This window comes from Nelumbo lutea, chromosome 5 (assembly GCF_056320005.1).
Source record: "Nelumbo lutea isolate HS-2025 chromosome 5, American lotus-T2T, whole genome shotgun sequence".
NCBI lineage: Eukaryota > Viridiplantae > Streptophyta > Magnoliopsida > Proteales > Nelumbonaceae > Nelumbo > Nelumbo lutea.
This window is the reverse complement of record NC_142688.1, coordinates 71,125,096-71,269,274: the sequence shown is the minus strand read 5'-3', so window position 1 is coordinate 71,269,274 and position 144,179 is coordinate 71,125,096. Positions and strand designations below refer to the sequence as shown.

General features: G+C 39.7%; 1 protein-coding gene across 6 annotated transcripts; it reads left to right on the top strand.

The window, feature by feature from the left end:
- Positions 1-29,842: 29,842 nt before the first annotated feature.
- LOC148852860 (uncharacterized) lies at positions 29,843-132,759 on the top strand. Of its 6 annotated transcripts, none has more exons than XM_088947218.1 (15): positions 29,843-30,249; positions 31,172-31,217; positions 31,300-31,389; positions 38,348-38,413; positions 38,505-38,570; positions 41,563-41,648; positions 41,819-41,864; positions 68,145-68,199; positions 99,610-99,686; positions 100,101-100,463; positions 100,610-100,714; positions 111,761-112,042; positions 112,355-112,459; positions 131,601-131,735; positions 132,200-132,759. In XM_088947218.1, exons 2-15 carry the CDS (start codon positions 31,191-31,193, stop codon positions 132,266-132,268), a joined length of 1,572 nt encoding a protein of 523 aa, XP_088803344.1. In that variant the 5' UTR covers positions 29,843-30,249; positions 31,172-31,190; the 3' UTR covers positions 132,269-132,759. The 6 variants fall into 6 exon arrangements, with proteins under 6 accessions (XP_088803344.1, XP_088803345.1, XP_088803348.1 ...); XM_088947219.1 differs by having other exon boundaries at positions 31,154-31,217; XM_088947222.1 differs by having other exon boundaries at positions 29,859-30,249; positions 38,339-38,413.
- The last annotated feature ends 11,420 nt before the right edge of the window (positions 132,760-144,179 follow it).

The following is a 144,179-nucleotide window of genomic DNA, read 5'->3' as shown; positions in this document are numbered from 1 at the left end:
TTTGGAAGAACATAGTGTGCCGCTTTGGTTTACCTCGGATGCTAATCTTTGATAATGACAAGTAGTTCGAGGATATAAAATTCCAGAACTGGTGCCAAGACAAGGGGATATGACAGAACTTCACTTCGGTCGCACACCCTCAAGTGAATGGTCAAGCAAAGGTTACGAACAGAGCTATTCTTCATGGATTGAAAACGTGCCTAGATTGAGCTAAAGGACTATGGGCAAACGAACTACCTAGAGTTTTATGGGCCTACTGAACCACAGAGAAGACCGCCATAGGAGAAACTCCCTTTAACCTCACCTATGGCACCGAAGCAGTCATCCTAGTCGAAATTGAGATTCCCTCATTATGGCTAGAAGCCTATGACATTAAGTCAAATGAAGACGAGCAACATACCAACCTTGACCTACTCGATGAACTAAGGGACCTCGCATATATCAAGACTACAGCTTATTAACAAAGAGTAGCCCAGTACTATAACACCAGGGTCAAGAAACAGAACCTCCGCGTTGGCGACCTGGTCCTTCAGAAGGTTATGGTACCTGAGCCTGGCGTAGGCAAGCTCGAACCGAATTGGGAAGGACCTTACCGAGTGAAACGAGTCCTTGGGGAAGGAACATACAAGCTCGAGACCCTCGAAGGAAAACTAGTACCTCGGACATGGAATATTGTCAACTTAAGGTGATATTACCTGTAACTACTGAGTAGACCATGTGTCACTCCCAGAGCCTAAGGGCCAGAAAAGCTGAGCTAACACGACCTCGGCACAATGAGACCCAGTTGCCTCAATGGCACAGGCGAACTACTGAGTAGACCATGAGTCACTCTTGGAGCCTAAGGGCCAGGATGTCGAGCTAACATGACCTCGGCACAACAAGACCCAATCACCTCCATGGCATGGGCAAATTTCAGAGGCAGACTGTCACCCCCTCAACCTAAGTGTTAAAACACCAAGCTAACAAAGACCTCGGAATCAAGAAAGACAGTCACCTCGATGGCAAAGGTAATGTATGAAACATCAGAGGCGTAAGCAGCTCGGGTTTTAACTCCACCAAGCATAGCTCGTCTCAGAACATTGGTTAAATTAAGGAATTGCCGACAAGCGTATAATTTAGGCCTACATGGTAACCACTTCACAATATATCATAGAGATGCCCTAAACAGTAAGGGACAGCTCGGGAAAACGACTACCGAAAAGTCGTACTTCAAAGTATATAGTGTTAATAGCTCGGGTGGTGAGCTTGTTTTAGCAAAAAATAAAGGGAGCACGCCATACTTTGAACAAATAAGGAATTTCATTACTGTCTCAAAAAAAAAGAGAGAGATAGAGAGAGAGAGAAAGAAAAAAAGCAACAACTGGGCTAAAAAGCCCAAAATGTCTAACAAAAGGGCACAACAACCCAACAAAAGATCCTGTCAAGACCGGGTTTATGGCACCAGGGAGCCACCAGAAGTAGTAAGAGATGATCAAACACCGCCAAAGCCTCAGGAATCTGCCTCCTCCTCATCCTCCAGAGAGTCAGGCTCCTCTTCCTCCACCTGGTCCGCCGTCTCGGGAGACAGGCCCTTCATAGTGATGCCGTCAAGGTTGAGCCCAGAGAATTTCTTCCGGACCAACCACCAGCAAAGCTTGAACCCATACCAGTATGAAATTGAGCCATTCTTTACCTAGAGGTCATGATATTCCTGGGAATCTTTGAAGTCCTAGACCGCCTTCTCTCGCTTGGCCTCCACCATGTTGTCAAAGTTCCGAGTTTGGTCCAAAAGAGTGGACTCTAAGTCCTGAACCTGTTGGCAAAGGAGCTCCCTCTCCACTGCCAGCCTCGACGACTCCTCCCTATAGCGTGCACTCTCTTCAGAAAGCCTGACAATCTGTGCCTCCTAGTCTCAGACGAGCAGCTCCTTGGACTCGCTCCCCTTGCGAGTGTGAAGGAGCTCGCCCCGAGTTTGGTCGAGCTCACCCTGAAGCTTCTGAATGTTGACCTTCTGGTTATGAGCATCGCAGGAGTGGACATGCGTCTGGAGGGGCATGGCGTGTATGGCGATGTTTACCTGCCAACAAGAGACTGGAGTCAAAAGACATCAAAAAAGGAAAGAAGGAAAAAGGAGGATAGAATGACCACTTACCACCATACATTGAGAGGCGACAAGCACGGCAAGATCCCCGGGCTCCATCGCTCCTCACTTAGCGACTTCCTCATTGCAGATTGCTCTTCGGCTCCTCCTATGAGCCACAATGAAGTCGTTTACGCCCTCCCAGTTCCACACTAGGAACCGCGAATAAGGAAATGACCGAGAAGGACCTGGGGGGACAACCTCTTGCTATGGGAGCTCGCCCTCCTCGAGGCTGGCCTCGCCGTCACCTCCTTCAGATGAAGGCGGCGGAACTTCGAGCGGCCGAGAGGTGAAGCCTAGCTCAGCAGACCCGTACTCAGTACCCCTAGAGGGGGGAGTCTGGTTGAGGTGTGACCTCTTTACTTTGCGCCTCTGGTTGCTTGACAGAAGACGATGCGAATCAACACCAAACATGATGGCTGCCAGGAAGAAACCATAAGGTATTAGTTTGGTAAGAACAAAGTATATGTATATATACAACATTATGACATTGTACTATGCGACCTAAAGAGACAACCTACCCTGGCTCAGACCAGCCTACACGAGCTTCTCCTCGGTCAAGTAATCCGAACAAAGGAAGCCACAGGACAGCATCATTTTTTGAGTATCAGGGTCCAGCTCGACCCCGGAGTCTTGAATAGCTTCCCTCCAAGAAGAAGGGAAGGGCCACCCCTCATGGTTGCGGACCAAAAAATAATCCTGCTTCCAAGCGGGAATTTTATTGAAGAGCTCATATAAGAGCTTGTAGCCACGACGGGGAGAGAAGTAGTAGAGATGCCTCTCCGATGGAGCCCCGGGAGTGGCATTCTTTATACAGAGGATAGCAAGAAAAATATCGAGATTCAAAGGAAGGTAGTATTCACAGCACAAGGGTATAGTCCCAACCATGTTCCGAATGGCGTTGGAATGAAGTTGATCGATAGTGACGTTGAAGTGGTTTAGCATTTCCACTATCAAGGGTAGGGGGAGACGCAGGCAAGCTTCGAGCTGCTCCTGGTAGATAACTATCTCATTGGGACCATGCTCCCACAGAAAGTTACCGATGGGAAGGCAGTAAACAAGGTCCCTGTGGAGGTGGAAATAGCTTATTAAAGACCTAAGCCTCCCCTCTGTCATAAAGGAAGGGATGAAAGTATTGGGCTCCCTTCCCCAAGAAGTGGAGGCTCCATCACCAGAGGTCTCCCGAGCCCCTGGCTCTATTCTCAAGCTCCTCCCGAACTCGAGGGAGCATCATCACCTTGGCCACCACCCCGGTGGCAACTATGGTACGGGCACCCAAACATGACTAAGTGATCGAGACTCACCGAAAAGGACGGGATGAAGTAAAGTGAGGAACTCGAGAAGACTTGACAAATGCGCGACCTCAGAATCTGAAGACCGCAAGAAGGCGTGAGAGAGTGAGACCCAAATGGCCCTCCTATTTATAGGCTCTGCGCCTCCGAATCAACGGCCCAGATTAAGATAGATCGGACAATTCGTAGGTGAGCTGACCGTACGCCTTCTGAAACCGAAAAGCAATTGACTGACGTCTCCCATGATTGAGGTAATGATGGCTGCACGACATTCGGAGTTAAAAGCCACCTCAACACATTTTCATAATACGAAAGGATGCATGGAGCCAACTGTTTCACGAGTTGTCTCTGGAAATGTGGGAAATCACATAGGATGCATGGAGCCAACTGTTTCAGTTGCATAACCCCACCACCTTTCTGTGAAGGATCATATCCACTCATCAAATCATATCCAGTCATCAAATAAGCTTTCCCTTTGGCCTCTGTTAGACAAGGTTCAAAGCCATTTTCAGGTAAACCTTTCTGTCCAATGAGTGCTTACCCATCATGTTCGTGAACGCCATGGTACCATGAGAGAGTTCCCATTTTCTGGTGAAGCCCCTCCCACATCGGTCTATGATGCCCTATCATCTTATGAAACATTCAAACAAGCCAACCAGTAAATGGATAACTCATTTTCTAGTGTGTTTCCTCAATACTGAACGACCCATCATCATGCTAATGATGGAAGGCCTTTAGAGAGTTCATCATATGAATCTCCCTATCACATGCACTCATATTAGTTGGAGGGAATAGTCAATTACGCCCTAGTTTGATCTATGTCAAACCCAAGTGGCTTCCACTGACTTTCATAAAGCCAGATTTCGGTGGGCCTAAATCGGCTAGGATTCTACACGTAACCTCTCCATGAGGTATGGGGCCCACCACTGAGGGAGGTCATCCAATGACCAAAAGGGACACCATGGCAATGATGTGCATTCAGCCATGGTGTGCGCAAGAGCCACTGTCGATTGATCATGGGCCAAGCATTTATGGCCCATGTGGGTAGCACATCACACATCCATACATCACATGCAAGCACAAATTGATCCAATCAATTAATTATCTATAAAGCCCATTTTAAATCCATAATATTAACCATTAATATTATCTAGGTATATAGGCCGAATTAGGGTTGATGAGTTCGGCCCATATAGCTTTATCCGTATAGTGGGATTTTAGTAGTTTTAACCATTTAAAACTGGGCCTTTATAGGTTGGGCAGAATTAACCATTTAATTAAATATCAATCCTCATGTCCATTAGTGGGAAAATTAGAGCTGACTTTCAGCCTTGATTAAACCCTAGATTCGGCCCAAACAATTTGAACCAATCTTGGTTCGAATGGGTCTAGGGTTCAATCTTTAATTAAATCTTTAATTCAAGAAAATAATCTGAAATTAAATATTGATAAAATAAAACAATAATCAGTCTCATAGGGTTGTTTGCACACTCCATCCTGCAAAATAGAGGTTAGATCACTGATTGCAGTTTCAAAAAACTACTAATCGTGGATTGCAATTCTTCCATCTGTGAAATCTCCTTCTCTCCGCTGCCTTCTTCAATCCAAAATAAAATAAATAGAAATCCTAATTTCTATTAATAATTACATCAGATCGAATACATTCAATCTAAAAAATATTTTATAGACCAAATATAATTAAACAATCCATAAACTGCAAAATATAGGTTCCCTGCACAAATCAAGAATTCGATCTCCTCTTGTATGAACAATCCATAAATCATGAAAATCATAAAGAATAATTCTAAACAAAAATCAGATTTATATAAAAATTAATTTTAGATTATTCACCCATAATTTTGGAAACAAATTTCCCAAAACCCATATCTACGCAAATTGGGTAGAACGTTTTCTACCCATTTGCACAAGTTCAGATCTAAAACAAATTGGTTCAAGATTTGAACCAGGCTCTGAGACCACTGAAGGGATGAGAGATCCATCGTATGGATGCCCAAATCTTGTAGAATAAATGGGCGAATTTCAAAAATTTTTCTCTCCCTTTAAACTGGGAATCGCAATCCCTATTTAAAAAATCATATTTTCAATGATCAATCTTGAACCATAAACTGAACCAAATCTAAACCAAAAGGAGTAGGAGAAGATTATATCAGATACGGAGAAAAAGTATCTCCCAGTGAAGGTGTTCACGCCCAAAGAAGGATCCAAAGACTGCTCCCACTGAAAATGGTGCAGTGTAGAATGGAGTAGAAGCAATAGTATTCTTCTCCAAGAATTCTGTCCTTCAAAAGAAACTACAGGATGGCACGTGAGCACAGCTTCCTATCAATTCTTTCTCAAAAAACAGATGTCAAGATTGAATCTTGACTTCTCCCACAATTGGAGATCGAACTGGATGTCTGGCGGCAGCAGGAAGGAGGCGGCAAGAAAGATCTTTTCCAGGGATTGCACAAATCTTTCTTCTCCGATTTCAGCTCTGAAGATGATCTAATTATGTGATTGCTCTAAAGGCTGCTGCCCCCTCCTACTCTTGTAACCCTAAAAGATCAGCTCTTATCCAATTAGGAGTTGCTGATCCAAATCATATTTGGATCAGACCTCTCTTTAGGTGATAACGATAAACCCTTATCTTATCTGCAGATTAGATCAGCCTTCTCCTAATCTCAATAGGAGGTTTATAGATCTAAATCATATTCAGATCTAGATTCTCTGATTGGATAGAATTGAGACCCTATCCTATCTGTTGATCCATCTTAGAATTCACCCATATTTAACTTATTAAATAAGTTCAGTTCAAAATGGGCTTTAGGCGTGGGACCCAAACATTGATCTACACATCAGCCACATGGGTTTGGCCCAGCCTTTGTTACAAGGCCTGGTCGAATACACTATTATGAACAGTGCACCCCCTAAAACCTATCAAATGGGCACTATGGGCCCAACAATTACCCTAAGTGGTCCCTGGGCCAAGCCACCTTGTAACAATCAGGGACTGTGGGTAGATGCAAGATTAGCCCATCAGGTATTATCCTCAATAGTCTTACACTTAACCTCTCAGCCCATAATGATCATACACTGCCCGACAAGAGATGACCTCTCCCTCAGCTGCAAGGAACAGTGTTGCACTCTCTACTTATATGGATCCCGTGAATAAAAACCTTTTGCAAACATTTTAGAATCCATAATGATGAACCTACATTTTATCAATAATTTTTTAGGACTTTAGCATTGATTTTTATGTCGGTTTTATTAATTTTTGTCTTAATTTAGCTTAATGCTAAGAATAAGTTTCAGGGATAATTAATCCAAGAAAATGAATGAAAAATGCAAGAAAAGAATGTTCAAAAAGACCAATTTCAGACCAGCCCGGTTATGGAAGGAAGAGAGAGCACTTCGGCCCAAGAAGAGCAAGTGGATTCCTTGAGTAGAATTCAGCCCAGCAAAGATGGCACATTCTCAGCCCAAAAGAACAGCTCAAAGTATAGTTATCATGTGCTAAAAGAAAACATAAGTGCAATCCAAATGGCAGCCCTTACGAGGCTTTCAAGAGAGCTCTAGAAAGTTCAAGAAATGAGTGTAATACACCCCATTCTAGGGGATTCAAGAAGGGGCAAAAGCCCCCTTGAAAAACTATATAAGGGGGCCTCTAGGAGGGGGGAGAGGAGTTCAATTGCTTGAGAGGAAGGCTCTCCCACTCTTAGAGGTTTAGCCACCTTGAGAGATGAGAACAGAAAAGGCTAGGTGCAAAGAAGAAGAAGAAGAAGGGCTGAAGGGAGTTCAAGTCAAGCAAGCAAGAAGAATAAGGTGAGTTCGAAATTGGGGGTTTGTGATTCAAAGATCTTTTGTAATAACTCAATTGTAGTTTCATTCTCCTTTAATTTGAATTCAATTTTTTTGTTATATTTTCTTTCCTCTTTCTCCTTCTTCCATTCTTTCTTGATGTATTTCAGCTTGTAAAATTTCAGTTCAGCAATCAAATTCTTTTTTATTCATTCGAATGGTTATGAATTATACTTGAAGTTTCTTGAATAGGGGTTAAATTGTATATTAGTTCAGCCAATTAACCTTCAAAACTCAGATCTGAGATTGCAAGATCTGAATTGCTTGAAATAGAATTCAGATCTACAAATTTCAAATTGGCCGAATGGATTTAAAGCTTGGAATTCCTAAAGTGCTTGAAAAGACTCTAGGAATTCAGATCTACTATTCAAGAACTGAATTGAGTGCAAGGTTAGAAATAATTTGCACAATTCAGTTGGTGATCAATTCATATTTGAATTGATGCCTTAGAAGTGTTTGAAGAAATGCATGCATGAGGATTAGATTCTTGATAGAGATAGAAGAATCGTCACTCATGCATAAGATGAACATGCGCTTGAGAGAGGCTGTTCATGACCTTGAGCGTTCACCAAACCAAGGCTCAATCATGATTTATTTGAATGATCCAAATTGATAGATTACTGAATTCTGAGATTGACATTTACTGCTTACTCTTCTAACCTAATTGGAAGGCAATTAGGCCAATGATTTAGATAGATTTTAGTTTAGGATTTTTAGCTTTCATTAAAGTTTTGCTTTATTTGTTAATCAGATAAGAAGTGCCCAATTTAGTATTGGTAATTGTCCTAAATCCTCGTGGGAACAATACTTCACTCACTACTTTATTACTTGAACGGCTAGTGCACTTGCTAGTGTCACAATGAGCCACACATAACATAATATATATATTTTTATATCTCATATAAAATATATTTTGCAAAACAAATCTTAACGATTGAAATCGGTTGCCAGTAGTCTTGGTTTCCATCAGTGAAAGTAAATCCCCGATCATTACCTTTGTCCAATGAAGGGGCTGATCCTATCACTATTATCACCCACTCAGATGAATTCTCAGACTGTCCCAACATACCTAGGTTTTGACCCCCGCTAAGTATCTCACTGATTGGCACATCAAAGACAGCCCAATCCAACACCAAGTGCAGTATCATAATCGAGTCTAGGGGTCGGGGGTATCTTTCCAGTTTTGCCCGTTAATCTCCAAAGTCAAGGGCAATACTGAAAATCTGGTTCAGTTCAAAGATTCAATTAATCCTACACTGTATGTGCCTACGGTCTCACCCTAGTAGCTAAGACAGGCCACCCCAACCAACTTGGTGGCACAACTGTGTTAGCTTTATCAAGATAGGTCTCCCCAGACCGACCCACTAGCTGTGAACATTCTAAACTAACAGGAATCTCATTAAGTGTCCAGTTTAAGGGTATTGCACAGAAACATACCAAGGGAACATGAATCAAATATGCACTTTTATTCATTTACAATAAACTCATAAAGTACATCATTCTAATTGAAGCTAAGGGCATAAAAAACTATCCAACAAAAAAGAAATATACTGCTCCCTGGCAATTATTGGGTACGCTACTAGGTATCGACACCTGTTTCATGATGATATCCTCGAGGATCAGCTTTCCTTATCCTCGAGTTTCCTCATTACCCATGTGTGCTACCACCTTTTCTATGCGCCATCACTAATCCTACAAGGAGATAATGACATCACTGTCCAAAAGTCGATATTCGTTAATGTCCTGCGGCAATTCGCGAGGTGCTTCTTTGTAATAGTTCTGCATGTTTGGGTACATGCTCAGGACTCGCCAAAGGCTTGGTCCATTGTCCTCATCTATCGTGAGTGTGTCTTCATAGCACACTCGAGTGTGCTTGGATCTTGTAGGGCAGATCTTTCTAAGGCTTGGTTGAGTTTTGGTTACTCATTGGATTTGGTGGGTTAGGGGCTTATCATGGTTCAATTTAACATGCTACGGGTTCATCGCAATAGCCACGATAGACTGTAGGTTAATCGTAGCATGGGGAGCCAACCGTGGACTATTTGTAAGTATTTCTATGGTGGTATTCTTGGTGTCTGAGTATTCTTTGAGGGCCTAAGTAAGTTGTACATACCTACATTAGCCCCCTGCTTATTAATAAGTAGGAATTTATCGACAAGCACATTGCTTTTGTTTTTGAGTTATGGCAGTTTTGTTGGGTCTGGTGTTTTGTTTACTTTGCAGTTTGTATGAATCACATATACCTTATTTTCTGGTTTGCTGGCTTATTACGGTCTAAGGTTTATCCCCCCTATCTTTTGGTGAGTTGTTTTCTGTCAATATTTAGTGTTATGTAAATCATGTGTTTTGGATCCCCTTTTTTTTAATGTTGTCAAAAAAGAAATTACTAAAAGATAACTAGTCGGTTGGCTGGGGGTACGTCTATTCCGTTACCCCCTTTGTAGATGCACTGGTGGTTAGGTTACGGCATCGGTCATCATTTCTTTTGTGTCAATACGACAAGTTCCACATGCAGCGTTTGGGTTCCCGCTGGCTCAGTGACGGTGTTAGATTCATCATTACTTCTAATGACGCATGTCATAATGATGTATCTTTTTCGAGTAGTATTGGTGAGGAGTGTTGTTTTGTGCCTTGTGACGAATCGTCTAGGTGCACCTTTTCGGTTTCCCCTTTTTGAGGTGTAGATTATCTATAAAAGGTATGGTGTGTCTTATTTCGCATCACAATGACTCATCTCCGCATTCATTTTTTCATGTAGAGAGAAGCAAGGCTGTATAAGAACACTAACAGATTCAGTCCAGCAATTAATTAATGAAGTTATTCAATTGAATTGGGATTCAACCATAGTTTGGTGAAAAACCCTAATGGCATGAGCAGCCTCCCTCGAGCACAACTCATCCTATCCATGGGTGACAATTCTTATATCTCTATCAAGAATTTATTCCCCATAGATGCATTAAGGGTAAGCAATTCGAAGGGCATCAATTCAGATTTGAATGAACACCAACCGAATCACACAAATTATCTCTAAGGTGTATTAGATTCAGTTTTTGATTAGCAGATCTAATTACCTAAATTCTTTCTCAAGAAATTCAGATAATCCAAGAATCAACAACAATTCGGCCAAAACTATTCTAACAATTAAAACCCTAAACAAGAAACATCAAGAATGAATCCAATCAACCGAATAACCCTAGAGAACTAATTACAGATCTGAAACATCATCAATCATGGTTCGAATTCTAGCAAGAAAGAGAAATTAATTGACAAAATTGCATGAAACCTTAGCTGAAATCGGTTACCAATTGCGTAGAAAAGACAACCTATAATTCTGCTTCAATCTTCAATTTCTTGGATGTGATTCTCCTCCAATTCGCATTCTGCAACATTCTTCTTCTCTAGATCTTCTCCTTTCTCCTTTATCGCGCCTCTCTTCTCTCCTTTCTCCTTTTGGGGGTTCGAACCCTTTTCTCCCCTTTCTCTTCTCCTTTTATACTTTTCTCTTCAGCCATCTCACTTCTAAAAGGTAGCCGCCTTTAGGACCCCTTGGGCTGCACTTGGGCCTCCTACTTGGTGGGCCGAAAGGTCTCCCTTGGAGAGTCTCGGCTAGGCTCTCTTCTTCATGTCCCCCATGGGCCTTTGCTTCTTTATGGGCTGAAAGTGCCCTCCTTATGACTCTCAGCCGGGCCTGTCATCTAGATGGGCCGAATTGCTTCCACATTTGCCCTCTCAACAAGGTTTTATACTATCTTCCCCCTAAGCTGGTCCACACTCTTGAATTCCTGAAATCATTCACAATTAGGGTGAGAAATCATGCAAATTATCATCAAAACCATGCATAAAACAATAGAAATGTTGTATTGCTTGTGCACACATCAAACTCCTCCACACTTAAGCTTTTGCTTGTCCTCAAGCAAAGATATCACCCATAAACTGATCAACCCCCAGATTATTACCATCTATCGGATGAATTTTAGGATGAAAATGCATTAAGTGGTCGGGAAACCTATATAATTATTCTGAATTATTCCTATGATTAGCCATTCTAACCACATACATAAGAGCAAAGGAAGGGGAGAATATGAGATCCTTCATGCTCCAGCATTCACTTCAATTCAATATGTATAGCAGCTCTTTGAAAGCCAATATTAACCATTACTTTGAGCTCGGTCTCAAATCTGTTAATGCATCTAATTGAATGTTCAACCACATTTTGTCCCTTCGAACCTCAGCTGTCACCGAATTTTTTTATTTTCCCTTTTTTTTTTTGTGAGTGCATTTTATGCTCCATCTCACACTGGGCACTTTCTTCTTTCTCTTTTTTTTTTTTTGGTGTGAATGCATTTTATGCTCCATCTCACACTGGACACTTTCTTCTTTCTCCTTTTTTTTTGGTGTGAGTGCATTTTATGCTCCATCTCACACTGGTCATAGGCTAGAGGCAGATAACAATACTTATATTCCAAGTTGCTTGTTTTACTATTCAGCTTGGATAGTGGAGTTGGAACTGAACTCATGTCATAAACCACTAATTTTACTTTTCAATTCATGACAACGGAGTCATTTGGACTTTGTCCCTTTTTCTTTCTCTTTGTTTTTTCTTTTGCAATTGTTGAACTTCATGCATTAACGGTTCAGACGTGGACTAATAGCTCGAATGATCTTTAAGATGTCAATCAAGTACATTATACACATGAATGAGTACAATGTATTCCCTCTTGAAGGAATTTTAGTTTATTCGGTCTATCAATGCATGTATGTGTTGGGGTGATTGAGGTGCATAGCTACGGCCTAACATCCCCACACTTAACATGAACATTGCCCTCAATGTTCCTAGTGAGAGAATGTGAAGATGAATCCAGCAATGAGGGTCTTTTCCTGAAGAGCATTATCAAGTAATGAGAGGGGTTTAGAGGACTTCCCTGAAGAGAGTTCTGAAATCTGGAATAGCTCCCTTGTTTGGAACCCCTAGCTGCTAAGAACCGCAAGAAACTGAATGGAGAGAATGATAAACACTCAAAGAGATCAGCAATCTACCAAGTTAACATCCTAGACAAGAAACTCGAATGATACAGAAAAAAAAAAAAAGCAGAAAAACAAATGAGAATAAAAACTACTCATCAATATTGGGTTGCCTCCCAATAAGCGCTTGTTTTCAGTTAGAAGATCGACCTTCCAGTAAGATCACCGGTCGTTTAAGTATACAGTGGAGGGAGTAGGCAATGTTCCACCCACTATATATGGCATGAGGCGTGACCATTGACCTTAAATGTGCCTTGTGTCGAGTGAGTGACTAATACGGCTCCATAAGGGAAAACTTGTGTGATGATGAAGGGTCTAGACCATCTCGATTTCAGCTTGCCTGAGAACAACCAGAGACATGAATTATACAATAACACTTTCTGGCCCACATGAAAATTACGTCTCAACAAGTTCTTATCATGCCATCTTTTTGTTCTCTCCATGTAAATCTTGGCATTCTCATAGGTTGCAAATCTGAATTCATCCATCTCATTCAGTTGCAATCGTCTCTCGGCTCTTGTGGCCTGAAAATCAAAATTTAAGAACTTTAGTGCCCAATATGGCTTAGGTTCCAGCTCAATAGGTAAATGGCATGCCTTACCAAAGACTAGCCTATATGAGGACATGTCGATGAGTGTTTTATATGCAAATCTATATGCCCACAAAGCATCAACGAGCTTGATTGCCCAGTCCTTCCTAGAAGAGTCTATCGTCTTCTCCATGATTCTTTTGAGTTCCCTATTAGATAATTCGACTTGGCCACTTGTTTGAGGATGATATGGGGTTGCTAATTTATGCGTAACACCATATTTTCGCATCAGCCACTCAAATTGGGTGTTGCAGAAATGATTTCCCCTATCACTAATTATAGCTCGAGGTGTGCCGAATTGGGTGAATAGATTTTTAAGGAAGTGTACTACCCTCCTAAAGTGATTTGTGGGTAAAGCCGAGGCTTCCACCCATTTGGATACATAATCAACAACAACAAAGATGTACTTGTTACCAAAAGAATTCGGGAAGGGTCCCATGAAGTCTATACCCCATACATCAAAAATTTCGCAAATTAAGATATTACTGAGGGGCATTTCATTCTGTCGGGAGATATCACCTGTTCTCTGGCAATGGTCACATGCGGACACATACCTATGAGCATCCTTGAACAAGGTTGGCCAATAGAAAACTGATTGCAAAACCATGGCTACAGTGTGGTTGGCTCCGAAATTGGCGTATTTGCCTTTTTTTTCTCTCTAGGGTTTCTGAAATCCAATCTCACTCTACAAAAGGAGGTCCTTTCTTGCTTGAAACCCTTGGTTCGAATTCTAGTAATTCAAGACTAGGGTCTGTATACCCGGGTGCTCCTGAGTTCTCCTCATCAAGAACTATTAATTTACGATGGGTGTCCAGGTTATAATCTATCTCTAAGAATCAGGTGTTTCGACTGTAGAACACTTTCTGCTCACTTGGATCATAGAATAAATAACCCACTGAATCCTTTGGGTAGCCTACAAATAGGCAACGGCTGGTTTTGGATTCCAACTTGCTCGCAATCGTTCTTTTAACGTGCGCAGGACAACCCCAAATCTTCAAGTGTCTAACACTTGGTTTCTTTTTGGTCCAAAGTTCGTATGGAGTTTTTGGAATCGATTTGGTTGGAACCCAATTCAGCACATAGATTGCAGTCTCTAGTACATATCTCCAAAAGGATGTGGGTAAATTCGAGCGTGTGAGAAGTGACCGGACCATGTCCAACAATGTCCTATTCCTCCTCTCTGAAACACCATTAAGTTGAGGTGTTGCAGGAGAAGCTAACTGTGATATTATCCCTTGGGCCTTCAAATAGTCCCTGAATTCGTCAGAGAGATACTTGTCGCCTCGATTTGATCGAAGGGCCTTAATTTCTCTCCCTAATTGTTTCTCGAATTCTTGTCTGAACTCTTTGAACTTTTCAAAGGATTCAGACTTCTGTCTCATTAGGTACACGTAACCATATTGTGAGTAATCATCGGTGAAGGTGATGAAGTACATGTGTTGGTTACAAGTCCTAACACTCAAGAGACTACATACATCAGTATGTATAAGGTCAAGCATGCCTATTCAACTTTTAGGCTTACCGTTAAATGGCCGTTTTGTCATCTTACCTCAGAGGCAAGGCTCACAAGTGGGAATATCTTCTACAGTTAGAAAATCCAAAGGACCATCCTTTACCAGCCATGTGAGTTGATCAATACCGATATGGCCAAGTCGGTAATGCCACAGGCACGTGGGACTAACTATATCACGAGTCCTTTTCTTGGGGATTTTGACTGACGTAGTTTCGGTTATGTTAGTTTCTAGAGAAGGATGTAGAAATAGAGACCGTTCTCCAGTTCCCCGCATGCGATGAATTTATTGTTCCTTTTAATATTAATCATATTACTAAAACAAACAGTATATCCATCAGCACACAGTTTAGAAACAGAAATCAAATTTCTTCTCAAGTTTTGTACATAAAGACAATTCTTAAGTACAAGTATTCCTTCTCTAAAGACTAATTCTATGGTTCCTATCGCCATAGTTGCAACACTTGTAGAAGTCCACAAGTAAAGTGTCACTTCTCCTTCACTCAGCCTCTTGCTTATTTTGAACCCTGTAGAGAATTACAAGCATGAGTTGAAGCCTCGAAGTCAATACACCAGGACACAGAAGCAACTAACAAATTAGTTTCCATGACACTAGTTTCGAAAATACCTTTCTTAAATTCCAAGTAAGTAGGACAATTCCTCTTCTAGTGGCCGGCCTGCTTGCAGAAGTGACAGGCATTGGATGCCTTGTCTTTCTTTTGTTTCTTAGATTTCGTGGCCTTTTTTTAGGGTTTCCTCTTCGCTCTCCTCTTCTTTCTAGATTTTCCAGCTTCAACAAGCATGGCTATTGGCTCATCCTTCCTAATCAGTTCCTCAGCTAATTGCAACATATTGCTGAGCTCTTGAATGCTGACATTCAGCTAGTTCATATTATAATTCAATATGAACAGATTGAAGGACGGAGGCAAGGAGTTAAGAATGGCGTCTATCTGTGTGACCAGATCTAGCCCAAACCCAAGGGCCTCCAGCTCGTTTACGTAACCCATCATCTAGAGACATTGGTCTTGAACTTGCTACCCCTTAGTCATCTGTGCGGTCATGAATTGTTTCCGGACCTTTTGATGAGTAGAACGATTATGCTCTTCATATATAGTTTTCAGACTATCCAATATGTCTTTGGCTAATTCGATCTGATCAAATTGCCTCTATATCGGATTATCTAAAGAGGCTATGATATAGCAACGGGCCAAGGAGTTTTTCTCCTCCCATTCTTGGTATTCCCTCCTATGGGCTTCTGAAGCCCTGTCTCCCGGGCGATGCGATGCAAGATTCTTTGCCACTTTATCTAACTTTTCTGATGTCAGGACCAGCATAAGGTTTATGTACCAGTCGGCATAGTTTGGGCCCTTAAGTTTGTTGTCGTCAAGCAACTTAGCAAATTGTTCGTTTGCCATTTTCTGGTAAAACAGCAAAACGTTAGTCCGCAACCTTAGTTTGATTCATGTTACCTACATAGATATGGCTTTTAATCTATGTTCCATTTCCATTTGTTCATCTCTGAGATTTCCCTCCAATCTTAGTGATGGAGACAGCGAAATGTCTCTGGAAATGTCAGAAATGGACTGTTCGTACCACCTACAAAACAGAGGTCAGTAATCAAGGGCTGCAGCTTCATAAACTACAAAACATGGAATGTGATATTCCAATCTGCAAATCTCCAGGGTCGCTGCCATCTCCAATCAACAAAATAAAAAATTACAGAACCATAATTTCTATTAATTAATTACATTCTTGATTGAATCTTATATATTCAGTATAGAAAACTAAAAAAAATTATTTTACAAACCGAATAGAATAGAAATTGCAAAAAGTTTGCGCCGACTATCTGCGCCAAATCTGCACTTTGATCTCCACGTACGAACAACCCATTAAATCAAGAAAAAAATCAAAAACAATTCCAAATAAATTTCATATTTAACAAAATTAATTTTAGATCAATCACCCACATCCAGAAATAATTTATTGGAAAAAACAATAATCTGCACAAATCTAGGTAGAGCAGCTTTTGCCCATTTGCACAGGTTCAGATCTGATTTTCTTGGTTCAAGATTCGAACCTATGGCTCTGATACCACTAAAAGGTGGGAGAGATCCATTGTATGGATGCCAAGACTATAGCGGAATAGGGTGGGCGAATTTAAAAAACTTCTCTCCTCCCTTCAAACTGGGAATCATATTCCAACATTTCAGAATACAATATTCAAGGATCTAATCGAACCAAAGTTGGACCAAATCTGAACCAAATAAAAAGGGAAGGGTTATACCTGATACAGAGAATTGGTATCTCCCAACGTCGGTGTTCATGCCCAAAGAATACTCCCAAGATCTACTCCCACTGAAGATGACGCAGTGATACTAGAACAGAACCAGTAGTGTTCGCCCTACAAACCAAATTCTTCACAAGAATTCGATGGAAGCGAAGAGCACCGTACACAATCAGCCTTTCAGTAAAGACTGATATCAAGAACACCTTCTTGATCTTTCCCTCTCAGAGAGATCGAACTATGCAGTGAATGGCGGCGGTGGCTAAAGGAGAACTCTAGAGCTGAAGTTGGCGTATTTGCCTTTTTTTCTCTCTAGGGTTTCTGAGATCCAATCTCAATCTGTAGGAAGAGGCTCTTTCTTGCTTGAAACCCTTGGATCGAATTCTAGTAATTCAAGACTAGGGTTTCTCCTCTTTCTTAGTGATTAAGAAACCTCCAAATCTTATTAAGAGTTATCCCAATCCAAATCTGTATTTGGATAGGGAATTATCTTAATCCTATCTATAGATAAGGTCACCCCACTCCTGATCTTATTAGGAGGTTATCAGATTCAAATATTCATTTGAATCTAAAATTCGCCCCTTTAAGTGGGTAAAAAAAACAGCCAGTTTGAAATGAGCTTTAGGCCCAATAAGTATTAATAGCTCAATAGGCTTCCAAACTACTGCCCAGTTCGGCTTCTTTGTATGGTGTGGGACCCAAGCATTGATCTACAAATCAGCCACATGGGTTCGGCCTAGCCTTTGTTACAAGGCCTAGCCAAATTCACTAGAGAGCCCAGTGAACCCCCTGAGCCCATCACATGGACTCCATGGGCCCAACACTTACACTAAGTGGTCCCTGGGCCAATTCATCTTATAAAAACCCAGGGACTATGGGCAGATGCAAGATTATCCCATCAGGTGTAACCCTAAATGGCCTTACACTTAACCTCTCAGCCCATAATGATCAAACACTGCCCAACAAGAGAGAACCTCTCCCTCGACTGCAAGGAACAGTGTTGCACTCTCTCCTCATATGGATCCCAAGATTTAAAACCATTTGCAAATATTTTGAAACCATACATATCTATATATCATATATATAAATTTTTCAAAACAAAATTCCAACAATTGAAATCAACTGCCGGCAGTTTGGTTTCCATCAGAGAGAGTGCATCCTCTATCATTACCTTTGTTCGACAAAGGGGTTGATCCTATCACTATGATCACCCACTCAGGTGATTTCTCAGATTGTCCCAACATACCCAGGCTTTGACCCCCACTAAGGATCTCATTGATTGGCATATCAATGATAGCCCAATCCAACACCTAGTGTAGTATCATAATCGAGTCTAGGGGGATCAGGTGTAACTTTCCAGTTTTGCCCATTAATCTCCAAGGTCCAGGGCAATATTGGAAATCAGTTCTGGTTTAAAGGTTCAAGTAATCATACATTGTATGTGCTTTGGGTCTCACCCTGGCAGTTGAGACAGGCCACCCCAACACTTGGCAGCACACCAGTGTCAGCCTTGGCAGGATAAATCTCCCCAAAATTATCCAACGGCTGTGAATGTTATAAACTAACACGAGTCTCATTAAGTGTCCAGTTTAAGGGTCTTATACAGAAACATACCACACAACATGAATCAAACATGCAATTTATTCATTTATATTAAATGTCAAAAGTACATCAAAACTGATTGTATCTAAGGGCATAAAAAACTGTCTAACACCTCCCACAAATAGTGTTTCACGTCAGAGAAGAATTTCTTCCTCTGTTGATATGAAAGATGAGGAGGGATAACATGTCTAGCTAGATAATTTGCAAAATCAGCATACCAATGTGATGCATCTACCTGAATGGAGTAGAGTTGTTCATCCGGAAACTCCTCTCGGATGGTGCTGATTGTCTTCTCTTCTAAATCTACATTCTCTAACCAGGAAAGATGATCAGCAGCTAGGTTCTCGGTACCTTTCTTGTCATGGATCTCAACATCAAACTCTTGTAGCAATAAGATCCACTTAATCAGCCTCGGTTTTGCATCCTTCTTTGTGAGTAGGTGTCTTAATGCCGAGTGATCTGTATAGACAATGACTTTGGATAAAATCAAATATGAACAAAACTTATCAAAAGCAAAGATTACCGCTAGTAGTTCCTTTTCTGTTGTGGTGTAATTCTGTTGAGCTCCATTCAAGGTTCTGCTAGCATAATAGATCGGCTGAAAGTGTTTGTTCATCCTTTGCCCTAGAACAACTCCCACTACTGAATCACTCGCATCACACATCAGCTCAAAAGGAAGTGTCCAATCCAGTGCTATAATGATCGGGGCATTGACCAGCTTGTCCTTTAGGATGTTGATGACTTGTAGGCATTCATTTGTGAACTCGAAGGGCTCATCTTTCTGAAGCAAAGTGGACAATGGCTTAGCAATCTTGGAAAAATCCATGATAAATCTTTTATAGAACCTGGCATGTCCCAAGAAGCTTCTCACAGATCAGATGGATGTTAGTGGTGGCAACTTCTCAATTGCCTCCACCTTGGCTCTGTCAACCTCAATACCTCTTTGTGAAATCTTATGCCCAAGCACATTGCCTTCTTGCACCATGAAATGGCACTTCTCCCAATTCAGCACTAGATGTGTGTTCTTGCACCGCTTTAGTACCTTCTCCAAATTATTCAAACATGCATCAAATGAATAACCAAAGACTGAGAAATCGTCCATAAAGACCTCCATAAACTTCTCAACCATATCAGAAAATATTGCCATCATACACTTTTAAAAGTTGTTGGAGCATTGCATAACCCGAATGGCATCCTCCTATTGGCAAATGTACCACAGGGGCAAGTGAAGGTGGTCTTCTCCTGATCTTCTGGTGAAATTGGAATCTGATTATAACCTGAATACCCATCCAAGAAATAATAATACCCATGTCCGGCCAGCCTCTCTAGTATTTGGTCAATGAAAGGGAGAGGGAAATGATCCTTACATATGTCTTCATTCAATTTTCTATAATCAATGCACACTTGCCACTCGGTGACGGTCCTAGTTGGTATGAGTTCATTCCTTGCATTCGATACTATGGTCATGCCACCTTTCTTTGGCACTACTTGCACGGGGCTCACCCATGATCTGTCTGAGAGAGGATAAATGATACCAACATCTAGTAGCTTTATGACTTCTTCCTTCACCACCTCTTTCATATTCGGGTTCAGGCATCTTTGGGGCTGAACCGAGAGCTTGCTTTCATCTTCCATCAGAATTATGTCCATGCATATAGATGGGTTGATGCCCTTGATGTGGGCTACCTTCCAAGCCAAAGCAGTCTTGTGTTCCCGTAACACCCTCAACAGTTATTCTTTTTGCAATTGGGTGAAGGTAGTTGATATGATCACCGGTAAGGTTGACAGTGCCTCTAAGAAAGCATCTCCAAATGCAGTGGAAGTTGCTTCAGCTCAAGGGTGGGTGGCTCTTGGGTTGAAAGCTTGCTTTTTGGCATTGGCGGTCTGTCCAAGCTCTCCAACTTGAGAAATCATTTCCCTTGAAACTGTGGATTGGCATTCAGGTATGCTGCCATGCTTTGAATCTCTTTATTTTCTCCCCTTGTAGCTTCTCCATCTTGTATACATAGCTCAAGGGGTTTGGCCAACCTACTAACCTGAACGCAATCATCAACCACATAATCAATACCATCAATCATGTAACAAGAATCATCACTAGAAGGTGCATGTTTCATAGCATCAGACATTTTAAAAATTATTTCCTCATCTTGAATCCTAAGGCCGAGTTGCTCTTATTGGACATCAATCATTGCCTTCCCCATAGCTATCAAAGGTCTCCCTAGGATAAGAGGGACATCAACATCCTCTGACTTGTATAACACAATGAAATCAACTGAAAGATGAATTTATCAACTTTAACAAGATGAATTTATCAGCTTTCAGTTTCTAGGGCAGCTTGTTGAGCAGAATTGTTGGGTATACTTCATTTAGTGCAACTGTAGCCACATCTCCCAATTTCCTTTTGTTTGCCAATATCTCTTTGAAGAACTTTGCATAATGTGGCATCTGGGTTAAAGCATCAGCAAAAGGGATATTAATATGTAAACTCTTAAACACTTCAAGAAACTTATCGAGTTCCTTTTCCAATTTGTGGTGCTTTAACCGATTCGGAAATGGTACTGATGGGATGAGATATCCATCGTATGGATGCTCGAATCTTGCGGAATGGAATGGGTGAATTTCAAAATTTCTCTCCATCCTACTGGGAATTGTATTCCCCATTTTAGAAAAATCATATTTTTCAGTGATCAATCTTGAACCAAAAACCAAACCAGATCTGAACAAAAAGCAGTAGGAGAGGGATATACCTGATATGGAGAAATAATATCTCCCAACGAATGGTTCACGCCCAATGAAAAATCCAAAGACTGCTCCCACTATAGATGGTGCAGTGCAGGATGGAGCAGTCCTTCACAAGAATTAGTAGGACGGCACGTGAGCACAGCTTCCTATCGGACCCTTCACAAGGAACTGATATCAAGATCCAATCTTGATTTCTCCCACTGAACTGGAGATCGAACTGTCAGGTGAGGCGGCAGCAGGAAGGAGGCAGCAAGAAAGAATTTTGTAGGGTTGCTGAATTCTTCCTTCCGTGATTTCAGCTTTAAAGAGGATGCGAAAGTATATCTCATCTAAAGGCTGCCGCCCCTTCTTCCTTTTATAACTTTAAAGGGATCAGCTCCTAATCCCATTAGGAATTGCTTATCCAAATCATATTTTGATCAAAATTCCCTTTAAGTGATAACAGTAAACCCTTTTCTCATCTGCAGATTAGATCAGCCTTCTCCTAATCTCATTATGAGGTTTCCAGATTTGAAGCACATTTAGACCCTTATTTAACAGATCAAATCAGTCCAGTTCGAAATGGGCTTTAGGCCCATTAACGTTATGTTCTCACTTAGCCTTCCAAACTGTTGCCCCGTTGGGTTTCCTTGTATGGTGTGGGACCCTAAAATTGATCTACCCATCAGCCACATCGGTTTAACCCAGCCTTTGTTACAAGGCCTGGCTGAATACACTATCATGGACAGTGCACCATCTGAAACCTGTCACATGGGATTTATGGGCCAAACACTTACCCTAAGTGGTCCCTGGGCCAAACCACCATGTAACACCTTGGGACTATGGGCAGATGCAAGATTAGCCCATCAGGTATTATCCTCAATGGTCTTACACTTAACCTCTCAGCCCATAATGATCAAACACTGCCCAACAAGAGAGGACCTCTCCCTCGGCTGCAAGGAATAGTGCTACACTCTCTACTCACATGGATCCCAGGAATTAAAACCTTTTGAAAACATTTGGAAACCATAATATATATACTTTTATATCACATATAAAATATATTTTGTAAAACAAATCTCAATGATTGAAATCAGTTGTCGGCAGTCTTGGTTTCCATCAGAGAGAGTGCATCCCCGATCATTACCTTTGCCCGACAAAGGGGCTGATACTGTCACTATGATCACCCACTGAGATGAGTTCTCTAACTGTCCCAACATACCCAAATTTTGACCCTCGCTAAGGATCTCACTTATTGGTATATCAAAGACAGCCCAATCTGACATCTAGTGCAGTATCATAATCGAGTCTAGAGGTCAGGTGTAACTTTCCTATTTTTCCCATCAATCTCCAAGGTCCAGGGAAATACTGAAAATCTAGTCCGGTTCAAAAATTCAATTAATCCTACACTACATGTGCCTTGGGTCTCACCCGGCTGGCTGAGACAGGCCACCCCAACAAATGGCAGCACACCAGTATCAGCCTTGGCAGTATAAATCTCCCCTGACTTATCCAATGGCTATGAACATTCTAAACTAACACGAGTCTCATAAGTGCCCAATTTAAGGGAATTACATAGAAACACCCCACAAGAACATGAATCAAATATGTACTTTATTAATTTAAACTAAATTCATAATGTACATCATTCTGATTGGAGCTAAGTGCATACCATTGTTTAACAGCTCCCACTTGCACTTAGGTCCAATCTGGTACAAGCCGGAGTCCCATACTTTCCACATGTTTCTCAAACACTTTTTGTGTCAGTGGCTTAGTCAATGGGTCTGCTACATTCTCCGCTGATGCTACCTTCTGAATCAGGATGTCCCCTCTACCAACAATCTCTTGCAGTATGTGGTACTTCCTCTCGATGTGCTTCAACCTCGTGTGGGCTCGTGTCACACAACAATGGGATGGGTGATGTGCTGGATGGAACTACTCCCAACTCGTGAACAAACTTCTTCATCCTCACGGCTTCCTTGGCAGCTTCACTTGGGCAATGTATTCGGCTTCGGTTGTGGAATCTGCCGTGGACCCCTGTTTGCTGCTTTTCAAACAAACAGCACACGATCCTATCGTGAAAACATACCCAGATGTAGACTTTATATATTCTGGATCCAATTGGAAATAGGCATCAGTATACCCCTGGATCTGTATTGAACTACCATCGAATACCAGATAAAACTCTTTTGTCCTACGAAGGTACTTGAGTATGTTTTTCACAGTAGTCCAAGGCTCCTGCCCTAGGTTGGCCTAAAATCTGCTTACCACACTCACTTCCTGGGCTATGTCAGGACGAGTGCATAGTATGGCATACATGATGCTCCCTACGGCTATGGCATAGGGAACATCCTTCATGCCCTCAATCTCCTTAGAGGTCTTGGGAGACATCTTCTTGGAGAGAGTGGTTCCGTTCCTGAAAGGAACATTTCCCTTCTTCGAATTCTCCATGCTGTATCTCTTAACAATTTTGTCAATGCAAGCAGATTGGGGTAATCCTATTATCCTCTTTGATCTGTCTCTATAAAGTCGAACACCCAGTATATATGGGGCTTCTCCAAGATCTTTCATGGGGAATTGCTGCGAAAGCCACACTTTCAGGTAGTTAACATTCCTACATCATTCCCAATGAGTAGAATGTTGTTTAAATACAGAACCAAGAACGTAACCTTGTCCCCACTGGTCTTCCTATAAATACAGGGCTCATCCAGATTATGCTCAAAGTCAAACATTTTGATAGTAGAGTCAAATCTGATGTTCCAACTCCTAAAAACTTGCTTAAGTCCATATATGGATCTATTTAGTTTGCACACCATGTGTTCCTGACCTGCAGCTATGAAGCCTTGCAGCTGCTGCATACAGATATCTTCAGTAAGATCTCCATTTAGGAACGCAGTTTTGACATTCATTTGCCAAATCTCGTAGTCATGGTATGCTGTTATATCTAGCAGGATCCTTATGGACTTAAGCATGGCCACAGGCGAAAAAGTTTTCTCATAATCGATGCCCTCTTTTTGAGTGTACCCTTTCGCCACTAGACAAGCCTTGTAGATCTCAACCCTACCATCGGGGCCCTTCTTCCTCTTGTAAATCCATTTAAAACCAATTGCTTTTACCCCAAGGGGCGGATCTACTAGAGTCCAGACTCCATTTGAGTCCATCTCAGCTCTCATGGCATCTACCCACTTAAGGGAGTCTATGTCCAACATAGCTTCCGCGTAAGTCACGAGATCCTCCTCACTAGTCAAGGCTTCCACCAGGTAACTATCCTGGTTATAACCAAAACGGACTGGTGGCTTGGATACCCGAGTAGATCTCCTAAGTTGGTCACTACCTAGAACTTGTGGGACACCTCCCACTACATCTGAGCTCTCCTCATCAAGAACAATTTCCTCACGATGATTGTCCAAGATGTAATAATTTTCCAAGAATTGTGCATTTCAACTGTAGAACACCTTCTACTCACTTGGGTCATAGAATAGGTAACCTACAGAGCCTTTTGGGTAGGTAACAATTGGTCTTGGATTCCAATTTGTCTGGACTTGTTCTTTTAACGTGTGCCAGACAACCCCAAATATTCAAATGTCATACACTTGATTTCTTTTCGGTCCAAAGCTCATAGGGAGTCTTTGGAACTAACTTGGTTGGAATCCGGTCCAGCACGTATATCGCAGTCTCCAATGCATATCCCCAAAAGGTTCTATTCCTCCTCTCTGAATGGACGAGAAGTGACCGGACCATATCCAACAAGGTTCTATTCCTCCTCTAGGATTGACCTAACCTTCACCTCCACTCCCCATCAAATTCAAATTTTAAATCAAAATTTAAAATTTGAGGGAAGTAGTCTCCTTGCCTTAAGTTCGGTCAAAAGGCAAGAGTAATCTAGGAAGCCCTTCCATCCCTTAGATTAGGATAAAGAGATATCAACCCTCCATCTTTTTAGGCCTCACACTCAAACATCAGAAAACCTTAACCAATACCTAACCGAACCTTAACTAAATCCCCTCTATTCGGTCCTAACCCAACCCATCTAGTCCCAACCGAACCAAAACAACCTAACCCATCTGGTCCTAAAGGAAAGCCTAAGAAAAAAAATAATAAAAGAAAAGAGAAAAAAAAAACTAGATAAAACTCAACCGAACCAACCAAAATGGGACTTTTTTTTTCATTTTCTTCTCCTCTAAGGAACAGAACCAGCAACCCTCTCCTCCAGTTACACACACCTTCTCTCCCACTCTTCCACTGAACTCTCACACCCCATCTTCTCCTTCCTTCTCTCATACCTAACCTTCAAAAACCTTCAAGAACAAACCAACTTTTCTCCTTCACTAGCCTTTCCCCAACAAACCCCTTTCAAGATCTATCCCTTTCATAACATCTTTGACTTCCTAGCCTCCCATGTCCATCTCCCTTAACCTCCACCAAACAGCATCACTCATCACCTCACTTTTCCATTTCCCTCACTCACAAAAAAAAAAAAGAAAAAAAGAAAAGGAAAACAAGAACAAGGATTTTCGGACAAGAGGAAAGAAGAAGAAGAGAATGAGAAGAAAGAAGAAAGAGGAATGAGCATCCCTCTCCATCATTTTGGCAACATGTAGAAATTAATAAAAACATTTCTTATTTATCATACTTATTATTGTTTAATGTATGTTAAAAATGTTCTCAATTTTTATTTTTTATTTTTTTTCATTTTGTCTATTTTTTTATTTTATTATTTAATCATGGCAACATGGCTTGACCCATTTGACCCAAAATGGTTTAATTTCTTACCACCACCTAGATGAAAACACTATTTTTTCTAGGTAGATTTTAAAAGTATAAAATTTTATTTTATTAAAATTATTAATTTATTAAGTATTGATTTTATTAATAGAACTTAATGATGAAAAGAAACAAAAAAGGCTTAAATATATGATTCAATGAACGTGAATGCAAGTTAATAACTTAAATGTTGGATTTAATGAAAGGAAATTAAATGCATTGAATATCTTAAAATTACATATTTTCAACTCATTTAATATCAATCATGAATTATGAGGACAAAATTTACCCCTCTATATTTAAAATTATTGATAAAAATGAGGGAAAATATTCTAGAAATATTCTTGAGGCCATTTGTGCATTTTAAAGTAGTAATGGGTTTGATGAACTAATGGGTTAAGCAAACCCTTACAACTCTACTCTTATAGTTTGATGAACCATTATTCCATGAAAAAAAAAAAACTTACATGTACATGAAGACAATCACCAAAGAATAGCAAATAATTCTTATAGTTTCATGAACCATTATTCCATGGAAAAACCTGTAGACTATTAGTGTGTGTGGTCTCAGCCCCACACTTTATTTTACTGTTTATTTCTTTATGTTACAGTTATGGTAGTTGGGCCGGTAAGGCGTTTTTTATTTTCTTTTGTTTTAAGTAGGTGTATTAGAGTAACTCTACTTCTTGTAAAGTCACAGATATAAATAAGATTTAGTAGGGCGGCCAGAACAATATCTAACTACACCTTCTCTCTTATTTCTTCTCTTATCTCTTATCTCTTCTTCTTCTCTTTGAACTTAGATTGACTTCTCTTCTTCTTCTTCTTCTTCTTCTTCTTTCTAAATTACATCAGAAAATCTGTACAACTGTTTACCTTATTAGCAGAATTCCTTCACGAATTCTAGACATAAAACACCATTCAATCTTCTATATCCAAACAAGGACTTGTTCACTATTCCCCTTAAAAAATTTGGGTATACTTTTTTTGTTCAAATCCTTGGACCTCATCGCTCCAAATTTAATCACAAAGCTGCTAAATGTATTTTCCTTGGGTATGTATAAAATCAAAAGGGCTGTTGCTATTATGAGCCTGTTTCGAGGAGGCGTTTAATGTCCATGGATGTCACTTTTTTGAGGATATGCCATACTACCATAGGGCCTTTCCTTAGGGGGAGAGTAGTGAGGAAGGGATTTCGTCCCCAGAAGTTCCATTACCTATTCTAGTTACTGAGGGGGAGTGTCGTAAAGAGGGTTGTCAGAAATGCAGGGAGTTGAGAGTGTATCATAGACAATGGTGGAGGCAGGTTGATTCCCGTCCTCAGCAGTCTAGGCTGATCCCAACACCTACGACTCCAGGTCCAAGCACTACTCCTACTGTTGATTCCACCTTTGTAGATACTTTGTCTAACACTGTTGAGCCTCAATCTCCTCCTTCAGATGACCTTGATCTCCCAATTGCAATTCGTAAAGGGAAGCATTGTTGTAATTCATTCACTGTTCATTGTATCTCCCAATTTCTTTCTTATGGTTGTCTCTCAGAATCCTATAGATCTTTCCTGGCATCTATTGCTACTATTCCTATACCCAGAACAGTGCATGAAGCTCTATTGATACTTGAGTGAAAGGAAGCGATGAAAGTAGAGATGGATGCTCTTGTTAAGAACAATACATGAAAACTAGTTGACCGGCCTAAGAGGAAGAAACCTATTGGATGCAGATGGGTGTTTATAGTGAAATATAATGCTAATGGTTCTTTAGAGAGATATAAAACCAAATTGGTAGCAAAAGGATTCATACAAACTTATGGCATAGACTATTGGAAACCTTTGCATCAGTTGCCAAGATGAACACTATCAGAGTCCTACTGTCTATTGTTGCAAAATTCTCATGGCCATTGTTTCACATGGATGTCAATAATGCATTTCTCAATGGAGATTTGCAAGAGAAGGTGTACATGGAGTTACCCCCTTGTTTTTACAATACAAAAGCAGGAAAGAAAGTTTTCCGGGTGAAGTAATCTCCAAGAGCCTAATTTGATAGGTTTAGACTGGCTTTGGAAAATGTTAGTTACATGATGGCTTAGTTAGATCACACTCTCTTCTTTAAGGAGGCAGACTCTTCATTGACCTTATTTATTGTCTATGTGAATGACATTGTGGTGACGGGAAGTGATATTAATGAGATTGACTCTTTTAAGCAGCACCTTCACAAGGAATTTGAAGTGAAGGACTTGGGGGAATTGTGTTATTTCTTGGGAATTGATATAGCTCAATTCTAAGCATGGCATTTTTATCTCTCAAAGAAAGTATGTTTTTGACTTATTGAAATAAACTAGAAAGTTATGAGTAAAGTCTGCTGACACACCCATTGAGTTGAACCATAAAATAAGTGCAAAAGGTGGAGACTTCTTAAGGACAGGGCTATGTATCAAAGGTTGGTTGGGAAACTTCTTTACCTTTTCCTAACATGGCCAAATATTTCATATATTGTTAGTGTTGTTAGCCAGTACATGCATTCTCCTAGGATCACTCACATTCTTGCAGTGGAAATGATACTTTCTTACTTGAAGAGATGCCTAGGAAGAAACATACTCTTCAAGAATAGTGGTCACATGAAGATAGATGTATATACATATGTTAATTGGGCTGGATGTATTTATTACATAAGATCTAACTTTGGGTATTGTGCATTGTAGGGGGAAATCTTATTTCCTAGAGAAGTAAGAAACAAATTGTTGTTGCTTGTCCAATGCTGAAGTTGAATACATGTCTATGGCCAATGATGTTGCAGAAGTGTTATGACTGAAATCTTTACTTGATGAGTTGGAACTGCCTATGAGAAACATCTGATGTTGTATTGTGATAATCAAGTTGCAATTAACATTTCTCACAATCCAATACAACATGATAAGACTACACGTATCGAGGTGGACACACATTTTATCCGAGAGCAAGTTGTATCTCAAGAAGTGTCTTCCCTATATTGCCTAAGACATGCAACTAGTTGATCTCTTTACTAAAATAGTCTCAAAAATCAAGTTGGAAATAGATTTACACAAGTTGGGAATGACAAATATCTACTCCCAACTTGAGGGAGAGTGTAGAGTTACTTGATAAATTATTACTGTGTGTAGTCCTAGCCCCACACTTTATTTTACTATTTATTTCTTTATGCTACAATTATAGTAGTTGGGCTGGTTGGTCCTTTTTTATTTTCTTTTGTTTTTAGTAGGGATATTAGAGTAACTCTACTTCTTGTAAAGCCACAAATATAAATAAGATTTAGTGGGGCAGCTAGAACAATCTAACCGCACCCCTTTCTCTTATTTCTTCTCTCTTCTTCTTCTCTTCGAACCAATGTTGACTTCTTTTTCTTTCTAAATTACATCAGAAAATACATTCTTTTCTACTTCTTTTATTCAAGTAAACCCTTATGCGTACATGAAGACAATCGCCAAATAATAGCAAGAAAACCCTTACACACTCATGCAAACAAACACTAAAAGAATATCAAGCAAACCCTTACAGTTTCATGCAGACAAGCACCAAAGAATAGCAAGAAAACCGTTGCACTTTCATGCAGACAAGCACCAAAGATTATCAAATATTACTTGAAGACAAACCCTAATAGAAAAACCATAAACTCTCATCGACATTAAGTATCTTTTTTAGCATTAGGGTTTGTCTTCAAGTATACTCTTATGACAAACGGGGATACCAATTCTTTGTAGCAAAAAATCACACAGGGGTATTTGACACAGACCCCATAGTACGGGGGTCCATGTGATTTACCTTTTACTTTTTTAGTTTAAAAAATTGTATTATAAAGCTAATGGGAAAGTACCATTTAATTTTTTGGACATGCAAGTGGGTCCATGTGAACTATGAAGTGTTCGAGTTTGATCGGAACTCTCAACGAGTAGAAATAAGGCAATTAGGCACTAACTAAAGGGCATTTTAGTCATAAAATATATTTAATAAGGCTGATTTATCATTTAAGGGCAGTTTGGTTATAAAATTGCAGATGTGGACAATTTCGTTTAATATGCATTAAAGGTGCTCTAAATCTAAAATCCCACTGACATGCATTCGCTGCATGTTTTGAAAAGTTATGATGAGTTTGGAGAAGTGCGAAAAGTCGTCATGGTGACATGGGGTTCTCTTTTGTCTGAAAGCAAATTTTTTGTATGTTCTCATGCTTGCTGTGCTCTCGCTCCTGTTCAATCTTGGCCACGGTCTCGCCGTAAGTAAGTGAATATCTCGCTTTGCCAACCGTGCAACGAGCCAACGAAGCCCCATTTCGCTTGACTCAGAAGCAGCAGAAGAATATATCCAAGCAGCGTGAGCATGTCAAGTTGGCTTTTCTCTTTTCGACGGAAATTCTCCTTGTTTCTTTTGCCATCTCCATACGAGATTTCAAGAGATTATACGTTCTTATTAAGAGCTTGATTGCACTTCTCACCTGAAAACTGCTCTCTTTGATTCAGGTAGGTAAGGCGAAAGAACGAAAAGCAGAAAGGAGCAAAATCCCTAATCTTAGTCCTGTTTGAATGCCCTTAACAATTATTTTTCCTTGTTTAGTCATAATTTTGTGCAATCATGTCAGTTTTTGCTAGACTCTTATCTTTAATGTTGTTTCCTGTTTTGATTTGATAAGCACTTCGAGTTATTTCGGATAAAATAGCAGGTATAATGTCCTTTCTAGAGTAATGCGGGTTGCTTTGATCAAAGAATAAACTTTTCGGTTTGGTTTTCACCTGAAGATTTAGGATCTACAGACAATCCTCTTAGCTGAAGTTATTTTTGCTGAAGAGGCATATGTTTATCCTGCCATGTTGGACTTTCAAATTCCATTTTAGACACTAGAGTCTATCCTAAATCAAACACTCCATTGGCGGCGCACGTATATGTAGCAATCAGATAATAAGATACTAGTTTACGTGGTGTCCCCTGTCCATTAAGAAGCTTATCCAGACTTTGTTCTGGCTTTATGAATCTTGTGACCCAGACAGAATCATGCTACCATACCTGTTGAATACTATTAAAATGTTAATTGTTAATATCTTTTCTACCTGCTCTTTATTTAATTTCATGTCTCACCAATCAATAATGATGCCACCCTTTCTGAATTGTTTGCTGAATTCAATATGCGTAAGAAGGTCTAGCCGTCTAGGAATGTACCATAGTGTTGATTGTGCAAGAAGATGATTTGTTCAATTTGATTAATACTCTTAAGTCCAATTATGCCTCTTTATTTGCATCGCATATGCAGAACTGCATACAAGAATTATTATTTTTTTTTATTTTTTATTTTTGGTTTTGAAGCAACTTACCATTTATAGTTAATTTTTGATTTGTGGGATGTGGATTTTAGCATTGACTATCATGTAGGTTGATTTTATTTTGCAGGCTGTGAGAGAGAACAATAATGTCACTTGGTGGGAGAAAACTAGTGGTACATTGAGCTTCTATATACTTAAGATATTCTTTTATGTATTTGAATCATATAAACCTTATTTCTTCCATGGATTTTGCAGGTCCTTGGGATTCCATGGGATATTGACAGTGAAGGGCTACGGCAGTATATGAGCCAGTTTGGTGAATTGGCTGATGTTATGGTGATGAAGGTACTGCAAAACACCCTTCTGGTTTATTCTGTTTAATAATTCTTCTTTGTATCAAAGATTAATCTTTAATTGAAATCGTAGTATTCTCTCATAATAATTATTCTGATATTTTCCTTTTACATTTTAAAATCATTATATGCATGCTATACTATCAACTATAGCAGAATGCTGGTTCCCTTTTAACTTATTCTAGGTTTTTTTCCTTACTGTTTATGCTTCTAGAATCTGACCTGAGTTGTATATACCTTCTCAACTGAGAAACACCTTATTTTAATTTTTTTTGGGGTGAAGGGGAGTATTGTTAGGGAATTCATGTGTGAGTGGATGGTGCTCCACATTGGAAAGGGATAAGAGAGGCAAGGGGCTTATAATTAAGATGACCTACAACCTAATAGCTTAAGATTTTGGGTCAAAGGTGGTGTCCAACTCTTGTGTGCAAGTCCTGTGAGTGTAAATGAGATCCTGGGCTTTGACAACTCTCCCAGTTCCCCCAACAAGTGGTAGCAAAACTAATGGTTTAGTTGGGTGCAAGTTTTTGACGGATGCATATGGTGACTGGTTTTACCGGTTCTCTATGGTTGAACCGGTCGGGCGAAACTGGATGGTGAGTGGTTTGCAAGAGCATTTGGTGAATTCTCATGGCTTCTCACTCCCCATGGTTGAGTGTGCTTGGATAGCAGACTTAAGATCTGCTAGTCCCTTGTTTAGTTAGGCCTCCGCCAAGCAGTTACCAGAGCTCTAAATGCAGCTGAATTTGGCTTCCAGTTCTGCCTTGATGGAAAAATAGTGAATTCCAAAAATTTCTTGAATCAGCCATAGGAGAGATTGAATCTCTCATGAGAAACTAGCTTTTTCTCTAGGATTGATTTAGAACTATCATGCCAAATAGGCTTCCAAAAATTGGAGAAGGTACCTGATATGGAGACCACAATTGCAGCTCCCTAAGTGGTTAACACACCTAAAGAACAAGGTCCAAAATCGCCTCCAAGATGAAGATGGTGCAGCCCGATGTGGAGATCAAATTGCTAGTCCAATTAGAGAATCTGTGCTAATAGCTTACTCTCCATGCTTGATTGAATCCAACAATGGGAGAAGGAGAAAAGGCTGCCCTTTTCCCTTAGGTTGAATTAGGGTTGCAATTAGCAAGAAGACTTGTCTAGAATGCATACCCTAGTCTCCTTCTGTAACTTTTATAGTTTGGGCTCTTTTGAGTCCAAGTAGGAGTTTCCTAATCATTCTCCTAGCTGAATAGGAAAGCTACAAATTAGGAAACAATCCCAACTTAGGATAAAGGGGGCCTCTTTAGTTTCCTAATTCAACCATATGTTTCCAACAAACTACCTACCTAGTCAAACTAGGAAGTTGGAAACAAACTTGCGTCTTAATTAATCCTAATTCTCTCATACATTGACCAGCCATTGAGCCCTATCTTTGTATGGCATGGGACCCACAAAGATCTCAATCTAAACCAAATAGGTTCAGCTCATACACTTACATGCATAGGTCGAATTCACTAGGTCGTGCTTAGTGAATTGTCCCTACACTAATGAGGCCCAAACTTGGTCGGACAAGTGATGTAATTTTTGACTTGGAAAAGTGACAAGAAGAGACACAACCCTTAACCCAATTACACCACCTTTGTCCAAAACCTCTGACTCTCAACACTTCAAGTAGAAATCCTCAATCCACCAAATCATAGGCCTTTTCCAAGTCTAGTTTGAAAATCAACCCCTTTTCTCCTTGTCTTTTTTTGTAATCCACACATTCATTGGCAATAAGGATTTGATCAGTAATTTGTCTTCCTGACACAAACGTTCATTGCTTGGAGAAATCAAAGATGGTAGCACCTTTTTGGTTCTCTATGCTAAAACCTTTGAGATTACCGTATACATGCTACCAATTAGGCTTATGGGCCTAAAATCCTTTAGGTGACTTGCATTTGCCTTTTTATGAATCAAAGCTATAAAAGTAGCATTGGCTACTGAATTGATCTTACTTCTCTCAAAGAATTCAGAGAAAACCTCCATTAAGTCACCACCTATAATGTTCCAGAAATCTTGGTAAAAGGCCATCGTGAATCCATCTGGTCCTGGGGTTTAGATCTTTCCATTGAAAACACAACATTTTTCATTTCTTGGATCTCAAAATTCTTTTCTAACTCATCCATCAGTTCTCTGTTTCCCGGTTGCCAGTCAAAGTCAGGAAGATCTTCTCTCTCTCTCTCTCTCTCTCTCTCTCTCTCTTCTTGGGCTGTCATAAATGGATTTAAAGTGATTCATAAAGGCTCTTGCTATGATCCACAAAGACTGACAAAAACACACCATAACACACATGAAATAATTATGCACTGATTTTATTCAATAATAAATGCCAGTTTACATCAATCTGATTAGAGCTAAGCTGCTTAGTGCATACACTGTCTAAAAGGACCCAAAATAAAGATAACTCAGTAACTTGTTAACTAGTCCAGATTAGGACTCTTACACATGAAAAAGCTGTTACCTATGCCCAATGTGACCCCAAAAGATTCTAAAAACACCAAAAGGTCAACCTAAAGAAAGGAACAAAAGTTATTTGTATGTCCTTGTACCCCAAAATAGGAATTTTCTGGAATCTCAAATGTCCTTTAGCTGCAGGGGTTAACTAGGAATCCCCTTTGGCATGGCTGGGTTGGTGGATTTCAATGTTTACTACTGCCCAGAAATTTCTCACAATGAGATTCTCTTGTTTCTTCTTTCTCCTTCACTGGACCTTTATTGGGGCCTGTAAGGTTACAATCCCGATACTTTATCACTAATCAGGCTCCAAGTCCAATCTTGGGTTCATAACCAAGCCCATTCTTAAGTATAAATCCAAACTCATATCTGAACAGAGGTTCATTACTAGATTTATGTAATCAAAACTTAAGGCCTGAGAGTCTGTGATTGTACATCCATGTCCATGACACTTCAATAAAGAAATGTGGTTAACCTGCAAGTTTTGGAAGGCTTGCTTTGGCAACCCACCTATAAGATCTAGAGTGGATGGTGAAGAAAGGGAGCTGCAGGATACCAGCAAGCAGGTGCTGGTGGATGGTGAGGAAGAAAAGTTGAGGGAGGGGAGCTCCTTATTGCCAAAGTTCTATTTTTCTCAATTGGTAGTGGGGGAATTGTTCACTCTAGTGAGGTCCTAGTTGGAGCTGGAGGGTATTGCATCCGCAAACAAAGAAGGGGAGGTTGTGAGTGAGCTGTGGTTCGACAATGGTTAGTTTGAAAAAGAGGCATGTATACACAACACAGATAGTGCTCTAAACTTGGAGAAGGTGTGTGAGGCTCAACAGGTGGGTCAACGGGGTGGGGAAGAAGGGGAGAGGTTTGGGGGAAGGAAGAGAAAGCCCCTTGCTGATTTTGAAGGGAGCGACAAGCAAGAGAGAGTGTACAAAAGGAAAAATAGATTAATGGGAATCATTTCGAGTGTTGAAGAAGGGAAGGGAGTTTGAGGGACTCAGAAGTGGGTTTAGCAGATAATCTTTTTCTCTTATAAACTTGTTTTTTCTAGACCACTCTTGTCCTAACAGTAGAATTTGGACTGAAACATCTTAAGGTTGCTTTTCTATTCATCCTTTTTCAATGCTATGGTCCTCCCTTCTAATCCGGTTACCTCCTTTCCTGTTAAAGAAGTTTAGAGCGCTCAGGTACCCCCAAAGGTTAAGGGCTTTTTGTTGGGAAGTGGTTCTCCAAAAAATTAATACCTTGGAAGCGCTTCAAAGAAAGAGACCAAATTGGTGCTTGTCCCCTCGTGTTTGTAGCCTTTGCTTGAGGAATGGTGAGACAGAGAATCACCTTTTAATTTCTTGTCCTTTTAGTGCTCTTTTTTGGGATTGGTTCTCTTCTCTCTTTGGTTGCAGTTGGACTCCCCCCTCAAGTATAGCAGATTTATTTGACCCTAGCTTTTTCTGACAACCAAAAAAGAAAGTAAGGGTGATGTGGAGAACAATGAGGATCTTGTGGGCAGTGTCGGAAGAGAGAAATAACAGGATTTTCCAAGGGAAAGAAAAATCAGCTCCTGAACTTATAGGTCTCCTACTTCACTTACCATACAAGCAATTTGGTCCCCTCCTTTGCAGTGTAATGTCAAACTAAACTTTGATGGCAGCTCTGTTAGGAACCTTGGGCCTTCTGGAATAGGGGGTGTGTTTAGAGACAGGAGGAAAAATCTTGGCTTTATATTCTGGTCCAATAGGCTTGGGGGACTTTCTTAGAGCTGAAGTGTTGACCCTCCTTTAGGGGTTCAGATTGGCTAAGCAATTGGGCTATCAACAAATAGAAGTGGAGGGAGACTCAAAATTAGTAGTAGGTTGGCTGCAACCAAATAGTTTTGGAACGTGGTCCCTTAGACAACCTGTAAGGGAATTGTTGAGCCTCACAAGGGAGTCGGGCGTACAAGTTTCTTGTGGTCTAAGAGGTCAGCAAATGCTTTAGCTGACAACCTTGCAAAGTAAGGGGTTAATTGGGAATTTTTGTTTTGGGCAGTATTGTAATTTGTTTTTGTTCAGGGGTCACCTTTCACTTTAGTAGGTGGCAGTTGTATTTCTGGTTTATTAGCTAATGAAAGTTACCGTTTCCTATAAAAAAAAAAGGAAGGGGAGGAGGTGAGAGAGTTTGGGAAGGGTGTTTGGAGGTGAAGAGAGAGGGAGAGAGGAGGAGGAGAGGGAAGGGGAGGGGGGAGGTCCTCAAAAGCTTAGAAATAATCTAGAATGGAGAGGTGGAAATTGACTCTGGTGGAGAGGGAGTGACAGTAGGCAAATCTTTGGGCTTACTTTTTTGGGAAGGGGAAGAATTTGCGAGGAAAGCCAAAAGCATTTGAACAGGGGAATGATGGGACACGTGGAGGGTCGGAAGAATAACTATGTGGAGCAGGGGGGGATTTAGAATCGGCTGTGAATAAAGAAGTGGTTGAGTTGTCTTGGGCTGTGTGTTTGAATGTTGGGTCGAAGAAGGATGGCTCTAAGAGGTATAGTTTTAACAAGAGGGGGGGGGTTGAACCAGGTGCACAAGTTTCCGGTTGACAAAAGACTCTGCGTTGTTTTCAAAAGGCAAAAAATTTTAAAGTAGCATAATAAAAAAAAGTGAATTGGTTTTGGGAGATTACAAGCCACGATAAGGAAGGTATGAAACAAACCAAAAAAGTTGAAGTGAGGAAGCATGCTGGGTTGAGTGGTGATAGAAGTGTTGAAATTGATTTTCCTCATGGGATTTGCAAATTCAGGAATGGTGAATCCTCGGAGGTAGGCTGTGTTTCTGTTGATCAGAAGGATTCTTCTCTGCCAAGTCAAGTGCGCAGTTCTGCTCAAGAGGAATCTTGCTCGAGAGGTACAAAAGCTGAAATTGAAGGTGGGGGCAGTGTTTTAAAAGTGCAAGGCATAACAAAGGTGCAGGGGCCAATTTGCGCCTGAGGTGCAAGGTGCAAGGCGAGGCGCACGCCTTTTTGAAGCAAGGCACAAAAATACAAAAATATGCTAAAAAAGTCAGAAAATTCAGAAAAATGCCAAAAAAATTCAAAAAAAGCCAAAAAGGTGGCTCGTAGAATTAGGAATGTAATATGTTTTAGATCACATTAGCTACTTGAAGTAATGCAATTGAGGAAAAAAGAGATTGTGGGTTTTACTTGCTTGGAAATATTTTAAGAAAGTTTATAAGAGAAATGAAGTGAAACCGAAAGCTTTGGCTTCAGATTGTTCTGGAAAGGTAGACCCTGTCATCCCTACTAATTCAGATGGGCAGCTGGAAAACTTGCAGGAGATGAAGAAAAATGTGGGAGGGGAGGCAGCTAATTAGAAAATGGACGGTGGGAGGCTAGAATAAAAAAATGAAAAAGGAAGGTGGTTTGTCTGTTGAGAAAATTGCTGAGAAAAATTTTGAAGTCAGTAAAAGCCTTGTGTTATTCTTCTTGGGAGGTGAGGCTTTTGTTAGAAGAGTCATTGAGGAGTTTGATAGAAAAAAGGAGTGAGGAGAGCTTGAAAAGAGTTTGTGGTAGGGGAAGGAGAGGTCTAGAATGAAACTGATGATGGGAGTGATGAAGTGTTGGAGGGGAGGATTAATGTAGGTATTTGTGCATGTCTTTTGGTCTGTCTTGATTAGTCAATTGATAATTGTTTGTAGTTGCAGGGGTCAGGGGTGAGGTGGTGATGTGTGGCTCACTGTGACACTAGCAAGTGCACTAGCCGTTCAAGTAATAAAGTAGTGAGTGAAGTATCGTTCCCATGAGGATTTAGGAAACAAGTATCAATACTAAATTGAGTACTTATCTGATTAACAAATAAATCAAAACTTTAATGAAAGCTAAAAAAAAAATCCTAAATTAAAATCTATCTAAATCATTGGTCCATTTGCCTTCAAATCAGGCTAGAAGAGTATGCAGTAAATTTCAATCTCAAAATTCAACAATCTATCAATTTGGATCATTCGAATAAATCATAATTGAGCCTTGGTTTGGTGAAACCCCAAGGTCATGAACAACCTCTCTCAAGCGCATGTTCATCCTATGCATGAGTGACAATTCTTCTATCTCTAACAAGAAGCACTCTTTGCAATTTTCTGGTGTTAGCAATTATCTGTGTTGAGCTAAATATTCTGGGAGTAGGACCATGCAAGCTTGTAGATTAGTTATTAACATTTGATATTATCTTTGAGGACCATCCTACATGTTTACTAATGATGTATTTCTTGTGTACAACAAGGCATCACCAAAAGTCCTTGTGTTGACTTTATTTTTTTTCTCCTAATTTCATTCAACCTGTTAAGGCAACTGGATCTTTAACACAAAATTCTCGTCTTGTTAGTTCTATGTTTGAGTTTGAAATGTTTGCTTACAGATTTTCTAGTTAACTTTCTTGTGTAAGCAATTTTGTATAAATCTTCAACTAGCGAACACTTGTGACTAGCTGCAACTATTAACTCATGGAGTTTAGCATTTGTAGAATCGTGCATCAGGACGCTCACGTGGTTTTGGCTATGTTACATTTTCCTGTTTGGAAGATGCGGAGGTATCTTTCCTATTGCTATGAATCATGCTAGACTGCATAGCTGCTTTGAACATTTAACACTCAAATGCTTGAATACTTTTTTTTATGCCAGAAAGCACTTTCAGCCCAACATAACTTAAATGGGAGGACACTTGAGGTCAAAGTTGCAACTCCTAAGGCAAGTGCTCAATTTCTTATTGACATTCTCTCTTTTTTTTTTTTTAGGTTTCTCCTAAACACCATTATGATTTTAAAATTCAAATTGCTTTCCTGCCTTCTACCTTTTTCGGTAGGCAACAGAACAAGCATATTCATTGATTAAAAATTAAAAATTAATATGTACAAAGTAATTATAAGATTTATGCTAGCCTCCTTAACCAAAAACCGTATGTACAAAAACAAGATTATTGTGAAATTATTCCCCATGAAAAATCATCCCTATTGACTCCCTGCCTTTTACCTTTGGCCTCTCTGATATATCAGTTATCTCAGGACTCTTGTATCCTTGCACTGTGGATCCTGCAAACTTCTTCAGTGGCAGTGCTTAGAACTTATAGGTTGTTTGGAAATGGATGAAGTCAAGGTTCAAAGTATTGATATGCTCGTGTATCGGCAGAGGCATGTTGGTACTAAAAACAGTGCGCTTTTATATTTTTCTATTTTTTTTTCAAAAACTGGTTTTTGGGTGGGATTTTATATATTTTTTCATTTAAAAAAAAGAAGGTTGATTACTGTTGGTAAACAGGTCATTAAATACACCTGATACGGGGTATTGTATCAACCAAAATATACGATACAATACACCCGATACGGGGCGTATAGTATCAAAATTTTGATCCTTAGATGAAGTGGCTGAAAAGAATGGCCTATTGCTTTGTCTTTTGTTAAACAAGTCATTAAATAGGTTATGGGCTCTTTGGCTGAATGGCATGTTTGGTTGATTACTGTTGTCCTATATATTTTAATATATCTATGTTGATCACTAAGTAGCCACTGGTGTAGTAAAATCATGGAATTATGTAATCATTTTAAAAGTTATCTTTATAACTTTATAGTGATACAATTGTTTAAGAGTATAGCCTTTTATAATTTCAGAACTTATTAAAAGATTTTTTATAGATATTTATCATGTTATAAAATTTCTACAATGAGTCTATATGAGATTTCCAAGATTTTTGACATATTTCTTAGTTTTAAGTGGTTGAGATGTTCACCAAAACTGACATCTTAATCCTTTGTTAGGACTAGTTGAAAGAAGAGTACCAACACCTTTACATGTCTTAGAAGGATCATAATCATCATCATCATTTATGCCTTGTCCAAACTATATGGGATCGACTACATGAATCCTGTTTTGCCATTCGGTATTACTCAGTGCATATGCATTGTTAATTTATGAGCTCTTAAAATCATTTCTTACTACTTTGACTTATGTCCTTTTTGGTCTGCCCCTATTCCTCTAGCCCCTCCAACTTGTAAAAGATCACTTCCTATGGGTGCTGTATATGGTCTTGTCTACACATGACCAAACCATCTTAGGCCATGTTTGGGAGTGCTTAAAAATAATTGCTTATTTGGGCCAGGACCACACCATTAAGCACTTGTTGGTGTTTGGGAAATAAGCCTGAAATGAGTGCTTATTTTTAAAAGAAGGGATTATTTTTTAATCTCAAATTTCCAGCTTTTTTTAAGTGCTTCATCAATAAGAACTTATTCAACTTTTTTCTCCCAGAATTGGCCCCAGTCAATTTTTAGAATACCAGTTATACCCTTTCAATGTAAAAAACGTTGGGCTTCTTCTACTTCTCCGTTGTCACCCTTGCAGCTATGGCCAACTACAGAGCTCTAAACAAGACGACTCTGGGTAGCATCCAAACGCTGTTCGGAGTTGAGAATCTGCTGTCCTTACTGGGAGCAAACTCCCTCCCACTGTCCACCTCATCCAACCAAACTGTGGCCGCCAGTGAGATGATCAAAATCCCCTTAATGTGTAATCGCAGCGATTATTTTGGGCTATCGAATGGGGTTCCATTGTAGAATGGAACCAATCCCTGTCCCAGTGCTGATGGCATCGGATACGATTGCAAGAGCCAATCCCTGTCCCAGTGCTGATGGCATCGGATACGATTGCGAGAGCCAATCCCCGTCCCCAGTGCAGGCTTGCCACAACTAAGAGGGGCTGAGCTGTTTATTCCGTTACCATGCAAATGAGATGATAAAAAAAGCGTCCATAATGCATACGTGGTGTCCAAAGGGAGCTCGGGGTCACAGAATGTTCATTGATGATGGCCAACGGTATCTTCAACAGAGGGGATATCTGGGCCTAAGGTTTTTAAGTGCGAAAACCTCAGGCAAAGGAAGTCTGTTAAATCTTTGGATTTGCAGATGTTTATCCATTTGTTGTTTATTCAGCAGTTATCAAATGAACAAGAAATGAAGAGCTTGCAAGCTTAAGAACTGGTGCTGGAGTCTGATGCAAGTCCGTGATGGCAACGTTGGTAGGAGCACTGCCCGAAGCCTTCAAGAATCCCGGGGCTTCAGCCAGGGACATGCCAGAGATTGCTGGAGTGAAGTTGATAAGCATCTCGCTGAAGCTCAAGATGAGCCCGTAGGAGCACTTCTTGGAGCTCAAGATGAGCCTGAAGCTCAAAATATATCTACCACCTACAGGATATATTTTGAAAATTTGAAAGAAAATGAAGGACAAAAGAGTCATAAGTGCTTATTGGAGAAAAATACCACCAAACGCCCCATACTAAATAAGCGCTAATTTTTTAAAATAAGCACTTGAAAAAGCTGGGTGTCAAATGCAAATAAGTGCTTATTCGAATAAGCACTATTTTTAACATAAGCACTCCCAAATATGGCCTTAATCTACTCTCTCCTTGTATCACCTATTGGAGCTACTCCTAGGTTCCTTCGAATAGCTTCATTTTATCACCTATTAATGCAGCAAATATGAATTGTGCTTCATATAATTCATTTACAATTGTCAATGGATGTATATGTTATTTGGCTTGAAAAATATTTCATTCTTTGTGCCTCTTAAAGGTAGGATCTTTTTCCCCCTTGCAATTGCTTAAAACTTAAATGTTACTATTAGTAGTTTATACAGGCCTATCATTTTGTTTTTATAAAAATAGCATGCATTAATTTTTGTTCATATACAGGAGGAGATGGCACCTTCATCCAAGAAAACCAGTCGCATATTTGTTGCCAGAATACCTCCAAGTGTGACAGATGAAGATTTTCACAGGTTTTAAATCCAGGATGGTTCTTTTGACATCATGTCTTTTTCTTTTTATTTTTTATGTAATTTTCCCCTTAACAGATTAAGCGACCAAGTTATCACTCCTAAAGCTTATAAGAATATAATGGCATTATTTGTTTCTCAGAAATTTGATTGGTTATAGGTGATCATTGCAGCTATTTTATGAAGTATGGTCCACTGGTAGATGCTTACATGCCAAAGGTATAAACGAATTCTCATCAATCACCAGTTTTTTTGTTGTTGGAAAATTCACTTTGTTGTTAGCTTGTTTGATAATTGGATGCACTGATTAGGGTCTTTTCCCAGTACTATAATTTGATATTCCAGACTGTTGAACATTTTTTTGTTGATCAATAACCATCAACTTTATTAATTAAAGAGAATTTACAATCAATCAAAAGAGAAATAAAGCCTCTTGTCTCTCCCCTTTCTTTTTTTTCTTACAATCGTGCTCAAAAAATTTGATATCCCCCACTCCTTGTTTAGCTAAAGTATCAGCCACACTATTGGCAGTCCTTTTTTCCCATTGAAATTTCAGTTCAATGTCTTTAGTCAACCATCTGGATTTCTTTATCTCATTTCTATAAGCCCAAAACTTTCCTCTAGGCTCTGTAACCATCCCATCAAGAATTTAGAATCTCCTTCACTGATCAACTTTTTAACTTTTTATTTTTGATGAATATTCAATGATCAACTTCTTAATATTCAGATCCTTGCCCTTGCACTCCTTCCATCACAGCCATAGTTTCTGTCCTTAAAGAGTCACCTACACCAATTGGGCTTGAAAAAATAGCAATAATATGGCCCTCTTCTTTCAATCTTTCCTTAAAACTCCTCTCACTCCTGAATTTTCTAGGTCTCCCATGTTGCTGCTATCAAAATTGAGTTTAATAAAGCCTCTTTCTGGTGGAGAACGATAAGAGTGATAGCCTTATTTATGGATGTTCCCGCTACTTCCACCAATTTCTGATGATGTCATCCATTAAGAAAGATGAAAAATTCTCCATAGAAAGTGTAAATAAAAAGTAGAGAGTGGAGCCCCTGTTTCTTCCCCATAAAAAGAAGAAACGAAAGGGGCAGAAGAAGAAGAAGGCAAGATACCTGAGTTACTCCTATGTGTTGGTCGGATAAGGTCTTCAAGTTCTTCCTTATCAGTTAAGGTCTTGAAGCCTTCAAGAGTTTAACAAAGCATCCACCACTATGCTTGTTGGTTTAACTTCAACAAATTAAAAAATTATAAAAAAAGAAACTAGCAAATGAACTATGAAAATATTATAAACCACAAAATGAATAATTTAGTATAATAATGACTATTTGTTATATTATAATCTCACAAAATAAAATATGAAAGTATACAAGTAAAAAGCATAAAAATATAAAATACTATATGGCGCCTTATACAAAAACTAAGCACTTGTATGAGGCAATCCTCTATGGGTGCCTTGTTGAGAAGTTATAAGGATGATCATGGGATGGGTATGGCCAAGGCTGAGCTTAGAACATATGATAAGGTCTATAGCTTGGGCCTGGGCCCAATCCAGCCCACACCCTAGGCCTATAACCTTTAGTCATCATCATCATCATCCATGCTTTATCTCAACTATATGGGATCAGCTACTTGAATCCTGTTTCACCATTCTGTTCTGTTTAATGCCATATCCATTGTTAAATTATGAGCACTTATCATTTTTTACTACTTCGACCCATGTCTTTTTTCGTTTACCTGTAGCCCATCTAGCCCCTTCAACTTGCAACAAATCACTTCTTCTTATGGATGCTGTCAATTGTCTTCCATGCACGTGACAACCATCTTAATCTACTTTCTCTCATTTTATCACCTATTGGAGCTACTCTAGTGTTACTTTGAATGACTTGATTTTTTATCCCATCCTTTCTAGTTTTTCCACTTATCCATCTCAGCTTACACATTTCTGCCACACTCATTTTTTGGACATTTTGTTTCTTGACTGCCTAGTACTCTGCTCCATACAGAATAGCTGGCCTTTCAGGTTACAGCTGTTTTATAGAAATTTCCTTTTCATATTGTTGTAGAAGTTACATGCTTACATGAAGCCAAAGCCTAAATAAGGGGATGCCAGAACCAAACTCTAAAATTAGACAGGATGTCTGTGAGGGGTTGGTGGAGACTAATCTTAAGTATTGCAGTGGGGCATCGAGGGAGGATAAGCCACAGATTATTGGGGTAAACAGAATTGTGATGATACCGAGGAAAGCTTCCCAATTTTGGTCTCACCTGGTCCAAAATAGCAAACTCCGAACTATTGCTTAGGAAAGTTGTCCAGCCACTCTTATGATTCCAACCACGTTCTAAACCCAAGTAATCTTTTGAATTCTGTTTTAGTGGCTAACCCTTTCCATTGCTCTTTGTCTGAAGCCTTTCCTCTGGGCACCCGGGTGACCTTCATGCTGCAAGCTGGAAACAGTGGTATGAGTGAGTAGGAACTAGGAAGTAGTTGTGGAGGAGGAGAATGGGACGGAAATCTGGGAATTGATAGAAGGTTTTCTGGAGGAAATGAAGAGAAAAGAATTAGAGGATGAGAGGTCAAGGAGGAGAAGAGTAGAAAATATTGGTGGTGCTATTAGTGGGGAGTGCTTTGGGGTTCCAAGGGTGGAAGGTGATGATACAGAAAAGGAAAAGTCAGTTGCTGAATTCACAAATAAATTGGGGTGCAAGTTAAAAGAGCTAATTGAGGTAAACCCTTTTGTGAGAAAGAAGAAGGAAGTGAGTGGGGCTAGGAAAAGAAAACTTGGTGAGGTTGAAAGATTAAAAAGGATGTGGAAGTGGATAAGGAATTCAGTGGCAGGAAAGGAAGGGTTAGGGGGAACAAGTAGGGAGGAGTACGAGCAAGGGCCTTAATTTCAGGTGGTGATGATAATTTTAAGTTGGAATGCGAGAGGGCTGGGTAGCGCAATAAAGAGCGCAACTATCAAAGCAATGCTGAGGAAAGAAAGGCTGGATGTGGTCTTGATTCAAGAATCTAAACTTTCTGACTTTGATGGTTGGTGGGTAAGAAGCGTTTGGAAGAGTAGAAAACTCAGTTGGATTTTCTCCCCATCTTGAGGGTCATTTGGGGGGATAATTACAATTTGGAACAGTGAGCCAGTCTCCACTTTTTTGACCACTTCTAATATAACTATTGACTGGAACTTAGGTTTTAGAAGGGCCCTTAGAGACTCTGAATTGAACATTGTTTCTGTAGAGAAGATGGGCTGAATGGCCCATAGGTTGTATATTCTTTCTTGTTATTTATGTTTTTTTTGTAATGGGCCTTATTTTGGGCCCATCTTGTCTATATTAAGTTCTTTGTAAATTCTTGCCCAACTAAGGGCCTCCTTGTAATTATTCAAATATATCTTAATAAAATAGTGTTAGGGTGCTGAGAGAGTAGGTTCGAAACTCTTATTCTTAGACCCTCATTGCCGAACTCTCAAGCTCTCCTCTCTTCAGTTTTCTTCATGGTATCAGAGCATACCTGAACTTCAATATTCTAGGGCTGGAAGCTTAGGCTCGTATTGCCTAATTCTTGGAGGTCATTGGAAGTGCCCAAGACTAGAATCTCTTGGAGAAGTGGTTCGGTGGCCAGGAAGAATCAGAGAAAAAAAAAGGAAGGGGAACAACTCGGTTTTGTTTTGAAGCTCGAACTGTAAGTTGTGCTCAGTTTTCTGGTTGTTTTGTATTACTTTTGGCTGTGTTTGGACTGTTGAAGTGTCCAAAAACTCTAGTTGTTTTGTACTGCCTTCGGCTACCATTGAATCTGGTTTAACCCCAAAATTTCTAGGCTGTTTTTCACTCCTTCTTGGATTGTCAAAACTGCCGAAACATTCTTGTAATAAGGCTGTGTATTGTTACTTATATTTGGCTGTTTTGGGGGGTTGTACGAACTGTTCTTGAGGCCTTTTTTTTTCTTTTTGACAGTGGGGTTGTCTCTATTACCCACACTGTGTTTGTAAAAAGGGTTATTTCAGCAATACCAAGTGGTATTTACCTTGAAGTCCAGATTTGAAAAGGTACTTCAGCTGATTGCCTAGAAGTTTCTGTTTACTTCTTGAAGGCTGAACTCAGTGTGTTGCCTTCTTGTGGTCGGCTGAACTCTGTTCTTGCTTGTCCTCATTCAGTATACTTGTAGAAGTCATTTAAAGTCATATTTGGAGTGTTTACATGATGTACTCCTCAGAGTTTGAAAACAAAAGTGGTGCTGAACATGGACTGGTTCAGGGGACTCTAAGTGATTCCTTATTGACTGTGACCACAGTTAAACTAGATGGAACTAATTATCTGGCATGGTCACAATCAGTAAAGATTCATGTATGTAGTAGAGGAAAGTGGGGGTTTATTTCCAGGAGTAAGAAAGCTCCCCTAGAAGATGATCCATCCTACGAGAAGTGGATGCAAGAAAATTACACTGTCATTGGGTGGCTTGTGAACTCAATGCAGCCGCAAATCAGCCAACACTACCTATGGATGAATTCAACAAAAGAAATTTGGGACAGTGTTGCAGAAACCTATTCCCAAAAACTCAATGTGGCTTGGGCATATAAATTGAGAAGTGATGTAAAGAATTTAAGGCAAGGGGAGAAACCTCTTGCTATATATTTCTCAATCCTGAAGTCCCTATGGCGAGAGATTTTCCTAATAGAAGCTATAACTTGGGACACCACCAATGATGTAGAGACCTACAGAAAATTGGTTGAAAGGAACAGGGTATTTGAGTTCTTAACTGGATTAAACCCAGAATATGATATCACAAAACAGAATATTCTTTTCAATGAGTGTGTCTCTTTGTCACAAGCTTATGCATTGGTGAGTAGTGAAGAGAGCAGAAGGGGCTGTCCAGGTTCAAGGGGTTGATATTAATGATCACTTTGCCAATATGGGGATTAAATCTAAAGGGAATGCTGAAACTTCTGGTGGCACAGGAAAGAAAGCAGTTATATGTGAGTACTGCAAGAAGCCGAAGTACACCAAAGACAAGTATTGGAAATTACATCATAATCTTGTTTCCATTCGGTTTCAGAAAAAACATGATAGTAAAAGATCAGGAAATGCAAATGTAGCTGCCGGGCCAAATAGTGAAGAGATGTCTGCTTCTGCACAGTTGGCAGCCATGAGAGCAGAATATGAAAAGTTTGGGAAGATGATCAGTCAACTGAGTGATGTGACCTCTCCTTCCAACCCTTCAGGAAATTCTGCTGCTTCAACATTTGCTCATTTAGGTATAAGGGCTTCTGCCAATCATGCTACCACTTCAAGTAATCTCAAGATCCCTTGGATTATTGACTCAGGAGCTTATGACCAATTTGTCTACTTTGTTTGTTTCATATGACTTGCTTCCTGGACGTGATAAAATCACTTTAGCTGATGGTTCACTTGCCCCTATCTCTGGTAAGGGAACCATCAAGGCTACGAAATCCTTGTTCCTACCTTCTGCCCTCCATGTACCTAAACTAAATACAAATATGTTGTCTGTGAGTAGTTTAACCAAGTCACTAAACTGTTGTGTAACATTTTTTCCTTCCTACTGTGTTTTTCAGGATCTGGCATCTCAGAAGGTGATTGGGAGTGGCCATGAGGCGAATGGAATATACCTGCTTGATACTCCGGGACAATGCACTGATCATCTTGGGAATGTTGCTCTCGGATCTATCTCTTCAGAGTCTGTTAGTCGGATTATGTTGTGTCATCATCGTTTTGGTCAGTCTTTTTCTGCCTTGAGTCATCTATTCGCTGAACTGTTTAAGGGAATTAGTTTGTCCAATCTTCATTGTGAGTCTTGTGAATTGTCAAAGCATTGTAGAAACAATTATCCTTTGAGCAATAAAAGATCTTATTTTCTTTTTAATATTGTGCATTCTGATGTGTGGGGGCCTTACCACTTACCCTCCATGGGTGGCTTCAAATATTTTATCCTGTTTTGATGACTTTTCTCGGTTCACTTGGATATTCCTAATGAAATCCCGTGATGAAGTTCCAAGACTTGTAAGACAATTCCATGAATTTGTTCTAACCCAGTTTGATACCAGGATGAAAATCTTTAGATTTGACAATGCAAAAGAATACTTTGAGAAAAACCTATTCTGCTATCTCTCTGACATGGGGGTTATTCATTAAAGCTCATGTGCTAGGACCCTAGAACAGAATGGGGTTGTTGAGAGGAAAAATAGGCATATTGTTGAAGTTGCGAGAAGTATCTTATTTGCCTCACATGTTCCACCAGGTTTTGGGGTGATGCTATTCATACTGCTACCTACCTTATAAACTGTATGCCATCCAGGGTTTTGGGGTTTAAGTCTCCCTTCAATCTTCTTCATCCAGACAAAGACCTTTTTCCTGTTCCTATTCGTGTCTTTGGCTGCACCTGTTATGTACATGTTCCAAATGTCCAAAGGCATAAATTTGAACCCAAAGCTCAAAAGTGTATCTTCCTTGGTTATTCCCCCACACAGAAAGGTTATTGTTGTTTTGATCCAAAGTCTGGCAATCGGTATGTCTCAATGGATGTCACATTTGATGAGCTTCCCCCTTTTATGGTTCCTCTCCAGAAGGACATTGTCCACAGGGGGAGAATTTGTCACAGGTGTTTGCTCTTCCTCTTCCTGTCCCTGTTGAGTCTCTTGATGTGTCTGCTTCTCCTTCAAATGTATCAAGGGTGGATCAGTCGTTCCATTCTCCTTGTCCCCGTACTCTACCTCTTCATCCTATCCTCAATCCCAAGGTGTATCAAAGGCAAAGATCCAGAAATGTGCAGGTTGTTTCTCCTACAACACATGAGCCTTATACACTTATAGTCACAGAAGAGACAATAGGTACTGTTTTAGCACCTTTGGAGTCATCCTTCCCTGATCTTGATATTCCCATTGCTATTAGCAAAGGAAAACGGAAGTGCACTGCACACTGCATTTCCAAGCACCTTTCTTACAGTTTGCTTTCACCTTCATACTTTGCCTATCTCTCTTCTGTTGCTTCTCATCCTATTCCCAGGTCTGTGTCAGAAGCTCTTAAGATTCCAGAATGGAGGGATGCTATGAGATCTGAAATCAATGCCCTACACAAGAATGACACATGGGAAGTGGTGGATTTGCCTGAGGGAAGGATCCAATCGGTTGTAAGTGGGTCTTTACTATCAAATACCGAGCTGATGGCACCATTGAAAGGTACAAGGCCAGGCTGGTTGCAAAAGGCTATACACAGACATATGGGATTGATTATTTAGAGACCTTTGCACCTGTTGCCAATATGACATCTGTGAGGGCTCTTCTATCTTTAGCTGCTCACTTTGACTGGCCCCTTTATCAATTGGATGTGAAGAATGCATTTTTGAATGGTGAATTACATGAGGAGGTTTATATGTCTCTTCCTCCATGGATGTATGGAACTGATATGAAAGAGAAGGTATGCAGGCTGAAGAAATCTCTTTATGGATTAAAACAGTCCCCTAGAGCATGATTTGAGAGATTTATAACAATACTTGTTAACTTTGGTTATGTGTAGACACAGTCCGATCATACTCTTTTTGTGAAGAGGAGTGGACTTCTGGCAGTATACCTCATTGTGTATGTAGATGATATTGTAGTGACTGGTAATGATGTTTCAGGAATTCATGATCTAAAATCTTTTCTCCATACAGAGTTTGAGATTAAAGATTTGGGGGAATTGAGATACTTTCTTAACTTACAAGTGGCTCGATCCAAGGATGGGATTTTCATCTCCTAAAGGAAGTATGTTCTTGACTTGCTCTCTAAAACTAGAAAGACGGGTGCTTGACTAGTTGCTACTCTTATTGATATGAGTCATAAACTCTCAGCCTAGAAGGGACATTGTTAGAAGAGAAAGGAGTCTTTCAGAGACTTCTTGGGAAACTTTTGTACCTATGCATGACTCGGCCAGATATTGCATATGCAGTTAGTTGCATTAGCCAATTCATGCATGCTCCCCGAGACACTCATATGGCAGCAGCAGAGAGAATCCTATGTTATTTGAAGGGCTCCCCAGGAAAGGTTGTTCTGTTTGCCAAGCATGGTCATATGAAACTTGAAGCCTACACCGATGCTGACTGGGCCGGAAACATTGATGACAGACGATCTACTTTTGGGTATTGCAGCTTGGTGGCTGGTAATGTTGTTTCTTGGAGAAGCAAGAAACAATCGGTTGTTGCTCGGTCTTCTGCTGAATTAGAATACAGGGCCATGGCACATGGAGTTTCTGAATTATTATGGCTAAAATCATTGATGGAAGAACTTGGAGTTGAATATGACAAGCCAATGATGTTGTACTGTGATAATCAGGCTGCCATCAACATTGCTCACAACCCAGTGTAACATGATAGAACCAAGCATATTGAAGTTGATCGACACTTCATTAGGGAAAGGGTTTATTTGGGTGAAGTGTGTCTTCCTTTTATCACATCTGAAAGACAATTGGTAGATTTTCTCACCAAAGGCATTCCCAAGGCAAAACTTCAGCATGATACCATCAAGCTTGGCATTATTGACATCTATGCTCAGCTTGAGGGGGGGTGTAGAGAAGATGGGCCGAATGGGCCATAGGTTGTTTATTCTTTTTTGTTATTTATGTTTTTCTGTAATGGGCCTTATTCTGGGCCCATCCTGTCTATATTAAGTTCTTTGTAAATTCTTGCCCAACTAAGGGCCTCCTTGTAATTATTCAAATATATCTTAATAAAATAGTGTCAGGATGCTGAGAGAGAGTAGGTTCGAAACTCTCATTCTCAGACCCTCATTGCCGAACTCTCAAGCTCTCCTCTCTTCAGTTTTCTTCAATTTTTGACCTACTAAAAATCCTAGATGAGGTGGATATTGACCCCTCTAGGAGGGACAGTAGGATTTGGGTCCCTTCTCCTTCGGGTGTCTTTTCACGTTCCTCTTTCTTCAAAGAACTGGCTCATTCCCCACCTGTTTTTGGACTCCCTTTTCCAGTTTTGGAAGTTTGGGGTAGACCAATTCCTCCTAGAATTAGTGCTTTTTGTTGGGAAGCTTTCCTTGAAAAGTGTAACACTTGCGACCTAGTTCAAAGAAAAAGGCCTAATTGGTGTTTGTCTCCACACTGGTGCATCCTTTGTAAGAAGAATGGTGAGAATTGTTATCACTTATTGGTTTCTTGCCCATTTGTTTCAGAGATCTGGTGTTGGTTTTTCTATCTTTTTAGTTGCAGGTGGACCCCCCCCCCTCCCCCCTCAAATGTACAAAGCCTATTCCATTCTACTACTATTTGGGGGCTGAAGAAGAGTGGGAAAATTCTGTGGAGATGTGTAAGAGCAACTGTATGTTGGACAGTGTTAATAGATGTTATTTTTCCTATGTATAGTACTGTAGGGGTACTATTGTACTTTTACTCTTTTTTATTTTAGTTGCTGTCGCCCTAGTATATATATTAAAAAAGCTGCGCCACCAGTAGGATCTTTTGCTCTCAGTTCTCTCTTCTCTCTTCTTCTCTCTCTCTTTTCTCTCTTCTTCCATTCTTCTCTCCTGCATAACATGGTATCAAAATGGGACTATCAGATTTGAAAGGAGAAGTCGAGTGAACATTTTTTTTCTTCTTTGCACCAGATTTCCAGATTTTCCGCCCTCATCTGCTGTTCTGTTGATTGAAGATTTCACACACTGAAGTAACTTCTCTCTCTCTCTCTCTCTTCCCTTTTTTTCTGGTCGTGTGCTAGGGCAGAACCTGTACTAGGTCTACTGATTGGAAGTGTGGTGATCAACACCTCTTTCTTTCCTTTTTTGTGGGGTTGATTGATCCCTATGAAATTGTAGGTCGTGAGGACCTTTTTTGTGTGCTGCAACAGCAACTTTTATGGTGAACTGAGGGTCAGAAAGTGACCAATACCTCTTGTGTGCTGCAACAACAGCTTTTATGGTGAACTGAAGGTCAGAAAGTGACTAGTACTTGCTGTAACAGCAGTCCTGTTGATGCGTAGGTCAAGAGATGGCCTGTATGCACTGTGGCAACACTTGTATTGATCTTGTAAGTCAAGGGATGACCTGTTAGTGTTGTAACAACACCTGTGTTTTTACAGAAGGTGTGTTTTCTGAATTTTTTTTTTCGTTCCTCCTCAGTGTTGAATTTCTTTAAGGCTGTGTACCCCATTTAAGAGTTGTTTTTGAATCTGAAATCATGAGTGGTGAAGATTCTACTACATCCGGTGTTTCCTCAATGCTGAATGGAATGAGTGGGGGTGTGGACCTATCCTTTCCCATGGCTGTTATTCCTTTCACATTTTGGGAGTGCTGAATATGACAGATGGAACCAGGAAAAGAACATGGTCATGTCTTGGCTTTTAGTTTCTATGCAACCTCAAATAAGAAGGAACTTCATGTGGGTTGAAACGGCAAATGGGATCTGGGAAGAAGCAAAATCAACATATTCGGAATTGTGACACCATGCAAAAATCTACCAACTATAGGTTGAATCATCTACTTGTAAACAGGGGGAGTGGTGTCTATCTGTGTACTACTCAAACTTGACCTCTGTCTAGAAGGAGTTAGATCATTATCAGAGTGTGGACTGGAAGTGTGATGAAGATGCAAGGCTGTACAAAAAACTCGTCTCCCAACAGAGAGTGTTTGCTTTCTTACATGGTTTGAACCCTACATGTGAATCTATCAGAGTCCAGATCCTAGGTAGCAAGGATCTTCCATCAGTTCAGGAAATTTATGCTCTTGTACAATCAGAAGAAAGCAGAAGGAATTCGATGAACAATTCTGGAGGAGATGCAGTTGTGTTGGCAACGAAAGGGAGTGTTACTACTGGTGGGGGAAATACTTCTAAGAAGGGGGATCTTTAGAAGAAGATGGATGACAAGGACAAATTGTTGTGTACTCATTGCTAGAAACCCCGACACACTCGAGACACATGTTGGAATCTTCATGAGAAGCTGAAATGGGCTCAAGATCTGAATAAGAAACAAGGTTCAGATATGAATAAAAAGTCAGGACAACAATGTACAAGAAAACACACTATGGAAAACATGGCTACAGGAGAATCAACGCCCCATTCATATTGTGACTCAGACACATCCATCTGGATCTGACCCAAGGGAGGTTATTATAAATTCCTTTCATGACCATTTAGAGCTCTATGGTAGAGCAATTCGTCAGATGGATGCTCCTCCCTCAACTTCATTTACGTCTACATTAGGTAACTCTGCCACAACTTTCCATGTTGCTTCTTATAACCCTGACACTCCCTGAATCATTGATTCTGGAGCGTCAAAACACATGACTGGTACGTCCTCTTACTTTCAAACCTATCACCTTCTTTCTGGAAGAGGCAATGAGAGACTAGCTGATGGATCATCCACTACCATAGCCAGTCAAGGAACCATTTCTCTCCCTCTTGGCCTTACCCTCTCTGATGTTTTACATCTTCCAAAATTTCCCATTAATTTGTTCTCTGTTAGTAGTATTACTAATTCCTTAAACTGCTCAGTGACCTTTTTCCCTTTTTACTATGTGATCCAAGATCTGGCCTTAGAGAGGACGATTGGTAGAGGGTGTATGGTTGATGGACTTTACATGTTGGAGAATAAGGTTGGTCTTCAAGTCACAGAGTCACAGAGTCGGCCCTGTAAGAGTCAAGTTTATTTATGGCATTGTTGTCTTGGTCATTTATCTTTTGAGTCTTTGAAAGCGGTGTTTCCAGAATTGTCTAATTCACTGTCTGTTTCAGATTTCTCTTGTCAAACTTGTCAACTGAGTAAGCAGTGTAGAACTCATTTTCTTTCAAAAAATAATAAATCTGAAATTCCTTTTAACATTGTTCATTCTGATGTGTGGGGCCTTGTTACTTTACCATCTGAGAGTGGCTACAAGTATTTTATTACCATTATCGATGATTATTCTAGATATACATGGGTATATCCCATGCGGACCAGGGATGAACTACCAAAAATTATCCAAGATTTTCAGCGGATGGTCTTCATCCAATTTCAAATTGAAATCCAAATTTTTCAGTCCGATAATGCCAAAGAGTATTTTCATAGCGATCTCAAGGAATTTTTTGCTTTACGTGGTTCACTTTACCGTAGCTCGTGTCCGAACACCACCACAAAATGGTGTTGTTGAAAGAAAGAACCGACACCTCCTTGAAGTGGCCTAGGGTTTACTACTCCATATGAATGTCCCAAAATGCTTTTGGCTTGAGGATGTCCTTTGTGCTATCTACCTCATCAACCGTATGCCCTCTCGGTTAGAGTGCAAAGCCCCACATCAGATTCTCTTTCCTAAGGCCCCCCTTCTTCCCATTCCTCCTCGTGTGTTTGGTTGTCGTTGCTTTGTCCAGAATTTGTCACCCACTCGTGGAAAATTGGATCCTTGTGCTATTCCTTGCATATTCCTGGGGTACTCCTTCACTCAGAAGGGATACTGTTGTTTTGATACTGTTTCTCGAAAATTCTATGTTTCCATGGATGTCTCTTTCTTTGAGAGTGAACCTTTTTTCCCTGTTTCTCCTCAAGGGGAGAGTAGGAATGATGAGAAACTGGTTCAGCTCCCTCCTCTTCCTGATCCTCCTCCTTTTCGTGTCTTCTTCCGTCATCACAAAGGCCAACCAAATTCAAGAGCTTTGGAGAATCCAGAAGTTGTACCTCCAATGCCATTAAACTCTTCGGGGGCGTATCATACTCACTTAGGTTTATTGGTTCCCATTGATGTCCCTGACCCCATTGCAATTGATACCTCTGTTGCTAATGACCTTGACCTTCCTATTGCTCACAGGAAAGATGTTAGATCGTGCACCACTAAACACTCAATTTCTCACTTTGTTTCCTATGAAAACATTTCACCCTCTTTTCGAGCCTTTCTAACATCCATTAATAGTGTTCCTATCCCTAAGAATGTGGCATAAGCTCTTTTAGTACCTGAATGGACAAATGCTATGAAGGAAGAAATTAATGCCCTTCATAAAAATGACACTTGGGAACTTGTAGATCTTCCTAAGAGAAAGGATCCAGTTGGATGTAAATGGGTGTTCACAGTCAAACATAGGGCTGATGGCACGATGGAGAGGTATAAAGCTCGTTTAGTGGCAAAGGGGTTTACACAAGTGTACGGAGTTGGTTATGCAAAGACTTTTGCACCCGTTGCCAAGATGAACTTCATTAGAGTTCTATTCTCTCTTGCTGCTAATCTTGACTGGGATTTACATCAGCTTGATATCAAGAATGCATTCTTGAATGAAGACCTTGAAGAGGAAGTTTACATGATACAACCCCCTAGTTTTTAGGCTCAAGGCAATGAACAAAAGGTGTGCAGGTTGAAGAAGTCTTTATACGGGCTGAAACAATCACTGAGAGCTAGGTTCAGTAGATTCCATGCAGCGGTTTAGTAGAAAGGATACAAGCAATGTCAATATGATCACACATTGTTTGTGAAAAGAGGAGAAGGTAAAATTGCTGCTTTGATAGTATATGTTGATGATATAATTATCACTGGCGACTAAGGATGAAATACAAAAGTTGAAGAGTTTTCTTGCCCCACAGTTTGAAGTAAAGGATCTAGGTCCTCTAAAATACTTCCTAGGAATTGAAGTTGCCGCTCAAAAAAGGGTATCTTCATTTCCCAAAGGAAGTATGTCCTAGATTTACTCCAGGATACAGGAAAAATGGGAGTGAAGCCAGTTGATTCCCCTATTGATCCTAACCATAAATTAGGTGATAGCCAATGTGAACCTATCAAGGATGTGAAACAGTTTCAGAGACTTATAGGGAGATTGTTATATCTTTCTATGACCCGCCCAGACATTGCTTATGCAGTTGGTGTCCTTAGCCAGTTCATGCATGTCCCTATGACCACTCATCTTGAAGCAACAGAAAGAATCCTCTGATACCTTAAAAGGTTTCCAGGTGTTGGCTTGTTGCTTAAAAGGCATGAACATTTGAAAGCTGAAGTGTATACTGATGCAGATTGGGCAGGATCCCTAAATGACAGAAAATCAACTAGTGGCTGTTGTACCTTCATAGGAGGAAATCTAGTTACTTGGAGAAGCAAAAAGCAATGTGTGGTAGCTAAATCTAGTGCTGAAGCTGAATATCGAGCAATGGCTCATGGAGTGGCTGAAATTATGTGGATAAAGAATCTGTTGAGTGAGTTGGGTTTTCCAGTGGACAGACCTATGACCCTATTCTGTGATAACAAAGCAGCCATAAACGTTGCTGCTAACCCTGTGCTACATGATAGAACTAAATACATCGAAGTCGACAAACATTTTATCAGAGAGAAGGTTATCACAGGGGAAGTGTGTACTCCCTATGTCAACTCCGAGGATCAACTTGCAGACATCTTTACAAAAGGACTACACCACTCACGACATCATGATTTATGTGACAAGTTGGGCATGATTGACATCTTTGTCCCAACTTGAGGGGGAGTGTTAACAACTGTTATTTTTCCTATGTATAGTACCGCAAGGGTACTATTGTACTTTTACTCTTTTTTATTTTAGTTGTTGTTGCACTAGTATATATTAAAAAAGCTGCGCCGTCAGTAGGATCTTTTGCTCTCAGTTCTCTCTTCTCTCTTCTTCTCTCTCTCTTTTCTCTCTCTCTTTTCTCTCTTCTTTCATTCTTCTCTCCTGCATAACAAACAATCTGGGAGGAAAGAAATCAATAGACCTTTCATGGGAAAGAAAGAAATAAGAGTGTAACCATTGAACTAATTTCTATAAGGGTGGTTCATTGGGTTAAGACTTTGCAACTTTCTGAAAACTATTCAGAAGGAGATATCATCAAGAAGTGGCTTGGTCAGCTCCAAGGAAGATTTCACCTAACCCAGTTTGGTGTCCTCCAGCTTCGGGGTTCACTAAACTAAACTTTGATGGAAGTAGCAAAGGAAATCCAGGCCCATTGGGTATAGGTGTAGCTTTCAGGGATGGTGAAGGTTGAATTATTGCATTATATTCTGGTTCTATTGGATGTGGGGACTCTCTTAAAGATGAAATATTGGCTGTTTTGGAAGGGTTAAAAAGAGCTCAAGAGTTAAATATCAGAAAACTGATAGTCGAAGGTGATTCTAAGTTGTCTATAAACTGGCTAATGGAGGATGATTCTAGTTTGTGGAAGTTTCTAAATGAGAAGATGAAAGTTAAATATCTCACTCAAAACATGGAAGTCAAATTTCTATGGACTAAGAGGTGTGCCAATTCCTTGGCCAAACAAGGGGTGGGAAGAGTCAATTTTTTTGGGCAATATTGTAATCTGAACTGTATTCTTGGGAGGGTTAAGAGTTTTTACCCCTCCTTTTGTATCTTTCTTTATTAATATCTATTAATGAAAGTCTTTGCTATTTATCAAAAAAAAAAAAAACAAAGAATGTTTAATATTTCAAAATATTTGCAAGCATATGTCGACAACTCAGCATATATTCAAAGTACCAACACCTCATGTCAAACAAAAGAGAGAAAAAGAGACATTAAAGGGGGGAAAAAAGAGGTTTTCAGCTTGTGTACCTGGAGCTGGAAGCACTACAACTTCAGGATCTAACCAAGCACAAGAGTGGTCTCTACCCTTGGTCCTGCACTGAAATACCTTTTTCTTGGAAGCAGGATGCTAGACTTGTGAAACTTTGAAGAAGTCACTCTCATTTTGCTCTCATCTCGATTCATGTATGCAATACTAACCCTATTTCTCTCTCACAGTGAATAACCACGAAAAAATTGGGAAAAAAGAAGAGATAAAGGGGAGGGGGGGTCAGAAGGTGTGAATTCGAGGTCGAGGAGGAGAATGCTCTTCGTCTTTATCATCTTCTTTTTCTAGTGTTTTCTTGAAGGGTTTCATTGAGTGCTGGTTTTCTGCTCCTGCTTGCACAGATGAACTGTGTCTCTTTGAGATTTTAGGAGGTTAAAGGATTCGTTTGAATGAATATTGAATCCTTAGCCTTGTTAGTGAAGGGGTATTTCGGTCTTTGTACCTGTTGAGAATGCTGATGTGTACTATTATGTTAGTTTGAGTGCCTCTTACTTAAATAAGGGCACTTATGTCTTTTCCAATTATATTAATAATATAATAACAGGTCTGGCCGAAACTAGGGTTGACTTTTTCCTAATTCGAACCAGACCTTTTCTCTTCTTCTTCCTCTTTCTTCCTTCTTCTTTCCTCTCTTCCTTCTTGCTGTTTACTTTACTTTTCAGCTAACAAACAAAACAGACTTCTAGGGCAGGCCGAACTTCAACAAGCCTTTAACTCTTAAGTTTGTTTAAACTTTAAAGACTTGTTGCAGTCCATGATGGTCTATTGAAGCTTATAGACCATCACAATAGCAAGCCCTGAAATGGAATCTTTAAAACACCTTTATAAACATGTTTCAATGCAAGAGGATCTATTGTAATATTATAGACTTCATAATTGAAAACTTATAAATAGAATCTTAATTTCACTCTTATTACAGTACATGAGGGTCTATGGTAATATTATAGACCCTCACTACAAAATCCACCAAAAAATGAATAAATAATGTGATAATTAATATTTGAGATAAAATATAAAATACTATTTGGAAAACAAAAATAAAAACAAATGATTAAATTAATTACCTATTAGAATAAAATAAAAATCAAAAATAAAATATTTATAATAATAAAAATATTAAATGGTTTATATGGTAATATTGTAGACCCTCATAATAAAAGCCAATAAAAATAAATAAATAATAGGAAGGTTAATATTAAAGATAAAATACTCAGAAAAAAACAAAAACAAAACTGATTAAACTAATTAATTATTAGAAGAAAATAAAATGCATAAATAAAATATTTTTATTATAATACAAATATTAAAAGGTTTATATGATTTTATTCTAATTATTTATTAGAACCAAAGATATGCATACATGTAATATTATTTCATAATAATAAAATGTTAAAATATTAAATGGTTGAAATCTATAGGACAGCTTCGTTGTTTATCGTTTTGTTCATAATCTTACTTTCTTGGCTTTCTGTGATGGTTTGGAATAAAAGAATAGTCTAGAAAGGTGTAATTATGTTTCTTTTATCATTTCACAAAATATTAGTGCATATTTCCCCAATGTCTATACTTTTTACAATATTTCCATTCGACATTTCCGACATTTCAACATATATCCTTTATTTGGGTGAGCGACATTTTCACCAACATCGACATTTTAAACTTTGCTTATACATGATAGAACTAAACACATCGAGATTGATAAGCATTTCATAAGAGAGAAACTTGAGGAGGGTGAAGTGTCTACACCTTATGTCAACTCAAAGGAGCAACTTGTTGACGACGACTTAAGTGGGACCACATGATGACTTAAGTTTAGTGAGGTCCCATTTTAAATTACACGCTCTTTAAATAAGGGCATTCTTTTGCTTTACAATAGTTGACTGTTGCTCTATTTATATCTATCTAATTGAGAGCTGCCAGGCTAAGTTTTTTTTTTTGGCTCACAAACTCTCTTCATTCTTCTCCCTATCTTCTCATCTTTTCTCTCTTCTCTATTGTTTTTCTTCTTTTTCTACTAAGGCTACAAGTATATATAACTTGAAATAAAGGGCAGCCCAATGCACAAGGCTCACACCAATGTGGGGTCTGGGGAGGGACAGATGTATGCAGCTTTAGCCTCATATACACAAAGAAGCTATTTCCAATATTTAACCCTGTTCACCCAGGTCACAACGGAGTGACCCAACCACTGTGTCAAGGCCTGCCTTCTAATATATAATGTTAAATACATTATATTAATATACATATATAATGCTTTATATTATATGGCATATAATATATGCTATACTTCATATAATATAAAACATATAGACATTGTAGGCCAGGCATAGACACAAAACCTAGGCCCAACGCCAAAAATTTGTTGGCTGTTCTTCTAGGAGGGGCAAGAATATCATCCCCACTAGGTGTTGCATTGACAACTATTAACATATGTCAAACACAATTATATAATAAGAGATGACAGTTTTAGAAATACAAAAAACAATTCAGCACTCCCTAAAGTACTAAGTGAGTTAATTGATCTAGTCAAAAAGATTTTACTCACACCATATACTGAAATTGTGTTTTGCAATTTTAAAGATTAGCTTAGTTGAAATAATTTTTTGAATGAGTTAACACGAAAAGATTCTGCACTTGACAAAGATCTGAATTTTTCAGTTTGTAACTTGGTTGTGCTTGATTATTTAGTGGTTTTTTCATAAAAATAAAAGAATATTTATTAAAGAAGAAAAAAGAAAACAAGAGAGAGGTGACAAGCAATCACCCACAAAGAAGAGGAGACATTGACAAAAACATGACTCAAAAACAAAACAACCTACAAAAGGACCCTTCAAAACCTAACACCCAACCCCCTTCCACCTAAACCCCAAAATAACAGACACAGCAAGAAGCAAAAACAAAAAAAGGCAAGACATGACCCAACCACCATTACTCTCTATACCCATCATCACTCCCATTTGCTTCATTCTAAGCTTCTCCTCCTTCCCCCATAATAATTTTCTTCAGACTCTCCTCCCTCCTCTCAAACTCTTTAATGGCTCTTCTAGCAAACTCCTTTCCTCCAAAAAAAAAGACCAAGTTTTTTTCCAACTTCAACATCTTTTTCAACAATTTTCTCAATATCTAGTCCAACTTTCTTCTCCATTTTCTCCTAAAATCATGCTAGCTATCCTCAAGTTTGTTTCTTTCCCTTCCTCAGTATTCTTGGTTTGTTGTTGAGCATTAACCATCTATGAAACTAAAATCGGATGGTAATCCAGTTCTCCCCTACTAGGATCAACTAATTCCAATGATTTCGTCTTCACACCCTTTCTCTTGTAAACTTTCTTAAAATTTTTTGTAGGACTAGCACTAACCAAGCCGAGCTTCAGTGTAGAGAAAACTTTAGTTACATGTAGAGTATCTTGAGAGGGTTAGAGATTCGATTAGACATGGCTGAACCAGTTCTAGTGGTTGGCTAAATTGTTAAAAAAATTTCTAACCCAACCTGGGAACCATTTCCCGATAATTTGAAATTTCAGGATCGGTCTTGTATTGAACCGGACTAAATTTGAAACCCAGATTAATTTCTGATCAGACCTGATATGAAGTCCACAAAAGCAGCTCCCAAAGTGGTAGTTCATGTGCAATGTCGGACCCGAACCAACATTCAACTGAAGATGGCGCACTTGCAAAGCGAAGTTGATTCAACAATGCCTTTTTCTGCAAAATTGATTTCCAAACTGTCTTGGATATGTTGCAGCAATGTAAGCCTGAGTGTGTCTTAGGTTTTTGCCAAAACACTACTGAGGGTTGACCAATTTCAGCCCCTACCACAGCTAGTTCAAACTAGGGTTTATTGGAAGCAAGGGAGAAGAGAAGAGAGCAAGAGATTGGAGAGAATAGAGTGAATTATCCCTCCCCTCTTAGTCCCTTATAATAGAGCATTCTCCTAATTCTATTAGGAGCTGATCCAAATCAGATTTGGATCAAGACTTTATCTTTAATTAATAAGCATTATCTTCTTAAGAGAATGGGCGCTCCATACCCAGATCAATACCTATTTTTGATCCAAATGACATGACAAATTAAGTTGTCATGCGATCAACATAGTTGTCAAGGTGACAAGGCGCCCTTGGAGGCTCGCCTCGCCTAGTTGTTCTTGACAGTACGGCCGGCCAGAAATAAGAGGAAGAGAAGAGGAGAGGAGAGAAGAAAGGGTTTTGCAATGTAATAGTACAGGCGGCGCCAACCTTTATTTTAATATATATAGGGCGGCAGAAATAACAAGGGAAAAGACTCTTGTGCCCCTGAGTACAATAACAAACATAACAGAAAGAAAAAACGAAATAAAAAACACTTTAATTAGCCAAACAGGCCCTAACACCAGCAACTAAATTATTTTAACATTATTTTAACACTCCCCCTCAAGTTGGAGCATAGATGTCAATCATGCCCAACTTGTCACACAAATCTTTGTGCTACACATGATGAAGACCTTTGGTGAAGATATTTGCAAGTTCTTCTGAGCTGATATATGGTGTACACACTTCTCCACTTTCAAGTTTCTCTCTAATAAAATGTTTGTCCACTTCAATGTGTTTCATCCTATCATGCAGAACTGGATTAGCAGCAATATTGATGGTAGCTTTATTGTCACAGTAGAGTGACATAGGATTGCTTACTGCGAAACCCAGTTCACCTAATAGATTTCTTATCCACATGATTTCTGCAACCCCATGAGCCATCGCTTTATACTTTGCTTCAGCACTGGATCTAGCCAACACACTTTGTTTTCTGCTTCTCCATGTGACAAGGTTTCCTCCTACAAAGGCACAATTCCCACTGGTAGACTTTCGGTCATTGACTGCTCCTGCCCAATCTGCATCAGTATATACTTCCACTTTTAAGTGACTATGTTTCTGGAACAACAAACCAGCTCTAGGAAACTTTTTGAGATATCTCAAGATCCTCTCTGCAGTCTCAAAGTAAGTTGTCCTAGGGCTGTGCATGAATTGACTAAGGACACTCACTGCATAAGCAATATCAGGCCTGGTCATAGACAAATACAAGAGTCTCTCCACGAGTCTCTAGAACATCTTTACATCTTTCAAAAACTCTCCCTAACTGTCTCCCAGATGGTGATTAGGTTCAATAGGTGAATCATATGGTTTTACCCCCAACTTGCCTGTATCTTCTAGTAGATCTAGTACATACTTCCGTTGGAAAATAAAGATGCCCTTGTGAGAGCGGGCAACATCAATTCCAAGGAAGTATTGTAAGGGGCCTAGATCCTTCACCTCAAATTTAGTGGCTAAGAATTTTTTCAGTCTCCGAATTTCAGCCTCCTAATCTCCTGTGATCACTATGTCATCCACATACACAATAAGGGTTGCAATTTTACCTTCACCTCTTTTCACAAATAGAGTATGAGCTGACTGGCATTTTTTGAACCCCATCTGTTGAACTGCTAAATGAAACTTACAGAACGAAGCCCGAGGTGATTGTTTCAACCCATATAGAGATTTTTTTAACCTGCACACCTTTTGTTCATTGCCTTTGGCACCGAACCCTGGGGGTTGGGTCATGTACACTTCCTTTTCCAAGTCACCATTCAAGAAAGCATTTTTGATGTCCAATTGGTGAAGATCCCGGTCAAGATTTGCTGCCAAGGAAAGAAGAGTCCTGATAGAGTTCATCTTGGCTATTGGAGCAAAAGTCTCTGCATAGTCCACTCCATATACCTGTGTAAAGCCTCTTGCTACTAGTCTAGCCTTGTACCTTTCACCAGTTTCATCAGCCTTGTGTTTCATTGTGAACACCCACTTGCACCCCACTGGTTCCTTCCCTTCAGGAAGCTCTACCAACTCCCAAGTGCCATTTTTGTGTAAAGCATCAATTTCTTCTTGCATTGCATCTGTCCATTCAGGTTTTGACAAAGCTTCTGCCATAGTCTTAGGAACGGGGACACTGTCCACAGAGGAGGGGAAGGCACGGTATGAAGGCGAAACATGCTCATAGGACACTAAATTAGAGATAGGATGATTAGTGGTACAAGACCTAACACCCTTCTTCTTAGCAATAGGAATATTAAGATCATTGGTGACAGGTGAATCAACATTTAAAGGAACAGATATATCAATGGGAGCAAGTGTACTTGGCTGATGAGACGGATCTGCCTCGAGTGAATCCGATGATGTTGGTTGCATAGTGTCAGGCTCCACGGCTCTTGAACTCTGCTGGCTCTTATGGCGACGATGAAAAACCTGGAATGGAGGAGGATCGGGTAAAGGAGGTAGTTGAATTTGAGTCGTCGCCTGTTTCTCCTCAACCCTACTCTTTGATTCTCAAAGAATGAGACATCAATGGAAACATAGTACTTGCGAGCAATGAGATCATAGCAGCGATACCCCTTTTGAGATAAAGGGTAACCAAGAAAAACACAAGGAATAGCCCGAGGATCAAGCTTACAACGAGTAGGGGACAGGTTATGGACAAAACAACGACACCCAAAAACACGCATCGGAATGGTGGACAACGGGGCTGTAGGGAACAAGAGCTGATGTGGGGCCTTATACTCTAGTAGCCGAGAGGGCATGCGATTGATGATATATGTCGCACACAAGACTGCATCCATCCAAAATTGTTTTGGCACATTCATATGAATCAACAAGCCACAAGCGACTTCGAGAAGGTGACGGTTCTTCCGTTCAGCCACACCATTTTGTTGGGGTGTCCAAGCACAAGAGCTTCGCTGAAGTGACCCACTCGAAGCAAAAAACTTCGCGAGATTGCTATGGAAATATTCCTTCACATTGTTTGACTGGAAGATATGGATTTCCCTTTGGAATTGAGTGAACACCATGCATTGAAAATCTTTCACAATTTGTGGCACTTCATCCCGAGATTGCATAGGGTAAACCCAAGTGTATCTAGAATAATCATCAATCAAGGTAATGAATTACTTATTGCCAGCCGCAGTAGGTGGAGTAATAGGGCCCCAAACATCAGAATAAACAATATGAAATAGAAATTCAGATCTTTTATTTCATAAAGGTAAAGAACTTCTACAATGCTTACTCAACTGACAAGTTTGACACTGTAACTGACTCATTGACAAGGACTCGAACAACTTTGGACACATAACTTTTAACGACTCAAAAGAAATATGACCTAAACGACTATGCCATAAATAGGCTTGGCTCTCACTTGACGAACTCGTGGACTCTGTCGCCACTAGACCGGCATTATTCTCCAACATGTAGAGACCATCCACCATGCTTCCTCTACCAATCGTCTTCCCCGAGGTCAAATCCTGAAACACACATGACGGAAGCAGTTCAAGGAGTGAGTCAGGCTACTAATAGACAACAAATTAATAGGTAATTTCGGAACGTGCAGTACATTAGGAAGAGTAAGGTCAAGTGGGAGAGGTATGGTGCCTCGGCTAGCTATGGTAGAAAAAGAACCATCAGCTAGTCTTACCTTATCTCTTCCAGAGAGATGGTTATATGTCTGAAACAAATTAGACTTACCGGTCATGTGATTTGAGTTTCCGGAGTCAATAATACAAGGGGAATCAGTAGCATGAGATGACACATGGAAGGTTGTGGCATTACCTGATGTAGACGCAAACGAGGTAGAGGGAGTAGGCCCAAAATCCATTTGGCGGAGAGTCCTACCATACAGTTCCAAATGTTCACGGAAGGAGTTGATAATATCTTCCTTAGGGTCAGAACTGGGATGCCTCTCCTGAGTTACCAATTGACTGGTCTCTGTCGATGCCATATTAGTTGAGTTATACCTTTTTTGATTCTGCTGGCCTGGTTTCTTGCCCTGATCAGGTGCTGACTTCTTCCCAACATGTATCTTTCGTGTGTCATGCCTTCTGGCAGTGAGTGCACCAAAGCTTGCTCTTATCATCTGATTTTTTCTGAGTATCACCCTTTTTAAAACCACCTCCGACATTTGTATCTGAATTTCCCCGGATAGTTAGGGTAACTGACTCCCCTTCTACACCATTCATCACACTTCTTCTGCTTTCTTCTAACTGCACCAAGGCATACACCTCCTGAACTGATGGCAAGTCTTTACTACCCAAGTTCTGCACTCTGATGGACTCATATGACAGATTCAGCCCTAGGAGGAAGCCAAACACTCGTTGCTGAGATACAAGTGACTTATAGGCCTTTGCATCTTTATCACACTTCCAATTCACATTTTGATAGTGATCAAGTTATTTCCATATTGATGTCAAATCATAATAGTACATCGAGAGACTCCTCTCCCCCTGCTTGCAAGTAGAGGATTCAGCTTGCAGTTGGTATATCTTGGCATAGTATCTCTGCTCTGAATAGGTGGACTTCGCTTGTTCCCATATCTCACAAGCAGTTTCAGCCCACATAAAAGTCTTCTTTACTTGTGACAGCATTGAAACCAAGAGCCAAGACATCACCATACTGTTCTCTTGGTTCCACCTATCATGCTCAACACTTCCATGCTTCGGTTCCTTCACTCTCCCATTGATGTATCCTATTTTCCCCCTAGCAGTGATGTAGAGTTTTATTCCCCTAGACCACTCAAGGTAATTCAGACCATCGAAGGGAATAACAGCCATGGGAAAGCTCATATCCATTCCCCCACTCACTCCATTGTGGCTCCTTGAAATCTCTGAAGTAGCAGAATTCTCAGTCGACATGGTCAAACAGATAATCAGTCCCAAACACCGGACTTAGGACCCCTCCTTACTCCACAGAACAATGCTCCACTCAGTCCACACCCACACACTTGGGTTTAACAAACAGGTTGAGCACAAACAGTACCAAATTCTGGACAAAACAGAGGTAGTATTCGGCAGATTTCAGACCTGTATAGTTTTAACTGTCCCAACCTACCAGAATTCTAGAATGTCTATTAGCCACTAAGTAGCAGGAGAGATCCTTCTTACTTATAGTCAAATCAAACCATTGAGAAGACAGGTCATCCTTGACCTACAGTTGTCTTAACACATGAACAGGATCACACGATCCAAAAAAATAGGGGGTATACATATTCGACAGCATTCAGCCGCCCAGACTCATAGGGTTTTCACTCGGCACATGACCAAGGAGGGTAAAGAAGAGAAAACAGGGAGAACTGTACCAGTTGTAGAGCTGTTTTTTCAATCCAAAATCAGATTTCTGTTCCACCCAGGTTCAGCTAGTCTGTTCGATCTGTTCTCTCAGTAAGGTTGTTCGATCTGCTCTCTTTAATCAGTATTCCCGCTCTGATACCATCTTGACAGTATGACCGGCCAGAAATAAGAGGAAGAGAAGAGAAGAGAAGAGGAGAAGAAGAGAGAGAAGAGAGGAGAGAAGAATGAAGGTTTTTGCAATGTAACAATACAGGTGGCGCCATCCTTTATTTTAATATATATAGGGTGGCAGAAATAACAAGGGAAAAGACCCTTGTGCCCCTGAGTACAATAACAGACATAACAGAAAGAAAAAACGAAAAAAAAACATTTTAATTAGCCAAACAGGCCCTAACATTCAGCAACTAAATTTTTTTAACATTATTTTAACAGTCGCCAAGCAGTTTTGCAGACTGTGTAGAAAAATACTTTTATATTGTTATTTTTTTTGAGATTATAATTATAAAATAGACATTATTAAAGAAAAATATTCATTTTTTTGTGTTTATAAACTAATTTCTTTTTTTTATTTTCTTATTTGTTAGGGTTTAATCAACACAAACATTGCTAACTGCTGTATTGAACCCTCAATGACTTCAAAATCTGAACCAATAAGGGAAGAACTTAAAATTTTGTCTAATCAACACATTTCTTCTTCCACCTTTTCTTTTCTTCTTTTCCTATAACAAAAATAGGGGTTCAGCCCCTATATTTTTTGGATTTTCTTTCCTTTCTTCTTTTTCTTCTCATAAATATGCTGATTTTCTAGACTTAAACATGAAGTTTATAATTTTCTTATGAAAATTACAGATAGTTATTAAAGAAAGTTGGTTATGGAACCTAGGGAACCACCCTAGGAAATGTGATTCTTACATAAAAAAAATCCATCGCCTAGGTGATGCCTAGGCACCCGCCTAGGCAACAAGGTGCCCCCCTGTTGCCTAACTTTGCCTTCGTGCCTTGAAGACTATGGTGATCACTTAAATAATCACTTTAGTTATGGGCTTTAGGCCCATTTTCTTTAATGGCTTACTTAGGCATTGTAAGGCCACATAGGCTTGATCCTTGTATAGCATGGGACGGGACCCACAAAGGTCTCATATAAGTCCATAAGGGTCCAGCCTTACCCTAAAAGAGGTTAGGCCGAATTCTCTGCCCAGGGGTAGTGAACCCCTGGCCCAATTAGCTTGGACTTAGTTTGGTCCAACATTTAAACATAAATGATCCTTCGATTCAAGCCACCCTATGAAGACCCAAGGATGATAGACTTATGTAAGATGAAGCCCATTAGGTAATAAGCCTTGTAATGGTCTCTCGCACTTAACCTCTCAGCCCACAATCATCAAAACACTGCTCACAGGGAAAGACCTCTTCCTTGACTATAAAATGCAATGTGACTCTCTGCTCAGATGGATCCCGGGATTAAAATCTTATTGCAAATCCTTTTCATAAAATAGCAGTTTAACATATAATCTAATTTTGCAAATCAGATTTCAAATATAGTTGAAATCCACTGCCAATAGTTTAGATTTCCATCAGAGAGAGTGTAAACCATGATATTCACTTTGTCTAAAAAAGGGGCCAATCCTATCACTATGATCACCCACTCAAGTAATTTCTTAAATTGTCCCAACATGCCTATATATTTTACCCTTGATGGATCTCACTGGTCGGCATATCAAAAGCAGTTCAGCCCAACACCCACTGGCTGTTTGAGATGGCCTTAGTTGTTATGTTTGTCTTTTTCATTTATGTTGAGTTTTGAAATATTTTATTTGACTTATCCATTTATATTGAGGCATTGAAATCTGATATTTTGATCCGTTCTAGGATCCAGTAACAAAGCAACATCGGGGGATAGGATTTGTTACATATGAAAATCCAGGTATTTCATTACTCAATTCCAAAGGTTGTACTTAATAAAATAGTGCTTATGGTTATGGAAACTGTTGTGATGATATCTGCTTTTGGACATGCTACACCTTTGACAACGGGGAGACAAAAAAGAAGGAAAATGTATATGGTGATTCACATTTTTGCTTTACATCTTTCACCAAATTTGTTGTTAGAAGTGGGGTGAAAATTAAGTTTCAGAAAAATCTGTGGTGGGACAACAACAATCTTAGGACAGAGTTTAATGAAATAACCTCTGACTAGAGAAGGGTGCATCCACCTGGAACTCCTTGTTTGATCAAAGAGTTTGGTCCTCTGAGCCAAGAGTATACTTTTATTATGTTTTGATAGTAAAAATAAAACAAAATTTCATTAAAAAAATAAAAATATTACATCCTATCCAGGTGTTAAGGCAACATCCACATGCCAGCTACTCTAACAGAAACATGTCAAATACAAATCATAAATAGACTATCCAGATTATACATATGAAACCCTTTCACTTCCAAGCTTATCTCTAGAGGCCTCTTGAAAAATTGGCCAAAATCTGATTAAACTAAGATCCAGTCTGCAAAAATTCCACCCTCACTCCATCCAGCCCTACATATTTGTAAGCTCCCACCTCCACTGCCCTTCCACCATTTGGAAGCAAATTGAAGTTGAAAACACTTCCAGCTTCACTCCGGTCTTTCTAAGGACCCTTGAATCCCAGATGATAATGCATCTCCCGATAGACCACTAAAATTCATTCTTTATTCTCAGCTCAATTGGCTCCATCTTTGTCTCTTGCAACATCACTACCTCTAGATTTTGTTTTCTCAGAAAGATTCCTTATAACCATTCTTCTTTCATCTCTCAGGCCCCCAATCATCCATGATATACTAGCTTCAACTTCAACTTTAAACTCCACACTCCCTCTAAGCTTTAGCGTTCTCCCTCTATTCTTCATCAGTTATTCCTTCCCCACCCCCTCTTCTCCTTCCTCCCATGCCTCACCCCCTTCCCTGACTAAATTCTTTTTGATTTGCTCTTCTCTTCTACTTTTCTCAAAATTTTAAATTTCCTTCCTCACTAACCCTTCCTCTCTCAGGAAGAATAGGCCCAAAGACTTCCCAACCTCCACCTACCTGTCAATCCACAGACAGTTAATACTCACTTTCTCTTCTCAGTGTTCTTTTCAGTTTTGGCCCCTCGTCTCTCCTCTTCTCCCTTCCCTGCGACCTCTTCACTCTTCCTTTGAACCTCTGTTTGTTTCCTTTCAACCCCAACCCCTGAAGTTCTTCACTCCACCTTCCTTCTCTTCACGTTATCACCAACCCCGATATAATGTTCTTGAAAAGAGGAGAAAACATTTTTGTCATTGTCTAGTCAATGTGTATGAGAAGAAGTGCATCCATCTATAACCCCAAGTTTGATAAAAGAGTTTGGTCCTTTGGAAAGAAGTTGTTTCATTTGTATATTATCTTTTGGATTCTAGATAAACACCTTTCTTTGAAGAAAACTTACAGTACAAGATTATGCATATGAAGGATGGAATTTTCACTAGTGTAGGAATGGAAACAAAAAAGAAATCAAAATTTGATAGAGGCAAAAGTGTTTGTGATGGAGAAAACAAGGTCAAGAGGACAACCAAAAAATTTTTTATTTTTGAAGGATAAATAGAAAATTAATTAATCTGAAAAAGAGGTACATTACATATCAGCTGGTTGTCAAGTTGACATACCATCCAAAAGCTAGACAACTCAAACTGAAAATAATTCTTAATTACAAGGATGCAAATCAAGAGTACTCCAAAAATCTCTAAGAGATCTACTTTGTTCACTTTGGAAGCTGCAACACCTAATCTGATATCAGATTACTCATTGCTGCTACCAGAAGATCAATGCTCTTTGACTTGTCTTCAAATACCCTTCTGTTCTTCTCGTTCCATATAGATCAGCAAACTGCAAATGGAATGCAGCTCCACAGGATTCTAGCTTTCTTACTTCCTTTGAGTTTTGTCCATTTGGAAAAGATTTCTGCTGGAGATAAAGGTTGGAAGACACTCACTCCAAACAAGAAGGAGAAGAACTTCCAAATAAAGTTTGCTACACTTCACGAGAAGAACAAATGAAGGACTGTCTCCTCCCCCATGTTGCATAAATAACAGTAGCTTGCCATATGAATTGTCTTTAGATGGTCAGTAGTAAGAATGTTGTCATGCTCTGCCAACCAAACAAAGTCCTCTACCCTTGGAGGGGTACCAGATTACCCCCCACACCTTTTATCTGACCTGACTCCAAACTCTCTCTTACTAATGCCTTGTAGAATGACTTCACTGAGAATCTTCCTTCTTTGCACTCTTTCCACCATAAACCATCTCCTGTGGACCTAGAAGTACCGATGCCTTCTAACTTCTCCAAACCGGCTGCTCCCCTCTCCACTCATAACACTGATCAATTGTGGTTTGTTGTTCATTCAACCTGTATAATCTTGGACAAGCAGGACAAGCATCACATAGTTTCCCTCTCCCGCGCCATTCATCTTCCCACAACCTAACTCTAGACCCATCTCCCACTTTGAATCTAATCAAGCCCCTGAACTCCTGATTAAATCTCATGATTCCTTTCCAAACACATAATCCATAAGAACTTCTTACTTTTCTCGGTTCCCACCCAAACCCTACCACTCCATATTTTCCAACCACCACCCTCCTCCATAAAGCTTCCCTTTCTCTCTCTTGCCCAAATCTCTACAGCCATTTCCCTAGTAATGCTTTGTTAAAGGATTTTATCCTTCTGAGCCTAAGCCTCTCCCTCCTTTGACCTACACACCTTTTCCCACTTGACTAGTGAAACTTCTTGGACCACCCAGCCCTCCCATAGGAAATAATCCTTTTGAATCTTCTCAATTTTCACAGCCATCTCCTCAGGAACCTTTAACAATGAGAGGTAATAAGTTGGTAGGCTAGAAAGAATACTCCTTTTGAGAGTGTTCTGCTTCCCAATGAGCAATACCTTGGCCTTCCACCTGCCCAACCTCCTCTCCACTCTCTCTATAAGAGGCCTCCAAATGTTAACCACTGCTGAATTAGACCCCATCGGCAGCCCAAGATAGTGAAAAGGTAGCTCCCCAACTTTACTACCCAACAGCACTGCAAATTGTTCCACAGCCCCCCTACTTAGATCTCCCGCTCCTATCAATAAGCTCTTTTCTAAGTTCACCTTCAACAAACTATAGTTGTCAAGGCGATACCTAGGCGATAAGGTACCCTTTGAGGCTTGCCTCGTCTAGTGGCCAAGCAGTTTTGTACTTGTTTGCCGAACTGAACCTGTCAAGTGAGCTGAGAAGAAGAAGAGGAAGAAGAAGAGGAGAAAGGAAGAACTGTTCGAATGGGCATTGTTCATCAGCCAGCCCTGTTCACTTATATAATAACAATACATAAAGTTACATAAAAGGACCAGGATGCCCCTGATTAGTGATGGGATACCCAGTCAAATAAGACACTAAATAAAAATAGGCCCAGTAACTAAGGCTCATTAACTAAAGACTTAATACCCAACCCAGACAAGAGGATAACAAAATATCAGCCGAACCAACACTCCCCCTCAAGCTAAGCATGGATGTCAATCATGTTTAGCTTGCCAAGTAAGTCCAAGAATTTCACTGTGGTTAGCCCTTTAGTTAAGACATCTACAATCTGCATCTCTGAGGGAGTGTAAGGAATGCATAGTTCTTCTGAGACTATTCTTTCTCTAACAAAGTGACGGTCTATCTTAATATGTTTTGTTTTGTCATGTTGCACTGGGTTATTTGCAATGTTGATGGCAGCCTTGTTGTCGTAGTACAACTTGAGAGGACACTCAAACTTCACTCCCAGTTCACCAAGAAGAATCTTAAGCCACAACAGTTCCGCAACACCATGAGCCATAGCCCGATATTCAGCCTCTGCGCTAGACTTGGCAACCACATTCATTTTCTCCATGTAACTAAATTTCCTCCAACAAAGGTGTAGTGTCCTGAAGTCGACTTTCTGTCACCCACAGAACCAGCCCAATCTGCATCAGTATATCCTTCAACTTCAATTTTATTGTTTTTTCTGAACAGAATCCCTTTACCAGGGCAAGACTTCAAATATCTGAGAATCCTTTTCTACAACTTTCATGTGAGGAATTTTTGGATTGTGCATGAACTGACTGACAACATCCCCAGTAATTTCAAATTACTGGACCTCCTTCAAATTTCAAATTTGGTAGCTTGGACCTCCTTCAACCTTTTAATCTCTTCCTTATCATCCCTAGTAATTACCATGTCATCTACATAGACGATAAGAGCTGTAAGTTTCCCATTTTTCTTCCTTATGGATAGGGTATGATCTGCCCCGCTTTGAGTATAACCACCTTTCTTCATGGCTCCACATAGCTTCTCAAACCAAGCTCGAGGGGACTGTTTAAGGCCATATAGTGCTTTTCTCAGTTTACACACTTTTTTGCCAAATTCATAACCTGGTGGAGGATCCATGAATACCTCCTCATGTAGATCACCATTTGAAAAGGCATTCTTCACATCCGGAGCAAATGTTTCTTTGTTGTCAATTCCTTCATATTGAGTAAATCTCTTTGCTACGAGTTTAGCCTTGTATCTTTCAATGGACCCATCCTCCCTATGCTTCACAGTGAACACCCACTTGCATCCAACAGTGCCTTTCTCTTTTGGTAGATCTACTAATTCCCAAGTCCCTGCTTTCATTAAGGCCTTCATTTCTTCATTCATAGCCTCTTTCCACTTTGGGTCAGACACTGCCTCTGAGTACCTAGTAGGAACATGCACAAAAGAGAGAACAGACACAAAAGAACAATAACGAGGGGACAAATGTGAGTAAGACAAAATCAGCAATGGGGTGTCTAATAGTACAAGAACGGGTAGACTTACGAAGGGCAATCGGAAGATCCAAGTCAGAGGAATTGATAGGATTACCTTGAGTTACTGAGACAGGTTGATCCGAGTCCAATTGGTTGCTGTCATGAGTTGGAGGACTCTTCTTCCTTCTATTGTAGGTGATTCTGATATCTTTTTGTTGCCTGTTGGAGTCTTTAGTAACATTTGCAACATCACTAATAGTAGCTGGGCCAATGGGAGCCTCACTAGATTCACCTGGGATACTACAACTAGGAGGATCAAGAGGAGAGGATGGAAGATCTGAGGCAGAGAGGGGCACAAAGGAGGGAATAGAAGGATCAACAGGAGGGTCCTCTTCCATCTCACTAGTCTCCCTTTGAAGAGGATCCAGGGAAGATTGAAAGTAGGATTGAGACTCAAAGATCACCACATCTTTTGTGACATATTTTTTCTTGGTGACTGGATCATAACACTTGTATCCCTTTTGAGTAGGAGAGTACCCCAAGAAAATTCCCTTCGTAGCTCGAGGATCCAATTTGGTCTTCTTCGGATCCTTGACATGTATGAAACATACACACCCAAAGACCCTCGGTGGAAGAGAAAAAACAGGAAGGTGAGGGCAAAGAACAAAAAATGGAGTCTTCATCCCCAAGACCTTAGATGGCATTTGGTTTATTAGATATGATGCAGTAAGGATTGCTTGAGACCAATAGGCTTTTGGAACCTTGTGCTGAAATAGTAAAGCTCGTGCAGTCTCCAATAAGTGTCTATTCTTGCGCTCAGCGACCCCATTCTGTTGGGGGGTACTAGCACAAGATGACTGATGGATCATTCCCGCATCCTCCATAAACAAGTTTAAGGACCTTTCGAAATATTCAGCAGCATTATCTGACCTAAATTGCTTGATTTTCTTGCCAAATTGTGTTTCAATTATTTTGCAAAATGCCTTGGTTACCCAGGACACTTCATCTCGTGTCTTTAATAAGTAGATCCATGTGCATCGAGAATAGTGATCAATAAAATTGATAAAGTATCGATAGCCATCAATAGAAACAATGGAGAAGGACCCCAAACATCAGAGTGGACTAAGTCAAAAGGTGCTTGAATTTCATTAGTAGAAGTTGAATACATAGTTCTACACTATTTTGATAATTGACAGACTTCATAGATTAGCTTTTGACTTGAAACACCTTGGAATAATTCCGAAAACAACATTTCCAATGACGAAAACTGTAAATGACCTAGCCTAGCATGCCACAGGTGTAGCTTAGTTAATGACTCCACATTAGATTGACCACTAGTAGTAGATGTTTGTAGGGCCGAACTGATGTCTGCATCAAGGTAGTGGAGGCCTCCACTCTCATGACCGCTCCCAATCATTCTCTTCGTCAAACTGTCCTGAAAAACACTATGAGTAGGAAAAAAGGTTATGCTACAGTTCAAGTTCTTGGTAAGTTTTGAAACAGATAAAAGGTTTGAAGAGAGATTGGGAACATGCAAGACAGATTTGAGTGAGAGGTCCTTGCTTAGGTCAACCACTCCTTTCCTAGGTATGGTAGAGAGGGAACCATCAGCAACCTTCATCTTGTCTTGGCTAGACATTAAATGATAGGAAGAAAATAAAGAAGACATGTGAGTCATGTGGTCAGTCGCACCGGAATCAATAATCCAGGAGGCTGGATCAGTGGAACTAGTTGCACTAAAGGCGGAGACAATACCTGATCTGGAAAGGGAGGTGGAAGCAAGGGAATTTGTCCTTAGGCGGGCCAGTGCCCGACTAAGTACCTCTACTTCATCAGCTGTGAAATCCATAGACCCATGTCTTTGGGAACTAGTAGTTTGTCCCATGGAAGAGGTAGCAACTGTGGATGAGTGTTTGGAACCTCCATCACTGTGACTTGCTGCTAGGTTCGCACTTGCAGATTGGCCCTTCTGGTGCTTCTTATCTTTCCTCAATGCAGCTGGTTTCAGATGAGGATAGAGAACCCAACAGGTCTCTTTCACATGCTTTTCTCCACCACAGTGAGACACTTCAGGTGTCTCTTGTCAGAGAACTTGTTCCCCCTTTGATTTGTAGAAATTAGGGCTGAATGTTCTATAGACTGTTTAGCTAGTTTAGTCTGAGCATCAACTTGCATCTCTTTTCTTCTCACCTCTTCATTTCTTACAAGGTAGTAGACATGATGTAAGTCGGGCATCTCATCTCTTCCAGAATTTGGGACCTTTTGTTCTCATATATTGGATCTAGGCCAGCAAAAAATTTGAATGCTCTACCCTCTTCAACTTGTTTGTCATGTTTCTCCTAGTCTCTGGCATTCTCCTAGTCAATGATGAGGTGGTGATCCAGCTCTTCCCATAGTCCTTCTAATGTAGCAAAGTATGTTGCAACACTCATATCTCCTTTCCTCAGGGCAGCAATATCTTGATTCAGTCTATAGATTTAGGCATTATTTTTTTTTCTGCCCATAGGTCTTAGACACCTTTTCCCATATCTTGGCAGCTGCGGGGAAATGTTGAACGGTCCTAACTACCCTTGGAGTCATTGAAGCAAGTAGCCAGGACATGACTGTAGCATTCTCTCTTCTCCAAATAGCATATTCAGCACTCTCTATTTCAGGTTCTTTTTTCAGCCCGTCCAAGTAGCCGGTAAGATCCCGGGATGTGATAAAGAGCATGGCTGAAACAGACCATTCCCCAAAGTTGTATTCGTCTAGCAACACATTTGTTATCTGTAGGCTGTGCAGATTTGGGTTATCCAGATTAGGAGACCACCCACTAGCCTTAACATCTCTAGAAGACACTTCCCCTGATATAGAAGACATCTTCTCCGACTTGCAAGAGTACCAAAAACTGTCACACAAGTTATATGAAACCACTTCAGACTTACAGAGCTTGCAGCACTGTAAACTCAGACCGGAGGGTCCGTATCAGGGCTGAAATACCAAGTTCCACTCTGCTGTATTGCTCTAATTACTGCTGTTGCAAGCTGCCACCAAACTGCTGAAGCACCAAACTGAAATCCTTCTGCTGTGTTTAGCCACTGTTGCCGCAGCCTGGACCTTGCTGTTGTGGTTTCTACTACGCGCTAACCACTACTATCGCAGGTTGAACCCTCACCCACGAACTGTTCTAGGACTTCTGAGATCAGTCCTCTCTTCCAGATCTGTTCTACACAGATCTCACTTAGTTGAATGGCTACAACTTGCTGTGTGTGTCTCTTAGGGCATCAGCTACTGGGACTAACTCCCTTTGGGCCCTACAACTAAGGGAAACCCTAGATATAGGTTCTGCTGGGTTCTACGACCAGACCTAGGGTTTCTGTGCAGTACCAAGATAGTGAGAAAGGTGAGAGAGAGAGAGAGAGGTGCAAGGCAGTTGCTGTAACCAGGTGAGTTTTAGTGCTCTTATACCATGTTTGCCGAACTGAACCTGTCAAGTGAGCAGAGAAGAAGAAGAGGAAGAAGAAGAGGAGAAAGGAAGAACTGTTCGAATGGGTATTGTTCATCAGCCGACCCTGTTTACTTATATAATAACATTTCATAAAGTTACATAAAAGGACCAGGATGCCCCTAATTAGTGATGGGACACCCAGTCAAAAGGACACTAAATAAAAATAGGCCCAGTAACTAAGGCCCATTAACTAAAAACTTAATACCCAACCCAGACAAGAGGATAACAAAATATCAGCCGAACCAACAGTACTTTCTATTATAAAATACTTTTTTTATTCTTTATTTTTGAGATTATAATTATAAAATAGACATTAAACAAGAATATTCATTTTATGTGTTTATATACTAATATCTTTTTATTATTTTCTTATTTGTTAAGATTTAATCAACACAAACATTCCTAACTCAGGATTCGTAGAGTGAACCAAGCTTGTGAGGGAAGAGGAACTGAAGGGAAACAGAGAGAGGGGAAGAAAAGGGGATTCAGAGGGAGAGAGAGAAAAAGAGAGAGAGAAAGAGAGAGAGAGATTTGTTCAGATGGAATTCCGTGGCTCTTTATTTCTTCTTCGGGTTTTTATAGACAGGTAAGTTGTTTACAGTTGCAGTCTGTTACAAGATGGTTACAGCTTGTTGTTGGACTGTTATTCTGTTCTAACAGTCAGCCACTTGGACTACATTCTTGCTGATGTGGCTTCTCCCTTTTTTTGTAAACTTGGTAGGCAGGCTGGCTATTCCCATGCACAGGCATTGGTTTACCGCAGCTCTTGGTCTTATCAATACCCCCCTTGTTAAGCTGGACCTTGCCCTCAAGGTCAATATGGGGGAACTGGTGTTGCAGTTGTAGATAGGGTTCCCATGTGGCATCCTCTTCCGGTAGTTGTGACCACACAACTAAGGCTTCTGGATTAATGTGGGAGCCCTTTTTGACCCATTTGAAATTAGTGATACGCACCGGATCTGTTTCTAGGTTCATGTCACTTGAGAATTTTGGAAGATGTGGTTGAGTTATAGCCTCTGGTTTCAGGCATTTTTGGAGAACTGAGACATGGAAGACTGGGTGCACTCTTGAATCTGGTGGGAGATCCAATCTGTAAGCAAGAGGTCCAATTTTCTCCAAGATCTTTAAGGGTCCAAAGTAGCGAGGTGCCAGTTTTTCCATCTCTGTTTTTGTACAGAAAGCAACTTGTAGGGAAGCAATTTCAAGTAAACCATATCACCAACTTGATAGTGTGCTTCCCTATGGTGTTTACCATATGATTGTTTCATCCATTGTTGGGCCCAGAGTAGGTTCTGTTTAAGTTCTTGTAGAATCCTGTCTCGATTTAGCAGGTGTTCTTCTAGTGATGCTACTGCTGTGGAGCCCCCCTTTCATAGGGAATCAGTGCGGGTGGATCACGACCATATAATGCCCTAAAAGGGGTCATCCCAGCCAATATTTGATAGGTAGTGTTGTACCACCATTCAGCCCAATGCAGCCAGCTGAACCATTGTCTCGGCTTTGTTCCGGTGAAACATTGTAGATATGTTTCTAAGCAACGATTGACCACCTCCGTTTGCCCATCTGACTGTGGATGGTAGCTTGTGGATTTGCTGAGCTGTACACCTTGGAGGCGAAAAAGTTCTTTCCAAAAGAGGCTGATGAAGACTGGGTCTCTGTCAGAAACAATAGACTTTGGGAACCCATGGAGCTGAGCTATTTCCCGCACAAAAGTGTTAGCTACTGTAACTGTAGTAAGTGGATGTGACAGTGCAAAGAAGTGGCTGTATATTGTAAGGCGATCAACCACTACTAATATAACTGGTTTACCGGCAGAGGTCGGTAGGCCTGTTATAAAATCCATAGAGATATCTTCCCAAACTTGGTTGGGTATGGGTAATGGTTTTAGCAGGCCAGCGGGGGATTGGGCCTCATACTTGCATTGTTGACATACCTGGCATGTAGATATGTATTTCCTTATGGATTTTAGCATACCCTTCCAATAAAATTGGGACGACACTCTCTTATATGTGTGTAGGACTCCTGAATGTCCACCCATTGGAGTCGCATGGAAGTAATTTATGAGTTGGTCCAAAAGTGCTGAGTCTGCTGGTAACACCATTCTCCCTTTATAGTACAGCACTGACCCTTGGATAGAATACCCCGGTTTGTCCCCTGTTTGCTGCAACAACTGTGTCTTTATTGCTTGGAGTTCCTTATCACTGTCGTCTGCCTCCCTTAGTTGGTCCCATAGTGCTGTCGTGGGTTGTTGGAACACCTGCAATTGGAGTATGCTCCCCACTCCATGTTTGGGTTGACGTGACAATGCATCCGCAACCCTATTTGTTGCTCCCGGTTTGTATTCAATAGTGTAATCAAAGCCCATTAACTTTGAGACCCACCGCTGCTGATCTGGAGAAAGGACCCGTTGTTCCAATAGGAATTTCAGACTTTGGTGATCAGTCTTAATTTCAAACTTACGGCCTAGCAGGTAGGAGCGCCAATGCCGAACAGCTAATACAACTGCCATCAATTCCCGGTTGTAGACTGAAAAGTGGTTTTGTGCGATGGATGATGCCTTACTGAAGAAGGCAAGGGACTGACCATCTTGCATCAGCACTGCTCCCACGCCCAGTCCCGATGCATTGCACTCAACCACAAATGGTTTGTTGAAATCCGATAAGACTAGAGCTGGTGGGGATGACACCGCTGCTCTTAAGGCTTCAAATGCCACTTGGGCTTTGTTGTCCCAGCTGAATGAGTCCTTCTTTAGAAGGGCTGTCAGTGGAGCTGCAATTATCCCATAGCTTTTAATGAAGCGTCGGTAGTACCCTGTGAGTCCTAGGAATGCCCGGATTTCCTTGGTGTTATGTGGCGTTGGCGACTGTTGGACGGCAGCTATCTTATCTGGATCTGTTGAGACCCTTCCGTCTTCCACCACATGGCCCTGCCCAAAGGCACACTTCGATTCTTTGGCATACAGTTGATTTTGTAACAGAATGTCCAGGGTGATCTGTAAATTCACTAAATGTTGGGCCCATGTGGGGCTGTACACCAAAATGTCATAAAAAGAGACTAATATGAAACGACATAAATGTGGCCTGAACAAGTCATTCATTAAGGCTTGGAAGGTAGCTGGGGAATTTGTAAGGCCAAATGGCATAACCTGGAACTCATAGTGGCCATCATGAGTCTGGAAGGCTGTTTTTGGAATGTCACTTTCATGGACTCTAATCTGATGGTATCCAGCCCGTAAATCCAACTTTGAAAAATTTTTTGCAGTCTTGAGTTCATCCAGTAGCTCATCTATTATTGGAATTGGAAAGCGGTCCTTAACCGTAATATTATTAATTTCCCTATAATCCACACAAAATTGCCACGTCCCGTCTTTCTTTTTGACAAGAAGAATGGGTGAAGAAAATGGGCTGTGGCTGGGTTGAATAAAATTTTTATCCAACAGTTCTTGAACCTGCCTTTCAATTTCTTGTTTTTGAAAATAAGGGTAACGCTAGGGCCTTACATTGGTAGGAGGCGCATCCGGCAATAGTGGGATTTTGATCCCTTGTTGGAGGTAGGCCCATTGGCTCCTTGAAAACTGCAGCATATTGCTGGAGGATGTTGCGGAGCTGCTGTTTGTATTCGGCTTGAGTTGCTGTATCCTGAGCCTGAGATAGCGTTGGGCCTGTATCATTTGATCCCCAGATGATGAGCTGATTTGGATCTCGTGCTTCTTTCAACATGGCTGCCAAGCTTATTGGGCTGGCTCGGTTAGTTGAGTGGCCTTGCAAATGTACTCTTGTCCCTTCTGTCATGAAATCCATAGACAAACGGGCCCAGTTGCATAGAACAGGCCCAAGTTGCTGCAACCATTGAATTCCCAATACAATGTTGGCCCCACTTAATTCTAGTGGATACAAATCAACCTGAAATTGTTGATCTTGGATGCGTAACCCAATGCCTGTGCAAATTCCATTGCATTGGAGTGAGGTCCCATTTGCCACATGGACCTTAAATGAGGCTGTGGGCTGAACTGGCAATCCTAATTGTCTGACTAGCACAGCAGTTACAAAGTTTAGAGTTCTACCACCGTCGATTAGGATAGACACCTGGCGACCCTGAACTAAACCCGTCACCCTCATGGTTTGCGGTGATGAGAACCCTGCTAAGGCCTGTAGCGATATTTCTGGTTGTATGGTCTCGACCCAATGTTCTTCAGTTGACGATCCTTCTTCCAGTTGCTGATCCTCCTCTTCCTCAGTCTGTAACAGGGAAGCTCAGTTTGGTGTTTCTCTCCAGGGTCGCTGCTTCTTCGATTGCTTCATTGGCTAACTCGATCTTGGTCGATTTCCCTGTCTTCAGCCGGCGGGCTTTGCTCCAATCTTTGCAAGATTACTGTTTAAGTATCCTTGAGACCTCACATCTCTCCTGAAACTTGGTGGAGCTCAACTTCCACCTGATCAACTCGGGCCTCCATTGCTGTAGATCGCGTATTGGTCATGCTCTGATACCAATCTGTTAGGTGCTGCCTAACTCAGGGTTTGTAGAGTGAACCAAGCTCGTGAGGGAAGAGGAACTGAAGGGAAACAGAGAGAGGGGAAGAAAAGGGGATTCAGAGGGAGAGAGAGAGAGAGAGAGAGAGAGAGAGAGAGAGAGAGAGAGATTTGTTCAGATGGAATTCTGTGGCTCTTTATTTCTTCTTCGGGTTTTTATAGACAGGTAAGTTGTTTACAGTTGCAGTCTGTTACAAGATGGTTACAGCTTGTTGGACTGTTATTCTGTTCTAACAGTCAGTTACTTGGACTACATTCTTGCTGACGTGGCTTCTCCCTTTTTTTGTAAACTTGGTAGGCAGGCTGGCTATTCCCGTGCACAGGCATTGGTTTGCCGCAGCTCTTGATCTTATCACAGGATAAAACGATGCAGGAGCTGCAGAATCAAATTTGGATTTTTCTGAAGTTTTATGTATTTCTGTATTTGTGGAAAGTAGGGGTATTTTCATCATTCTGTCCAATCCCATGTGGGCCTAGCCCATGGTATCTTGTTTTTCTAGTTTAATAGGGATTATCTTTTAATTTTCAGTTTATTTACACATAGGTGGAAATGCACAAGACAAAGAGTGGCATTTTGGTAATTATGATGAATAGTATTCCGGGCTATACAAGTCAACCTATAAATAGATGTATTCTCTTCCTTTTGAAGGTAATGAACATTTCTAGAGAGCTTTTTCAAGTTTGGTGTATGGAATGATTCCTACAAACCCTAGAGTGATTCCTTGGGTTTCCTTTCTCTTTCTCTACCCCTCTCTATCTATACTTCTCTCTTTTTAGCTTGTGTTAGTTTTATTCTAGCCTTGCTGCATCAGTATGTTAATACATTCTATTGTATATTATATGTATCATTTATACTCTGTTTTAAAGTTTTACTATTGAAACTTAAATGATCCAAAGGTTTTGAAAAGAGAAAAAGATAAAAAGAATATAAATATAAAGTAGTTTCTTTCTATTTTTGTTTTTTTTTCTACTCTCTCTCTCTCTCTCTCTCTTGAGATAAATAAAACAGCAGCTCCACCTATGTTCTTTTTCTCTTTTACTTACTGCCTTAGATTTTATCCTATAAAATTATAATCACCTTTAGTTGCTAATTTGATATGAAATTGCTTTATTAACTACTTACTATTATCATTTTTGAAAGTATTAAAATTAATATAATTGAAATACCAGTGTCCTAGATATATTGATTTACCATGTTTTGAGAGGAAATTTAATGTTATTAATAAAGAAGGTTATTAACTTTCCATCCTGAACCACTTCCCCACATAATCTCCCCAATCCCCTGAAAACAGAAACCTGTCCAGCCTTCTAAGAATTGCCAGAACCTGTCCATTCAACAACGTAAATCTCCCATCATTTAATGGTGGGTCAATGAGCTCACAGCTGTTAATAAACTCTTGAAACCTCCTAATCTCAGCACTCACCCTCTTGTCCCTGCCTCCCTTTATCTCCCCCCTCCTTCTAACTATATTGAAATCACCCCCCCTTAGACCCTTCAACTGATCCAGAAATTCCGCTCTCTCCCCTTAAGTTTGGCCCGTTGAAATTTGTTACCCCCCAACACCAGTTTCCATTCACCTCCTTCAAGCAGACCGAGACTGAATACTTACTCACCTCTTCGCCTAGTTTTCTGAAAACCCCCAGGTCTCAGAAAATTCCCTGCTACCCTTTCCCCATGTCTCCTCCTCCATGCTCATATTAAAGGAATCCAGCTTTGTTTCTTGTAACAGGACTACTTCTGGCTGGCAGTGCCTTATCATGTTCCTCACTGATGCCCTCCTATTACTCTCCCTAAGGCCCCTCATGTTCCAGCTCAATACCCTCATCCTTCCCTCTTCCACTCTCCTTAGAGCAGTTCTTTCTCAACTCTCACATATCCTCTTCTAGCAGCTAAAGAAGTTTATTAACTTTACATTTAAATATTCAAGATGGAAAGTAAAATAGAAAAAGCAAGGATGGAGTTCCTGTTTTATTTAATTAGAGAGAGAGAATAGAAAATAAAAGAACCTCTTTATAATTCTATTCTCTCTTTCCTCTTTTAACACATACATTAATAAGATACAGCAATATAAATGATATGGTACTTACTGTTCCTGTGATCACTGATCCATTGGCACCCATCCTGCTCTAACACTGTGAATGACATCCTCATCATTCTCTCCCTTGTTATGTATCATTGAACCAAGATAAAAAAAAGGAGAGATCATATGGAGATATCTCTTGGTCTCCAGTCCTTTTTTTTTAAGGCAAAGTAAATCCACCCTCAAAAGAGAAGAGAGAAATATCATATTTAAATACAGTATGTATGGACAACCAACTTTGATCCTCTATAACTTTATGTATCACCCCTATTTTGGTGATGATTTCTGTTCAAAAATCCTCAAATTTCTTTCAGACCAAATGGCCCACAAAACTTTCATATGACTTGCTGACTAGCAAACTTTCCCTTTTCTGGACAAACCCAAGGTGCCCCATTCTTGTAAAAAATCTTTAACTGAGACGGTGAAGCACCAATGTGGATTGAGTGCCCTTGTGAAGTGACAACATACAGCTGAACTGAAAGTGCAATGCAAAAACAAATGGCCAACTGTCTTTCCTCTCTATTGCAAAGCATACAAAGTCTGTCTTGGACAGTGAACCCCTTTCTCATCAAAATTTCCTTGGTCAAACATTTCTCTAGGGCTACCACCCAAGTGAAAACTTACACTTTGGAAGGTGTAGCAGAACTCCAAATGGCCACGACAGGAAAATTATCCCTTGGAGCTCCTACTAGGCCCTTATAAAAGGATTTGAGTGAGAATATCTTGGATGAAGTCCACTTACAACATCTTGAGTCTTGAGACTGTAAGTCCAGATGCTACTTCTGAAGTATAGATAAAACATCATTTACCTGATCGATCTCCCAATCACTAAAACTTCTTCTGAAAGGACTCCAACAAATCATACTGCTGTTTACCTCGTAGGACTCTGCCACCCAGGCCAGGTTGTTTTCTGCCATACTTGACAAGGAAATCTCTCTTTTAGGGCCAAATCACCACACCAAGGTTCAAGCCAAAATCTCACCTTCCTACCATCCCCCACATTGAAGATCAACGCTTCACAGAAGCTGTTGAAATATTTTGAGATTCCCTTCTACACCACATCCATAGGATGAAAGGGGAATTTCTGTATCCCAACCATTGCTACAAATTCCATGCTTCTCAGCTATAACCTTCCTCCAAAGGTTGTTTTGTTTTGTAGCAAATCTCCAAAACCATCTACCCAAAAGTGCCTTGTTATACAGTTTAGCCCTCCTTAAACTCAAACCTTCATGAGGCACAGGTTTGCAGACCTGATGCCAGTTTACAAATGATATTTAGAAGAGTCCTTCCATGTTCTCCAGAGAAAATCGCATCCTTCTTTCAAACTGTTCAGCCACCTTAGGCGGAATTTGGGAAGATAGACATGTAATATGCTAGGAGGCTAGCCAGCATACTTTTAATTAAAGTCACACTTGAATAAAAGAAACTAGAATCTGTTTGTTCTCTGATGTGAATTCAGTGAGGAAAGAGAAGAAAAATAAACCAACAGAAGGGAAGATAAAGAAAAAGGGTGTGATTAGTTATGTCTTGCCGCCCCACCAATCTATTTATATGTTTGCAATTGAAAACATTAGTGAAGTTCCACTAATACCCCTTCCGCCTACATAAGAAACAAAGAACATATATAACTGGCCTAACTACCACAACTACCATGAAATAACATAAAGATGAATAAAAATGTAAAGTGGGACCACACACTAACAACTATCTCTACACTCCCTCTCAAGTTGGGAATAGATATTAGTCATTCCCAACTTGCGTAAATCTATGTCCAACTTGGTCTTTGTAACTGCCTTAGGAAGAGATCAGCTAGCTGCATATCTGAGGCAATATTGGGAAGACACGCTTCTTGAGATGCAACTCTCTTTCGGATATGGTGTTGGTCCATTTTGATATGTTTAATTCTGTCATGTTGTATCGGATTGTGAGCAATATTAATGGCAGCCTGATTATTGTAATACAGCATTAGAGGCTTCTCATATTCAACACCCAGCTCATCAAGTAAAGATCTCAACCATAACACTTCAGCCACACCATTAGCCATAGATTTGTACTCAACTTCAGCACTAGAGCGAGCAACAACATTTTGTTTCTTACTCCTCCAGGAAACAATATTTCCCCCCACAAAAGCACAATACCTAGAGGTAGATCTCCTATCATTAATACATCTGGTCCAATCAGCATCGGTATACTTTTATCTTCATGTGACCAATATTCTTGAAGAGTATGGCTCTCCCTGGGCATCTCTTTAGGTAGGCAAGTATCCTTTCAACGCAAGAAGATGGGTGGTTTTTCTTCTCTTTCTTTTTCTTTCCCTTCCCTTTATTTTCCTTTCCTTTTTTTTTTTTCTTTTTTATTTTTCTTCTGTCTTTTTATATCAGATGTGCATGAGGCGCATGAGGCGTATGCCTCTAGCACGCCTCGTGAAAATGGTGCAAGAGAGGCATATGCCTCTAGCACGCCTCGTGAAAATGGCGCAAGAGGCGTACACCTCTTGCACCTGAGGCATACGCTTCAGAGGTGTCAGTGCCTCTGGCATACGCCTTAGGGTGCACCTCCAGGCGTACGCCTTAGGGTGCACCTCCAGGCGTACGCCTTAGGGTGCACCTCCAGGCGTACGCCTCCCACGCCTTTTAAAACACTACTTTCTTGCTTCTCTACCATAAAACCTAGAGGGCAACTCCATGTACACCTCCTCTTGCAGATCTCCATTGAGGAATGCATTCTTAACATCCATCTGGAATAGTGGCCATGAGAAATTTGCAGCAATAGATAACAAGACTCTGATAGTATTCATCTTGGCTATTGGTGCAAACGCCTCCAAATAATTTATGACATAAGTTTGTGTGAATCCCTTTGCAACCAATCTGACCTTATATCTCTCTACGAAGCCATCAACATTGTATTTCATTGTAAATACTCATCTACACTCAACAGGTTTCTTCCCCTCAGGTTGGTCAACTAATTCCCATGTATTGTTTTTAACAGGAGCATCCATTTCTACTTTCATTGCATCCTTCCACTCAGGTATGAACAAGGCATCTCGTACTGTTTTGGGAATAGAAATAGCAGCATTAGATGCCAAAATAGATCTATAGGATGATGAAAGACAATCATAAGAAAGGAGCTGGGAGATACAATGAACAGTGGGTGAAGTACAACGATGCTTCCCTTTACGAACTACAAGTGGGAGATCAAGGTCATATGAAGGTGGAGGCTAAGGCTCAACAATGTTAGGTATATCATCTGCAACAATTGGCTCAACAGGAAGGTAGTGCCTAGATCTAGAGCCGTAAAAGAGAATGGGGTCGGCCTGGACTACTGAGGACCGAAGTCAACCTGCCTCCACCATTTGTGAAACACTCTCAATTCCCTACACTTCTGACAACCCTCTTCACCACACTCCCCTTTAATGATTGGAATAGGTAACGAAGCTTCTGTGGTTAAAATGCCCATCTCATTACTCTCCCCCTGAGAAGAAACCCTATGATTGTAGGGCACATCCTCAAAGAATGTGACATCTACAGAGACAAACTGTCTCCCAGAAATAGGCTCATAACAACAATATCCCTTTTGATTTTGTGCATACCCAAGGAAGATACATTTGGCAGTTTTGGGATCACATTTGGAGTGATGAAGTCCAAGAATTTGAACAAAACAAGTACATCCAAAAGTTTTAAGGGGAATAGTGAGAAAATCCTTGTTTAGATACAGGAGCCAAGAGGTTAAATGGTGTTTTCATGTCAAAAACTCGTAAAGGAATTCTGTTAATGAGGTATACAACTGTACAGATAACATCCCCCCAGAAACGTATGGGAACATTAGAGTTTAGCATGATTCTTCTAGCTACCTCCAAGATATGTTTGTTCTTTCTCTCGGCAACCCCATTTTTCTAATGTGTGGAAGTATAAGTGCTCTGATGGATGACCTCATGATCAAGGAAATATGAATTTTGATATGGAAATTTCATTTGTATGCACAATTTCAAAAGTAACATTGCTTCTTTTATTGCTCAAAGAATAAGTTGATCTACAATTCATTGCAAATTTACAACTCTCACACCTTAAACTAGAGACTTGGACTAACTCGAACAAATTAGGAAACAAACTCTCTAAGACTCAAAAGATAAATGACCCAACCAATTATGCCAAAGCATAATCTAACTCATAGACTTAGAAACAAATAACCTTCCAACTTCATTGTCCTTCCCTTGTAGATAATCAAGTAGATAGACTCCATTCGTCTCACGGCCTATCCCAATCAACATGCTTGTCTCCAGATCCTGAAAAACACACCGATCAGTGAAAAAAGTCGCTGAACAATTCTGATTCTTAGTAATACTACTAACAGAAAACAGGTTAGCACTAAGCTTAGGAACATGTAGAACTGAGGACAGGGAGATGGCATCAAACAATCTATTACCCAAAAAGGTTTGATGGACAAAGGATAGACAATAAGTGGTAAACAAGGTGGATAAACTAGTCATATGGTTAGAAGCACCTGAATCTATTACCCAAAAAGGTCTAGTGTTACCTTGGGCTGATGCATGATATGTTGTAGTTCTTGTACATGAGTGAGCAAAGGCTGAAGTGGGAGTAGCAGATGTAGTAGCTGGTGGCTGAGATGAGGGCTCAAAAGTGCCAGCTTCACTCTCAAATTGTGTCAAGGCAACTTGGATAACAATTAAGGCATCTAGGGATGTGGTCCTTGTATTGGAAGAGGATGCACTATTAGTAGTAACAGCCACATTGGCATTTCCCTTCTTATTTCTGAGTCTTACTGAAATAAGATGGGGATACAACTTCCTATAAGTGTCTCTAGCATTCTTCAACTTCTTACAATGATCACAAAATATCTCCCTTTTATCTTCCTTCTTCACTTCAATTTCCTTATCACCCCCAATTTTTGGTTTCACTAATGCTAAGGCTGATTCCATTGGTTGAAACTGTAACATTAGCTTTCTCCTATTCTCTTTACTATGCACTAGTGAATAAAGCTTAAGACAAAGTCACTCTCCTTGGTAAGTAGTTGTTGCTTCACAATATCGTATTCTGAATTCAGACCGGCTAGGAACTTAAAAACACTATTTGTTTCAATCAACTTTCTATATGTTGTTGCGTCCTTCTAACTTTCTTGCTCAATTGTCTCCAAGTGATCAATTTCATGCCACAAAGATTTCAATGTAGCAAAGTAAATTGAGACTGGCTTCTCCCCTTGTTTGAGATTATTCACTTAACACTTCAGCTCATAAACCCTAGCAACATTAAGGAGTTGGGAGTATGTCTCTTTCATATTTTCCAAATCTCCTTTGTTGTTTTTGCCCCAGTGATTTAAAAGCCCCACCTAGGCACAGGCGAGGCGCATTTTAGGGTAGGTGCCTCGCCCAGGTCCTAGGCGCAGCCCTTTCAGAAGGCACACGCTTGGTGCGCCTAGGTGTGTGCCTGATGCGCCTTGCGCCTCAGCCCAGGCATGCGCCTTTTGAAATTTTGACTCTTTTTTGCTTTTTTTGACCCTAGCGACTGGGTTGGGGGCTCCATCCCTAGACCCTTGTGCCATGCTCCTCAAGACAAGTCCAAACAAGTCCATGTTAGGGTCCTAAATTCTTAATTCTCACACAAAAAATAATGATTTTATAATTTTAATTGCTTTTTAAGAAAACATTTTAGTGGAATGAATGAATGAACATTACCAAATAAGGGGTTCTACTCTACTCTGCTTCGCTCGCTCAACAAAGATATTTTAGTTGCATGAATATACTCTACATGTTATGTTTATGTATTTTATTTTTAGAAAATAGGTTTTTTAAAACATTTATTTTAAAATTTAAAGTTTATATTTTTTATTAATATTATGTTTAATATTATTTTTTGCATTTTTTTGAATTTATTGGCATTTTTTTAAAATTTTTTTGACATTTTTAGCATTTTTTAATCTTTTGCGCCTTGTTTCACAAAGACGTGTGGCTCACCTTGCGTCTTGTGCCTCAAGCACAAATTGACCCCTGCATCTTTTTTACGCCTTGCGCTTTTAAAACACTGTTTTGCCCATAAGTTGTTTTGGCTAATGTGAGGCTGCATAGAATTGCACAGCCAAGTCATCACCAAATGGTTCTCTTGAACCCATTTGGCATGTGATGGGTCTTCCTTGGATGGCTTCTTTGTATCCCTATTTACATAGCCTAATTCGCCTCTACCTCCAATGTCCATCATAGCTGATTGGGCCCATTCCAGGTAAGTTCCATCAAACCCCAGAACTGCCTTTTTCTATGCAGAAAACCCTAAACAATTAAAATAATCCAACCAGAAATTATTCAGAGTCAACAATAACCACCCAGATCCAGAAATCATCCATAGTCAAAGACAGCACCCAGAAATTATTCACAGTCAAAATAATAAGCCTGAGAGCTAAAAAACTGATCGTAGAGTTTGAAAAACCCCAGAGAAAAGAACAGGGAAAACAGAAATCTGTCAACTGCTGCTTCCAGAATGGTTTAAACCCTAATCTTGGACTTGCCTATTTTCTCTATTCCTTCTTGGTTACCGGGCATTCTCCAAAGGTCATGCAATCCCTTCGGCAGTAACTAAAGCCTCCAGCAACCTCAAAGAATCAGGCAATGATGCAGAGCTTCCAGTCCTAGGAAGTTCTCATGCAGGCAATTGGATCAGGCTCACATCAGAACACTAATCTGCCCTAGGTTGGCTCTGATACCAACTTGAATAAAAGAAACTAGAATCTGTTTGTTCTCTGATGTGAATTCAGTGAGAAAAGAGATGAAAGATAAACCAAGAACAGAAGAGGAAAAGAGAGAAGAAGAGAAAGAAAAAGGGTGTGGTTAGTTATGTCTTGCCACCCCACTAATCTAGTTATATGTTTGCAATTGAAAACATTAGTGAAATTCCCACTAATATCCCTGCCGCCTACATAAGTGGCCTAACTACCACAACTACCATGAAATAACATAAACACAAATATAAAGTGGGACCACACACTAACAACTATCTCTACAGTTACCTTTCCACTTACCGGACTTTCTAGGAAGCTAACTTCAAATCTACCTTTTCTAAGATTGGACTCAAATGGCTTTCGAGGTGCACTTGGCCCCTAGCGGCAAGCCCAAGATTTAGAAGAGGGACACCCAACTTTGCAGCCCAGTAAATCAGCAGCCAACTCAGCTACATTTTCTTCCTCTCCAACTGCCATTATCTCACTTTTACCAAAGTTCACTTTTAAACCAGACACCACCTCAAACCAAAATATTAACATTTTAAATTGATCACCTGTTCCAAGGAGGCATTGCAGAAGAATGTGTCATCTGCAAACTGAAGCAGAGCAATTTTTGTGCCATTTTTCCTAACTTCAAAGCCTTCAAAGCAACCTGCTTCAACAGTTCGAGCTACCAGCTTGCTCAAGCCCTCCATGACAGCAAGAAAGAACAGCGGTGGCAACGGGCCACCTTGTCTTAAGCCTCTTGAGCTTTTGAAATTCCCTTTAGCAGCCCCATTAGTTAAGATAGAAAACCTAGGGGTGGTCACACAAACTTCATCCAATTGCTGCATTTGGAACCAAGGCGCATTGGCTATTAGTACCCCGTCATGAATGTGTTTGTTATGGACGAAACCCCCTTGATAGATGGAGATGAGTGAACCCAGAACACACTTTAACCTTGAGGCCAGAATTTTGTAAACACTTCCAATTATGCTGATTGGCCTAAAGTCCATTTTCACATAGCTCCTTTCTTCTTGGGGATTAAAGGGATAAAAGAGGCATTTAAGCTTCTTTCTAGGGCTGCAGAATTCTGAAACTCCTCCAGAACTTTCAATAAATCATGCTTTATAACTTTCCAGTATTTATTTTCGTAGAAGAGAATAGCAAAACCATCAGGACCTGGTTCTTTGTTCCCCTCCAACTCACCTATGGCCCTCTTCACCTCCTCAGAAAAGGGTTTTTCGAGCTCAGCCGCCTGCTCAGACAACATCTCAAAGTGGAGTACATCCAGTTTTGGTCTTACCTTACACAGTTCATTATACAGCTGCTCATAAAACTTCACAATGGCCTTCTCAATCTCCTTTTCTTGTCCTACTAGAGACCCTCCAATTTGCAACCATTTAATGTCATGTTCCTCTTTGCATTAGCAAATCTTTGAAAAAAAAAGCTGTATTATTATCACCTGACTTCAACCATAAAGCCCTGGATCTTTGCCTCCATTTCACTTCCTCCTTGTAAACCAAAGAGTCGGTCTTTTTTAGGCAAAAGTCTTTCATTTCTACTTGCTTCCCCAATATTGTCAATTTCCTCGGAATCAATTTCGGCAGTGATTCTTAAGCAGTCAGACCTCCTTTTTTCATCTTTTGATGCCCTCTCCTGCTGCCACTTCTTGATGTTTCCTTTTAACCACTGCAGCTTCTTGTTCATGATGTGGCTTGCTGAACCTTTGTAAGAAGATTCTGCCCTCCAATTCTTTATGTTTGCATCAAAATCCTCTGTGCCCAGCCAGCAATGTTCCAATCGGAAAGGGTGAGCCTTCTTCCTTAGACCACCAGTCACCAACTGCATCGGAATATGATCCGACGTGACTCTTGGCAAAGCTTCCTGGGAGGTATTAGGAAAAAATTCTTCCCATTCTGCTGAAATATGAACCTGTCTAATCTGACCAGAGAAGGAGCCTTCTGATTATTAGTCGAAGTGTACTTTGCTCCCATTAGCAGCAGATCATGCAACTCCCACCTCTGGATGACTTCCGCAAATAACCTCATACCCTTATTTGTTCTCCTGCACCCCCTTTTTTTTTTTTCTTTTTTATTCCTGCCTTAGGATTGCATTAAAATCTCCACCAACAGCCCAAGGACCATCCCATTTCCTTCTTACTGCATTCAGTTCCTCCCAAAAATTGCATTTTAGAGAGGAGCCAACAGGCCCATATACCCCTGTGACCACAATTGGCACACTATTCTGCAACCATAGGAGCTTAACTGATATTGAGAACAAACTTACCTCCTTATCCACCTACTTAAGCACACTGCTAACTATTCCAAATTGGAACAATTCCCCCTGCTGTGTTTTCTTCTGGCACTGCCAAACAATTACACAGATCAGGACCCCACACATTTTGTACTACTCTGTACTTCAAATTCTGTAGCTTAGTTTCCTGCAAAATTAAAATATCTGCCTTCCTTTCCCTCAAGAAGCCTCTTGCAACTACTCTTCTTCAATCAGAGCCTAAGCCCCGAATGTTCCACAATATTATTTTGAGACTTTCCATTTGGAATTATTTTCTTGAAACTCTGTTGCTATGACTTGCACTCCCAGAAAGTCCTAATTGTACCTTGATTTTTGCTCCTATTATTATTAAATTTACATTGATATATTCTGTTTTAGTCCTACTTATTTTAAATCCTTAGGTTTGTAAGGCATAGGGGCCATTGCTTAGTGTACAGGTTTGAGTATGAGCTGCCACATAGTGAAAAAAAATGCCAAAGGTTAGGTCTATATCCAACCCACCCCTCTTGAGACCCATCGTACCTTGACCTTTTTTCATAGTTTCTAAGGAAAATTGGTTCATAAATCTACTTTTTCATTTAGTACCTCTCTCATCAATGAATTCTATGTCACCAGCGAAACAACATACATCATGGGATTTCCATGTTTAATTAATTCATCCATGGCTAGAGACAATACTAGCTAAGCTCTAAGACTTGATGAAGTCCCATTTTACGTTATCCAGAAGGAATGTGTTAATGTTCGGTCTGCCTGTTAGAATGACAACAGTCAAGGAAGAGAGAGAGAGAAGAGAGAAGGAGAGGAATAGAGAAAGGAGAAGAGCAAAAGAGAAACAAGGAGAAAAGATTCTGGTTTGAATGAGAGGAAAAAGTTCACTCTCCCATTCGGCCAAATGTATTTTATATTACTAAAATAATGTGGGAAAGTCACATATTCCCCTACTTAAGTTAGGGACATTAAGTCTAACATAAACTTACACACCAGTACCTAAACACAAGCATAAAGACAAAATTACCCCTACATACTCGACCCTAACACTCCCCCTCAAGCTGGAGAGTATATATCATATAATCCCAGCTTATTACATATGTAGTCCACTCTCCCCCGACTCAACCCTTTAGTAAACAAATCTGCCCACTGGTTCCCTATGTTGACATATGCAATGTCTATCATTCTACTCAACACCTTCTCTCTAACAAAGTGACAGTCAACTTCTATGTGTTTGGTTCTCTCATGAAACACCGGGTTAGAGGAAATGTGAACTACAACCTGATTGTCACAGTAGAGCTTCATTGGAGTATCAACAGTGTATCCCATCTCCTGTAGAAGGTTCCTTAGCCACACTAATTCACAAGTAGTATGTGCCATAGCTCTATATTCTGCCTCTGCATTGCTTCTTGCCACAACTGTCTGCTTCTTGCTTTTCCATGTCACCAGATTACCCCCAGAAAAGTGCAATAGCCTGTGGTAGATCTCCTATCAGATACAGAACCGGCCCAATCAGCATCAGTATATCCTTCTATTTCAAGTTTTCCACCATTTCTGTATATCAAATTGCGACCGGGAGACCCCTTTAAATACCTCACTATCCTTATAACTACATCCCAATGTGGAACCAGAGGTTTCTGCATGAACTGACTTACCACACTAACTGCGAATGAAATGTTTGGCCAAGTGATGGTTAGGTAGTTTAGTTTACCTACCAGCCGCCGGTATCTTCCAGGGTCTTCAAACACTGCACCCATATCACTGCTCAACTTAGTGTTTGTTTCCATAGGAGTTTTAGTTGGTTTAGCACCTAACTTACCTGTTTCTTCAAGCAAATCAAGAGCATATTTCCTCTGATACAAGTTAATACCATGCTTGGACCTTGCTACTTCTATCCCCAAGAAATACTTAAATTTACCAAGGTCCTTTGTCTGAAAATGATCCTGCAAAAGGATCTTCAACCTGTCAATGCCCATTTTATCATTCTCGGTAATGATAATATCATCTACACACACCACTAATAGGATCTTCCCTGCCTGAGAGTCATGATTGAAGACGGAATGGTCAACTTGGCACTGTTTCATACCAAACTTCTTTACTACCTCACTAAATTTGCCAAACCATGCTCGAGGAGACTGTTTAAGCCCATAAATGGCCTTCAGTAGCTGGCACACCTTACCATCCTCCCCCTGAGCAACAAACCCCGGTGGTTGCTCCATATAGACCTCCTCGAGCATATCACCATGCAAGAAGGCATTCTTGATATCAAGCTGATAGATGGGCCAATCATACACCTCAACAAGAGAAATCACAACACGAACTGGACCAATCTTAGCAATCGGGGAGAAAGTCTCTGTGTAATCAATACCATAAGTTTGGGAATACCCTTTGGCAACCAATCTAGCTTTCAACCGCTCTACACTACCATCAGGTAAGTACTTAACCGTATAAACCCACTTACAGCCAACAGCCTACTTACCAGGAGGAAGAGTGGTGAGTTCCCATGTATGGTTATGAGCTAGAGCTGAGAGTTGTTCTTCCATTGCACGGTACCATTCTGGAGAGGCAAGGGCTTCTTGGACATCCTTAGGTATAACAACAAAGGATAACAAAGAGATAAACCGGCGATGGGAAGTGGGAAGGTGAGTCAGTGAAACATAATTAGAAATAGGATGAAGGGTACATTTGCGCTTACCTTTCCGCAAGGCAATGGGAAGATCAAGATCAGATACTGGGGTCGGGGCTAGTGTGGTCACAATTGCCGGATCTGTCGATAATGATGAAGTTGGAGGAGGTGCTGGTATATGTGGGCGATGTGTATACATGTGATGGATTGGTGGTCGTTCAATAGGTGGTGGCACCGGAGACTAGGACTTGGTCACTGCGGGAACAAGAGGAACAAAGTCCACAACTGGAAGAGGAAGGGGAGGAAGTGATTGGAGTAGACTCAAAGAAAATGGATGTCGAGGAAGTGATTGGAGTAGACTCAAACCATTTGACTGGAGCATGGTTTCAAATGTTGCCAAATGGTGCTAATGTCGCCCGACATATGTCGATGTCGAGGCTCATCGACATGAAAATGGATGGTAATATAAAAATTACATTATGTCGGTCGACATTTTCGTAATATAGGAAATGTCGACCAAATCGGTCCAAATAACAAAAAAAATATAGTTTTTCCTATTATGTCGACAAGATGTCGACTAATGTCGATAGGATGTCAACTAATGTACATTAAAAATATAATATATTAGTATATTATATTTATTCCATTAATAATCTATAATATAAAACATAAAATATTTTTCAAGTAATAAAATATTAACTAGTTAGTTTTTTTTTTAATTATTTATTAAAATCAGAATATGTTTATTAAATTTTATAATAAACCATATTCTACATTTAATATAAAAAATCAGAATAAATTTAATAGATTTTATACTAAATCATAATTTATTATAAATTTAGTGTTAAAAATCATAATAAATTATTAAGTTTTATAAGAAATCAGAATTTATCATAATCTTAATACTTCATAAAGGAGAATCAGTTTATTAAATTTATAATTAAACATAATGCATTATAACTTCAATGTTTAAAAAAGCAGAATAAATGTATTTCTATTTACTAGTGTGAAATAAATATATTAGAATTTATAATAAATCAGAATTAAAAATAAGAAAAGAAAATATCAGATAACCTTGTAAAAACATCAAAATGCATAATAAATCAATAAATCGTCATTTACTAATTTGTTATTGATTTTAGTTTCTTAGCTTTATATAATGGTTGGGAATAAGATAATAGTTTAGAAATATGTATTAATGCTTCTTTTATCATTTTACAAAATATCTTTGCATATTTCCACATATTTCATAATATTTCCACAATGTCTCTAATTTTTACAATATTTCCCCTCGATATTTCGACATATGTCCTATATTTTGGTAAGCGACATTTCCATCGACATCGACATTTTAAACCTTGCATTGGAGAGGAGAGAGGGACGATTGGAGAGTTGTTGATGTATTTCCACCACCATCAAGATAATACAATCCACCAGCTTCATGCCCTCCACCAATCTTCATCCCCGTCTTGAGATCCTGAAAAACACACGAAGAGGGGTAAAAGGTAATGGAGCAATTAAGAGACTTGGTCAACTTACTAACAAACATAGGATTAAAAGGAAATTTAGGGACATACAAATCTGAGGATAGGTACACAGGGTCTAGGTCAACATTACTAACACCACAAATGGAGGATGTGGAGCCATTAGCAAGGGTAACAGATTGTAATGTTGAGCAATGAGAAAGGGAAGAAAACACACTTGAAGTTCCAGTCATGTGATCGGAGGCTCTAGAATCAATAATCCAAGGATGGGGTGTGGATGCTAGACAAGCCATACTTGAGTGTGCGAGAGTGGCCGTGTTCTACTGAGATATGGCCTGTACTAACCTCTCATTCTCATCACGGGGAATACTCATCATCTCTTGTCTGAAGCTACTGTCACTGGTCATGGCATGATTGGCCCAAGTTGAAGGTGGACCATGCAAGTCATAGCAATAATTGATGGTATGTCCATCCATACCACAGTGTGTATACCTCCTTGGACCCGAACTACGTCCTCTGCCACGGGCTTCCCCTAAATCTCGACCTCCAGTGCGACCACTACCACGGTTATATGTAGGTCCACTACCACCACTCTAGCCATATGCCGGTCCACTACTACCACTACGGCCAGATTGAGCTCCCCGAGCTCCACCTCTAACACCACGACCTTTGGATACTGCTAGGGCTGATCTATCGGAAATATTAGGGTTCTTAGTAGATCCAATGGAAATCCTCTTGAGTTGAGCAAACACCTCTTCTAAGGAAGGGAGAGCTAACCCTCCTAGTATCTGAGCCCGCATTGGTTCATATTCAGATTTCAGCCCCACCAAAAACCGAGTCACATCAAGTTGTTCTCTCTGTTGTTGCTGAATTTTGACATCAGAAGTGAGGGGGTGATTAACATTCAATTCATTACGAATGCTTCTCATACTAGCATAGTACTCCTCAAGACTCTGATTACCTTGTTGTAGATTAAAGTATTTCTAGTACAACTGATATACTCTGGTTGTGTTCTTTTGACCCGAATACAGCTTCTTAGCATGGTCTCACACTTCTTTGGCAGTATCAAGGAATATGAAATTTACACTAATCTTGGGTTCCATACTATTCTATAACCATGTGATGATCTGTGTATCTGCCTTCTCTCAGTCATCATACTCAAGAGAATCGGTGGAAGGTTTTTCATCCCTTATGTGCTTCACCTTCTTTGCCTTAAGAAAGACTTCTACAGATTTGGCCCAAGGTACATAATTTTCTCCATTCAGTTTAATGAAGGTCATTTGAACATTCAGGTAATCAGTAGGAACCATCACACTAGTCTTGCTATCACTGTTGTCTCCCATTGCTGAATTCGGCAAACTGCACACTAGATCACACTACACCCTGATTTCAGCACTTACTACTGCTGCAAATTGCACTCTTTACACCACAAACCCAACTCCACGACTGCCTGAAACTTCTCAACACTGTTTGAGGAACACCCCCCATTCGAATCACACTGAAGGGTGCACAAACCCTAGCACGCTACAATCTGAAATCCCACCATACAGTCTGAAATAGGCTTCTCATTTGACTCACACAAAAAAAATGCATAAAACCTCTTACCTGATCACTGAAAATCAGACCACACAAGACACCCACTGCACCACACGAATCAGCCTTCTTCTCTTCATCGATTAGGGGAGGGCTTCTTAGAAACTGCAGCAATTGACCACAAACACCACAACTGGAGGCATAGAAACCTCCAAGGGAAGAGGGCGACCACTCCTTTTCAGCCCTGATCTGATTTGATTTGCTGGGCTGATCTGGGCTGATCTGATTTGCTCAGTTTAGCTCTGATACCATGTTAGTGTTCGGTCTGCCTGTTAGACTGATAACAGTCAAGGAAGAGAGAGAGAAGAGAGAAGGAGAGAGAGAGAAAGGAGAAGAGTAGAAGAGAAACAAGGAGAAAAGATTCTGGTTTGAATGAGAGGAAAAAGTTCACTCTCCCATTCGGCCAGATGTATTTTATATTACTAAAATAATGTGGAAAAGTCACATATGCCCCTACTTAAGTTAGGGACATTAAGTCTAACATAAACTTACACATCAACACCTAAACACAAGCATAAAGACAAAATTACCCCTACATACTCGACATTAACAGAATGGAATGACTAAAAAAAGGAAACCTTGAATTGACTTTTGCAACGACTGTTAAAGACTGAAAGCCCACCCCGGCCGCCTACCTACTCGTTCTCGTAGCTCAACCAGAGGTCAAGAGTGTGGTCTGGCAAATGAGCTAAAAAATATTCTTCTTATATAAAGTACGGGTGTCCTCGGATAAGCATACTTTTTTCGTGTTGTTGTTGACGTTGAAAGTAAATTTTGAAGTAGGCTTAGCTTTTTGGAGCTGCACAAGCAGTTCCAGGAGCAGCAGTCACCATAAGAAGATTCTGTTAGTCCAGCAGCAGCAGCCTGACTTGAATCTTCAAAAGATGTGGGAGTTTAACTTAATCATGAACCCCATGATATCTGCCTTTGTGGTACGGACAGGCAAGTTTCTGGGATTTATGGTCAATAATTGGGGCATCAAAATCCTGCCGGAAATTTACGAATTTATTGAGGATAAAACCTGTTAGTTCGGCATATCTTTCTGGCTTGGTACGTGTTCTGAGCAAGCCTTTGCGTGACATGAACTCGTACTTGTCCTTAGAGAAGTGCATCTAAGTTGGAGAGTGATGTAAGCAAGCTGGGCATGAATATTTAACCTTTAGAGAAGTGTGTCTTCCTTTTCTGGCTTTAGAACGCTAACTAGCTAATGTATCCACCAAAGGGGTTATCATGTCTAAGTTCGAGATTGATGTAAGCAAGCCGAACATGATTAATATCTATACTCAATTTCAGAGGGATGATTGCAATATTTGTTGTGTATAAGGGTATACTTGTTATTTTCGACATTTTATATAAATGGATAAGTGGGAAGTGCAAGATCCCCAAGACTGTTCCTCCTACATTCTTCTTGTCTACTCTCTTTTCCTTCTTTTTCTCTTCTTTTGATGCTCTTCTCTCTTGATCTTTGGTCTTCAACAGATTATAAATTTGTTTTTTATTTATCATAAACAAGTATTATGCCTTACAAAAGCTATGTCCACTAGCAGTACACATTGCCCGTTTTACTCCATACTACAAAACAGTGGAAGAAGTATCTGGCTGCTTCAATGTAAAATTGAAACACTCCCAGTAGCTGCACAACATTCATCACAATTCTAATTCAACACAATAAGAGCAAGGGTGTTAACTGATTAGTTCTTAAGAAATTTATCACCCTTCCACGAATGGTGTAATTTTTAATAGCTTTCTCACAAGTTGATTGACAATTGTTTGCAGGTTCAGTAGACCATCTTATATCAGAGACTCATGAACTTGGAGGTTCTAGAATTGCCATTGATCGAGCAACTCCCAAGGTATGCTTTCATTTGATTTGAACTGTACTTCTTACATTGCAAAATGTTTAATAAAATATGTGACTATAGCTAGAGTGGAATGGAGGAAGAGGATCTGAGCAAAGCCAAGCCCACTTCTAATATTAATATATCTGTCATTTTAGAAAATGATGCTAGAAAGCTGCTTGTCATACTATATCTTAACTAATTCTTAAGTTATACTATTCTTGGCCAAAAATGAGTAGGATTTTTAAAGAGGTTGGGTAGGTTAATTGTTTCGTTGTGAATATCATTGGCTTAATTTTTATACCCACATTGTATAGATTCAATTATTTACCCTTGTATGGGGTTTTCTCCACTTAAATTGATTCTTGTACAATATACTGTTTAGAAATTCTCTCAAACTTATCTCGTATTCCTTGGCTTTTCTTACAGGAGGATTCCAGAGGATACAGGGTTTCAAGTCACTATCTTAAGGCAACACATGATTCTAGAACATCAAATATAGTTGGTTATAAAACTGATGGCTGTTCAAGAACAGCAACAAATGAACTCCAAGCGGACAAATTATTGCCATCTGTTTTCCACTCTGTCAAAGACAACACTAGCTCAGGATGTGCATCAACTGCAGGAGGTATCATTTCAATAGGGAGCAGTACTGTACAAATTGCTGAAGGTGCCACAATAAGAGCAGAAAAAAAGATGTTCATAGGTCGTGTCCCTGTGGAAGCTACAGCTGAAGATCTGCAAGCATATTTTAGCCAGTTTGGATGGGTTGTTGATGTTTACTTGCCAAAGGTATAGTACGTTGCTTCTCTTCTAAAAGCCTCATTTGCTATCTTTCCCTGACGATTTATGTTACCAATCCTTTGTCAAGATAGAAGAATGTGGAAATCTCAGCTAATATTTACCATTTCATTCCAAATTTTGTCTTTGGTAAACAGGATGCAAAGAGAATTTCTCATAGAGGGTTTGCATTTGTTACGTTTGCAGATGAAGCCTCAGCTACACGCGTTTCTCGGCTTAGACATTTCATTCATGGTCGAGAGGTCTCTAATTTTCTTTTATTTTTAATATATATTTTTTTATATCATATGAACAATTCATTTTGTTTTGGAATTGTTATTCTCCTTGGTACTCTTACTTAGGGATGCAAATGGATTGGATTGGACTCAAATGAGGGTATATTCGAATCCGATCCAACACTGTTCATGTTGGATCCGATCCGATCTGATAGGACTCGATTTGAATTCGAATCCTATCGGTAAGTCAGATCTTCGGATCTCATCCAATCCAACTTGTTTTCTTTAAAAATTAATAAATTATTAAAAGATAAATAAAATATACTAATTTAAATAAAGTATAAACAAAAATACAAGTATTTTTTAATTATTTTCATCATATATATACATGTTTTTTATAAAAAATAAATAATATAACAAATTTATAGAAATATAATATAAAAAATATATTTATAAATAAATAAATAACATATTTATATGTATTATATATTTATATTTATATAAGTATATAATATATATATCAGATCGGATCTTCTCGGATTGGATAGGGGGGTGATCTGAATTCAATCAAATAGGATCAGATCTCGGATTGGATCCGATCATTATCCGATCCATTTGCACCCCTAATCTTACTTGAAGTTGAATGTTAAATACCAATTAGATTAGCAGAACATCAATGTTTTAGAATTTACTAGAAGGTGTCATGTGCAGCACTGCACATGCAATAAGTACTTGAAATCAAATCAGAAGTTTTTTTTCGGTGGGGAAGGGGGGAAGAAAAGTAGAGCCATAGAACATGGTATTGTAAATAGCTTAGCTATATTTTGGTTATCTGGCTTCAATCCTCTTTTGAACTTATATAAAAGTCCTCATTATCTCCTTTGAGTAAAGGTAACTGATGGTATAAGAAAATGGATTGAGCCTCACCAAGATTCTAGGAGGGTTACTTCACTTCTATAGTCGTAATAGATGAGGAATTCAAAGTTCAGATAGCCAAACTTTGCTATTGTATTGAAGTGCTTCTGTGTTGTGAACTAAAACTTGGGGTTTGAATTTTGAAAGCCACACAAGGAAAGGCCAGACGAGTTTAGGAAACTCTTATTTTTTCTTTTCATATGTTCATGGTATCTATTGATCATCTAAAGAACAACTAGTAGATAAAACAGTGATAGCCATCAAATTTTGGGTCAGAAATATCTTGTTGATCTTCATTTTTTACATAAAAGGAAAAAGGGGAAAAAGTTACTTGTAGAATACAACCCCTCTAAACATCTTTTTTTTCCCATAACTATAAATACATTGCATTTGATGTATAGAGATATTCAGTGGTTGCAGCATTGGTGTTTTCTTGAACACTTCCAATCCCTAATGGACCTATGTTGCTGAAAGGGTATCCATCAAGAAAGGAAGGATTGTATGGTGGTCTTTGATTCCTCTAGCATTCATCTGGGTTATATGGCTAGAGAGGAATGTCTGTGCTTGACGCTAATAAAAGTTATCGGGGCTGTGATAAACTCTTCTTTTTATTTTTTTTGAGGGACTGTCTCTCCATCCATGGAGTTTTTGTGTAGAGATAGGCTATTCCTTTTTGTCTATAGAGTTTTTTGCGGGCTCTTAGCTAGTATTGTAGTCGGGTGTACAGATTCTTGTTGTACATCAGTTACTTGCTTATTTTTTTCATAATACAAATTACTCTACTTCGAAAAAAATTGCCACAATCTGCTCTCATTGAGGGAAGGATCTAATCACTATGATCCACTTGGTCCCAAATATCCATAGTCCTGGGTGGGGTGGCCTGGATGTGGACCTAACCTTCAGAATTTTCTTTCACAAAATGGCTGCTAGAAGACTCAAGCATGCATTCTCATGTTTATCATTCCAAGAATAGGAAAATAGTCACGCAAGAGAATTGCACATCACATCTGTTAAAAGTAAAAAATTCAACAAAGAAGTGACAGTTAATAAGTAGAATGTCATCACAGTGGCAGAAAAGTCGTAGTAAGAGTATACATTGGGATCTTCATGGCTGGAAGAAAGCAGAAGAAGAGAGCAAATAATGCCAGTAGAGAAGATACCTCAAGTGAATCCATGAATCAGTGTGCCCCCATTGCTCTATCTTCATTCTCTAATGAGAGAGTAACCATCTATTCAGAGGAGTTGGAGAAATTCCATGGACTGCTACCCAAAATTGACAAGGTTGCAACTGTATCCTGTCCACCTAGTTTTCTCATTCAGGTATCTACTTTGTGAAGGGATGGGAGATCCATCAGCTGGATGGCTGAACCCTGCAGGAAGATTGGGCAAAATTTTAAAAATTTCTTTACTCCCATCCAGGAATTCTATTCCCAATTTAGAAAACTGCATTTTCAAGGTTCGTTTTTGTCACCAAAACGGGCCAAATCTGAAACCAAATTAAGGAAGGGATGTACCAAATCCTCCCTCCACTGAAGATGACATAGCTTAGGATGAGGCAGGATCAACAGGTAGTTCTTCACTAAGAACTAGTGATTCTTCAGCAAGAATCGAATGGGACAGTAAACACATCTTCTAAATTGTTCATTCTGGCAAGAAACAATATCAAGATCGAATGATGATCCAATCCAAGAATTGGAAATCGAACAGGGTAGGGCGGCAAGAGCAGGAAGAAAAAGAGCAGAAGGCAAGATCTGTCTAATTGTGTTGTCTTCTTTCTATATTCAGTGAGTTTGTTTTGAAGGTTCGCCCTGCTCTCTTATTTATAGCCTTAAAGAGACAATTTCCTAATTTCATTAGGAGTTTCCCGATCCAAATCTTTTATCTGGATATGGACTCTTTAAGTGATAAGAATAATCCCTTATCTTATCTGTAGATAAAGATCAGCCTTCCTAATCAAATTAAGAGTTCCTTTAAACCAAATCTTTATTTGGAACTGGACTCTTTAAGTGGATAAGGATAATCCCTATCTTATCTGCTGATCCAAATCCTAGATCCACCCCTATTTAATTAATCTAATTAACCTAGTTAGAAATGGGCTTTTAGGCTCATTAAGCTTTCAGGCTCACTTCCACTTTAATGCTGGCTAGCTTGGCTCTCTTTGTATGGCGTGGGACCCTATCATTGATCTACACATCAGCCACATGGGTTCAGCCTAGCCTCTGTTACAAGGCCTAGCCGAATTCACTGTTGAATATAGTGAACCCCTGATTCCATCACTATGGGCTCTTAATGGGCCCAACATTTACACTAAATGGTCCTTGGGTGCAGCCATCTTATGAAGGCCCAAGGATTGTGGGCAGATACATGATTAGCTCATCAGGTATAACCCTCAATGGTCTTACACTTAACCTCTCAGCCCATAATGATCAAACACTACCCGACAAGAGAGGACCTCTCCCTCGGCTGCAAGGTGCAGTGTTGCACTCTCTACTTACATGGATCCCGGGAATTAAAACCTTTTGCAAACATTTTGAAACCATAATATATATATATATATATATATATATATATATATATATATATATATACATATATATGTGTATGTATATCTTTATATAAATGTTTTTTGCAAAAACAAATTTCAACGGTTGAAATCAACTGCCGGTTGTTTAGGTTTCCAGCAGAGAGAGTGCATCCTCGATCATTCACTTTGTCCGACAAAGGGGCTGATCCTGTCACTATGATCACCCACTTAGATGAATTCTTGGACTGTCCCAACATACCCAGGTTTGACCCGCTCTAAGGATCTCACTGATTGACATATCAAAGACAACCAATCCGACACCTAGTGTAGTATCATAATCAAGTCTAGGGGTCAGGTGTAACATTCCAGTTTTGTGCATCTATCTACACCTAGTGTAGTATCATAATCAAGTCTAGGTCCAGGGCAATACTAGAATTTTGGTCCAGTTCAGGGTTTCAAGAAAACCCACACTGGCAACTGAGACAAGCCACCCCAACCAACTTGGTGGTACATTAGTGTCAACCTCGGCAGGATAAATCTCCACAGATCTATCCAATGGCTATGAAGATTGTAAACTGACACGAGTCTCATATGTGTCCAGTTTAAGGGTATTACACAGAAACACACCATAATAACATGAATCAAATATGTACTTTATTCATTTACAATAAATGTTAGTAGAAAACCTTATGTGCTGATTTCAGCCAAGCTTCTTGTGAAGGAAAGAGTAGAAAGTTGGGGATTTCAGCAAGAGAGGAAAGGGGGGAAAAGAGAAGAAGGTCGACTAGGATAGATTGACATAACCCTAGCCGCCAGCCCCTCATTCTATTTATAATTAACTTAAGTATGAGATATTACAAGGATGCCCTTAGTAGGGCGGCAACTCAAACTAAGTAATTACAGCTCTTTAAAAAATAAAAACTAATGGACCCAAGGCCCAACAACATCTTAATTTAAAAGAAAATAAACTAAACACAAGTCGGCCCACTCAACACTCCCCCTCAAGTTGGGAGTAGATGTCATACATCCCCAACTTGCGTAGATCATGCTCCAGCTTAATCTTTGCAACGCCTTTTGTGAGGACATCAGCAAGCTGCAGATCAGAAGAAATGTATGGAAGACAAACTTCTCTAGAAGTTACCCTTTCTTTGATAAAATGTCTATCTACTTCAATGTGCTTAGTTCGGTCATGCTGGACTGGATTATGAGCAATATTAATTGCTGCCTGGTTATCGCAGTATAGCATCATAGGTTCTTCTGCCTGAACACCGGTTTCTTCCAACAGAGAGTGGATCCGGAGAAGTTTTGAAACTCCATGTGCCATGGCCCTATATTTGGCTTCTGCACTTGATCTTGCCACAACTGTTTGTTTTTTACTCTTCCATGAGACTAGGTTACCCACAACTAGGCCCTATATTCGGCTTCTGTATAGGTCTCTAGCTTGAGCTGTCCATGATCAGTAAACAATATGCCTCTACCTAGATGTCCCTTCAGATAAGCAAGGATCCTGTCAACTGCCTTCCAGTGCTGGTCTCGTGGAGCATGCATGTATTGGCTCACTACACTTACTACATAGGAGATGTCCGGTCTTGTCATGCACAAGTATAATAGCCGACCCACAAGTCTTTGGTACCTCCCAAGGTCCTTTACTGGTTCACCTTCTGATGCACTGATTCTATGGTTCTGATCAATGGGGGTGCTAGCTGCCTTTGTTCCAAGTTTCCCTATTTCTTGGAGAAGGTCCAAGACATACTTCCTTTGAGAGATAAAAATTTCATGTTTCGACCGTGCAACTTCAATGCCTAAGAAGTATCTCAGTTCTCCAAGGTCCTTAATCTCAAATTCCTTATGCAAGTTCCTCTTCAGACTATCAATCTCACTCAGATCATTCATAGTGACAACAATATCATCCACATAAACAATTAGGATTGACACCAAGGATCCCCTGCGCTTAACAAACAAGGTGTGATCATATTGAGTTTGAGTGTAGCCAAAAACAATCAAGGCCTTTCTGAATCTATCGAACCATGCTCTGGGGGATTGTTTCAAGCCATATAGTGACTTCTTCAGCTTGCATACCTTTCCCTCTTTAGCATTATCATAAAAACCAGCTGGAAGATCCATATACACCTCTTCTTGTAGATCCCCATTTAGGAAAGCATTCTTCACATCCAATTGAAACAAGGGCCAAGAGTATGAGGCAGCAAGAGAAAGGAGTATCCAAACAGAGGTTATCTTTGCGACTGGTGCAAAGGTATCTAGATAATCAATGCCATAGGTCTGTGTGTATCCTTTTGCAGCAAGTCTTGCCTTGTACCTCTCTATGCTTCCATCTGCCTTATACTTTACTGTGTAAACCCATCTGCATCCAATTGCCTCCTTGCCTTCTGGTAGGTCCACAATCTCCCATGTCTGATTCTTAATCAAAGCTTCCATCTCTTCTTGCATAGCTGCCTTCCACTCAGGTTTGGAGAGAGTCTCACTAACACCCTTGGGTATAGGCACGGAATCAAGAGAAGAGAAAAAAGCACGGTAGGAAGGAGAAAGTCCACTGTAGGATAAGTATTGTGATATGCAATGAGCAGTGCACTTCCTCTTCCTTTTTCTAAGAGCAATAGGGAGATCAAGGTTATCTATAACAGTGTTATTGGGACCAATGGGAACTAAAATAGTAGAGGGATCAAGAGGAATACCTGGATCTGTATCAGCTGAATCTGGAGTCTCCAAGGGATCGATAGGAAGTGGTGTGAGTTCTGTCGTAGTGGAATCAACCTCCTTATGAAGTCTCTGCCGTGAGTAATACTGTGAGACGGAACGCAAAGGGGGTGGCAAGGTAGGTGACATCGGATGGTTGTCAAGCACAGTAGTAGACACAGGAACTAGAACTGGGAGAGGGATAGACTGCTGACTTACTTCCCCAAAACACTCCCCCTGAGAAGGATTCCTTGAGAAGAAGTATGCAGATTCAAAAAATGTGATGTCCATAGTAACAAACCGGTTCCCAAAGACTGGATCATAGCAGCGGTACCCTTTCTGATTCTCTGCATATCCAAAGAAGACACATTTCTTTGCCTTGGGATCAAGCTTCGAACGGTAAGGACCAAGAATATGCGCAAAGCAAACACACCCAAACACCCTTAGGGGAATATGAAACATCACCCCCCGAAGGAAAAGAAGGCTGAATGGAGTGCTGAATCCAAGTATACGAGAAGGCATCTTGTTAATCAGATATAATGCCGTGAGAATAGCATCACCCCAAAACCGAACCGGAACTGTCGTTGTGATCATAATGCTTCTTTCCATCTCAACAATGTGTTTGTTCTTTCTCTCTGCAACACCATTCTGCTATGGACTGTAGGAGCAGCTATTCTGATGGACAACACCATACTCCAACAGATATGAGGCAAGATGTCTCTCAAAATATTCTCTAGCATTGTCAGATCTGAACATCTTGATTCTAGTTCCAAACTGTGTTAATACCATCTGATGGAATTGCCTCACCAAGGATGGTACCTCATCACGTGATTTCATCAAGTAAATCTAGGAATATCGAGAGAAACATCCACAAACAGAAGAAAATAGCGATAGCCGCCCATAGAGGGAACATGATAAGGGCCCCACACATTCGAATGAATAACATCAAAAAGTGAAGAACATCTTTTATTACTCGGTTTAAAAGAGTGTCTACAATGCTTTCCAAGTTCACGACCGTCACACTTTAACCTTGACAGACTCATAGACTCAAACAGTTTTGGAAACAAAGAACTTAAAGAAGAAAAAGACAAATGACCTAGACGATTATGCCAAAGTATAATCCGATCCACAAGTTTTGACTCACTGTCCTTGCAAACATGATGACTTTGGTGAATTGGAAGAGTATCCAGGAGGTAGATTCCATTCACTTCACAACCTCTCCCAATCGTCCTTTTTGAATCTAGATCCTGCAAAATACAATGTCCAGGAGAAAAAATTACTGAGCAGTTCAGATTCTTAGTCAAACTACTAACAGATAACAACTTGGTGCTCAATCTAGGAACGTGGAGGACAGAGGGTAAACAAATGGAATCATTAATCTTGATAGATCCCTTCCCAGCAATAGGAACATGGGATCCATCAACTGTGGAGACCCTATCTCTGCCAGAACTGAGCTGGTAAGAGGAGAAAATGGTGGAGCAATGGGTCATGTGCTCTGAGGCTCCAGAGTCTATAATCCAAGGAGATCTCTCCTTACCCGAAGCAGAAACATAGTTTGCAGTGACATGTGGACTACCTGTGTGGCAGGGAGGTAGAGTGAGTTCCACCTGTGCTACCTGTACCTTGCTGTTCGGTTGCGGCTGAATTGGAACTAGCTGTATCCCTTTGATTTAGAAGTAACCCAAACCTCTCAAGATCGGCCCTTACTGTAGCAGCTGCAACAGACTCCAAGGCAACTGTAGTAGGGGGGGCCAGAGTGTCACCAGTAACTGCCATATGTGCATTTCCTCTCTTATTCTTCAATCTAGTCGGCACAAGATGTGGGTGAAGCTTCCAGCAAGTATCTCTTGTATGCTTTGGTTTCTTACAGTAGTCACAGACTAAGTCCCTTTTGTCTTCCTTCTTGTTCTCATTGCCATTCTGTATAGGTTTCATCGCACTTACCATAGTAGACTGATCAGACATGTGATCCTTCATCATTACATCCCTCCTACACTCCTCTCCTGAGACGAATGCATATGTTTGGGAGAGAGTGACACTGTCCCTGGAAAGAAGATGTTGTCGTGCAATGTCATACTCAGGGTTAAGGCCAGCAAGGAATTCGATCACCCTATACTTCTCTAAGTGTTTTTGATAGGTGGCTGCATCCTTGGTGGTTTCCCAAGCAAAGGTCTCTAGATGGTCAATCTCCTGCCACAGGGTCTTAAGGACTGAAAAATAAGCTACAACAGATCTATCTCCCTACCTAGTAGCAATAATCTGATTTCTCAGTTGATAAGCCCTAGCAACATTCTCCTTCTGTGAATAGGTCTCTGCAACCCCATCCCATATCTCCTTAGCAGTGTTTGCCCATAAAAAGTTTTTACTTATATGTGGCAACATAGAATTACACAACCATGTCATTACCATATAATTTTCTTGCACCCACCGGGAGTTGCCAGTTTTGGGTTTTACCTCTTCACCAGTAATATACCCCAATTTTCCACGAGCCCCAATGGCCATCTTTGCAGATTGGGACCATTCTAAGTAATTTGTACCATCCAACCTAACTGTAGTAATGGTTCCGGCTCCGAAGGGGTCTCCAACACCTCCTCCCATTGGTCCCATTTCATTCCATGGCTTATATTCAACTCTATGTCCCTCCATGTGTCTCAAAGAGGTCTAGAAAACAGCTAAAAAATGCAACAAGAATAAACAGAATACCTTTTGGAACCAATGACACTCCTTTGGTGTCTTGGACTTTCTCCCCACGAAAGATTCCTTTTCGGTGGGATGGGGAGAAGAGAGAGAAGAAGCAACCGCCCTCTCTAGAGGCCTCCAAACCACATGGAACTTGAATTGCCCCTTACAAAAAACCCAGAGGAACCCTAGAAAAATAGGGCGCCACTACCTAGGTCAAAATTGAAGAGTCCAACAAAATCAGGACTCTTCCCCTTTCTCCAGTTTTTCCTGATTCTGATGAGAAACCCTAGACCAGCTACAGGGCATACAGATCCATCAAGAAAATCCAAAAACTGGGCTTACCTGAAAGCTTCGATCAGCCTCTTAAAACTCCATGCAGTCGGCCGATCTAGGGCTGCAGGAATAAATCTCTTCAAGAACCTTCAACCTGCTCTGATACCAAGTAGAAAACCTTATGTGCTGATTTCAGCCAAGCTTCTTGTGAAGGAAAGAGTAGAAAGTTGGGGATTTCAGCAAGAGAGGAAAGGGGAGAAAAGAGAAGAAGGTCGACTAGGATAGATTGACATAACCCTAGCCGCCAGCCCCTCATTCTATTTATAATTAACTTAAGTATGAGATATTACAAGGATGTCCTTAGTAGGGCGGCAACTCAAACTAAGTAATTACAGCTCTTTAAAAAATAAAAACTAATGGGCCTAAGGCCCAACAACATCTTAATTTAAAAGAAAATAAACTAAACACAAGTCGGCCCACTCAACAATGTCATAGTGTACATCATGCTGATTGGAGTTAAGGGCATACATTGTCTAACACTTTGCTCATCATGCTACCTCATTCCACTCTGCCTAACCCTTGGACCATAAACTCTAGGACCTTAAATCACAAGACAGGTAACTTGACATTCTTCTCTTACTATTCCATTTCAAAAGATGTTGAGGCAGGTTTTGGGCTTGGGGTGGTTGCTTTGAATTTTAATTGTTTTCTGATTCAGATCAAGATAGGAAAAAAGTGATAAGAGAAGAAAAGAATTTGGAGCAAAAAAAAAAGTGAGTGGGCAGAAACCCCTCATATTATTATATTAGGGTGAACATAAAGAGGAGAAAAAGACCAGATTGTCCCTAGGACACAAAACTGAACAAATACACTACATAAACAACATTTATGAAAGTCTTCGATTTTGGTTTTGTCATTGGTTGTTCTTTTTTTTATGGTGATGTCTTATTACCTATTCGTTTATCTCCTTTTTCGTTTATAATGAAATTTTCTATTTGCTATCAGAAAAAAAAAAAGAATAGCAAGTCAACCTAAAGTTAGTTTTTTCCCCTTCAGTGAAAACTTTCACTTGTGTGCTGCTGAAGTTGGTAGCTCTCCCAAATATCAATATGTCCATGGATATTAGCTGGCAAATATCAATCTATTGTGCAACTACTACCCATTCCACATCAAAGTAGGGGAATCCTATAAGCTTGCAGGTATTGATGAGAAGATAAAACTTCTTTTACTAATGGCAATAGACATGCTGATACTGTTTGGTTCCTCCTCAAACTGAATAATGTTGAAATCCCCTCCCATTCATCAAGCGCCTTTCCATACTAATGGCAATAGATCTACGGATTCAGTATATCTTCTCTGAAATTTGCAATCTCTTTGAAATGATGTGTAGGTGATGAGATGAGTGATGAATGATGCCATCCTCCATTTTCATCTGATTTTCAGTCATCTCTTCCAACTAACTTTTAATGATCACTTGTTTCAGGATAAACCAGTTGAAATTTAAACCCTGAAGAACCATCAAAACAACTTAAATCTAAACTCCAATCTCTTGTCAAATGATTAGAAATGGTGTCTTTGCTATTTATCAGTTAACATGCATAGGAACTTCAGATCCTAGAATGCTAAAGAAATTTATGATAGTTAGTGGTTAATGATTAGTTTATTTGAGGAATTGGTGTCTGGTGACTTTAAATTGAAACAATTGTCAATGACTGTGCCATATCTGAATTAGCATGCAGCTCATTATTACAAAGATTAAAAAATATGATTGACATTTTTCAATCTATTATTGATGCTTACTCTTTGGCATGCTTCTTTCATGATGTGTTTGATAAATTTGTTGAGAATCAATTAAAAACCTATTTCTTGGAACTCTTAGGGTCTGTTTAACTTTCATGCATATTCTCTCTAGTTCCTCATCTGGCAAGTTCTGATTGTGAAGAAATTCTTTATATTTTAAAACTGACCAATTTTAGAGAATGCAGATTGCTGTGGACTTTGCATCTCCTACAGATCGAATGCATGGGACTGGGTCGATTTTTGTGAATCAAGATCCATCAACTGGAGTTAAACAAATCTTGCCTCCCTCTGAATTGGTTGTTGGGGCTGCAACTGAAAATGAGAGTTGTATCAAGCCATCAACTAGTTCAACTGCTAGGTGGGGAAAGAAGCTTTTCATTGGACGAATTCCTATGGAGGCTTCAGCTATTGATATTCGGTTGCATTTCAGTCAGTTTGGCCATGTTTTAGATGTCTATCTTCCCAAGGTAAATGCTCATCTTTGAACGTATATGTATTTTTCATGTGTGTCATCCATGTTACTATGAAATATTTATATCCATGATTATATTATACAAAGAATACATTTTTAATATTAAGTAATATAATACAGTACATAGCTGATAGCTGCAAACTAATGGCCCTGCTTTCATTCTGACAGTCTTGATTCACATGCCATTTTGAAGAGATTGTTTAACATCTTCTTGCATAAATCTTTATGGTTTATGTATATCATTCTCAACCATCACATTCATTATTGCACCAACATGCAGGCTTAATCATTTAATCCTTTCCTACAGGATGACAGAAAAACTTCTCATAGAGGATTTGGTTTTGTTACATTTGCTGAAGAAATCTCAGCCGAGTATGCTTCTCAAAAAGTGCATAGAATTCTGGGACAGAAGGTGAGTTCATGGCTAAATTTGAAGAGAATTTTATGTCTATAATTCCTTGTAAATTTTATGTTCACACACATAATCAGGGTACACTTAGGATTCGAGACCAAGGGATAACTCAATGTGACCTTTTTTGGTACCTTGGCTTGATAACTCATCACAAAGGAGAGGTTTAGGAGGATGTTGTCCATAGAATGATTTATGGAAGTATAATAATGAGAAGAGGAAATTCAAATGGCTGGTGCGGGAGATGGAAGTTAAGACATGTTGGATTAAAAGATCAGCTAATTCCCTAGCTGACGGTTTAGCAAAACAAGGGGCAGAAAGGGATTCTTTGTTTTGGGCTAAGCTGTAATGTTAGTGTCTTTGTATCTTTGTATTTTCTTTTTTCCTTTCTTGAAGTTCTTTGTGACTCTTGGAAGATAAGTGTGCTTGTCTTCCACTTGTAAATTTTCTACTGATGAATTAATGAAAGTGTTATTGATCAAAAGAAATGATGTCCATAGAATTAGCGCAGAATGGACAAAATGGAGGGATGCATTTGGAGTTTTATGTGATGGCGAATACCACTAAGATTAGAAGGAAAATTCTATAAAATAGTTGGAAGGCCAACTATGTTGTATGGAGCAGAGTGTTGGGTAGTCAAGAAACAAAGTGTCTAGAAAATGAGTGTAGCAGAAATGTGTATGCTGAGATTGATGAACGGAAAAACTAGAAAGGATAGGATCGGAAATGAAGTCATTCTTAGGAACAAAGGAATAACTCCAATAGTTGATAAAATGAGAGAAAGTAGACTAAGATGGATTGATCGTGTGCATAGAAGACCATCAACAACACCGGTAAGAAGTGATTTGTTACAAGTTGAAGGGGCTACAAAGACAAGGGGTAGACCAAATGGACATGGATAAAAGTAATAAGGAATGATTTAATCGCCAAACTTAACAATGGTATGGCAGATGATGATGATGACACACACACATATAGATATAGATATATGTTCCAACTTTAGTAAAGAGAGAAAATAAAAGAAAAAAGAGGAAAAGCAAAAGAAAGTAAGTAGAGGAAAGATAGAGAAGAGGAATAGAAGAAAAGAGGGAAGGCAAGCAAGGAGAAGTCGAACCAACTCTCCTCAGTGTCGACCCAACTTGTATTAACGTTATATTGATTACTGAAGTTACAATACTGCCCCTAGATAAGTTACAACAGATATAAGAGAGGAAAATAACAAGGGAGAAGACAATTATGCCCCTATCAACTAATCTAACATTCCCTCTCAAGCTGGAGTATATATATCAGCTTGTTACAAATATAATCCATCCTTAAATGTCCTAAAATATAGATAAATTGTAGGTTCATCAAATACCCCCACACTTAAGCTTTTGCTTGTCCTCAAGCAAAGATATCAGCCATAAACTGAACATTCCCCCCTTCTATTCTCACTATTTACCTGGTGAACTTTTTAAGATAGAAATGCATTGAGTAGTCGGGGAACTGTTGTAAGTGCTCAACTCTTATTCTTGTAAATTACCATTTAACATATGTATAAGATCCAAGGAAAGGAGAATACGAATTTCATGCAAAAACCTCATAAAATATAGATAAATTGTAGGTTCATCAAATACCCCCACACTTAAGCTTTTGCTTGTCCTCAAGCAAAGATATCAGCCATAAACTGAACATTCCCCCCTTCTATTCTCACTATTTACCTGGTGAACTTTTTAAGATAGAAATGCATTGAGTAGTCGGGGAACTGTTGTAAGTGCTCAACTCTTATTCTTGTAAATTACCATTTAACATATGTATAAGATCCAAGGAAAGGAGAATACGAATTTCATTAAAGCCCAGCCTTCACTCCCAATCAATATATAATTAAGCTCCTTAATTGTCAAAGTTAATAATCAAATTACACTAAGTTTCACATCTGTAACTTTATCCTAATGAGAGTTCAACTAAGTATGCCCTCTTGGACCTCAACTGTCACCATCATTACTTATTTCTAGGGGTGAGTGCATTTTATGCTCCATCTCACCCTTTTCTTTTTTTTTTCTGTGTGAGTGCATTTTATGCTCCATCTCACACACTTTTTTTTTTCGGTGTGAGTGCATTTTATGCTCCATCTCACACTGTTCACATGCTTGAGGTAGATACAAAAAACTCATGTTTTGAGTTGTTAGTTTTACTATTCAGCTCAAAATAGCGGAATCAATTTGGGCTTTTGTCCTTCTTTGAACCTCAAGAATCAGCACTTCAGATGTGCACTAGCTCTCTTGACCATTAACCATGAAATCAAGTGCTTTCATACACATGAAGGTAGTTAGTGAAAGGGATGAGAGATCCATCACATGGATGCCCAAAGATTGCGGAATAAGGGGCGAATTTCAAAAATTTTTCTCTCCCTTCAACTGGGAATCACATTCCCTATTTAGAAAATAATATTTTCAAAGATAAATCTTGAACCTTAAACTGAACCAGATCTGAATCAAAAGGAATGGGAGAGAATAATACCTGATACGGAGAAGTAATATCTCCCAACAAAGGTGTTCACGCCCAAGGAAGGATCCAAAGACTACTCCCACTGAAGATGGCGCAGTGCAGGATGGAGCAGAATCAGCAGTGTTATTCCCCAAGAACTCTGTCCTTCGCAAGAAACAGTAGAATGGAACGTGAGCACAGCTTTCTTTTCAATCCTTTCTCAAAGAACTGATGTCAAGATCCAATCTTGACTTCTCCCACAGCTGGAGATCGAATTGGCAAACAGGGCGACAAGAGCAGGGAGGCGGCAAGAGAGTATTCGCAGGCTGCAGAATTCTCTCTTCTTGATTTCAGCACTAAAGAGGATCTGATGTGTTTCTTGTTGGTCTCTCTCAAGGCTGCCACCCCCTCCTTTTTGTTAACTTAAAATATCAGCTCCTAATCCCATTAGGAGGTGCTTATCCAAATCATATTTGGATCAGCCTTCTCTTCTAGTGATAAGGATAAACCCTTATCTTATCTGCAGATTAGATTAGTGTTATCCTAATCCCATTACGAGGTTTCTAGATCTGAATCACATTCAGATCTGGACTCTCTGAGTGGATAGGATTAAGACCCTATCCTATTTGCTAATCCATCTCAGAATTCGCCCCTTTTAATTAACTAAATAAATAGCCCAGTTCGAAATGGGCTTCAGGCCCATTAAGCTTATGTGCTCACTCAACCTTCCTAATTGCTGCCCAGTTGGGCTTCCTTGTATGGCGTGGGACCCAAGCATTGATCTACACATTAGCCACATGGGTTCGGCCCAGCCTTTGTTACAAGGCCTGGTCGAATACACTGTTAAAGACAGTGCACCCCCTGAAACCCATCAAATGGGCTCTATGGGCCCAACACTTACCCTAAGTGGTCCCTGGGCCAAGCCACCTTGTAACACCCAGGGACTGTAGGCAGATGCAAGATTAGCCCATCAGGTATTATTCTCAATGGTCTTACACTTAACCTCTCTGCCCATAATGATCATACACTGCCCGACAAGAGAGGACCTCTCCCTCGGCTGCAAGGAACAGTGTTGCACTCTCCACTTATATGGATCCCAGGAATTAAAACCTTTTGCAAACATTTTAGAAACCATAATATATTTACTTTTATATCTCATATAAAATATACTTTGCAAAACAAATCTCAACGGTTGAAATCGGCTGTCGGCAGTCTTGGTTTCCAACAGTGAGAGCGCATCCCCGATCATTACCTTTGTCCGACATAGGGGCTGATCCTGTCACTATGATCACCCACTCAGATGAATTCTCGGATTGTCCCAACATACCCAGGTTTTGACCCCCGCTAAGGATCTCACTGATTGGTACATCAAAGACAGACCGATCCGACACCTAGTGCAGTATCATAATCGAGTCTAGGGGTCGGGTGTAACTTTCCAGTTTTGCCCATCAATCTCCAAGGTCCAGGGCAATACTGGAAATCTGGTCCAGTTCAAAGATTCAATTAATCCCACACTGTATGTGCCTGGGGTCTCACCCCGGTAGCTGAGACAAGCCACCTCAACCGACTTGATGGCACCACAGTGTCTGCCTTGTCAGGATAGGTCTCCCCAGACCGACCCACTAGCTGTGAACTTTCTAAACTAACACGAGTCTCAATAAGTGTCCAGTTTAAGGGTATTACACAGAAACATACCAAGGGAACATGAATCAAATATGCACTTTTATTCATTTACAATAAACTCATAAAGTACATCAATTTTGATTGAAGCTAAGGGCATACAAAACTGTCTAACAGTTAGGGCTAGTCATGCTGAAAGACATATTCAACTCCCCTTTTTCTCATGCATATACTAAGTTGGGTCATTTGCAAGAATAAAAACTTAGCAAATACATTGGTCTCCCTCAACTCATTGAAATCCTTCTTAAAAATCATCAAATAGATAGTAATGAACTTGAAGAGTTCCAGTCTTTTTTTTTTTCTGGTTATGTCATTGCCTGCATATGTGTGTTGGGGTGAATGAGGTGCATGGTTTCAGCCCCCATACCCTAGCCTCGGGCTCACTCCCCCACACTTAATATGAACATTGTCCTCAATGTTCGTAGTGTTAGGGAATCACATTTGCTAGAGCAAACTGAAGAAAAGAAATGGATGAACTGAGTCCTTAAAGAATTGGAATTTTGAGAAAAAGAACTTTATTTTACTAACTAATATTCTAAAAAGATAAATGACAAAAAGATGTTTTAATCTGTTCATGAGCAAGCATAAAAGATTATTAGTTATCAAGATAAACAGTGGATGGAGGGGGTACAGTACCGCCCATTAAATATGGTTTCAGGCGCTGACCATTTACTTTAAATGTGCCCTGAACCGGGTGGGTGAGTTCTATAGCCCCATGGGGAAAAACCTGTGAAATGGTAAAGGGTCCAAACCACCTGGATCTCAGCTTACCTTTTAACAAGCGGAGACGGGAATTATATAACAATACATGTTGGCCTACATAAAAGTCCCCTCTCAGCAAGTTCTTATCATGCCAGTTTTTTATTCGTTCTTTATAAACTTTGGCATTCTCATAGGCGGCAAGTCTGAATTCATCCAATTCATTCAATTGCAACCGCCTTTTAGCCCCTGTGGCCTGAATGTCAAAATTTAAGAATTTAAGAGCCCAATAGGCCTTGTGTTCTAATTCAACTGGTAAATGGCATGCTTTACCAAAGACCAATCTGTAGGGGGACATGCCAATGGGTGTCTTAAATGCAGTTCTGTATGCTCATAATGCATCATCTAATTTGATGGACCAATCTTTTCTGGCAGATGCTACGGTCTTTTTCAGAATTCTTTTGAGTTCCTTATTAGCCAATTCCATTGGGCCACTAGTTTGAGGGTGATAAGGGGTAGTTAATTTATGTGTAATTCCATATTTCTGTATTAACCTTTCAAATTGGCTATTGCAGAAATGAGTTCCCCTATCATTAATTATATCTCGCGGAGTGCCAAATCTGGAGAATAACTTCTTTAGGAAGTGTACCACCCTTCTTGAGTCATTTGTGGGTAAAGCCATGGCTTCTACCCATTTGGATACATAGTCAACTGCAACGAGGATGTACTTATTTCCAAAAGAATTCGGGAAAGGTCCCATGAAATCTATACCCCAAACATCAAAGATTTCACATATCAAAATATTGGAAATGGGCATTTCATTCCGTCGGGAAATGTTTCCCGATCTTTGGCATTTGTCACATGTGGACACATACCTATGGGCATCTTTGAAAAGTGTGGGCCAATAAAAACCTGATTGCAAAACCTTGGCTGCAGTGCGACTAGCTCCAAAATGACCTCCTGCTTCTTTATCGTGGCAAAATTGGAGTACCGACTCCATCTCCTCCTCAGGGACACATCTCCTTATGATCTGATCTGCACACAATTTATACAAAAAGGGTTCCTCCCACAGATAGTATTTTACATCAGAAAGGAATTTCTTTTTCTATTGATATGAAAGGTTATGAGGAAGGACTTGTGCAGCTAGATAATTAGCAAAATCAGCATACCAAGGATATGAGTATTTCTGTATTGAGTACAGCTGCTCATCCGGAAATTCTTCTTGAAAGGAAATGAAATCTATTTTTATTAAAATGAAACTAAAACAAGGAAATGAAGTAATCTACTGAAGAAAGAAGAAACATAATTAAACCAGTACAGTTGTTGCATTCAAGGCTAAAATGTAAAACAAAGTAATTAAAACATTCTATGAATGCAATGATGACTGAGACCAGATTAAGAATGCCCAATGTTTTCTTATATTGCTTCCCTAAATCCCCGGCAACGGCTCCAAAAACTTGATGTGTGGCTCATTGTGACACTAGCAAATGCACTAGCCGTTCAAGTAATAAAGTAGTGAGTGAAGTATCGTTCCCACGAGGATTTAGGAAACAAGTATCAATACTAAATTGAGTACTTCTTATCTGATTAACAAATAAATCAAAACTTTAATGAAAGCTAAAAATTCTAAAATAAAATCTATCTAAATCATTGGTCCAATTGCCTTCAAATCAGGTTAGAAGAGTAAGCAGTAAACTTCAATATCAGAATTCAGCAATCTATCAATTTGGATCATTCGAATAAATCGTAATTGAGCCTTGGTTTGGTGAAACCCTAAGGTCATGAACAACACATGTTCATCCTATGCATCAGTGACAACTCTTCTATCTCTAACAAGAATCTAATCCCCATGCATGCATTTCTTCAAATACTTCTAAGGCATCAATTCAAAACTGAATTGATCATCAACTGAATTGTGCAAGTTATCTCCAATCTTACATCCAATTCAGTTCTTGAATAGTAGATCTGAATTCTTAGAGTCTCTCTCAAGCACTCTAGGAATTCCAAGCTTTAGATCCATTCGGCCAATCTAAAAATTGTAAATCTGAATTCACTTTCAAGCAATTCAGATCTTGCAATCTCAGATCTGAGAATTCAGATATGAGTTTTGAAGGTTAATTGGCCGAATTAATCTACAAAAACACCCTTATTCAAGAAACTCCAAGTACAATTCATGACCATTCGGATGAATAAAAAAGAATTAGATTGCTGAACTGGAATTTTACAAGTTGAAATACATCAAGGAAGAATGGAAGAAGGAGAAAGAAAGAAAATATAACAAAGAAACAAAATTCAAATTAAAGGAGAATGAAACTACAATTGAGTTATTATAAATGATCTTTGAATCACAAACCCCCAATTTTGAACTCACATTCTCTTCTAGCTTGCTTGTCTTGAACTTCCTTCAGCCCTTCTTCTTCTTCCTTGCGCCTAACCTTCTTTTCTTTTCTTCTCTCAAGGTGGCCGAACCTCTAAGAGTGGGAGAGCCTTCCTCTCAAGCAATTGAACACCTCTCCCCCCTCCTAGAGGCCTCCTTGTATAATTTTTTAAAGGGGCTCTTGCCCCTTCTTGAAGTCTCTAGAATTGGGTGTATTACACCCCTCATGAACCTTCTAGAGTGCTCCCTCCTCTTTAAGAAACTTCTAGGAGTTGCTGCCCCTAGCTCCTTTTGGGCTGCTATTTGGGCTGCAACTTAGCTTGCTTTTGAGCTCATGTAGGCTACACTCTAGGCTGTTCTTTGGGCTAAAAATGGGCTGGGCCGAAATTTCCTTATTGCTAGGCTTCTTCCCTTGGGTTTTCCAAAGAGTTAGCTTGCACTACTTGGGTTGAATGAAACTCCCTTGCTCTCATGGCTGGGCTGGGCTGAACTTGATAAATTTTGGGCATTCTTTTTTTGCTTTTGCCTTCTTTTTCTTGATTTGGCTGCCCCTGAAATCTTTCTTGCAATCAAGCTAAAATAGGGCAAAATCTAATTAAACCGGCATAAAATTTCATGCAAAAACCTCATAAAATATAGATAAATTGTAGGTTCATCAGAAAGCATTGTAGACAACCTTTTAAACCAAGTAATAAAAGAAGTACTTCTATTTTTAATATTGTTCACACTGATGTATGGGGGCCATATCAAATCCCTTCCGTGGGAGGATTCCGTTACTTTTTTTTGAGGGGGAGTGTTGAAGATTAATTAGTTTTATGATGTTTTTCTGAGTAGATGTTTTATGTTAGTTGTTAGATAGGAGGTGGGGACCACAGTAGTTATGTGAGTCCAAATTTTATTATGTTTTTAGAGTGTTATATATGTTGTTTTATGTTTTGCCGCCCTATAAGGGCATAGTTGTCTTTGTACTATTCTATTATTTTAGTATAAATAATAAGTGAAGGGGGCGGCTAGATTATTGCTCTCTTTTCTTTAAACTTCTCTTCTTCTCTTCTCCTTCTCTCTTCGAGAAACTACTTTCTTTCTTATTTTTTAATTCAGCAGATTTCTACTGTGATTACTTCAGCCCATTGATAGCCTTCCTCAATTGAAACACATTCCTTGACTCCCCTAAGCAATATACCCAAAAGGTTGCTTCATATACACCTCTACTTGAAAATAACCTTGGAGGAAAGCATTTTTGACATCAAGTTGAAACAAGGGCCAATCAAAGTGGGCAACTAAAGAGATGATCAACAAATCGAGCTTTGAACCACTCAACGCTCCCATCTTGACGATGTTTAACTATATAGACCCATCGACAAACAATGGCCTGCTTCCTAGGTGGTAAGGAAGTGAGATGCCAAGTATTATTTGGCTTGGAGAGCATGAAAACTTTCATCCATCATTTTCTTCTAGTCATGAGATGAGAAGGCTTCTTATATAGAAAATGGTAGGGAAACAGAGGATAAAAGGAAAATAAACCATTGATGTGAAGGAGATAAGTGAGCAAAGGAAACATACCAAGAAAGGGGGTAATCTATGCAAACATGCTTATCCTTATGAAAAGCAACAAGAAGATCAAGATCTGAGGTTGGTGGATCTGTCAATGGCAAAGACTCTAGTGGTGGATCTGAGGGTGGTTGATCTATTTCCTTTGGATTTACACCTAGGGGGAGTCTTAAATAGGTAAAGGGCCAAGCAGAAATAGGACACTCTAAGCATGAAACAATTGACTCTAACTCCTTTCCTCCACATTTAGCGCCACCACATAACTTTTCTCAAAATTTATTTTCAAGTTGTGAAATAGATCAAGTGTTTTTACCCAATGTGCCACTTTTACTTTTATAATTTCCACAATTTCTTCCTTTGACCTATGCTTTTCATTGAAGATCCTTGCATTCCTATCCTCCTAGATAGTCCACACTACAGCTGCCCTTATTGTTTTCCATATAACTCTTCATCTCTTTGTTGTTTGCCTTGGGAAATTTGGGCTGAAGAGACTAACCACATCTTGTGGAGTTATCCACCTGCACCCAAAGAGAGCAAAATAACTCCCAAACATAAAGCACAACAGGACAAAAGATTAGTAAATGCGGTAAGGATTCTCCATTTGCAAAACAAAGGAAACACACACACGAAAAACCTCCCAACATAGTGCTTTAAGTTTGGGTGGTATAGACCTAGAGATTGTACATGATTTATAGAGACTTTTCATTTAAGTTTCAGCCTCATATAATGAAGACTTTTTTTTTGGATTTTCTCATGAAAAATCCTAATTACTCTTTTAGGATTTATAAGAGTATACAAATTTTAGATTGTACATGATCTCTAGAGAATTTTCATTTATGTTTCATTTTCATATAACGAAGATTTTTTTTGGGGGATTTTCTCATGGAATCTTCATTCCACTATCAAGTTTCTTTAGCATTTTGCCATTTTCCTTTAATTCTCCTAAAAGATCCTTTACTATTCCTTATAAAATTAACCATTTCTATTGATATATCATGATCTCTAGGCCACCTATTTTCTTCTATGTTTTTCTTCCATTTCTTAATGTGCACATCTACCAGTGTTAAGTCATATTGTGTGGTTAAGCTATCCCTTGGGATAACATTGCAGTCCTTACATCATTCTTTCTGTTCTCCTAGTAAGGTAAAAATCTATATGTTTGATCCCCTTTCAAATGTTATTATATGTTCATCCTTTTTTTGATATCTATTTACCTTTGTGTAAGCTATTACAAATTCTAAAATTGTATTTCCTTTTTTATTCATCTCCCCAAACCCAGATATTCTAGTACCATATCGTATCCTGCACTCCTTTTCCCTACATTGTCCATTCATGTCCCATTCTATAAAAATCCCTTTATTTGGAATTTCTTGTTAGTCCTCCCAAGGTTTTCAAAAAATAATTTTCTCCCAATACAAAATTTTGAGAAATTCTGCCTCTCAAAATCAGATAAAATGGAATACTATCAGATAATAAGTTGGTCTGGGCTCCCCATAAACTGGTTCTCCTCACAACTCTTTCCTAAAAAAATTGGCCTTGCTTCCTTTCATGAGCCAAAACTCTTATCAACCACAGAAAGTGTTAGACAGTTTTGCATGCCCTTAGCTTCAATCAAAATGATGTACTTTATGAGTTTATTGTAAATGAATAAAAGTGTATATTTGATTCATGTTCCCTTGGTATGTTTCTATGTAATACCCTTAAACTGGACACTTAATGAGACTCGTGTTAGTTTAGAATGTTCACAGCCAGTGGGTCGGTCTGGGGAGACCTATCCTGACAAGGCTGACACTGTGGTGCCACCAAGTCGGTTGGGGTGGCTTGTCTCAGCTACAGGGTGAGACCCTAGGCACACACAGTGTGGGATTAATTGAATCTTTGAACTGGACCAGAATTCCAGTATTGCCCTAGACCCTGGAGATTGATGGGCAAAACTAGAAAGTTACACCCGACCCCTAGACTCGATTATGTTACTGCACTAGGTGTCGTATTGGGCTGTCTTTGATATACCAATCAGTGAGATCCTTAGCGGGGGTCAAAACCTGGGTATGCTGGGATAGTTTGAGAATTCATCTGAGTGGGTGATCGTAGTGATAGGATCAGCCCCTTTGTCAAACAAAGGTAATGATCAGGAATGCACTCTCACTGATGGAAAGAGTGCAACAGTGTTCCTTGCAGCCGAGGGAGAGGTCCTCTCTTGTCGGGTAGTGTATGATCATTATCGGTTGAGAGGTTAAGTGTCAGACCATTGAGGATAATACCTGATGAATCTTGCATCTGCCCACAGTCCTTGGGTGTTACAAGGTGATGGGCTAATTTTGCATCTGCCCACAGTCCCTAGGTGTTACAAGGTGGCTTGGCCCAGGGACCACTTAGGGTAAGTGTTGGGCCCATAGAGCCCATCTGATGGGTTTCAGGGGGTGCACTGTCCATAACAGTGTATTCGGCCAAGCCTTGTAACAAAGGTTGGGTTGAACCCATGTGGCTGATGTGTAGATCAATGTTTGGGCCCATGCCATACAAGGAAGCCCAACTGGGCAGTAGTTTGGAAGGCTAAATGACTACATAGCCTTAAATGGGCCTTAAGCCCATTTCGAACTGGGCTAATTTGATTAGTCTTTAAGGGGAGAATTCTGAGATAAGATCAGCTGATAGGATTGGACCCACACCCTATCCACTCAGAGAGTCCAAGATCTAAATGAGATTTAGATTTGGAAACTTCCTAATTAGATTAGAAACTGGTTGATCTAATCTGCAGATAAGATAAGGATTATCCCTTATCTTAAAGGGACTCCTAATCAAGATATGATTTGGGTTAGCAACTCCTAATGGGATTAGGAGTTGATCCCTTTAAGTCTATAAAAGGAAGAGGGGGCGACAGCCTTTAGGCGTCCAACACACTCATCAGCAACAGATAGTCTTGTCTTCAGAGCTGAGATCACAGAAGAGAGAATTCTACACCCTGCAATTACTCTCTAGCCGCCTCCTTCCTGCAGCCGCCGCATATAGCAGTTCGATCTCCATTGCTTGGGAGAAATCAAGATTGGATCTTGATTCCAAGCTTTTTGGAGAAAAGATTGGTAGGAGTTGTATTCACAAGCCGTCCAGGTGATTCTTGGGAAGAATCAAGTTCTTAGGAAGGACACTACTGATTCTACTCCACCTTGCACTGCGCCATCTTCAGTGGGAGCAGATTTTGGTTTCTACCTTGGGCGTGAACACCTCCATTGAGAGATATTATTTCTCTGTATCAAGTATTATCTCTCTCTTCTCCTTTTGGTTTAGATCTGGTTCAGTTTATGGTTCAAGAATGATCATTGAAAATATGATTTTCTAAATAGGGAATTCGATTCCCAGTTGAAGGGAAAAGAAATTTTTGAAATTCGCCCCCTTTATTCCGGAATTTTGGGCGTCCATGTGATGGATTTCCTATCCCTTCAGTGGTATCAGAGCCATGGTTCAAATCTTGAACCATTCTGTTTCAGATCTGAACCTACACAAATAGGGAGAAGGCGTTCTACCCAATTTGCGCAGATATGGGTTTTGGGAAATTTGTTCCCAAAACAGGTGGGCAAATAATCTGAAATTAATTTTAAATAAATCCGATTATTATTTAGAATAGTTCTTTATAATTTTCTTGATTTATGGGTTGTTCGTACAAGAGGAGATCGAAATCTTGGTTTGCGAAGGGAGAACTGCAAGATTTGCAGTTTATTGAATTTATTTATTACATTTGGTCTGTAAATATTTTTTTTTACTTTTAGACTCAATGTATAGGCATTCGATCTGATGTAATAATTAATAAAAATAGGATTTCTATTTATTTTAATTTTGGATCGAAGATGGCAGCGCAGAGAAGGAGATTTCGCAGATGGGAGATTCGTTATCTGCGATTTTTAGTTTGAGAAACTACAATCTGTGATCTAACCTCTTTTTTGCAGGATGGAGTGTGCGAACAGCCCTGATTAACTGTTTTTGTTTTTCTTTTATCAATTATTTAATTTCAGATTATTTTCTTGAATTAAGGATTTAATTAAAAATCAAACCCTAGACTCATTCGAACCAAGATTGGTTCAAAATGTTTGGACCAAATCTAGGGTTTAATCAAGCCTGAAAGTCAGCCCTAATTTTCCCACTAATGGGCCTGAGGCTTGATATTTAATTAAATGGTTAATTCGGCCCAGCCTGTAAAGGCTTAGTTTTAAATAGTTAAAACTACTAAAATCCCACTTTAAAGGATAAAGCTATATGGGCCGAACTGGGTAACCCTAATTCAGCCCATATACCTAGATAATATTAACGGTTAATATTATGGATTTTTTTAACGGGCTTCCAACAGGCCTAACAGATAATTAAGTGATTGGATTAATTTATCCCTACATGAGATGTATGGATGTGTGATGTGCTGTGTACATGGGCCATAAGTACTTGGCCCATGCTCATTCGACAGTGGCTCTTGCGCACACCATGGCTGAATGCACATCATTGCCATGGTGTCCCTTTTGGTCATTGGATGACCTCCCTCAGTGGTGGGCCCCACACCTCATCAAGAGGTTACGTGTGGAACATAGCCAATTTAAGGCCCACCGAAATCTAACTTTATGAAAGTCAATGGGAGCCACTTTGGTTTGACCTAAATCAAACTAGGGCGTAATTATTTGTTCCCTCCAGCTAATATGAGTGCATGTGATAGGGAGATTCATATGATGAACTCTCTAAAGGCCTTCCATCATTAGCATGAGGATGGGTCATTCAATAATGAGGAGACACACCAGAAAATGGGCTATCCATTTGTTGTTGGGCTTGTCTGAGTGTTTCATAAGATGATAGGGGCGTCATAGACCGATGTGGGAGGGGCTTCACCAGAAAATGGGAACTCTCTCACGGTACCTTGGCGTTCACGAATATGATGGGAAAACACTCACTGGACAGAAATGTTTACCTGAAAACGGTTCTGAACCTTGTCTGACAGAGGCCAAAGAGAAAACTCATGATGAGTGGATATGATCCTTCATAGAAAGGTGGTGGGATTATGCAGCTGAAACAGTTGGCTCCATGCACCCTATGTGATTTCCCACATTTCCAGAGACAACCCGTAGTCTCCATTCCTAAGAAATGAGAAAAATCTCAAAGATGAAAAATGGAAATGGATCGTAGATTAAAATCCATATCTATGAAATGAACATGAATCAAATTAGGTTGTGGACTGATGTTTGCTCTTTTATAAAAAAATGGCAAATGGATCTTTTGCAAAGGTTCTTGATGACAATAAGTTTAAGGGCCTAAACTACGCCGACTGGTACAGGAACCATATGCTGGTCCTAGCTTCAGAAAAGCTGGACAAAGTGGCAAAGAATCCTGCCCCGGAGCATCGGGGGACAGGGTTTCTGAGGCCCGAAGGAGAGACTATCAGGATTGGGAGGAAAAGAACTCCTTAGCCCGGTGTTACATCATCGCCTCTTTGGACAACCCAATACAGAGGCAGTTCGATCAGATCGAATTTGCCAAGGACATATCGGATAGTCTGAGGATGATGTATGAAGAGCAGAATCGTTCTACTTGGCAAAAGGTCTTCAGCAGTTAATGACCACTCAAATGTCCAAGGGCCAACAAGTTCACGACCATTGTCTTCGGATGATGGGTTACATCAACGAATTGGAGGCTCTTGGATCCGAGCTGGACCTCGCAACCCAGATAGATGCTATCCTTAATTCTTTGCCTCGTTCCTTTAATCCGTTCATCATGAATTAGAACATGAACAGGCTGAATGTCAGTTTGCAAGAGCTCAGCAATATGTTGCAAAGAGCTAAAGAACTGATTAAAAAGGATGAGCCTGTAGCTATGCTTGTTGAAACTAGCAAAACGGGCAAGAGAAAGATGAAGGCAAAGAAACCTCAGAAAAAAGCCACCAAGGGCAAAAGGCAGAATAAAGACAAAGCATCGGATGCCTGTCACTTCTGCATGAAGACCGGCCACTGAAAACGGAATTGTCCTGCCTACCTGGAATCCAAGAAAAGTAATTTCGAAACTTGTGTTATAGAAACCAATTTATTGGTAGCTTCTGCATCCTGGTGTATTGACTCTAGGACTTCAACTCATGCGTGTAACTCACTACAGGGGTTCAAGGTAAGCAGAAGGCTGAGTGAAGGAGAAGTCACTCTCTACTTGGGGACTACTGCAACTGTTGCAGCCATGACAATAGGAACCGTGGAGTTAATTTCTAGAGATGGAAAAATTGTACTCAAAAATTGTTTTTATGTACAAAGCTTAAGAAGAATTTTGATTTCTGTTTCAAAACTGTGTGCAGATGATTATTCTGTCTTCTTTAGTAATACGACTACTATTAAAAGAAACAACAGATTCATCGCATACGGGGAACTGGAGAACGGTCTCTATGTTCTACATCATTCTCTGGAAACTAACATAACCGAAACTACGTCGGCTGAAATCCCCAAGAAGAGAGCTTGTGATATAGTTAATCCCATGTGCCTGTGGCATTATCGACTTGGCCACATCGGTGTTGACCGAATCACAATGTTGGTAAATGATGGTCCTTTGGATTTTCTAACTGTAGAAGATTTTCCCACATGTGAGCTTTGCCTGCAAGGCAAGATGACGAAACGGCCATTTAACGGTAAGCCTGAAAGATGTGCAGGCACATTTGACCTAATACATACTGATGTATGTGGTCCCCTGAGTGTTAGGACACGGAATCAACACGTGTATTTCATCACCTTCACGGATGATTTCTCACGATATGGTTACGTGTACCTAATGAGATACAAGTCTGAATCATTTGAAAAGTTCAAAGAGTTTAGACAAGAGGTCAAGAAACAGTTGGGGAGAGAAATTAAAGCCCCTTCGATCTGATCGAGGTGGCGAGTATCTCTCTGACGAGTTCAGGGACTACTTAAAGGACAATGGGGTTGTATCACAATTAGCTCATCTTGCTACACCACAACTTAACGGTGTTTCAGAGAGGAGGAATATGACCTTATTGGATATGGTTCGGTCACTTCTCATACACTCAGAGTTACCCACATCCTTTTGGGGTTATGCATTAGAGACTGCAATTTACGTGCTGAATCGAGTTCCAACCAAATCGGTTCCAAACATTCCATATGAACTTTGGACCGGAAAGAAACCAAGTGTCAGACATTTGAAGATTTGGGGTTGTCCAGCACACGTTAAAAGAACGAGTGCAGACAAGTTGGAATCCAAGACCAGCCGTTGCCTATTTGTAGGCTACCCAAAAGGCTCTGTAGGTTACCTTTTCTATGACCCAAGTGAGCAGAAAGTGTTCTGCAGTCAAAATGCCAAGTTTTTGGAGATCGGTTATATCCTGGACACCCATCGTCAGGAAATTGTTTTGATGAGGAGAGCTCAGGAGCAGTGGGAGATGTCCCACAAGTTCTAGGTAGTGACCAACCTAGAAGATCCACTCGGGTATCTAGGCCACCAGTCCATTATGGTTATGACCAGGATAGTTACCTGGTGGAAACATTGATTAGTGAGGAGGATCCCGTGACTTACGCGGAAACTATGTTGGACATAGATTCCCAGAAGTGTGTGGAGGCCATGAGAGCAGAGATGGACTCAATGGAGACCAATGGAGTCTGGAATCTAGTAGATCAGCCCTCCGCGGTAAAAGCAATCGGTTGCAAATGGATTTACAAGAGGAAGAAGGGCCCCGATGGTAAGGTTGAGACCTTCAAGGCTCGTCTGGTGGCGAAAGGGTACACTCAGAAAGAGGGCATCGATTATGAGGAAACCTTTGCGCATGTGGCCATGCTTAAATCCATTAGGATCCTGCTAGCTGTAGCAGCATACCATAATTATGAGATTTGGCAAATGGATGTCAAAACTGCATTCCTGAATGGAGATTTTACTGAAGATATCTATATGCAGCAGCCGCAAGGCTTCATTGCTGCAGGTCAGGAAAACATGGTATGTAAACTTAATAGATCCATTTATGGACTTAAGCAAGCTTCTAGAAGTTGGAACATCCGTTTTGACAGTTTTGTATGCCCTTAGCTTCAATCAAAATGGTGTACTTTATGAGTTTATTGTAAATGAATAAAAGTGCATATTTGATCCATGTTCCCTTGGTATGTTTTTGTGTAATACCCTTAAATTGGACACTTAATGAGACTCGTGTTAGTTTAGAATGTTTACAGCCAGTGGGTCGGTCTGGGGAGACTTATCCTGACAAGGCTGACACTGTGGTGTATCCAAGTCGGTTGGGGTGACTTGTCTCGGCTACCAGAGTGAGACCCTAGGCACACACAGTGTGGGATTAATTGAATCTTTGAACTGGACCAGAATTCCTGTATTGCCTAGACTTTGGAGATTGATGGGCAAAATTAGAAAGTTACACCCGACCCCTAGACTCGATTATGATACTACACTAGGTGTCAGATTGGGCTATCTTTGATGTACCAATCAGTGAGATCCTTAGTGGGGGTCAAAACCTGGGTATGTTGGGACAGTTTGAGAATTCATCTGAGTGGGTGATCGTAGTGACAGGATCAGCCCCTTTGTCGGACAAAGGTAATGATCGGGGATGCATTCTCACTGATGGAAACCAAGACTGCGAGCAGCCGATTTCAATCGTTGAGATTCGTTTTGCAAAATACATTTTATATAAGATATAAAAGTATATAAATTATGGTTTCGAAATGATTTGCAAAAGGTTTTAATTTTCGGGATCCATAAATGAGAGAGTGCAATAGTGTTCCTTGCAGCCGAGGGAGAGGTCCTCTCTTGTCGGGCAGTGTATGATCATTATGGGCTGAGAGGTAAGTGTAAGGCCATTGAGGATAATACCTGATGGGCTAATCTTGCATCTGCCCATAGTCCCTGGGTGTTACAAGGTGGCTTGGCCCAGGGACCACTTAGGGTAAGTGTTGGGCCCATAGAGCCAATCTGATGGGTTTCAGGGGATGCACTGTACATAACAGTGTATTCGGCCAGGCCTTGTAACGAAGGTTGGGCTGAACCCATGTGGATATTGTGTAGATCAATGTTTGGGTCCTACGCCATACAAGGAAGCCCAACTGGGCAGCAGTTTGGAAGGCTAAATGAATACATAGCCCTAAATGGGCCTTAAGCCCATTTCGAACTGGGCTAATTTGATTAGTCTTTAAGGGGCGAATTCTGAGATAAGATCAGCTGATAGGATTGGCCCACACCCTATCCACTCAGAAAGTCCAAGATCTAAATGAGATTTAGATTTGGAAACTTCCTAATTAGATTAGGAGCTGGCTGATCTAATCTGCAGATAAGATAAGGATTATCCCTTATCTTAAAGGGCTTTTTAGTCTAGATATGATTTGGGTTAGAAACTCCTAATGGGATTAGGAGCTGATCCCTTTAAGTCTATAAAAGGAAGAGGGGGCAGCAGCCTTTAGACACAATATCCAACAGACACAAGTCTAGTCTTCAGAGCTGAGATCACAGAGGAGAGAATTCTGCACCCTGCAAATTCTCTCTAGCCACCTCCTTCCTGCAGCCGCCGCATATAGCAGTTCGATCTCCATTGTTTGGGAGAAATCAAGATTGGATCTTGATTCCAAGCTTTTTGGAGAAAAGATTGGTAGGAGTTGTATTCACAAGTCGTCCCGGTGATTCTTGGGAAGAATCAAGTTCTTAGGAAGGACACTACTGATTCTACTCCACCTTGCACTGCGCCATCTTCAGTGGGAGCAGATTTTGGTTTCTACCTTGGGTGTGAACACCTCCATTCAGAGAGATTATTTCTCTGTATCAGGTATTATCTCTCTCTCTCCTCATTTTGGTTCAGATCTGGTTTAGTTTATGGTTCAAGAATGATTCTTGAAAATATGATTTTCTAAATAGGGAATTTGATTCCCAGTTGAAGGGAAAAGAATAATTTTTGAAATTCGCCCCTTTATTCTGCAATTTTGGGCGTCCATGTAATGGATTTCCTATCCCTTCAGAAAGATCCCAAAGATATTGATGAAGTACAAGGACATATCTCAAATCTTCATCTAGAGATAAGATGATCAATTGTCAAAATTTTGTTCTGGTTTGTCATCTGCATGAAATATACTTTTGGAGGGATGCATGGAATAGCATATCAGCATATCCACGTACAGATAAATGAGGTGTTTCCCTCACCTAACCATAGAAGAAAGTACTTTATTCTCATCATCATTATAAAAGAAAAAGATGCAATAGTGTCCTGCAATTCCAATGATTATGATATCTAGATTTTCAGCAACAGATGTGACAGATATCCACATTGAAGATAAATGTTTGGCTATTATTGTTTTGTCATTTCTGTCCCTCTTCAGGGTTTTGTTCCTTTGCTGTTATGCTCTAAAATTAATAATATTTAACTGCCTGCAGATTGTGTTGGATCGCGCAGCTCCCCTAGAAAGCGAACTGAGTACAGATCCCACTTCCACTTCCATAGCCAGAACATTAGAGATGCCTGTTTCAACACAACAAAATATAGCCAATCAGCAAACTCAGGGCACCAAGGTGAGTATTGTTTCCAGATTTATACATCTCAAATGTAACCTCTTTCCTAGTAAAGTGAAGATTGCTTTCGGATTTTTACTTGGGCAAGAGGAATTATAGCTATTACTTGATTAATTTCTTATCTAAGAGAAGCATTTTAGCTTTCATGTTTTATGTTGTTTCTAGAGTTACTTGTTTCAAAGGAAATTGTAAAACATTTCACCTGGTGTAAATATTAGTTCAACTTTTTTACACATCAATTATAGATTATGATTCTAAGATTTCTTATGATTCTCCAACACATGCTCTAAAACTACATATGGCATCTATATTTTTTGTCTAAAACCATTTACATTGTGGGTTTGTGGTGGTGGTGGGTGGAGGAGTTTCTTCATTCCCTCATCAAAAATGAATGACTTGACATTACATTTCTTAATGTCTTCTTAGTTGTGTTTCACACTGGTTTATGTTTATTCTTTTGGCAGTTGATAAATTCTCATGATGCCTCTGTAAGTCGGCTAATTAGAACATCACTGCGGTATAGACCCTACTAGAACCAATTCAGTCATCTTCATTGTATTTTTAAGAGGCAGAGTCCCACAGATGGGAATTATGGACTTCCTCCCGGTTCCTTTCAGTTATGAGGAACACCTGAGCACCTATGTTGGGGGTAGAGGTGCATGAAATATCTTACAATTGTAATGACCTTCGCCCATGAACTTTGAAGAGGAATAGTGTCTTATCTGCAACAGCCCAAGTTTGGTTGAAGAGTACATGGAGGGAGGACCTGTAGCATCTGCCAGACACTTGATTCACCCTCTGGCATGTGGTTAAACAGGCACTAAAAATCCAGCTCGCACCACACTTAGGAATCATGTATTTACAATAACTGCAGTAGTGGAACCATTTTCTGTTATCTGATCAAAGGTCAAGTGAGTTGTAAACCTGTAATATGATTCTTGCCATCTTTTGGACAGGGACAAAAACGTCATGCAAGATACAAATAACTTTATAAATGAGTAATTGCAATTCTATTGCCCAGTAATAGAGTTTGTCTTCTATAATTTATTATTGTGGTACAAATAATTCTCGCCAACTGGTTTGACACAATATTTTGCAACCATGTCTGAAGTTTCTACTAGTTACAATCTTTTAACATGGTTATAGAAGGTGAGACTTGGTGATAGCTGGTAAGGCATACAAATGAAGGGGAGATAGCCCAAATTGCCTTGCCTCAATTGCAATGTATCAGGATTCAAAATATTGCAATGTATCAGGTGCGAATTACACAATGTGTATTGATTTTCAAGGTCACTAATACAAGCAATACTTGAGTTAGGTGGGTTTAAAGAATTCCAATAGTAATTAACACTATATAACTGTTAATTAACACATTTAACACAGGAAGGACTTTGACCAATGAGAACTACCTAGCATTAACACTATGCTCCTGTTGGAGTCATCTAGTCTTCTGTGGTGCATTAACATGATTATTGCTGATTGCAGAAGCTTGCTTTCTGACCTCATAATAGTCTCCGTGTTTCATGCTTTATCTTGTCTACATGTGTCCACGTGGCTTATGCATCCTGATTTTCAGAAGGCATGTACATTCTGATCTTCATCGAGATTGAACGAATATTCTTTTAAGATTCAAAAAAATATCCTACTCTATTGGATTGAATTGGAGTAGATCAAAATCCTATCCATTGACAACTCTTTAAGATGGTAATTGGTAATGAATCAAAATGAGTTTAGAGAATCTCTAATACAAAACTAATATGAAAAGTACATAGGAAAATAAAAAACAAATTAAATGAAAATGTTGAAATTAAGCTTGAAGCAGGGCTACTAAACCATTTTTGTTTCAATCAGATTGATGTACTTATTCACATTTATTGTAAATGAATGAAATACATAAGTGGTTCATGTTATATTGTTTTGTTTCTCTGTATTACCCTTAAATTTGACATTTATGAGACTTGTGTTAGTATAAAATCTTCATAGCCATTGAATACACCTAGGGAGGTTTATCTTATTAAGGCTGATACTAATGTACTGTCAAGAAAGTTGGGGTGGTTTGTCTCAGCTGCCAAGATAAGACCTGAAGCACATCTAGTGTGGGTTTGATTGAAACTCCAAACCGGACCATTTTCTAATTATGCCCTAGACCTTGGAGATAGATGGGCAAAATTGAAAAGTTACACCTAACCCCTAGATTCGATTATGGTATTGCACTCGGTATAGGATTAGGTTGTCTTTTATATGTGAATTGGTGAGATCCTTAGAGGGGTCAAAACCTGGGTATGTTGGGACAGTCTGAGAGTTCACCTAAGTAGATGATCATAGTGACAGAATCAACCCCTTTGTTGGACAAAGTGAATGATCGGAGAATGCACTCTCTTTGATGGAAACCTAAACTGTCAGCAGTTGATTTAAAACTTGTTGAGATTTGTTTTGCAAAATATATTTATATATATACATATATATTATGGTTTCACAAAATGTTTGCAGAAGTATTTAATTCCTTGGATCCATATGAGTAGAGTGCAACACTGTACATAACAGCCGAATGAGAGGTATTCTCTTGTCGGGCAGTGTTTGATCATTAGGGGTTGAGAGGTTAAGTGTAAGACCATTTAGGATTCATACTTGATGAGCTAATCTCACCTAATGACCATTTAGTGTAAATGTTGGGTCTGCTAAGAGTTCATACTGATGAGATTAGGGGGTTCATTGTCTTTAATAGTGAATTCAGCCAGACCTTATAATAGAAGTTAGACTAAACAATTATGGCTTATGTGAAGATCAATAATGGGTATCATGCCATACAAAGAGAGTCAAACTAGTCAGCAATCAAAAGGAAGTGAGCCTGAAGGCTTAATGGGCCTAAGGCCCAATTCAAATTGGGCTAATTAGATTAATTAAGAAATGGGTGAATTTGAGTTTAGATCTGCTTCTAGATCAGCAAGTGGATAAGATATGTTTTATCCACTTAGGAGTTCTAATCCAAATAAATATTTGGATCAAAGAACCCTCTCTTGATATGATTAGGAAGTTGATCCAAGAAGGATTATAAATAGAGGGAGAAATCATTCTGTTAAACACTTTTGCAAATCTCAGATCTCTCTGCTCTTGCCACCCTACCCTATTCGATTTCTATTTCTTGGAGTGGTAAGGATTGGATTTGATATTGTTTCTTGCTAGAAGAAACAGTCTTGAATTTGTGCTCACATCCCTGCGTGATTCTTGTTGAAGAATTGGGGTTCTTGTTGAAGAATCTCTTTGCTGATCTTGCCTCACCCTAAGTTGTCATCTCCAATGGAGGAAGGATTTGGTGAAATCTTTGGGCATGAACACTTACGTTGGGAACTACTATTGATTTCGTATCAGGTATATCCCTCCCTTAATATTGGTTTTAGATTTGGTCCAGTTTGTTTTAAGAACGAACCTTGAAAATATAGTTTTTCTAAATCAGGGATTAGGATTCCCGGAAGGAAGAAATAATTTTTTTTTTGAAATTTCGCCCAGTCACCCTCTATGGTTCGACCATCCATATGATGGATCTTTCTTCCCATCAGTGGTATCAGAGTCAGGTTGAAGTCTTAAACCAAATCTAGACCAGATCTGTTTTTGCACAAATGGGCAGAAATTATTCTACTCGATTTGTGCAAGTTTGCAGTTTTCTGGGAATTGGTTTCCAATTTTTGGGTGTATAGATCTGAAATTAATTCTTTATTATTCTTTATTGATTATGGAATGGTTCTATAATTGTTTCTTGGATTCTTGAGTTGTTGTGTGAAGGAGATCGAATTCTTTAAAGGCGGCAAGATTTGCGCACCCTATAAATTTTCATTCTATTCATTTTGGCATGTAAATAATTGTTTTTAATTTTTAGACAAAATGTATAGGATTTGATGTGATGTAATTAATAGAAAATTAGGTATTTCTATTTTTTTACATCTAAAGACTTGCTGGAATGTGTGGAAGAAGAGAAGACCTTTTGCAGTTTGAAAAATTGCAATCTGTGATTTGCATATATCGATTTCACTATTTACAATCCCCTTTGTTTTGTAGGTTTGAAATCACACGTACAACCCTCTGATATGTTTTCTTGCTGATTTTTTATTGTCTTTAATCGACTGTAATTAATTTCAAATCACAATTTTGAATTGGATCTAGTTATGGACACCAAACCTTAGGCCGGTTTGACCCATGATTGATCCAAATTGGTTGGATCGAACCTATGATTCAATAGGGGTCTGTTCTCAGCCCCAAATTCTGATTTGGGCCAGGGGTTTGATAGCCCATTACAAGATGCAATTTGGCCCACCCTACAAAACTTAGTTTTGATGAGTTAAAACTGCATTAGCCCATTTTTCAACATAAATGCTATATGGGCCGAAATGCAAAAAGCAGTTTGGCCCATATACCTAGATAATGTTATATGATAATATTATGCGTTTTAATGGGTTGATGTTGATTTAACTTAATTAATTTAGGGTTTTATAGTTGATTTAATTGATTTGATCAATTATGTGATAGTTTCATGCATGTGATGTATGATGTGTGATGTGCTATGTACATGAGCCATAAACACTTAGACCATGTTCATTCATTAGTGGTTCTCTACACATAAGAGGAACCGTGCAGAATCTTAGCCGTTTTGGGTCCATTTGAATCTGACATTAAGAAAGTCGGTGGGAGCCACTTTGGTTTCACTTAAATCAAATATAGGGATGTAACAATTTGTTCCCTCTAAATTTGTATAAATGCATGTGATAGAGAGATTCATATGATGAATTCTCTAAAGGCTTTCCGTCATTAGCATGAGGATGAGTTTATTAGTAATAGGGAGATGCACTATATAATTGGGCTATCCATTTGCTGGTGAGTCTGTTTGATTGCTTCATAATACGATTGGGGCATCATAAACCGATGTGGGAGGGGTCTATCATAAAATGGAACTCTCTTACAATACCTTGGCGTTCACGAACATGATGGGTCTACACTTACTAAACAGAAATGTTTAACCTAAAATAGCAATGAATCTTGTTTGACAGAAGCCAAAGAGAAAGTTCATAAAATGAGTGGAATGGGAGGGAAATCTTAGAATTTCCCAAATTTTCTATGTAAATAACATGAATCAATTTAGGTTAACTCCATGCACCGTATGTGATTTTTTAAATTTTCAGAGACAATCGTGTCTCCGTCATTGAAATGGGAGGGAAATCTCAGAGATTAAGAAATGAAAATGGAACATAGATTAAAAGCCTTTTTCTATGTAAATAACATGAATCAATTTAGGTTGTAGATTAATAATTTGCATTGCCTTTTATCAGAAATGGCAAATGGATCATTTGTCAAACTGTTGTATGATAATAAGTTTAAGGGCCCAAACTACGCTAACTGATTCCGTAACCTTATGCTGGTGTTGACATCCAAGAAATTGGACAAAGTAGCCAAACAAACTGCACTGGAACGTCCGGGTGACTAGGCTTCTAGGGCATGGAAGAAAGAGTATCAAGAATGGTAGAAGACAAATTCTCTTGCCCGATGTTATATTATAGTTTCCTTGGACAATTTGATACAACGACAGTTCGATAAGATCGAAGTGTCCAAGGATATCATGGATAGTCTGAGGACGACGTATGAAGAGCATAATCGTTCTATTCGACAAAAATGTCCTAAAATTGTTTATGACCACTCAAATGACTGAGAACTAATAGGTTCATGACCATTGTCTAAAGATAATGGGCTATATCAATGAACTCGAGGCTCTTGGTTCAGGGCTTGGTGATGACACTAAAATTGATACTGTTCTTAATTCTTTGCCACCCTCTTTCAATCAGTTTATCATAAATTACAACATGAATAAGCTAAAAGTTAGTCTTTAGGAACTTAGCAATATGTTGTAGAGGGCTGAAGAACTTATTAAGAAGGATAGCCCAATTACCATGCTTGTTGAACATAGCAAATTAGACAAGAAGAAGAGGAAGGCAAAGAAGATGCCTCAAAAGAAAGCTGGCAAGACAAAAAAACAGAAAAAGGAAAAGACATCAGATGCTTGTCACTTTTTCAAGTAGACCAACCACTAGAAGAGGAATTGTCATCAATATCTAGAGAGCAAGAAGCAAAGTAATTTTGATTCCTTTATCATATAAACCAATTTGTTGGACACTTCTGTGTCTTAGTGTATTAACTTCGAGGCTTCTACTCATGCATGTAACACATTGAAAGGGTTCAAGACAAGCAGAAGGATGAGTAACGGAGAAGTGACTATTTACTTGGGGACTTCTACAATAGCTACAATCATAGAAACTGTAGAATTGTATTTCAGAGAATGAATTATTTTACTTAAAGACTGTCTTTATGTACCTAATTTGAGAAAAAATTTGATTTCTGTTTTAAATTTGTGTATGGATGGTTATTCTATTTTATTTAGTAATGTGATTACTATTAAATGGAATAACAAATTCCTCACTTACAGAGAACTTGAGAATGGTCTCTATATTCTCCATCATTCTCTAGAAACAAACTTAACCTTAACTACATCGGATGTAATATTCAAGAAAAGAACATGCGGTACAATTAATCCCACGTGCTTGTGGCATTACCGACTTGGCCACATTAATAAAGATTGTATTACAATGTTTGTATAGGATGGTTCTTTGAATTTTCTAATTGTAGAAGATCTTCCAACCTGCGAATCTTGCCTTCAGGGTAAGATGACGAAACGACTATTTATAGATAGGCCTGAAAGATCTATAGGCACACTAGACCTGATACATACTAATGTATGTGGCCCCATGAATGTTAGGACACGTAACCAACATGTTTACTTTATAATATTTACTGATGATTTTTCTCGGTATGGCGTATACCAAATGAGACACAAGTCTGAATCCTTTGAAAAATTTAAGGAGTTCAGACAAGAGATTGAGAAATTGTTGGGGAAACAAATTAAGGCCCTTCGATCAGATCGATGAGGCAAATATCTCTCCAATGAATTCAATGACTACTTAAAGGAAAACGGGATTGTATCACAACTAGCTCTTCTTTCTACACCATAATTAAATGGTGTATCGGAAAGGAGAAATTAAACTCTATTAGATATGGTCCATTTACTTCTCGTCCACTTGAAATTACCTATATCATTTTGGGGTTACGCATTAGAAATTACGATATACATGCTGAATGCATTCCAACCAAATCCATTCTTAGACTCCATATGAGTTGTAGACCGGTAAGAAACCAAGTGTAAGACACTTGAAAATTTGGGGTTATCCAACACATGTTAAAAGGACAAGTGCTGACAAATTGAAATCCAAGACTAGTCGTTGCCTATTTGTAAGCTACCCCAAAAGCTCTATAGGTTATTTATTCTATGATCCAAATGAGTAAAAGGTGTTTTAAAGTCGAAATGCCTATTTCTTGGAAGAAGATTATATCTTGGACAATCATCATCTGGAAGTTATTCTTGATGAGGAGAGCTCAGGGATAGTGGGAGTGTCCCATAGGCTTTAGAAAACAACCAACATAGAAGGTCTACCCAGGATTCTAGGCATCCAGTTCGTTATGGCTATGATCAAGAAAGTTACTTTATGAAAGCCATGAACGGTGATGAAGATTCCGTGACTTATACGAAAGCTTTGTTGGACATAAATTCCTTGAAATGAGTAGAAACCATGATAGTTGAGATTGACTCAATAAAGACCAATGGAGTCTGGATTCTTGTAGTTCCGCTCGATGGGGTAAAAGCAATTGGTTGTAAATGGATTTACAAGAGGAAGAAGGGCCCCGATGGGAAAGTTGAGACTTATAAGGCTCGTCTTGTGGTGAAAGGGTACACTCAAAATGAGGGAATCGACTATGATGAAACATTTTCGCTAGTGGATATGCTTAAATTCATTAGGATCCTACTAGCTGTAGGAGCACACCATGATTGTGAGATTTGGAAAATGGATGTCAAAATCGTGTTCCTGAACGAAGATCTTACTAAAGATATCTACATGTAGCAACTGCAAGGATTAGTTGTTACGGGTCAAGAACACATGGTGTGTTAACTCAATTGATCCATATATGGACTTAAGCAAGGTTCTAGGAATTGGAACATTTGGTTTGACTCTACTGTCAACAGTTTGACTTTGAGCAGAATCCGGATGAGCCCAGTGTTTACAAGAAAACAGTAGAAGATAAGGTTACGTTCCTGGTTTTGTATGTAGATGACATTTTACTCATAGTGGGAATAATGTAGGAATGTTAACTACGATGAAAGTATGGCTTTCGCAGCAATTCTACATGAAAGTTCTTGGAGAAGCCTCCTACATCTTGGGACTTTAACTCTATAGAGATAGATTGAGGACATGAGAGAGGTTCCCTATGCCTTAGCCATAGGGAGCATCATGTATGCCATGTTGTGCACTCGACTTGACATTATTCAAGCAGTGAGTGTAGTATGTAGATATCTATCTAACTTAGGACAGGAGCACTAGACAATTGTGAAAAAGATATTAAAATAACTTTGAAGTACAAAAGAGTTTTGCCTGGTGTTCAAAGGTAGTTCACTACAGATTCTAGGGTATACCGATGCCGATTTCCAATCAGACCCAGATGATAGAAACTCTACATCTAGTTATATCTTTACGATGGGGTCTTATGTAGTAAGAAAAATAGTCCACAACCCAAGCCAAGCACTTTGTCGTAAGTGAAGGTACCTAAAGAATGAAGGTAGCATCAGTGGAGAATGTGGTAGACCCATTGACTAAGCCCCTAATGCAAAAAGTGTTTGAGAAACACCTAGAAAGTATGAGACTCTGGCTTATACCCGATTGGATCAATGTGCAAGTGGGAGCTGTTAGACAATTATGCCCTTAACTCCAATCATATTAATGTACTTATTGACATTTATTGTAAATGAATGAAGTACATAATTGATTTGTGTTATTATGGTGTCTTTCTGTATAATACCCTTAAACTGGATACTTATGAGACTCGTGTTAGCTTAGAATCTTCACAGTCATTGGATAGACCTGGTAGGTTTATCTTGCCAAGGCTGACACTAATGTGCTGCCAAGAAGGTTGGGGTGGCTTGTTTCAACTACCTGGGTAAGACCTAAAGCACATGTAGTGTGGGTTTTCTTGAAGCTCTGAACCGGACCATTTTCTAGTTATGCCCTAGACCTTGGAGATAGATAGGCAAAACTGAAAAGTTACACCTAACCTCGAAACTCGACTATGATACTACACTAGGTGTAGGATTGAGCTATCTTTGATAAGATAATCAGTGAGATCCTTAGAGGGGGTCAAAACCTGGGTATATTGGGGCAATCTAAGAATTCACCTGAGTATGTGATCATAGTGACAGAATCAGCCCCTTTGTCGAACAAAGTGAATGAATAGAGAATGCACTCTCTCTGATGGAAACCTAAACTGTTGGCAATTGATTTCATATTTGTTGAAATTTGTTTCTGCAAAATATATTTATATATAGGTATACATATATATTTTGGTTTCACAAAATGTTTGTAAAATGTTTTAATTCCCGGGATCCATGTGAGTAGAGAGTGCAACACTGTACCTTGCAGCCAAGGGAAATATCCTCTCTTGTCAGGTAGTTTTTAATCATTATGGGCTGAGAGGTTAAATGTAAGACCATTTAGGGTTCATACTTGATGGGATAATCTCACATAAGTCTATAGTGCTTGGGCCTTCATAAGGTGGCTGGACCCAATGACCATTTAGTGTAAATGTTAGGCCTGCCACACTGTTGAGCTCAGGGGTTCATTGTCTTTAACAGTGAATTTGGCCAAGCCTTGTAACAGAGATTATGCTTAACCAATATGGCTTATGTAGAGATCAATGATGGGTCCCACGCCATACAAAGAGAGCCAAGCTAGCCAGCATTCAAAAGGAAGAGAGCCTAATGGCTTAATGAGCCTACGACACAATTCGAACTACGCTAATTAGACTAGTTAAGTGATGGGCAATTTTGAGTTTAGATCTACGTCTAGATCAACAAGAGGATAAGATATGTCTTATCCACTTACGAATTCTGATCCAAATAAAGATTTGGATCAAAGAACCCTTTCTTGATATGATTAGAAAGCTGATCCAAGAAGGATTATAAATAGAGGGAGAAATCCTTCTATTAAACAGTTTTGTAAATCTTAGATCTTCTCTCTGTTCTTGCCACCCTACCCTGTTCGATCTCTTGTTCTTAGAGTGATCAAGATTGGATCTTGATATTGTTTCGTGCTAGAAGAAACAATATTGAAGCTGTGCTGACATCCTTGTGTGATTCTTGCTGAAGAATTGGGGTTCTTGTTGAAGAATCTCTTTGTTGATTCTGCCTCACCCTAAGCTATGTCATCTTCAGTGGAGGAAGGATTTGGTGAAATCTTTGGGCGTGAACACCTACTTTGGGAACTATTGCTGGTTTCGTATCAGGTATATCCCTCCCTTAATCTTGGTTTCAGATTTAGTCCGATTTGTTTCAAGAATGAACATTGAAAAATGCAAGTTTTCTAAATCTAGGAATAGGATCCCCAAAAGGGAGAAAGAATTGTTTTTGAAATTTTGCCCAGCCACTCCGCATGGTTTGGCCATCCATATGATCGATCTCCCTTCCCTTCAGAATCATGTTTTTGAACTTACTTTGTAGCTCATGACTATTATGCTATCATTATGTCCAGCTTTCTCAAACTGGACGAACAAATTTTTATGATGTACTACTCCTTTCTCATCGTAGACCTCTGTCCTTACCTTAGTGAGTGATTGGTGGCTTTAATAAAAAGAAGGGGGGGTAGACAATTTCCTTGTCCATCACAGGCTCACAGCTGCAACAGTTAAGAGATGTAATAAGACAATTTCTTATACAACTAACATGAGACTGGATTGGGTAATTGGATCTGCAGATTGGCTCCATTTGTTTCCCATATGTTTCAGTCTACCATTTGACTGCAATCTTAGGTGGCCATGCTCCTGTTTCTTTTATTTCTTAGTGGTTCACAATGTTTACCCTCCAACAGATTTGAAGCTTGTTGTTTGATGAACCGATACTCTTTTCTTTTTACTCTGCCTTTCATTCGTTCCCTCTTAGGGGAGTTCTCCGGTGATATTTACAGTAAGTGTGGTGTAATTCGGCAATCTCTATAGTCCAAGTGTGGCAATATCATAGATATCAGGAAAAAAGTATCTGATATTGAGTGCCAACTCATAGGGCTACAAGCAGCCCTAGTGTCGTCAAACAAACTCCTCTGTGCGCAAAGTTTATGTATTGATATAGAATTATTGCTTGAGAAAGCTACTAAAAACAAAGATCTCGTTTGAATTGATAGAAGGATGTTGACCTCTAACAGAAAAAGAAGGGGTTCTAGAAGGGAAACTTTTGGTCGTATTTATCAATAAAAATAACACTTTTAATATACCAACTAGAACAGCATAATTTTTTTGAAAACGTATCAAATAAGGGCGCTGTTATACTAGATCTGTGCCAAACGTCAAACTTCATCCACAAAAGCTTTGATATTCTGGCTGGAGGATCCACCGTCGGGCACCGCATTCTCTGCTGCATTCTTCTATTTTAGGGCAATTTGAAGCCGAGAGAAAGATTGGAACAACTCAGATAATACCTACAACGGACAATTCTGCTCTTACTGGCAAACAACAGGGAGCTTTGGTGATTGGTTTTGGAGCGTCGAATCGATGGAGGAGACCCATATAAGCATCGAGTGATAGTGGACCGGAAATCCAAAAGAAAATGAGTAGAATCACTGCTGTGAGGTTTTTTTCGCAACTAAGAACAGAGGTGGGGAAGGTTTGAAAACGATGCGAAGAAGGGAAAGGGGTGAACAGTGCGAAAAATTATCCTGTTCATACGGTGCATACATCTCAAGCCCTTATTTGATATTTTCTTCTAAAAAAGTTATCATGTTACATAAATTATATTAAAAGTATTATTTTTATTGATATTAGGGGCAAAAAGTTGCCTTTAAAATCCCAAAGAAGAATCATTTCAATGATTAATGGTATGTGGACTTCCATGCTGATTGAGATCCCTTTGACTCACAATTTATTTCCAAGAGCTATTTACTTCTAGCAACCCCTCACTTGAGGCTTTAGTGGCTCAAGTCCGATGATCACTTGGGAAGAGCGTAAACTTTTATTGCAGACCCTAGAATTTTAAGAGATAAGGAGGCATTCTTTAGCATACGTACTCTCAAATCACCAAGGCCACATGAGATACGTGCAATCATTTTTTTAAAAGATGTTGAAATATTAATGGGGTGGGGATTAATCTTGTACAAAAAGTATAATCCTTGTGTAAGTGAAAAAGTTTTTAGTATAGTTGCTCTCATAACATAATGGGTTCGACCATCAAATCAGAAAAACATGATACTGGAAAAACTTATACCCAATCAACCAGTAACACAAAAGAGGTGATGAATGAGGCAAATTTACAAGCGC

Excerpts from the sequence above, each read along its gene's own strand:
- LOC148852860 (XM_088947218.1), top strand. The coding sequence starts at position 31,191 with ATGTCACTTGGTGGGAGAAAACTAGTG. Across the intron at positions 68,200-99,609 it reads TGTTACATATGAAAATCCAG|GTTCAGTAGACCATCTTATA; the intron begins GTATTTCATTAC and ends AATTGTTTGCAG. Across the intron at positions 112,460-131,600 it reads ATAGAATTCTGGGACAGAAG|ATTGTGTTGGATCGCGCAGC; the intron begins GTGAGTTCATGG and ends AACTGCCTGCAG.